The following is a 124,318-nucleotide window of genomic DNA, read 5'->3' on the forward strand; positions in this document are numbered from 1 at the left end:
CATGACATGGAGCTAAATAACCTGATAATTTGCCTGCAGATCAAACTATTGTTACAGGGATAGCAAGAGAGACCAGTTTAAAAGTTGGCAACTGCCTCTGGCAGAAGACTCTGACTCATTAAGACTGGGAAAGAGACAGGTCTGATCTATGAGGCCTGAGCCACTGAGACATTCTCCTGTGTGAGCCCCATTGTAATGAATGAGAGCACAGCAAAGATGACAATGGGCCAACATGGGATTTGTGTGTGCACCATAGCAAATGCGACTTCCCACCTTCCTAAAAGCTATTTCTTTTATCTATTCTACCTTTCAAGAATGTTGTCATAAATCCATTGCAACCCCGGGCACTGATCCAGAATCTGGACCCTCTGAAAAGAAAAGAGGTCCAGTTGCAAATGTGTTCTCTTCCAGTGCCTCTATCAAGGGTCATCCATCAATGGCTGGTGATGCTGTGTCTCTCTTTAACCTGTGGGCCATCAGCTGCAGATTTTGCAGTTGTGTACACAGGCAATTTGTTCAGCGGCCAGCTCTGTTATTATGCCCAATTAGTGCTGGACAACAGCTGTTAAGCCAGGCCAGCCATTCTCCTAGGACTGTCGAGTATCATATCTAGGCCAGGCACGTGGCTGCTGATTGCCACTACTTCTTGTAAGAGGGGAATACATGAGGCTACAGAAGGCAGCTTCCAGATTGGTCTGTAGGGCTGCTAAGGCTATCACTCAATTAAAGAATGCTTACTCCATTCGTCATATTTGTTTTAATTGATTAAATGTGCGTAAATCTGCCCATGTATAAAGCAGTAGGTCTAAAGGAGGAGAATGTGCTTTCAGGAATAGGTTACTTGGAAATAAATCTCACTGATTTTGAGGGGCTGTTCTGCCAAGGCAATATGCAGAATTGCAATCTTATGCTCAACAATGCCTAATGTGTTCCTTATCTTAGTGGTGTGGTGGGCTAATTGTCGTTTTCTTTCACTGAGATGAATCATCCAAGAGGACAAGTGAAGCGAAGATCAGCAAAAGTGCTAGCGTATGAGACACCTGCAGGCCTCCATACCTGTGTGTGGCTCCTTCCCCCCTTACTGAGGTGTGGTGGACAACAAGGATAAGAGAGGTCCAGAGGCTTATGTTGCAGCCTGAAGCCAACATGTGAAGCACAAGAGGGAAACTAGAGACATTGGAGGGATTTGATGCTGTGGAGTTTAATTGATTTATTACCTCTTGCTTTTTACGGTCCCTGACCTGCAGCAACCTGAAATGTGATTCTTCTTAACCTGCCAGAAGATTCACCATATGCTGGTCTTGAAACCATGGCCTGAAAAATCTGCCTTTTGGCTTTTCACTTTATGATATCTGGCCTGATGAAAACTTTTGAAAGTTTGCACACCGTTATGTGTCATTGAATTGGTCATGGATCGGTCATGAATTCATGGATTGTTTTCTTAGGTTTGGGAGCGGAGGGGAGAGATCTTTGGACCGACATGGCTGCAAACGTCTTGTCAGTGCAGTCTAGACCAGGCTCATCCTGTAAATGGATGAGTGTGACAGAATGGGAGTATGGGTCTTAGTTTTGTTGCCTTGGTGTGTACTTCTGGTACATGTTCATGGAGAGAGTGAAAGACAGCTTGTGTTTCTTTTACATGCTACATGCTTAATTCCTTGACCATCTAGTGCTTATGTGACCATATAGTGCTTATAGTGCTTATGGCTCGCTTTCTCAAGTTACCTGTTTGTGTTTAGGGTAATTCATCCTTTCTGTTTTGTAGCCTGGATTGTATTTTGAATTTGTGGCCTAAGACAATATGATAATGGTTTTGCTTTGTGGCTGGCAGGGAGCTTGTAAGAACATGCAGTAGTTGTATGTGGAGGATGAGTGGTCAAAAACCCTTAGATGGGCCACACAGTCCCACCTTCTTGGTTACAAGCCCCTACAGAGCAATCTTTTAAACCCACTTTTAATGCTCCTTTGTGGAAGGACCCTTCTGCCAGTGCACCTGTGTAAAGTACAAGGGGGCCAGGCCTCCTGCTTCTCCTTGCATGCAAAATGAGAGCAGCAATAGGATGGTGAGGCCAGATCACATGGCAACAGTAAGGATTATCTGCAGCATAAGCCAGGTCAGAGGCCCTCTCCTCACAAAAAAAACTCTCCCTTGCCTTCTTTCTCCTGTTCAGACACTGCTTCACACAATTTACCAATGCTCTGTGCACTCTTGCAGTGTGATACTCCTTTTCCCACTGGAGGGTCAACTCTAGTTCCTTTGATTCCTAACCCGAACCTGACTGACACAACAGGACTTCCTGTAGCCTTACCCAGTTACCAGCCACAACAGGAAGCCTTCTACTCTGCTCTTAGGGTTGCCAGATCCCTATACCCTCCTGCCGGGAGGGTTGGAGACCTGGCACTTACATTGTGCTGGTGGTGCACACCCTGGAGCCGGTGTGATGACATCACTTCCAGAAGTGATGTCACGGCACTGGTTGTGTGAGTGCTCCCACCCTCTGCACGGGGCCAACTTGTTACTGGAATTGAATTCCTTGCGAGTAAGAGGAGGGAATTAGCAGCAAGGAGTAGGCTATATGAGAGGGGTAACAAAACGGGATACTCCACCTATTTTTACAGGGTCCCCTCCCCAAGGAAACTGATAAAACTGGTGTTCTTGAATTAAAGAGTAATTTTATTGAAAGGAGAAAACTTGCATACACACAAGAAATGTCTCACAAACACACAAGATATCTAGGAAAAGCAGTGGTGAAAGTGAAATAGGTTTGAGGGATTTCAGGGCGATAATTACCTATCCGGGGAGTAGAGCAGTCCACAAAGGAAGAGGGCTTCAAACAGCCAGCATTCTCAACCCAGGATTGTCTTAGGGAAGGAGACCCTAAGGGTACAGTGCTCAGATCCAGGAAAATGTGCACGATTTGAATGGAGCAAGAGCCCTGGTTTTATAGGGCAAAATGTGTCCTGAGCCGGGGGACCCCCTTCAGCCGTTGGGACAAAGACCATAAAGGTCAGCTCCTGGGAATGATAAAGGTTTGATTACCTTTGATTGGTGCTACCGGGGTGTGACAAAAGAGTTGAATTTTATTCTCCTGGTATTAAACATGGCAGAGGCCGGGGTTGACTGCTCACAGATTTGGCTCATTTGGGGCCTAAATCAGGCCCAAACAAAGCGCGGGAATGCTTCTGCGGCCAGCACAAAGTCACTTCCAGAAGTGACGTCGCCACACCGATTGGGAGAGCACATGCAGCATGTGTTCCTGAGGTGCTTGCTGGTGGTGGGCAACCTCCAGGAGTTTTCTACCTCCTGTTGATCACTGGGTGATCAGTGGATGCGGAAACAAATCCCTGGGAGTTTGTCCACCACTGGTGGGCACCTGGGAACCCTAAGTAGGAGGAAGAGAAAATGTGGAGGGGGAAATAATGTTAACACCACACTGTAATGTTATTTCTGGTTAAGAGGGCAGAAGTGACATCACTGCATCAGCAATTATCTGAATCTCTATGATATTTACCATAGAGACTGGGAAAGGTCCTAGAGCATCACAAATGGTGTGATATTACTTCTGCCTGTTCTTGTGGGAGTGTCATCATGGTGTTCATGACCTGACCCCTCCCAGGCTCCATCACTGAATTGTTCCTGGGAGTTGTGAGCTAGGATTGATAGGGCAGGGGAGGCAGAGACTAATCAAAGAGGCATCCCATGATATCACTTCCAGCTGTTTCACTAGAAGGGATGTCACTGCATTACAAGACATTTTAAGATCCCTCTTAGAAGCTTTCATAAAAACCATCACTTGTGTTGGGGGATCGAGGCTAAGGCCAAGAAGTTGCTGGCCAAAGTGAGCAACCTAGACACTTTACTGCAAGCCAAGAGCTAGCAAGTGTAACTTCCTGCTTGGATCTCACAGGGCTCCTTCCTGCTATTAAAGAAGGGTACTAGGACTGTAGTTAAATACCACTGCTTCCTGTGAGCTCTGCCCTGGACATATACAAGCTCTGACTTTGTCTACAAGGATCCTATAATTTTTTTTTATTTCAAGGAATGATCGCCTTAAGAAATAGCTTAGGCTTACTCCTGTCCCCCGCCTCCAGGCTTCTGCCCAAAGTAGCAGAGGGAACAAAACTGGGGAGTGCCATTGTGGAAATGCCACAACATAACTTGTGGTCATGTAATGGTCATGTAACTGGAAGTGATATCATGCATCACTCTAGCAATCCTACAAATTTATATGGTAAAACCATAGAAATGTGGAAATTGCTAGAACATCATGTTGATGTGGTGACATCACTTCCAGTTATGTGACTGGAAGTGACATTGCAGCATTGTGTGATGTTGCATAAGTCCTTGCCCTGCCCCCCAAAGCACCTAAAGTTATTGGGAAAGGCAGCATAGAAATGTTTTAAATCACATTTACAACAACACTTTTTGGACAAGTCTCTTCATACAGAATTTCATGAATCAGTAGGGACTAAAACTTGATTTCCCCCACATTTAAATTAATCACTCTGATGGGATACCAAGCTGCCACTTGGCACCCCTGGGAGCTTTGGGGACAGGATAAAGAGCAGATGCGATGTGGCACTACATGCTGATGCCATGACCATGAAGTCAGCATGTCAGCCAAAACTCTAGAAATTCCATGGTTCAAGAGCGTTGGCTGACATTACACCTGGGGTTTTGCCTGGACATGGTGTTGACACGTAGGGGAACTGATTTCTGTCATCTGGGGATCACTTTTCTCTGGCCGGTCCTCACTCTTTCCATCTCCCCATAGTCAATGTACACCAAGGGGGGGCCTTACTTTTAGAAAACCGATACTTGCTTGCTGTCACTGCGGAAGGGGAGCTGGAGTTAATCACAAACAGGGGGAAGGTCAAAATCCTAAGCATAATATGAAAATGTTTCCGGGATGCAAAGAAACAGGAAGGAAGATGTTGAGTCTTACTCCTACTGCGGTTTTTAGCTGTCTGCTTTATTACAGTTTTATAAGAGTTTTGCTGCATTGCTGTTTACCAACACGCACAGTGCTTTGTGCATAATAGCAGCTACCATTTCACCTCTAAAGGAAAGGAGAAGTTAGGCTGAAGACAAACGTTTCGTTATTTGATTGCACTATAGTTTTAAGTTTTGCCATATAGTTACTATAGCACTATAGTTTTAAGTCCTCTTAATTACTGTAATTTTTAAAAAAATAATAGTCAAGCATAGCGGCACCTCAGATTGTGCCTGCTATTATTTCCACACCCTAACAGAGGAGGCCTCACAGTCCAGGTTTTGCAGCAGGGTTGCCAGCCTCCAGGTGAGGCCTGGAAATATACTGGAATCACAACTGATCTTCAGAGATCAGTTCCACAGTTGAAAATGGTTGCTTTGGAGGGTAGACCCTCTGGCATTATACCCTGCCCTCCCCAGACTTCACTCCCAAATCTCCAGGAATTTCCCAGCCTGAAGTTGGCAACCCTATATGGCAGTGCTTTGACTCAAGCCAATCTAGGCCTTTTTAAAAAGTGTGGTCCTCCCAGCCTACAGGGATTGATGTAATGGTGTGATAATGTGAATTATTCCAGGCAGCAGGTGGATATAGGCAGAAGACAATGAGATTTGGGGAATGGGAATAGTTGAGAAGATACTGTAATTGTTGTGAAGCGCTTAAAATATCAGGTGATGGGTTCTGCTGTTTTAGCCAAGCAGCTTAAACTACGATATTATATCCTTTTAGGTCTTCATTGCCCATTAGCTTCCATTTTGGGGGACACACATGGATTACTACACTCTTCATGTCATTGTTGCCTAAGATTTTGGTGTCATTTCTTTGCTCTCTAAAGAACCCAGCCGTGTAAAATGAGCTTTTATGACACATTAGTGAGGCATAAGCTATTTTCTTCCTGTCCAGTGTTCACATATTATGTCCTCACTCTCAACAGTTAATCAGTTAAGTAGGTGCACCAAAGTGTGGGCTGCTAGCGGGAGGGAGGGGTCATTTGCACATTATAGTTTGGATTTGGAGAGAATAATAACAGATAAATAATGCACTGATTTCTATAGAGGAGAACTGAAAAAATCCAGGGATGGCATTCGCTCAAACTAAGAATAAGGCCTGCATTAGAAACTTTGGGAAGAAGAAGAATAAATCCTGCAAAATAACAAAGTAGTGGTAAATGCAGAAAATAAAAGTAGTTGAATACATTTCAAATCATTTATTAGCAAATGTAAATAAAATACATTACCCATATTTATTTCTTTAAAACATTAACAAGTCTGTCTTTCTCCCAGGTAACTGAGACCCAACGTCAACAGTAATTAAATACAGTACAAAAACACAATTCTAACATTAAAACAACCATTAGAAAAAAAGTTTTAAAATTCAAGGCATCATAAAGCAATTTTCTAGAGGAGCCAAAGGCTCGTCTAAAGAGTTTTGTTTTGCAAGTCCTCTGAGTGACTTGGAGCTTCGAATTTCCTCTGGAAGGCTATTCCATGACATTGAAGGAACCACGGCTATCAGTTAAGAGTTTTGTTGATGCTTTAAGAAGTGCCAAATGTTGTCAGTCATCCTAGCGCATTTATATTCATTGGCCAGAACACCAGCTCATGGGAGCAAGTCTGCTTCTTAGTATGCAATTAGTTATAATACTGTCTGCACTCTTTTAGCCATAAATAAGATTCTAGAGAAGTTATATGAATAAGCAGTGAAACTCATGGAGAAAGCACAAGGTATCTGAGGGAGTGAATATCAACCTTTGCAACCGCCATGATGACAGTCCTACTACCAGTCCTGATGGCTGATTCTCCTTGTCAGTTCATTTATAGACTTCCAGTTGAGGTCTGGAGTCCTCCCAGAATTACAACTGATCTCCAGACTAGACATGGGCACAAAACGGAAAAAATGAGAGGTTCGTGCTTCATCATGTTTCATGAATCACGAACCATGAATTTTCACGAAATTGACCCGTTTCACGAAACAATTTGTTAGTTTCGTGATTAATTAGAACCAGGGGCATTTCAATGGCCCCCTTCACCCAGAGATACCTGAGAAAGACAAGCAAATAATAAATAAGGAAGGCCTCAGTCAAGCTAGGCCCCAGAGCCAGGCACAGGCCTGAGGATAGGGAGAGGTGAGTTGGAACTTGGAGGGAAAAAGGCACCCTCACCCAAAAGACCTTCCCAGCAAGCTCCCAAATCCACTCTCCCTCTCTTCCCAAAAAGCCAAATGCTTCCCAAAAAATCTCCATTCTACTCTCTCTTCCCAAAAGCTCCCAAATCCACTCTCTCAATTTCAGCAACAGTTCCTCCCTCTGTCTACTGGAACTGAACTACGAGGCAGAAAGAGCTGTGCCTTAAATGCTCACATAGAGCAGAACAGGAGCTCTCTGGTGGTTGGCAGACAGACCTGGCCATCAGGGTTTGGAGGGAAGAGATTGGTGTTCCCATGGCTACAGAAGGCCCATCTCCTCAGTTACCTAATCCCCTGCCCCTTACCATATAGGGCAAACTGGGAGATCTCCAGTTGGCAGGGAGAGCTGCCTATCAGGGTTTTGAGGGCTAAGATTGGGGTTTCCAGGGCAACGAAAGGTCTGCAGACTTTCCTGGCCTCCATTGCCTAGGGAATCAATATATTGCCGCCAGCCTCTTTGGCGTTATGAATCAACCACGAAGCTTATGAATTGGCCAAAAAAGTCATGGATTTTGTGAAAAACACGGCCCACGAATCACGTTTTTGTGAAGCACGAAATGGCTTGATTCGTCACAAAATTTGAGTCGTATTTCAATTCATGCCCATGTCTACTCCAGATTACATATTTAAGTTATCCTGGAGGATATGGCAGCTCTGGACAGTGGACTGCATGGCATCACATCCCTGCTGAGCTCTCTGCCTCCCCAAACTCCACTGTCTCTAGGCACCACCTCCAAATCTCTAGGAATTTCCCAAGCCAGAGTTGGCAACTCTACTCATCAATCATACCTCTTATTGAACTAACTAACCGTATACCTACCACTGTTAAAGATATTACTTAAACTGTTTATAACTATATAGTAATACTATCCAGAGTAGTCATTTTGTTATGTTAAGAAAAACTTTCAAAATATTTTTTTTATTAAAAAAATCATACCTCTCATACCTTCTCCATGTGTATATGGAATGAGTTGAGGGGGCTATTAGCAATCCAGACAAAAAATGTTCTTCCCCTTTAATATAGGCTTATTGGGAAAGTTATTTAACAAGTGAGGTTATTTACCTCCATGCCATGGAAAGCTTGAACTGCATATTAAGCAGTTAAAGGAGCAAGCTATTTTTCCTCCATGTTGTTGGCAACCTAACTTCTATATGGTAGACACTACATTCTTTCACACAGTTTGCAGTTCTGACTAACTGCTAGATGTTAGAGCCAACAAAATTTGGAAATGAAGGCAGAATTCAAAGAATGTTTATAATTTTTGGAAGGTAATTCATGTTTCCCAGTGTTGAGTTATTACCACTGTACATCAACTCCTTATTTCACCAGTGGATTAGAAACAAGACAACTGTGATCTTGATGTGTGAATAAAACAAAAACACTTAGTCAGATTTCTCAACTGGTTTGAAAAGGAACATTTCCAAAGTGCCGAAAGAAAATATATCAGTTTTGGAAGTTGAATATCCTCCTCCGCCCCACTGCCAGAACTTTTAACACTCTTGCCCTCTACAAATATCCATGATAGTGAAAGCTTGTTACAGTGTAGACATCTGAGTAAATATGGAAGAGAGAAGCAAGGGGCTGCTGGCATCAGCAAACGGCTTCAGCATCTCCCCATCCCTGTTTTGGTTTTAATCCTTGGGAATTTGTGTAAATGTTCCCCTTCTTTCTCCTCTTCTAACGTATTTGCTCAAAATTAAGGCACGTTAAATTCAGTGGGGATATTTTTGCCAGAAAAAAAATTAGTTAATGCCTAATAAGAGCTAATTAATTTTGCCAATCTGATCAGTTTTATATGTTTAACATCATATCTTTTTTGCCCTGTTGCTCCTCTACAGAGCCCGGAACACACATATGGTTCTGCCCTCCCCATTATATCCTGAGGTAGGCTTTGCCGAGAGTGACTACCTGCTGAGGTGTTCCATCTTTTAAAGTGGGCTTTCAGGTCTGCTTCAAGACTGAGGACTGTTTTATGACTATCATTTTAAGCTTCTGTATGTAGTTCTACGGTGTTTTATGCCCCTGGCTTCTTTTATGGTTTATTGATGGTTTTATGCTGTTTTTATGATTTTATAGTAATGTTTTACTTTTAACATTCTCATAAAGGTCTCCAGAGATACATTTTAGATGCTACTCAAGCCTTCTTCAGAGCCAGTAACGTTACCAGGTAATTTCCTTGGCTTCTCTCATAACAATGCTCGAGTACACTGAAGTGCATCGTGTGGTTGTATCTATAGTTGCCAGCAGGTGGCATTATAGCAATGCAGGGCAGTGTTTCAATATACCCATGCAATGTAGGGACCATCAGCAGCAAGTAATCCTTTACACATACACACACACACAGAGTTGCTTTCAGGAAAAAGAGAGCTTACTAATGCATTCACCCACTCGTTGATGTTCCCCTTTCTGCAAAGCTTATCACCCAAGCCACTTCAGCCTTGCTTGTTATGTCTGGCATGTTCTCAGCTGAGACAAGACAGCTGCAGGCAGTGAGGATTCTGACACTAGCTGAATTTTCTAAGGGAGGCTGCAACTGATAGGGATAGAAAGGCACAGAGTTCATCTTTCACTCGGGATTTGCCAGACCTTTTTCTTACAGGCCAAATGCATTTTTGATGGTTGTCCCCAGCATTCCATTTTTGTTGGTTTTATTGGGGTTTTTTTTGCAATGGATCTGACTGAACTCTATGAAATGATCACACAGGCATTGAGCCCTGGTGGTTTGGTGTTTGTTTGCCTTCAATATACATTTTTGCATCAAAAGGAAAATCCAGCTCCATGGGAAAAAATCATTAACTTGTCAGTTGGCAAAGACTGGACCTGAGTGGCAGGTGTTGAACTTGCCAAAAAAAAAAATTCCAACCTCACCCTCAGCTATGAAGAATGCTTTATGGACCAAGATAGCATGCAGGGCTGTAAATGCTCTGCTGTTGGTTGTGGCTCTGAATAAGGATGGCAACCTTAATGTGAACTACACATCCAGCATCATTTAACCCTATAGGGTTAGGCACATCGACCTCCACAGTTGCACTAGGTGGAGGCTAATGTTATGAAAGATGTGCCATAAAGGTTGGAGGTTCAGTAAGGCTGGCAACTTAGGAAGGCAAAGGGAAGGGTGATTTGCAGTGGCAACCTGCCTGGGCTAGTTTTGGCCTCTCCAACTATGGGAGAAGAGAAATGTGATGTTCAAATTGGGGTTCCAAGTGCATTCTTCCAATAAACTGCCAGCCTGCAAAGAAGAGCCAATCAAATGCTTGTTTGGGAGTCAGCCTTCCCCTCCCCATACACTCCTCCTCCCCGTGCTTGCATGCTCCCTTGCTACTGCTTCCTGCACTAGCTGGAGAAAATTTCACACAGTGCCCTGCAATTGTTGCCCAGAGTGGTGGGATGCTTCCAGTCCCGGGCATCTTCCGGCAGACAGCCTTTATAATATTTTGCCCACTGGATCAGAAGACAGCAAGCATCAGAAGGAACAGATGAGGGATCTCAGGTTTACCTGTTTAGCTCACAAGTGCTGGGCTTTCTTCTACTCAAATCTCTTTCTAGATGTTGGGAACCCTTGGCAAGATGCTGCCAGTGGGTTCCTTCCTGGGTGCTGCCATGGCACCAAAAGAGAGAGAGAGCAAGCTAATGACAGATGCAACTTTTCACTCACCTACTTGCTAGAATATGAGCAGTGGTTTGCTGGCCAGGAACTGAATCAGCTTTTTTGGCTGAGAGATTTTTGCTAAAAATAAAAAAGTATTTCTTGCATATTAAATTGTTTCCTTCTGTTGCAGCTCAAGCTCTGGTGGCATGAGAGCAGAGGCTATGTATAATCTCTTTTGTTGCCATTTAAGAGAACAGAAGGTACTCTTCTCATATCTCCAAAACAGTTTATATAAAGCTGGGAGTTCAAAATAAATTATAAACCTGCTCTTATAATAGTATAGGTCTTCCCAATGTTACTTGCAAATATCAAATTGGATTACTAAAACTGGAAAAGTATGAGCTCTCCCCAACTGGTTTTCTAGCTTTGTTTTGCTATTTCTTTTTGGAGCAATACATGCATGCACATCTTACTCGTTTCTGGTCAGAGATGCATGCAAGTTGTGCAGGGCTGTAATCCCTGCTTCTGAGACTGTTGTCCTAGCCTGAAATAGCCCTGAAAAGCAGTTTGCCCCACTGGAGAAACTTACAGTGTTCAGGGCTGTTCAGTTGGGACTAAAGCTTCCTCTCTCTGCATGCTGCAGTCCTGATACAAACTGACCCCTGCATACCTTGAAATTCAGTTCCCCAAACTTCCAGACCAAGTCTGCTGCAGACAGTCCATGTGTCCGTCCTGTGGCTGTCATAATATGTGGATTGGACCTAAGGTAGACTGCTGCGGAACACAGCGAATCCATTCAGTGATCATGGCTAATAGTTTTTGACAGATCTATCCTCCATAAATATGTCTAAATCCCATTTTAAAGCCATTTAAGCTAATGATCCTCCCCATAGATTGCACAAATGAATCATATATTAATTATACTTTCTCTGAAATGTTATTTTCTTTTCATCTGTCCTAAATGGATCAATTTCTGTTAAGTGAGCCTGAGTCCTAGCACTACCAGAAATTGGCCAAATGCAGAATTTTTTTAAAAAGATAACCTAAGTGGAAATGGGGGTCCTCTTTTTTTGACATCACACAATTATGCATAGACTACCTTACTTGTCATTATGAGCCATCAGTGATGGCAGGTTTGGAAGGCTTGAGCTTTTCTACCACTAAGGTGGAAAGAGCCTATGGAATAAAAAAAATCCAAACAAGATGGAGGCGATTCTGGTTGGAAAGGCTGAGTCCCTGAAGGGCACTGTGCACCCCACTTTGGGAGGCAAGTCAGGACTGCCACTGACTATTCCAGAGCTTTCTCTGTAGCAGCTTCTTCTCTTCAGAAAGGTTTCCCCATTATTATAAAAAAAGAAATATTTTAAACACGTACGCAAAGTTAGTTGATGATGAAAAAGGGGGTAAGGTGGGTTTACAGAGTCACCAGATACTAACCAATAGGCAGTTTCCATAGGCAACCCTTTCCCATTCAAACTTATGTTGAAAACCTGGAAAATCCAATTTCACACACACATACCCTGCCACCCCCTTTCAGAAGAGGCCTGTCTGTTTCCAAAGCTGTGCCTCTGCTATTCGCAAACTTGAATGCACCCTCAAGCACAGCACCAGGCTCTCCCTTCTACCAAGTGTTGGCAGAGCGCCTGTGCAGCAGTCAGGGGGACTCACGACTGAACTGATTAGGAGTAACACAAGCTTTATTAACAGAACTAACAAACTGGAAAGGAAAGTGAGGAAATAAACCACCAGCAGCCTTGCTTGTTGGGAGAGTTGCAGAGACTACTTAGAAGGAAAAGGAGATTACCCTGAGAGTGGCATTCTTCAGACAGACAAGCAGAAAACATCTCATTAGAAAGAAGGCACTCCTCCTACACTCCTGTCTCATTAGAGCTTGCTACCCCTTGCAGGATCTTCTTCTTTTCTTCATTGTACACAAGACGTTGCTATACTCCAACAAAAGTTCCCTCCAGGGGTCAAAACAAATATGCCCCTGTAACTTTCTGTAAAAGCTGGGAGTTGGAGCTGTTTTCGAATACAGTTATAAAAATAGGGTCCAATCTGAGTGGCTGCCTCTGTGCTGAATGAAGTCACTTTGGTTAGGGATGAAGAAGTCCTTCAAAGCTGCTGCTTAATCAAGAAAAGGCCTTTCCAGTTGCTTGCTGCCCTATAAGGAAAGGCCTGTCACTTCCCAGGCTATATCATCAGCATTGTTCTTCCTACCAAAATAGAGCTTTCAAAACACTGCCATCTCTGTGGCCAAGGAGCAATCTCAGCTGAACTTGGCTCCTCGGGCTTTAGCCAGCTGTGTTTAAACCAGGAGTGAGGCAGAGCTCCTCTTCGCACAAAAATGCCTCCAGTGTCTGTCACAGTGTGATTTGTAAGCCTTTCAGCAGAACTGATGTGAGCCACTCAGTGGGCCAGCTGATTGTTACTGAGAGGAGGCTTGTTTCCATTTCATCCGGGGCATATCAACACCACAGATTTAACAGGAGTTCCCCCTCCTCGAGGAATCCTGGGATCAGTCATTCTTTGAGAGAAGATGTCAGATCTCTGATAAAGAGAGGTCTGATCTCAGTAACCTCATCAAAGTTTCAGAGGAGTTAGCCGTAGTTGCAAAATAGTAAGTTGCAAAATAGTATGTAGTTGCAAAATAGTAAGAAGTCCAGTAGCACCTTTAAGACTAACCAACTTTTTGTAGCGTAAGCTTTCAAGAACCACAGCTCTCTTCGTCAGATGAATCTGATGAAGAGAGCTGTGGATCTCGAAAGCTTATGCTACAAATAAGTTGATTAGTCTTAAAGGTGCTACTGGACTCTTTACTATTTCATCAAAGTTTAATTCCCAGGATTCTTGAGTGGGGGAAGCAATGCCATAGCAGCTTCAATGGATTAAAACCAATAAAGATTTGTAGTGTAATTTATGAACAGGTTTGATATGGTAACACAGTCTAAGTCTGTCTATCTCTCAGATACTAATTTGAAGTTATTAGTGGTTTGAAAATCAAATCTTTTACATTTTCCCAATTAGGACACTTCTATACATTAATCACTGTGCAAAACATTGGGGTTATACCAACTGGCCAGTACCTATGCCATCATAACCCTGTTTCTCTCACCCAGTCCCTAGAATGGATTTGTTGACTTTTATGGTAAGGTGAAAGATGAACATGTATATGTATGCTTAAACCTCTGTATCTAAAAAGATAGATAAAATGCCTGCCTAATGCACAAGCCATCAGTATCAGAGGAAAAATCTGACATTATTCCATTCTATATGAAAGCAATCCCCTCCCCAAAACCCCTCAGCAAAACCCCAGCAGGATTTTTCCCCACAGCACACCCTTAGAATAAAAACAAAAAAAATTGTTGGTTGTGAGGACAGTGAAAGGCAGGCAGTATCAAACCATCTCTGCCACTCTTAAAACGTTACATCTATTTTCGCCCTTTCTAGAATGCATAAAACAGTCAAGTGAGTCAGCCCATCTAAATACCACCTTGTAAACAGATTGGCCTACCGCTTGCCATAATTGTGGGTTGTGTGGCACATCTGCACCAACCAAGAAGCACTGTTAACAGAAGACAAGAATCAGGGCTCAGGAAGAGCCCTTTTAGGCATTACTTTTCTGATGCTCCAATCTTACTCACTAGGAGTGTGCGCCATGTGGGATCGTCAGTACATGCTGCTGCTTTTTTGTGTGAAAAGAGCAATGTGCATATTTTGCAACTTAGGTATATGCAAACCTTGAAAATCCATCTTTGGGGTAGCATGTACCATGCCTGGAAAATACACACATTGCCTGTTTCTCACCAAATGGTGATTATACACAACAACATGAATGCATGTAGCATTCTGTCTCGGTACATGAGACAGGAGCACCAGAAACAGGATGCCTGAAAAGGGCTAAGTGGAGTAGGACACTGTGATTGCAGGTGCAGTGGAGAGGCAGTAGGGGGCTCCCACAGCAGAGATGGAGCAAAGCATCAGATCTCTTTGCTTTTCCACACTTCCGGCAAAACGCAAAGCCACCCACATGGTAGCTTCATGCTTTCTCCTGCAATTGTGTTTGTCAAGGGGTAAGTGTTATACCAGTGTTCCCTGAAGCAAAAATGGATCAAATGAATGACAGACATGTGTCCATAGGCATGAATCAGGATGAACATAAGAGCCCTGTTGGATCAGACCAGTGGTCCATCTAGTCCAGCATGCTGCCCACGCAGAGGCCACCCTCTTGCTATGAACAGCCAACAACATGACATAGAGGACTAGTTCTTCTCCTGGAACTGGTACTTAGAGGTTTAGTGCCTTGAATGTAGAGGCTCCCTTTAGCCCCCATGACTAGTAGCCACTGACAGATCTATCCTCCATGAATCTGTCAAATCCCCCTTTAAAGCTACGCCCCATCTGGAGTCTCCAATGCATGTACCTGATGCACTTCACTAATTCATACTCTGTGTTTGCTGCAAGAAACACGCTTGTACTAACCGTGATCTTCATGCCAAAACAATTACCATATGAAATTTGAAGAGGTTCTTGGGATGTGTCCTGGATGCTTGCAGTGTTCCAAGCTGTTTACCCTTAAAGTTACCAAGGTTTGCTGTCAAACATCTTACCAACTTCCGAAGCCTCTGAGCTTGTGCTAAGTGCCTTTCCCCACAGAAAGGAGCCAGGCTTTGTTTTCAGCAATGGGTCCCTCTCTGATGCAAACATTCTGCAGTTCTGCTAAGCTTCTTGTCAGTTTGCAACTGCTCCTCTTTCCCAGTCTTGAATGCTCAGTGAACTAAGGTTAAGGAAATGAAAGGGGGGGAGAACAGAATTGCACATTTCAGCTGGGACTCAACAGAAAGTTCATTTACATAACCAAAACAAATATTTCCTCCTGAGGAGATAGACAGCTCCAATTTCCTTTAGGCTGTGTTTTTAGCCTCTTGTACCCCAAACTCCCTGGAGAATTTAAATAAACAGCCTTGTTAAGTATAACATATATCTCTGTACACGTTGCCAACAGAACATGAAAAATCCTTCCCAACTTGAGCTGGTTTCCAGCCAGGCTTCCAGTGCGCATGCCATCCAAGCAAATTTATATATACACAGCTTAACTGCAGCCAGGGCTTCTTAGGGCCTAAAGCAGCTTTACAAAAAGAGGCGTGTATCCTTTACTGCTGAGCAGTCATGGCCACCAAGCTCTCACACATTTTGGACCAAACATATGCCCCTCCCCCACCATTTCCATCTTATGCTAATTTCTTTACGGGCAAACTTGAAAAAGTTATCCCTGAAGAGACCACCTACAAACCATCCACCTGGCGTCAATGCATTTGGTTGTAATCTTGATCAGCGGTAAAGGGCATTCAGAGAAATTCGAGAATTAAATCAACTCTGGCCATCCCACAGCCTCATTTTCATGCATCAAAAATTCATGCACCTCTTTCTTGGACTTCCTCCTTCCCCTAGAGCTAAACAGGATAATCACAGATTTTTACAGTCAACCCACTGACGCTCACGTTTGCTTAAACTGGAATTCCGCCATCCAAAGCAAATCAAGAAAAAGCTTGACTACGGCATGTCCCTCAGAACTGAACCTATTTGCAAAATGAAAATTATCTCAAAAGTCTACCAAGGTCTTTTCAGGTGCCAGTTGTAAAGTAGTAATTTGAGTTGTTGCATTGCCATTATAGTGAGTTACCAGCCTGTTTGAATACAGAATGAAGATCACAGCTTCCATGTCATCCAAGATAATTTACTGAAATGAAACAAGCAATCACACAACCAATTTGTCTTATGTGCCCATCTCATGGTGGTGTCACAGGAAACCTTCTGGCGTTTGCAGCAAGACTCAGCATTCTACCTTACCGTAAAGAAGCGAGCCAGAATGTTGAATGCAGTGTAAATGTAGCACAAAGGGAAGAGAATACATGGGGGCAAATTTGAGCAAAGAGCTTCTCTTCAAGTGGGAGCTTACAAAAAGAAAGTGAATATAGCATCCAACATAGTATCTCCCTCAATCTCTGAAGATTTACAACACCTACACACACACACACACACACACACACACACACAGAGAGAGAGAGAGAGAGAGAGAGAGAGAGAGAGAGAGAGAGAGAGAGAGAGAGAGAATAAATTCGAATAAACAAACATAATACAGTCATTAATCCACATGATTAATAAAGCTAAAAAAATACATATAAGATCATAAATATCTAAAACATCAATTAAATTATTACGAACTACCTACCAATGAAGATAAGTTATATGTATTATTTAGTCTGGCCACCAAAAGAGGCCCCTTTGGGGAAAAGCCACAACCCTGACACAAATGCATGCATTGCAAAGTCCTCCCTCCTACGTCTCCCTCCACAGGTCCTGTTGATGGGCCTATGCTTTGGAAGTCCCATGCTTGAAACTTAATTCCCATCTGCACAAGGGCCAGATTTCCAGGCATAGAACTCCCACAGCATGTCTTGCAAAAGTCCCCACACTAGACACACGAGGGACATGAGAACTCTGTGACATGTGGATCGACCCTTCAGAAGTGGATTGCCCTTCTAACATATTAGAAATGTTCTCAGTGGGCCACTGTCCAGGAAGCTGGGAGCAGGCCGAGTTCCACTACTGCTGGCAGTCCCTGCGGGCCACTTGACTTGGACTTTCCAGGAGTGGCAGTGGGCATAGATTCACCTGTTGCCTGCTTCCTCCGGCACTGCTGCTGGCTGGCTTAGAGTCAAGTGGCCTGGGTTTGGACGTGGCTGATGCCACAAGATGGAATAATGGATGAGCTCTTTCCTGTGGTTGTTATTGCTGCAGCCCATTCAGGTTTAACTTGGTCCTGGCTCACACACTGACCATTCATTATGGTCTGAGATCAGTTTCTCATAGATGATCCAATTTTTTTGACTCCGGGAGTGCCTTGTTAACATTTGTTAAAATTATTACTTACTAGTGTTCTCATTCTTCAGATCCCACACAAGCAGAGGAATGCTGGGTTACTACCCTCTGCACAGCTTATTCATTTATGTACCGTGACCATGGAATAACGTTTTGAACTCTTCTTGACTACACTGTTGGACAATTATGTTTTTCCAGGATGCCTTTAACCAAAACACCTGCATGACTTTAAAATCACTGCAGAATAGGCTACTGTAGAATAAATTAATATAGTACACAGGCAGGCAGAGTTAGGCCATGATTCTTGTTGTGAGAATAGGGTTATTGGAAATATATCCCTGTTTTATTCTATGAGATGCTGGAGGATACAGAAAGAATACTATTGTCTTTTAGTTGGGAGTCCAAATTTCACTGTACAAAAAGAACCCATGCATCTGAAGTGTACTATCTCCACAGACAATACCCTCCACGCCTCATTGGATAGATTATTCACTGGGCATCTTTCCAATCCAGAGGATCCCTTAAAATGGGGAAGATACTGACAAGGAATATTTATAGTGCAATCTTGAGCAGAGCTTACATCCTTATAAAATAATTAAAGTAAATGGGCTTACAAAAGTGTAACTGTCCTTAGGATTGCACTATAAATTTATCTTTGGGTGATAGATGCTCATCCAGCATCTCCTAATGATTAGCTTGAAATCAAGGAGAGCTACCATTTGGTAAGCCTTGAAAAAAAAAGTCCAAGAAATATGAAAAATTAAGGGGAGGGAAGGTGTATCTGTACTTGTGCAGACCTAAACACCCAACAACAATCAGGTGGCATTTGGGGTTACTAGAGAAGCCCAACTGATGCCTGATATTGTGTAGTCCCTACCAGGATGTCAGAGTTGGGGATAAGAAAAAGGGGAGAGGAAGATGGCAGGGTCTGTGAAGAAGAGGGTGAGAATGCCCAGTCTGCTTGTAGCCATCCTTGGGGGATTTAAAACAGCTGCAAAGATGAAACTTTTCCTGTCTCTGCAGTCATCCTTAGGCTGGTGAAAACAATCTGCAACAATTTGTTGTGGGTGTCAACTTGTAAATAGACAGCAAATGTCCTACATGCAATATAAAGTATGTTGGGAAATGATTGCAGGCCCCCTATTCGTTTCAGAAATCACGACTGAGCCATCTCAACCTCATTAACAGATGCTTTAATTTAGAGGTACAGAATTTTTCAGACGTGGAATACATTTCCAGTAGAAAAAACATCCAAAGCTGAGAAAAGTAAGACCACTTCTAAATGGAGCATTGTAGCATGCCTAAAAAACAGCTGTACCCCCTGCTTTCTCATTCTTGTCCAAACCTCGCTTATCTCTGTGACAATGGTGGTAGAAAGTGCTGTCAAGGTGCAGCTGACTGATGGTGACACCTTTTGGTTTTCAAGGCAAGAGACATTCAGAGATGGTTTGCCATTGCCTGCTTCTTTGTAGCAACCCTAGTCTTCCTTGGTGGTGTCCCAGCCAAGTACTAACCAGGGCTGCTTAGCTTCCCTGATCTGACAAAATCAGGCTAGCCCGGGCCAATCAATAATAATTTACAAAGTAACATGAGCAAAAGATAGATCCTTGCCCCAGAGAGCTTACAAATGTTGCCAAAGGAGAATGAGGTTGTGCATCATGCTGTGTATCTTCTGGCATTTCCTAGTCCAAGTGACTTTTGTGTTAATCATTGTGTGGGTTGATTTTTTTGTACATGCTACTTTTCAGCTGGGCATGAACACAGCCCACCCAATTGGATATGATTCAACACCCTCTACATGGAATGGGAGCCGGGTATTGTTCCCCTCTCTCTCCTGTCCTCTTTTCTTTTCATCCCTCACTTCACAAAGTAACTGAGCACTATTTTGCCATCATGTTGGAACAATTGGCTCTTCAGAAGGGAACAATGGGAAGAGCTAGGCAAAGATGGGCACGAGTGAGGGGGAGGGAGGCAAATTAATCTGTTGAAAATGGCATTCAACTCCTGAGCTTCAGCAGCTGATGTTTCAATGAATGTCCTGATTTACAGTCTCATGCATGTTTCAGTTTGGAAAAGAGTACACGGGATCCTGCTTTGTGGGAAAGGGAGAAGGCCCAAAGCCAGAAAACTGAAAGTGGTGACTGCCCATGCCAACATTTTGCAATTTTTAAAAGAGCATGCATATTTGAAACCTCACCCCCAACACTGTTCCCACATGAGGGATCATGGAGACTATCGCTCCTCCTCACCAGCTTTCCATCTGCTATATATATGCGACATCATTTCCTTTGCAATCACCTGTCCCACACCGACTTCCGAAGCAAGTGTGTTAATAAATGGGGCAGGTAGAAGTCTTCTGGCCCTGAACATTGTTATCAGAAGAAGACCCTCCAGAAGCAAAGGAGCAGAAACAGGAAAGTGGTGTGTTTCTTCCTCTCCTTTTTATATGGACATTGTTTTGGCTTAGGCAGGTCCCACTTCTGCTGCCTGCCCTGTGGTTTCTTTACTATGTTTGGGGTCAGGCTGAGCCTTGCCCTTCATGGCTGCAAAAAAGTCTCCTGCCCAGTGCAGGCTAGGCTGGACAGCCTCACTTGCGGCCCATGGCCTCCACCTCTGCTTGCTTTCTCCTCCCTGTGGCTCATTTGACCCTGACTCTCCTGCTCCCTTACCATGTTTCATTGGCACAAGTGGCTCCCTACCCCCATGATCCTTCCTTCCAGGGAATGGTGTCCTCCTGGCATTTCTCTTTTTGCTGGTGCAACATGTCTGAGGTTAAATTCCAAGAGGCGACCACAGACCACGCCTTCAGGTGTGTGCATGGAGGAAAGGGGGTGAGTCACATTGGTTAGAGCAGTCTCCTTAAAAATATGTATGGAGGTTGAATCTTACAACAGAGTTCACTGCTTTTAGTATTGAATAGCTGCAACTCAAACATATTTGGCCACATTTAGTATCTGGAGAGGCAGATATGGTAAGATGTAAGGAAATCTATTCTGAGTCTATATGCATACATTTACATGTGGGTACACTACAGTCAAAATGTCCATGTTCCATACTCAAATGTTTAATGTCTTAAGGCCTGGAGGCAATGGAGAGGGGCACCAAATGTTACCTTTTAAACTTTTGTTCATGGTGGTCACTGTGTTGCCGTTCTCTCTTCAGTGATTTTTTTCCTCCTTCCCATTCTCTTTCACTATGAGAAACCAACCAATCAGGGATCACACAGGCTGGTACTAGCTGCAATGGGACATCATAAGACAAGGTGAAATGGCAAAGATTTCAACAGAAGTCATTTTTAGATGCAAATTAGACTGGAGTAATTCTGCATAGTGTTGTACTGTTAATGTGTAAAGTTTTTTTAAAAGTTTGTTAATCTGAGTAACATTAAATAAAACATTAATTAATGAACAACAAGCCATTCATGCCCAAATGCTTGTCAATCGTATGTAGCTCACTTGAATTGCAGAATGCCATGCTGCTGTTGCTGGACTGCGAGCCATTTCATTAGAGCTGACAGCTCATGGCTGGAAATCAGCAGATTGTGTGGGACATGGACTTACATTGTTGATGGTGTGCTGAGGCCAGGACGTCACTTCCAGCATGACCCATATGTGATGCCATTGCCTTGGCACAATGCTGACCCCTCCCCATTTCCCCCAGCATTTCCCCCTGATGCCCAGCTGAGTGGCAGCAGACAGAGCGGGCAGAAGGCGGGAGGCCTACCACTGAAGGGGGATATTTGGTCTTCCTACATTTCACTCATTATACAGAGGGGAACCGAGGCTCGCCTTGTAGTGGATGGTCAAGGAGGAGTTGCTGCCATTCCCAGCTCCCTAATGAGTGTGCCTGTATGATTCACTTATTTGTTGCATTCATGCTTTGCGTTTCCATGGGTATATGCTTCATATACCATATTTTTAAGATGCTATAAGTGCTAATGGGAGTCTCGTATGAAGCTTGTATGAAGTCAAACACAGATGGGACACACTTTGTGCAATAGGCCTTTGTTCACCTCTAGCTGTCAGACTCAGCCAATCTCATCAAGAGATTGCTATGCACTAAATCACCTCTCTTCTCAACCACCCCCTTTCCACCCCCCACAGCCAAGTAAATAAGCTGGGTTGCTGTATTTATTTTCTCCAGAAAGGTAACTATTAAGGCTTGCAACAGCATTAAAAAACGTTCCCAGCAGCACTTAACTGAAGGCATTTCAATCGCATCCCACGAGATGGTTAATACGCCTTTGAGAATCGGGAGGCAAATTGCTGCTTATTTCGATGCTGGCATTGCATCCCAGAATCAGAACCAGTTGCATTTAAAAAGAAAAAAAATCCAACTTTTTTTTGATTGCTCCAATTTTGTTTTTAAGACTCCTTCACATTTCTTCAGAATCCCATTTCTCAACTTTATTTCGGTGACTTCCTCCCTCTTTGGGAAGAAGAGAATTTCTTATATAAAGCTTTTTAAAAAAATAAATCAGTAATAATCTGGTCACTTTCAATGAAGTCATACAACAATTTACCACTTTAAAACACTGAAATAGAAATTTTTCCTTCTTTGAATTAGGAAGGCAGCTATGAAGGGGGATCTGATTACTGGTCCTTTGCTGTCTGTTGCTCTTTGCCCTCTTTTCTTGCCCCCATTTCTATTAACAAGTCCTAATTATAAAAGAGAGAATAGGAACCAGGAACCTTTTCTTTCAACACAGAGGGCCAAGCTACAAGTGACGAATAACTATGTGATCAAGTGGAGCGCAAGTGAACAGGGAGAAATATACATGAGTCTGTTCACTTGCCATTCAAGTGCCATTCCTAACTTGTAGCTTGGCCCTAAGAGAGCATATGGGGGGAATGGCAGAGCTGCTACTTGACCATTATGGAATGCCGAAAGTGTGATAAGAGGGATGTGCAATACAGAGAGGCAAATCTCTGGCCAGAACTAGGTGGTATGAAGGACATCTGACTCCTGCCAAAAATTGCTGACACATTCTTTCCTCCACATATTAGGCCTGATTTCAACTTGATGCTGGCGAGGCAAAGAACTGGCACAGTATTGCATTGAAACTGTACAGTAACCTGTGCAAAGTAGTTTTGTGTGCTTATTTAAGCAGACCAGCACATTATTCACAATGGCTATGGATCGCTGGCATCCAAACTAAGTACACATAGCTGCTATGCACCAGTTGCAGTACAGTTTAGATAAGATGTTCAACCTGTGCAAAGTTGCACAGGGAAATTCCTTTACAGGAATTCCTCACAGCATCATACCAGGAGTTATATTACTGAATGTTACTGGCCCACCTAGAGCCAATACTTGAAAGGCAGCTGAAAGCCTCAATGCCCATAGCCTCTAGCTCCTGTCAATTGGCAAGGAGGTTGGAAAGGCTTACTGGGAGATGGAAGCTGGTGCCATGGCTCCAGATGGCTGCAGAGGGTACTTTTACAGGTGCCAACTCTGTCTTGGCAAATTCCTGATGATTTGGGGCTGGTACCTGGGAAAGGAGCTTAAAGAATGCTTCCATAGAGTCCACCCTGCTATTTCCTGCAGGAGAACCAATCTCCGTAGTCTGGAGATCAGTTGTAATTCCAGGTGCTCTCCAGGTCTCACCTGGAGGTTGGCAACACTGTAAGTGGAGCTTCAGTGACCATCACAAGGAGAGGTAACAGCTGCACCTTGCCTGCAGAACTCCAGATGGGGGGGTGGGACGATGGGACTCAGCAAGCTGTAGAAAGGGGTAAGGCAGGGGGGGAAGCTGGGAAGGAAGGGGAGAAGCCAAATAAAGAGGCAGGGCCAAGCCAAAGGGAGGGGCCAGGTAGGGAGCTTAGGTACAAAGGCCTTTTCTCTTGCTGAATTTGGAAGACAGATGAGAAAGTTAAGCTAAGCACTTGTGACAGAAAAAAAGCCTGATGCAGGAAGAAAGACTCTTTGAGGTATGTAAGGGAGTAGCTGTGTAAAGTTATGGGCAAATAGGTTGCATCTCAGTGATGTGACTTTGGACTGTGGCCTTGCGCAACGGGCTTTGTCCCAGGCACTGAACTATACAATAGAGGCTATCTGGTTTCTTAAGCTGCGGAGGCCTCTTCAGCCATGCTTAGCATTGCAGTACAGTAGAAGCCAGCCTGGGGCGCATTTCCCTTTGGAGAGGGTGCTGCTGGGTCCACATTTTAGACGGACACTCTAATAATGGGTGCCTTTCAGTAGCAGTTGCTGCAGTGGATCATGCCCAGAACTTTTAACAGTTGCAGACTCTCCTTTTTCTTTCTCTCTGCATAGTTAGCTGCTTTGGGTTCCCATTGGGAAGAAAAACAGAATAAATATACTAATTAAATGACGAAGAGTCCCTCCCAGAACTGGAGAATTTAGATTTTAAATAAAGTTTCTTGTCCTTGTTGTTTCAAAGAAAAAGTGAATGCAGTGAGAGTCTTGGGAGGGATAACAGTAAATTTGAGAAGGGCTCACAATAGCGCCCGCTCTCCATCTTGTTCTACTCTGCCTTACATACCCGTCCTTTCCTTCTTTTCCAGTAATCCTGGGCAAAAATTGCCTATTCCTCCATAATGTCTATATTCTCCTCCCCTAAGCAGGGCAAACCGTGCCATTTTGCAACTTGTGTAAAACATGCAAAGGTGCATAACTTGCATACTTCATTCTGATTACTTCAAAATTTGGGGTTTGTAGTTGTGTGGGATTTAGGGGTTCTGTTACTGAAGTCTTGGTCTCCTGTACCTGCCTCTATATGTGGTGATATTATAAGCTGGCTGTGGTTTTTCTGTGGGCTCAGGCCACAGCACCCGGCAGCATCTCCGATCTCCAGTTTCCCTCTTTTTTATATAGTAATAACAACTAATGTTAATAACCCAGCAACCTTATTTGGCACATTAGTGAAGCAAGTGTGTGGGAAGCTTTTTTTTTTCCAGCTGCCCTATTAGAGATAAGTGGAGAACCTCATTAACCAGGCCCATTTCCATTGGTCAAAGCATGCAGCAGCATTAAATTGCCTACTGTTCTTGTAAAATGTTAAATGTTTTGCTTTTTCAGGCATATGTAAATTCTTTCAAAACGTTTACAGTACCAGGGTAAACTTTACCAGGACATTAATTTGGCCTGGCTTTCAGAATTAAGAGGTAAAATTATAGTTGCAAAGCAAAAGGAAAATAAGGAAGTTAGAAGGGTCAAGAATGGTAACGTCCCACCCCGGTTACCAGTCTTCCTTACTGTTTCAGGTCTAGTCATTCTGTATTCCTGGGGCAGTGTTGTGTCCAGAAAGCAGTCCAAGAACTGGAAGTGAATGGCAAGTGAACAGGGAGGAATACACGTGAGTCTGTTCACTTGCCAGGTAAGTGTAATTCGTCACTTGTAGCTCGGCTCTCAGGCAGTAGACTCTTTGGTATCATATCTCTGCTGAGCTCCCTCCCCTTCCAAACTCTGCCCTCCCCAGGCTCTGTCCCAAATCTCCACAAATTTCCTAACTTGGATCCAGTAACTCTGTGTGGAATTAGAAGAGTGGAGTGTCTCTATTTCTTTCTTGCAGTTTGAGAGGATTCTCTTATTTTCCTTCCTGTTGAAACTGAGAGCAGACTATTTACTGTACCTGGTGTATCTAAGGAGATAAAAGTGGGAGTAAATTGAATGTTCAAATGTTTCAGAAGGGAGGATTTCCTACACAGATTCTAACACAATAAAATGCAGTAGGATAGTAACTTGCTGTAGCTGTGAACCACCTGTTGCTTAACCTTGTAGAGCATCAGGGCTCAGCCACAGCTAGGGAAACAGAAAGATGCAATTTGCTCCCTAATGAAAAACTCTCTTGGAAGGATATAGATGGACTTTGCTTATTTATTTACATTATAGTCCGCCTTTCTCACTGAGACTCAAGGCAGATTACATGGTGTGAATCAGTACGATCAACAGTCTGGGACAATGCAATAGGGCTGGATTGGGGTAATTTGAAAACAAGCAGAAACCTGATACAGAGCTGAAATAATGCTAAAACAAAACATAAGCATTTAAACCTGACACATTCAATCATGCATACTTACAGCAACAGACAATCCACAGTAGGATAGTCTACAAAGCTTTACCAAAGCATCTTTCTGAACCTCTTCATAGTACACTCCTGTTACCTGTATAAAAAAGCCCTCCTGAACAATTCAGTTTTACATAGTTTGCAGAATGTCAGAAGCATGGGAGCCTTCCTGACCTCCTCAGGCAGGCCATTCCATAAGGGGGGGGGGGGCAAACAGAGAATGTGCAGACATGGGCAGCTGTCGATTTTGCCATTTGTAGGGTGGCACTTGCAGAAGACCCTGCTCAGATGAGCAAAGCTGCCTTGGTGGAGCATAGGGAGAGAGGTACTCCTGCTGATATGTGGGACCAAGGCCATTAAGGGCTTTGTATGTGATAACCAATACCTTGAATTGAGCCTGTTAACTGATGGGCGGCCAACATGGTGACTGCAGAATGGGAATAATATGCATGCTTCTAGCTCCTGATAATAACTGAGCTGCAGCATTTTGGAGTCTCCAAGTTGACTTTGGGGGAAGACCTGCGTAAACTGCATTACAGTAGTCTTGCCTCGATGTTACTATGGAGTGGATCCAGGTGGCCAGATCAGCTGTGTCAAGGTACAGGGCTATCCTGTGCACCAGACTGAGTTGAACTGCAGGCCCCATCTGGAGGTTGGCAACCCTAAAATATTTGGCTTTTAGTTACTGGAGAACAAATGATATGACTCATCTGAAGTTACTGAAACCACATGTTGCTGTAATTACTTAATTTTGACGGGAGGTCAGTTTTAGATATCGTTGTGTCCATTCACAGGATTGTTTCCAGGAATTACCAAAATTACTATTTTGTGGCCCACTATGCCCTGACCTGGATAGCCCAGGTGAGCCTGATCGCATCAGATCTCAGAAGGTAAGCAGGGTCAGCCTTGGTCAGAAATTGGATGGGAGACCTCCAACAAAGACCAGGGCTGCAGAGGCAGGCAATGGCAAACCACCTCTGTTCGTCTCTTGCCGTGAAAACCCCATCAGGGATCACCATAAGTCAGCTATGACTTGATGGCACTCTCCACCACCACCATGCTGTATCAGTATTCTGAAGGCTCCTGCAGGTTCAAAAAGATAGTTGTGCTCTGGGGTATCCAGGCCCCACTTCTTATGGATACTTTGGTCCATTGTTCCCATACAGGATTTCCCAGGGCTTGGGAGTGAGGGAGCTGAGATGGCTAAGGGGAAGCGCTGCAGCTCTTGGCCCAGCAGAAGCTCCATAGCTGGGCTGGGGCGCCCATTGCACCCGCCCAAGCTAAAAGCATGTACGGCCACCCTCGTGCATGTGTGTGTGTGTGTGTGTGTGAGAGGGGGGAGATGAGCATTTACCGGCCCCTGCAGGGAGGGATGGGCAGGGGGTGAAAAAAAATATGCATGAAGTCATTGAAGGACTAATGGAAGGATAGGCCGGCCGGCGATCCTGGTTCCAGGCGACCAGAGTGCTTCTTTACCTCATCCATGATGCTAGGTTGCCAGACTCCAAGTGGTGGCTGAAGATTTCCTGGAATTACAACTGATCTCCAGGCCACGGAGATTACTTGGCTGCTTTGGCTGGTGGACTCTACGGCATTGAACCCTGCTGAGGTCACTCCCCTACCCAGGCACCCCCCACCCCCCAAAACTCCAGGAATTTCTCAACTGTCTCAAAAGAGATCCATCAGTAAAGGGACAGGGAGGGATCCCAGAGGAACCCTAGATCCCTATCATGGATCTCACTACTATTGTGATAAGTATGATCCTACTGGGTAGTTCCGATGTAGTTTAATACCACCACCACCACCCCACAAGGTAGGGGGTTCTGTCTCACAGCTGATGTAAGTCCATAGCGTGTGGAAATATTATTTCAAAGAATCCTGTGTGTTTCTCTCTCATTTCCCTCTTGAGAGTTCCAGCACCTCTTTTCCTAGAAAAAAAAGCCCTGGGTACACCCATCATTTCTTTACATACAGGATTCTAAATGTCAGGACGTTGTCCATAATTGGGTTCTGATCTGTGGGACAGAGAGATGACCTTCACTGGACTAAGGTACTATGTATTTATCATAGTACTAAGCAGGGCTTTTTTTCAGCTGGAACGCAGTGGAATGGCGTTCTGGAACCTCTTGAAAATGGTCACTTGGCTGGTGGCTCCGCCCCCTGATCTCCAGACAGAGGGGAGTTTAGATTGCCCTCCGCGCTGCAGTGCGGAGGGCAATCTAAACTCCCCTCTGTCTGGAGATCAGGGGGCGGGGCCACCGGCCATGTGACCATTTTCTCTGAGGGCAACCCACTGAGTTCCACCACCTCTTTTCCCAGAAAAAAGCCCTGGTACTAAGAAGCAGAATAAGTAGAAAATGCACTTCATAGTCCAAGGGTTGCCAGCTCTGGTTTGGGAAACTCCTGGAGATTTGTGGGCAGAATTTGGGAAGGGAGCTCAGGAGGGATACGATACCATATAGTCCACATTCCAAAGCTGCTGTTTTCTTCAGGAGAACTGATCTCTGTAGTTGAGATCAGTTGTAATTCTCAGGCCTCCAAGCCCCGACTATAGGTTGGCAACTCTGAGTTCAGCTAATAATGCATGAACTGCTGCCATCTCAAAATCTAGAAGTGGTCTTAGCAAAATGAACTGCCCCCCATTACTACCACCCCAATAAAGTTCCAACTTCAAAACTGGTGGTCATATTCCCAGTGATATACATCACAACAGTTCTGAATATCTCCCCGACTTCTTGTGAGCCTTTGAATCCCTGCTCTTATTCCTGCTGGTGGCAGCAGGGGCCTCCTGCTCTGGTCCTTGGAATGCTGCTATTGTAGTTCAGGCACCATAGCTGGAAGGAGGCCTCAGAGAACAGGTTCCACTGCTTCAGATGTCACTGCTTCACCACACAGCTAAGTGAGAAGGTGCCAAACAGGCAGACAGGAAGGGGTTCTTCTTCAATGGGAATAACTATGGGCCAAGCTACAAGTGACGAATGACACAGATTGGACATTTGTCAGCTTCCCTCAAGTTTTGATGGGAAACGTAGGCATCCTGGTCTTGCAGCTTGGCTCTCCGACTGCTGTTCAATGGACTTTGCAACTGTCACTTGTCCAACATTCCACCAAGCTGCCTACATTTTCCATCAAAACTTGAGGGAAGCTGACAAGTGTCCAACCTGAGTCATTCACCACTTGTAGTTTGGCCCTATGTCAGCTGTAGAACAACTCTGGAGACTGCAATGCTTAGCTTGGATTGCTGATGATTATGATGAGATTGGCACATTGAGCTATACAAGTATGAACGTGTGAGATCTCTCTTGAATGTTCAAGAAATGGGATGGCCAGACCTCCTTTGGGGATGGTACCAAGCCTGTATCCGACACAGGCTTGGAACAGTAAAACAGGAAATTTGATATCACTTTGAGTTCTCCAGTCCTCATACAATATGCCGGGGTGTATGGAAGTGTGGGTATTGTCAACTGAACACTCTTTAAGTGTTAAGTAATTAAATACACTAAGGAAAGATAACTAAAACTCAAAGCCTAAGAAGACTTACCAGGATATAAGACTCACTGAAATAAATAAAACTTACTTCTGAGTAAAGCTGCTTAGACTTGAGCTGTAAATGGAAGAATGGAAATACATACTGGAATTAGTGATGCAGGCGTCCAAGGAGTAGAGAACTGCTGAATGCCAAAAGTGAAAGAATTAATGGCCTACTTAAACCTTACAGAGACAAAACACTGTACTCCAGAAGTTACTGCACCCTCGAGAAACCACATCTGATGATTGGAATGCTTGAGAATAAGGACAAAGGGGAACTTCTCAGCTTGGATGCAAGGCTAGCTGCACAATTGCAAAACTCTTTTCCATATGAGGAAACTGATGGAGAAGGGCCATCAGATGAAACGGATCTCTGAGCAACTCATGCCTATTTCACTGAGGCGGAAGCAAGTGGGAAAGGAGTGCAAGGAAGTGAAGGGAGAGGAGCAGATAACAAGAGAGGGAGAGGAAGGGAAGTAGGAGACTGGGAGCCCTCGGGTCAAATCAAGCCAATCTGCCCCCATTACTCTTCCAGCAGATGAAAAGAGTCAGTTAGCATATCCAGTTTTATTGTAGTTGACTTCTGGAGGGAGCTAAGTTTTTCGCCCCGATCCTGCCTTCACAGGGCCAGCCATGCCAAGGGCTTTCACAGTGTTATCCTAAACAGGTCTACTCAGAAGTAAGCCTATTTTATTTAGTGCAGATTATTCCCTGGATAGTGTTCTTAGGATTGTATCCTTGGTCACCTAGTGATGAGTATATTTATCTAGTGTCCAAACTCAGAGGTGGCACACATGGTTCTCTCTCATTTAATCATTATAATAACCCTATGAGGTACGTACAGTAGGCTGACAAGTGTGTGGGAGCCAAGCTACAAGTGACGCCTGACCCGAGTTGGACACGTGTCAGTTTCCCTCACGTTTTGATGGTAACTCTGGGCGTCCTGGTCTTGTAGCTTGGCTCTCCTTAAGCCCATTTAATTGAAATTTGCCAAGCAGCTGTCTATGGGAGGGAGAACATGCAGTCAGGAGGGGAGTGCAGGTGTCGGGCTTTCACTGGGTGCCCCTCTTCCCCTCCACTGGGTGTGTGTGTGTGTGGGGGGCTTTCAGGGCCCCTGTCCCCTGCCAAACCAGGGCTGCATTCCCAGTGCTGCTGATGGTGGTGGTGGGGAGCATTTCCCCTTCCCCATCAGGGCAGCGCATCAGCCGACAAGAGTGTTCGCCCCTTGTTTCCCCCTCCCTCCCCGCAGAGCGACATGGCTTCAGGCTGTGGCCCGGCCTGGTCACGTGTGCGCCCAGGCTGCTCCGGGGCAGCGCGGTGGTGGGCCAGAGTATCGCTGCCTCTTCTCCCCTGCTTGCCCGGCCTTCACTCAAAGCCACATCGTGCAAGCCAGGCATGGCCCATGCACACAGCCAGGCCAGGCTGCGGCCCAGAGCTGCATCACCCGGCAGGGGCCGGGCAAGTGTGGGGGAAGAGGCAGTGGTGCTCCGGCCCACCACCATGTCACCCCGAAGTGGCCCGGGTGCACACGCAGCATGCGTGACGTGGCTTCGGGCAGAGGCCAGCTGAGCAGGGGAGAAGAGGCAGTGATGCTCCAGCTGCGTTGCTCTGTGGGGGCTGGGCCGGGGAGGGGAGGTGGCAACGCTCCAGCCCACCCTGTCCACCACAGCATGTCCCGGAGTGGACAAGTGTGCCTACTCAGCCAGGCTGAGCTGGTCCCAAAGCTGCGGTGCAGGGAGGGAGGAGACAGCAAGGGGCGAACACTCCAGCTGGCTGATGCACTGCCCTGGCGGGGAAGGGGAAACGCTCCCCCCTGCCATCAGCAGCACCGAGAATGTGGCCCTGGTTTGGCGAGGGGGCAGGAGAGGGGCCCTGAAACCCTCCCACACCCAGTGGAGGGGAAGGGGGGGCACCTGGTGAGAGCCCAACGCCTGCACTCCCTCTCGACCGCATGTTCTCCTTCCCATAGACTGCCGCTCTGCAAACTTCAATTAAATGGGCTTAAGGAGAGCCAAGCTACAAGACCAGGATGCCTACACTTCCCATCAAAACTTGAGGGAAACTGACACGTGTCCAACTCGTGTCAGGCGTCACTTGTCACTTGGCTCTGATTGGCCCAAGTTCACCTAGTGAGTTTCAATGCAGAGGAGGGACCTGAATGTAGGTCTTCCAGTTTCTAGTCCACTAGCTTTTGTGGAATATGGAATTTCATTCCGGTTCTTCTACTCTAATAAATCAGAGCTAAGATTGAGCACATACCACTTGACGAGTGAACCCTGTAACATAAAATACAACGAAGCAGCTGACTTACCATCTTTTAAAACTATTTTCCTGGTCTTCTAGTGTGAGGACAACTTTATGGATATTACTTTAATGTTGTTTTATGTTCTTGGATTATTTTAATGCCTTGTTTTAATATTGATAATTCTTTTGTTGTTTTTATGATTTTGTTGTTTTGTTTTTACTTTATGAGCTATCTCAAGCATGTCTTTGGAGAGGCAATGTATAAATTTTCTAAATAAATAAATGCCCACCATGTCAATATTCTTTCAGTCGTCCTGCAACATCTTTAACAGCCCCGCTACATGGGCCGTCTTTCACTTAGCTTCTTTGCCTTTTCCCTTTTATCCTGGCACAACACTATCCTGTGGCTTCCAGACCTTTCATAAATTGATTGGATATTTCAGTTCCTTCACATTGCTTGTCTCAACCCATTGTACTCAATTTCTTCTGAGCAGCAGGAACTGAATATCCCATGTGGGTAGGGGGAAAACTAGTGAAATCACCTTGAGCCTACTAATAAAAATAATAAATGTATTCCTTCCACCCTCCCACACACAAAATGAAGATAACAGTACCATTTAATAACAATTACTCTAACAGTGCACTAAATAACTGTGTACAATATAAATGCACATGAAAATTGTAAACAAAGAATTAAACACATGACAATTGAATACATGAGTTCAATAAAAATCTTTCAGAAGTACAAAAAAAAGTAGCTTGCTAGCAAATTCCATTTCAAGTGGTTGTCTTCAGATAATTTTGACCCCAAAAAAGCTTGAAATAAGCACTTTTTACTTGAAATATCCACTATTACTCTCAAGGGCACAGAATGTCATCAGTTAATTAATGTGATAATATTAACTAGACCACAAAAAATATCATTAATAGCCAGTGATTCCAAAACCATATAATCAATAACAAATAACAGGTTAATCAATAACAATTCAGTTATTCAAAGCTGCATAGTTACCATTAAGGTTTAGAACTTCAAATCACAAGTTTTCTCTCAGGCCCCCACCACGCATAATTTAAGTTTACAGCTGTTAGCTGACTCATGCCTATTTAGCAAGACTTGTAATTACATCTTAAAGGGACAAAAGCAATTCAAATGAAGGGAGATAAATCTAACCGGTTTTTCCGGTCTCTAGGTTGTATTGTATCCAAAGTGTGTATCCAAAATGGTTGCCCTGGGAAGTAACGTTTTATTAATATCAATCATTATTAATGAATATGTTTGTAAATATGCAGCCTTCCATGGTCAAAAAGAGACAAAAATGTTACAGCTATGGCTGATTTAAAAAATGAGGTACAAGAGGTGCCTCCAGATTCTTTTTTGACTTGCTACAATGCTCTGATTTGGGACCAGTAGCACCTTAAAGACCAACTAGATTTCTAAGGTATGTGATTTTGAGAGTCAAAGCTCCTTTCATCTGATACGACTTTCAAAACTTCATACCCTGGAAATCTAGTTGGTCTTGAAGGCTATACTGGACCTGATTTTTGCTCTTCTACCACAGTCCAACATGGATACCCACCTACACACAGTTGCAACACTGCCCAACCCTTCCATTTAAAAGGAGGCAATACCAGAGCATGGATGCAGCACACAACCTCTTTTGTGGGAAGGTTCTTTACATTAATTGGAGCTTCACTATGTTCCTGGTGGCACCACATTTGGAAATTTCTGATTTATAGCTTATTCTTTCTCTTTTTTAAACAGACAAACTTCTTTGGTTTAGCTCTATACTGCCTGATTTCCACAGGTCCATGTTTTGACCAGAGAGTCCTGAAAGGTAGATTGGCTTCTCCAACTGATTCATTATCACATAGGTCATGAGGCAGGCAAAGGGCTCTGGTCCTTCCCCTTGTGAACCGTACAAGAGACTTTGGCACGGCAACTCTTGTTTGGTGTTCCAGCTCCTGACTCCTTTGTGCCTTGTCTGGCTTTATGCACGGGAGTGAGGAGTGTAAAGGTGAAACTCTGTCCAAGCCTCTGGTGCTATTCATCCAGAGGAAGAGGAGTTAAAGACCCCTGTCAGCGTGCGAGGAAGTGGCTGAGCTGTATACAAGTGCATGTGTGTGTAGAGCAGTCCTTGGGATCGGGGAAGCTATTTTGGTTGCTGAATTTGAGGCTTGGGATTCCATTGTGTATCTCTACTTTAGAGTGTTACAATGGGGCCTGTTCTTTCTTGAACGTCGAGCCTCCTGTAGTATATAATTTCCCCCTTCATTTGTTTTTCCACACCATTTCATTCCATCTGAAAATGAAGATGTCTACTCTCTCCTGCCATTTATTCAGAGAATTTATGCTAGTGCCAGTCCAGAAGTGCTGTTTGCTGTGCAGGCAACCATGTCAACACTTCCAATATCTTGTTTTCAAGCATCCTTTAACTTGGCTGTAATAGATTTGTTCCTTGGATCTTGGCATAGAAAGAACTGTCGTTGTCTTTATAAAGCTGTCCTTCAGTCAAGACGAGCAGTGTTGTGGGGGAGAGGGTGGATGTCAATAAAAATTTCAAAGTTGATGGCTGTGTCGGTCAATTCCAATACTACTGATTTGTGCTTTTATAGTTTTTAATTTAAAAACTCTTGTATTTGTGGGGTTTTTTTAATTTTGTGGTTCAAACACATTGGTAAAATGCTATTGAAGCTTTTTACAACAGTCACTATACAAGCTTGCTATTTGTTCCAAAGGCTTAACAAGGGCTTTTATCCTTAAAGTGTTTGCCTGCAGAGCCTGTAAGCTGATCCCATGTACGGCTTGATCTGGCATTTGCCGAAGTCAATACCTTTTCTGATGACTTCAAAAGGAAATAGAACTGTGATGCTAATACCCCAATCCTAAATGCATTTTCATGAAAGCAGGACCTATTGATTTCAGTGGAATTAGCTCCCAAGTCAATGGACTTAGGATCACAACCTAAAATACCTTGCTTATAAATCTCATTGAATTTGTTGATAGCAAGAACCCATGTTGTCATTTTCTAAATTATTTTGAGATGGTGATGGTGATGCTGAACCCTTTGGCAGGGATTGGTTTGAGCTTTCTTAATGTCCCAGATTGGCAAAGCATACAGAAAAATCGGCGATTCCTGTTGCCTGATTGGTAGGTTTATAGACATGAAAACATGACCGCAGCTGAAAACCCCATATTGTTCCTGGGCTTTTGCAACCCTTCTCCCCTTTTGAAGTTGTGGGCTGAATTTTTCAGAATGTAATCAAATGTTCAATAGTTCTCAACTATGCATTCAAAACTTTTGTTGAAGTGGGAAATGAAGTATATTGATTGCTCTAAAAATGGGGATTTCTTAGATACAGCACTGTTTGGAAGTTTCTGAACTGTAGTACAACAGAACTGACAGCCAGTCCCTAGAATTATGTGATTTTAACTGTTAAAAGAAATCCTATAATCTCAAATCAATACATGAATGTTCTTTATTAGCCTTTGGGTTTTTGAAGCCTTTAAGATAAGCAAAAGTTGTGTTTTCCAAACTTTTTTCCTGTTTGCAGTTCTAAAAGCTAAACTCAACTGAACATTGAATATCTCATGACTTCTGAAACCCCTATTAAAAATGAAGCTTACAAAATCACAGGAGTAAATGCATGGCCTTGTACTTTTCCAGAAACATTATTAAATTTCCCTGTATTTTCCTTGGGGCTCATAATTAATTCAAGGCCTCAGGACAATTATGAAGGCAGATCTGAGTGGGACCTCTAGAGGTGAGAGCCATGCAAACAATAATTATTAGAAGGCTTAATTAATATTTCCAGGCACCTGGAATGAAACAGATTGTGAGAATATTTCTAATGCTCATTATTTGATGTATGGGGAAGCTGTCTGGTTTTCAGGTGCTTTGGTAGGAAAGATGAGTTTTGGTAGGAAAGTTGCTTGCTAGGAGAGGGCCAGGTAAGGAAAAAGACAGAATAAAATCCAGTATAAAAAGAAAAAGACAGCAGGAAGAAAACCAGAAAGAGACTGAGAAAGACAAAGAGAAAATATGTTGTTGGCTTTTTTTGTAGGTAATGGAATTCCTATTTAAAATGAGCCTGTAGGAAGTGACTTTTTAAAGGGAACTCTGTACACTGTGCCTTCACTTATGGTCTGATTAGATTAGTTAAGGAATGATTGAACATCTTCTGCTTACATCCTTTAGTATAATAAAGCTGTTATTTGTGGGAGGGGGAATCTGATCAGAGCATATTTTCTTCTCCATCATGAGTAATCAGACTATGATCTTTGGGGGGATGGAGACCCTTTTTTTTTTTTGCTCGTTATTTGGTCAAGTGCTGTATATTTTTATATATTTGCATAGTAGTGTTTAATCTGGTGCAGCAAAAAAGAAGAAAAAAGAGAGTATTATTGTGGTATCAGTTTTCCTAGACTAGAGCAGTGTTTCCCAACCAGGGGTTGGGACATCATCAGGGGTTCTTTGAGAAAACATGAAATAATTTTTTTGAAATACTGCAAAAAATTCCAAAAAAATTGAATTTGGCTAAGAATTCAACATTTGTGCAAAAATAAACAAGTCCAGATATTGCAGTGAGAGTAAACTTTATATTGTCTTTGGATGTGAACTTTTGATAGTTAGATACACTATTTGGATTTGGAAAAAATATTACATCATAAAAAATGACAGTAAAGTCTCTTTTTCTTACAATGTGAGCTGCTATATAGATAGCAGCTGTTTATAATTCACAATAATTTAACAGTAGTTGAGTTTCATTCTTCATCATCAACGTTTTCTGGTCTGTAAATATTTTCATAGGCAGGAGGTTCCACAGGACATGAAAAATTAATGTTGGGAATCTTCCATGGAAAAAAGTGGTTGGGAAGCACTGCACTACAGCTTGCTCCATCGTTTGTATTATTGTTCCCAACTTTGACCTTACACATATATATACACAAGGCGCCTCTACTGAGGGCCAAGCTACAAGTGACGAATGACACTTGAACGGCAAGTGGATTGAGTGGAGAGCAAGTGAACAGGGAGAAATACACTTGCCGTTCAAGTGTCATTCGTCACTTGTAGCTTGGCCCTGTGAGTGTCCTCCTAAACACACCACACTCATGCAAATCATCCTATGCCTATTCAACTCCGTAGTAAGCCGCTCTGTTCCGCCTCCTTTCGCTTTCCCGTCCACCGTTTGGAGCGCCCCCGCGCCCTCGAGGGTTGAGCCGGTCTGAGTGCGCACGTGCCGAGGGCTTGGCCGGCTCTAACCAGTCCGGTACCGGGAATCCTCCGGGGAAACGCCTCGAAGGAGCGTGAGAGCGCGTGGTTTAGGGTGAGGAGGGGGGCTCGGCTCCTGCTTGTTTCGCTTGACTTCGCTCGGGTGAGGAGAGTCATGGAGCCACGCTCTTGAAATTTGGGAACCGTCCCGTTCTGCGCACAGGCGCTTGAAGTGCTCCGTCGCGTTTGTACGCAGGTGCAAGGCGTTTGTGGATCCCTAGTGCGTGGGGGGATGCCCCCGTTTTTGGCCAGGAATGGAAAGGCGATTCATGCGCTTAGAAAAACAAAACGGTCTTCGAAAGTGTTTTAATTGCGCTCGTTAATTTTGCACGTGTACTTAATCAAGGTTGCCAGCTCCAGGTTGGAAGTTCCCGGAGACTTTGGGGGTGGAGCCTGGGGAGGGCAGAGTTTGAGCCTACGTTCCAAAACATATTTTCTCCAGGGGAGCTGGTCTCTTGTCTTCTGGAGATCACTTGTAATTCTGGAGCCACCACCTGGAGGTTGGCAACCGTAAGACATTTTCTCTACAATATTGGGAAGATGATAGGCTTGGAGGGCCTTTGCGAGGATTTTCACAAAATAATGTATGTGAAACGCTGTGGATTTCCTCAGAATGTGAAGTAGCATTGTTCGTGGCAATTTTATGTCTTAATTAACGCAAACACAATTTGGGTATGATACAGAAAAAGATGAACTTTTGAAAGCCCCATTGATGACTGAGATAATCAGGTAAGCATTTATTTGTTTTAATCAATGGGGCTTCAAAGTACTCATCTTTGCACTGGCAAGGGACATCTGCAAACAAGAGGTGTTAGCTATGCTCCATATTGTCATAGACCTGTAATTGGTTCCCTTGGCATTGTGGATCTTAATGAGTGGTTGGGACCTTTTGAGCAGAAACCACTTGCTCTCTGTTTAAAGAGGAGGCCTCTGAAAATGTTATTAAAATGCATCAGGCAGGAAGTTTTAAAGCCCTGGAGTCTTAAATATTCCAAACAAAATACAGAATTTTTAGAAGCTGCTACCGAAATGGGAAAGGCATAGGACAAACCTAGAATGCTTAACAAGGGAGATGAACAAGATGGTAATGAGAACTTCATTGCAGTCTTCATGGCATTCTCTATGCTTGCCCCTTCAGGGACATTCTGAAATCTACTCAGGAGGAGTACGCTTGCTGACCCCTCCATGCACAGTAGAAGAGAGGCAAGTTGCAGTTCAGCACTTCTGACCTGTGCTCCAAAGAATTCTTAATCATTTGCAGCTCTACCTTGGTTTGGTTGAAATAAAATGTATTTATTGAAATATTTTTATATCACCTTTGCAAGTTGTGGATTACAAAATCATAAAATTTCACTATACTCTGTAACAAAGATCAACTATCATGTATTGGTAAAAAATCAAAATGCAAAATCAACACAGAAATCATAGGAAAATTAGATAAAGGCCACACGCAGAAAGAAAAAAATGACAACTTTTGTGAAAGGACTTTGGGAGGGAGCTTTGTTTTGTGCCAAAACAGAGGGATGGGCACAGGGGAAAAAGTAGATCTTATTGTTGCTCTTGTATGAACCTGGTGAAACGGGATGCTGCAGATAGGGCCTGCTGGCTAGATCTTAGCCTGTGGGCTCCTATGGGGAGAAGAGTTCACCACTCAGTCGAGTTAGCAGAGAAGCTCAAGTTAAGCCAGTAATACGTCATGGGTTTTGACCCCCTGTTTTGGTAGAAACAATAATGGGTTGGTTTCAGAGGTGGTCTTCTGAATGTGGAAGGTAAATACATTCACAGAAGAGTGATAGCACACAGTCTGGCAAAATTTAAACTAAGTCTGAAGACATTCCTCTCCACTATTTTCCTTCTGCTCATGGTTCTTTGAATCCAACCTGACACACAGGAATGGTTCACGGTCCAGTTTCATTAAGAAAGCACAGGAGGTTAACCTGAATGTTCGTGAAGATTAGAACCCTTGACTTTCCAGAGGCTTCGTATCTTATGTGGTTTCGCCCAGAATGATGTATGATCTGATTGTATGGTACAATATGCATAAAGTTTACGATGGCCTTAGGTGTTGCTGTACCTTCTGAGACTACTCCATCCACTTCTAACAGAAATCCCACCTATGTTGTGATGGGATTGGATCAAGAATATTTCCAGTTTTGTAAAGGAGCTCTGTTATGGTTTGGTATTGTCAGAAGTGTGAGGGTTCTTATGAGTGTGTAAGAATGAACAGGCTCTTTTGTGTTCTTACATGTGAGGATTCTGACTTGGACAATGTGACAGCAATTCCTGATAATCACAAAGAGTGCGTAGGAGGTTGCTTTTGATGGCTGGAGAGCAAGTGGGTTGCTTCATCGTTGTTGTTGTCCCAGTTATGGATGGTTTGTTGCATGGAGGAGAATTCTGGTTGTTGTTGCTTTTCTCCTGCAAATAGCAGCACTAGATGATATGTGGACTGCTGGGGTGTCTGAGGTAAGAAGGGAATATTTTTTGACAAGGTGATGTGGCTTATGGTGTTGGGAAAAACTGCGGTTGGGGCTCCTCGCCTTGTGCCTTAATTACAAGAGTTTTGAACAATAATTGAGAATGGTTGGGCATTGAGATGATTAATAATCTTGTCAACTGGACAGTCCTGTGGGACCTAACATGGGAATGTAGATGAAAGATAGTGGAATTCGTTTTTTGAGTAGATAAAAGTCTGTTGTTTCAGGGTTAATAGTCATTGATGGCTAGTGATTAAGTGGGGGCTTGAACCCAGGTCTTCTCAGTCCCATTCAGTATCTTATCTGCTACAATATGAACTTTTCCTCTTGCATTCTCATAATCCGGTTTGGGTGTTTTCTTGCTCTTAAATATTAAATTTCTTGAAGCAGTACTTCTGTTTTCTCTCAGAACATCTATCCTTGTTATATAAACACTGGAACATCTGTTATGCAGGAGATCTTTTTGGAATTTATTATGGGCCAGTCTGTACCATCATCTGAATGCAGTTGTGAAAAGAGTTTTTGAGGTGAGGGTTGGATAGATAGGTTGGATGTAAAGCAGATGTGAGATGATTTCTATACCTCTCCACACATAACCCTTAATTTATTCCTGGTGTAAATGGGATTTGCTATGAGGTACGTTTTCCCAAATTAGGCAAGATTTGAGTTGCCTTTCAAGATAGATACAAAATGGTGATTTTTAAAAAAAAAAAAATGTAAGTGTATATGTTCCACTAAAATAGTCCCCTTAATTTAGTTTATTCCCAAATAATTTCACTTTCTTAGTGCTAAGTAAACATTAAATGCAATTGTGGTGCTGGTAGTTATGATCTCTTGCTTAACATTATTTATTTATTTATTATTTCATATTTATATCCTGCCCTCCCCGCAAGCGGGCTCAGGGCAACTAACAACATTTTAAAACAATTTAAAACATTACATCTATATAAATAGTAAATATTAAAACACCATTTAAACAGCAACATTTTGTATTGTGCATTAAACTTGTAGTAAGGTAGAGGAGTATGCTGCAGGTGACCCCATAATAGCTTCCTAACAGAATGAAAAATACTCTGTTGCATGTTTCCTCATCAGAGTTATGCAGTGGATGATTGTGTTAAGTAATCTACCTAGTTGGATGCCCTCACTAAGCCTCTAAGCTAGCATTGGCTTTTTCTTCTGCTTCATTATAAACATGCTTGATTGCCCCATGCTTTGAAAATAATCAGTTCATTAATCATTTATTTAAACCATTTATAAGCTCATCTTTCTTCCAGTAGCTGTTACGTTACATGGTATTCATTGCTAATGTTGAGCCCTTGTTCAAGGTGCACCGAGATCTGTCACCCTTTGTTAAAGAAGGAGAAATGGGACCACAGGCTGTTTAGGATTAGAGAGCGATCTGAAGAGAAACCAGAGTAGGATTAGAGAGCAACACAGCAGAAAGGTCAGAGTTCCAAGGGGAAGAGGGAAGCAAAGGTGGCAGACAGGATGGCTGAGAAGAAGTGATGAGTGAGGTTGGTGGTTCACACAAACCAGTGATGCCTTTTCCCCCATGTGATTCAGGTATACAGCTGCCTGGAGAAACCTTAGTGTATGACCCAGCTTCTCCCACTGAGGCAGCCCCTTTCCGGATCATCATAATTGCATCAGGGAGGATAAAATCTATTTTCAACATTTAGAAATCTGTTTAAAATAATTATATTGATTCTTTTTTTAATAAATGTGTTTAAAATGAAATCTGAATTTAATACAAACAGGCATTTTAAAGCCTGCACATTATTAGTGTACCTTCTTCCTCAGATAAATTTAAACATATTAGTTTGTAAATTTTTTTGCTTCTGTAATAAAAGAAACCATTGCTGTAATGAAGACTGATTGTGTTTGTTGCCCCCCCCCCCCGCAAAGGTTCAGGATATCAAAGGCAGTTAAGCATACCTTGCAGTGCCTGCAGCCCCTTGCTACCCCTGGAAGGGTCCTCGGGTCTGTGTTGAGGAACAACCTTGCTAGTCAGTGGGCTGCAGTGATGAGGAGCAAGGGAGGAAATAAATAAACCCTTTCCTTAGTGGATCTACACTTGCAGGACAGGAAGGAAGTATAATTTCACCCCCTTGTCTTTCCTTACAACAGCCCCTCCAACCCTGTGGGACCCACAACCCTGGGCATCACCTTTTTGGGGGGGGGGTCATAAAGGGGATGCTGTAAGAGAGAAGAATGCAGGAAAGTTCTGCATTTTAGGTACAGAATGGTTGCATACAGTCCAGTCTCCAGTTTCTTCTATGCAATGGAAAAGGAATGTGGGCTGCTTATGCTCCCTTATTGTATAGAAGTTCTATTTATCATTGTTTGCAAACCAATATGTTTTCATTGGTATAATAAAGTAACCAGTTAGTGTATGACCTATGGGTGTTTCAAAATGGGGAAAGCAACTATTTATTTATTTTAAAAAATTATATCCCCTCTTTCCTTCTGGCTCAAGACAGCCAGCAAAATAAAAACCCTATATAACCCCCTTCCCACCAAGAGATGCCTGCAGTTTATACCTCATTAAAAGCCCTGGTAAAAATAAGGGCTTGCAGTGCTTCCCGAAAATTTCTCTAGACAATGCTCCCTTCATCTCCTCAGGGAGTCCTTTCTACAAATTGCCGGTTATAACAGAAAAAGCAAGGGCTCTGGTTGATGCCAGGTGGGCCACCCTAAGTGGAGGAACAACCAGCAGGTGGCAGTCTGAGGATTGGAGATGACTCATAGTGACCTTTATTTATTTTATTCGATTTATACCCCGCCCTCCCCACAGATGGGCTCAGGGCGGCTACAAGTGTTTGAGATGTAGACTGTGGGTCCCAGACTTTGAAGGGCTTTAAAAGTCATAACCAGGCCAGTACCTTGAACTGGACTCTAAAGCAAACTGGCAGCCAGTGCAGCTATTTTAAGATGGGTGATGCATGTTCCCATAAGCTCACCCCTGACAATAACTCGGCTACCACATTCTGAACCAGCTGAAGTCTGTAATGGTAGCCCCTATAAATCAGTGATTTAAATTTCCTTGGTAATTTCAGTAATGGTTTCAACCACCTTGATTTTAATCAGTCCACTGTGGATTGGCAGTTAGGCCTGAGGCTGCTTTCTCTGTGGTCTGCTTATGCTGTATTTTTGTCCATGTGTTTATATTACTCACATACACCTTCAGTGTGGAGAAAATAAGCACTACCTTTTTTACAGGTGAAGTGGCACTTGAACTTAAACAGGCATATGGAGAATTCTGAAAGTGCAGGGCAGTGGCTTGTGGTAGGAGGCCTGTGTTAGGGCTATAAGAAGAGGAATGATATCACCATAGCAACATAAAGCATTTAATGTGAGGCTGGTGATGCCAGACATGTTGGAGTTCTTGAACGTGAATCAGAATGTGGAATCTGTATATGAGCATGATACCACTGATGTTCTTAAATGTAAATATGTGAGAATTCAGGTTCCTTCATTGTAGTTCTAACTTTGGTGCCAGTTGGGGTAGAGGGAAGTTTCTAGCAAGGCCGGCACTTTTGAACTTGGAGTGTACGCGATGGATCCAGTTTAGTGTAGTGGTTCGAATGTTGGGCTAGGATCTGGAAGACCCAGTTTCGAATCCCCATTCTGTCATGGAAGCCTTCTGGATGACCTTGGGCTAATCGCATACACTCAGTGTAACTTACCTCACAGAGTTGTTGTGAGAATAAAATGGAGGAGAGGAGAACAATGAAGTCAGTTTGGGTCCCCTTTGAGAGAAAGGTGGGATATAAAATAAATAAAAATAATGTAATGGCTGAAGATGGGTCAAGGTTTGGGCTTTTATAGTGCAGTTGTTACCCAGTTTGAACTGTGGGGAGAGAATTGCTGTGTCCCCTCTTTTCCTGAAGTTTCTCTTACAGCAGCAGAGTATGGAGGAGAAGTCTTCTCTCTCCCGGTTTTCTGTGGGCTGCTTCCATCTTGCATTGCTGCTGAGGAACTGGAATGGAATAGGCTGAAGCTTTTTTTTTTTTTTTTGCAACAACCAAACCTGCTTTAGAATGCTCAGAGTCAGTCCTTAAAATATGTGGAGCCTGTAGCTGTGAGCTGGTGGGCTGCTCACCTCCGAGCATGTTCCAGGGGCACTCAGGTTGAACTGCAGCTTCATGTTAAGGGACTGGCTTGTGTCTCTGGGCAGGTGGAGGCTGTGGGAAGGAAAAGTCAATTGTAATGATATTGGAGCAGTATTACAAAGAGAATAAATTCTTCTTTCTCCTGGAGGGCTTTGGCCGCGTTGGTTGATGGGTTGTTTCGTTCACTTTCTTCCTTTTTTTTTTGTTCTTTGTGCTGGATATAGCCTGTAGAACAATTGATTTCTCTGGCAAGGAGTTAAGTATCTCTCTCTTTGAAATGCCTCAAGTTGTGAGAGGAGTTTTCCTCTTGCCAGGGCTGTCTTAAGAAAGATTGGACGGATTGTGAAAGGCCTTGCCCCTTCTTTTGACTAACTCAAGTTTCTGTTGTCTCTTGGACCAAGGGTGTAGTAAGTAATAGGAGGTTAAAGCAATATATTTCATTGCTTGCTTGCTTGCTTTGTGGGTACATGCATAGGGAACGCTAATTGTATGTAGGCGGCATTGCACAAGTAGTTGCTTGCAGCTATTATGAATAGAAGGGCTCCCCCATCTTTTCTTGTTCCGCCACAAAGGTAACTTGGCCTCCTTTGTGCTGTCAAAGATTTATGTAGCAAATGAATGGACCAAAGGTACAGAAATATGTGAGAGTGGGTGGGATGGTAAGATTTTTCTGTCTACCGTCGAGGCTGGATAAAAGGGATCTACCAGTGAGCTGCTGGCTAGTTTCCAATAGACTATCTATGACTTGTTGGCTGCTAGTATTCTTAAAGGAAGTGCTGGTGGGTTCCAGTCTGAGCCTACCAAGCGCCTCTTCAGCTTATTTAGGATCACATCACAGATTACTTATGCCCTAACTGTTTAAAGATTATGAGCATGCACTCTTGCCTCTTTAACATATATTTGTAGACCATGTTTTTTTAAAAGTTTTTAAAAATATGATGTACACAAGACTAGTCCACCTTTGGGAATGAACATTTGTGGAACTGGCCTTTGGAGACAATATTCAGAGACTCATCAGATCTCAGAAGATAAACAGGGTCAGCCTTGGTTAGTCATTGGATGGGAGACCTCTGATGAAGACCAGGGTTGCAGAGGCAGACAATGTCAAACCACCTCTGTTAGTCTCTTGCTTTGAATATCCCAGCAGGGGTTGCCATAAGTCAACTATGACTTGACGGCACTCTCCACCACCACCAAACCTCTGAAAACCAGTGCTAGGAGGCAACATCAAGAAAACATTAGGCCTCTTTACCCTGTTTGTTGTGTGAAATAGGATGTTGAAGTGGGTGTACCATTGATCTGCTCCAGTAGGGTTTTTATGTTCTTATAACACACCTACAAAACAGGAAGTGCTTTCAACTCCTTTCAGGTAACTTTTGGACAAATGCAACCCCATATGCTTAGATCCATTGTGCAACACCAGCATCAGGGTCCTGGGTAGTTGGACAGCTGCTGTGGCCTGCAACCAGACAGAGGGATGATCTCTAAATGGAGAACTCTCTCTAATTTTCTTATTTCCCAATGGAAGACATGCTGGAAAACAGTGAAGAAGAAGAAGAAAAGTAAGAGCAGGGATCCTTTCCAGCTAGCTCAGAGGCCCCTGCAACAGTGTTTTCTTGCTTCTATCAGACCTTCTTGGTGTCAACAAAAGTGTGATAAAATCATGCTTCGCTCCTTGCAGCATAGTCCAATTATGGAAGAGGGGAGGGTAGATGTGATGGGAGGGGGTGAAGATGGCTATGGTTGGAAAGGAGGAAGCAGGAGCTGTGATGGAGGAGTCCATCAGAACCTGCAACTGGCCTTGGCAGTGTGTATGGGTTACCAGGATGACGTGTTAACAACCTCCAGCTTGCCTAGGGGGAATGTTGGAACTACACATGCCTCTTGGCATCCCAGGTAGATCTCTCTCATTCTCTGACTTCCTAGCGTGATGGACTATAACCTGATTATTTGTTCATAGGTTGTACAAAATTTCTTTTACCATCTTTTTCCAGGTGCGCTCTAGCCCTTCCTTCCCTATGAATTGTTTCTTGTATTTTTGCATGTTTCTTGTACTTGATTTCTTTTGTTTTGGCATGTTCTCAGTGTTGTGTTGATCTTGTCTTTTGTCTCTTATGAATTTTCAGGAGTACAGAAGAGGACTTGTGCATGCCTTTGGCCAGATCTATCGCTAAGCCATGGCTTTGGTTTATGGAGGCTTGTCTAGAAGCAACATGCAAACTGAGCGCAAGTTACTGCACCAGAAGCACGTATGTCTTTGGAATGGCTGAGCTAACGGTTTCTGTTTTTTTCTTTTGTGAATTATGGAGGTTGGGGTAAAGCAGTGGTTCACCTTTTGGATATGGTGACCCACGAGTCCAAATTTACTTGGTTCAGTGACCCATCCAGTATCAGCCCAAAGTTTTCTGCTGCCCTAATAAAAGTATGACCTTGGTATCCATCTAGTCCAGCATTTTCTACAGCGGCCAACTATGTTTTTCAGAAACCAACAAACATCACATCCTACTATGAACCTCAGGCAAGTGGCATTCCTTTGCTTATGAGGGCTACACTCCAAGCCTTTTATCACCCTCTTCTCCATTACTTTCTCAAACCTCCTTTAAGATTCTAAGAAACTCACTCTAGTATCCATCAGGACACATTTTACTTGATTCTTTATCAATCAACATGCATATGAAGCGAAGAGGAAAAAATCCCAACCAACGTATAACATGGAAGATACTGTTTCCAGGATTAGGCCCTAATTTCCAAAATACAAATTAAACACTGATGTTGATTTTTACAGCAGCCACTTCACACATGATGATTTTCCTTCAGCAATATTATTCTGCATAGGAAAATAGGTATATCTGTAAAGTTAGTTGCTAGATGCCCTCACCCCCATTATTGTCAAAGAGGTTGGGGAAATGAGAATGTGAAAAACTGGCATGGAGGGAGAGGCGAGAAAGAGAGCAATGCCAAGGGCACGGGCAGCTATTAGGGACGGCTGGCCTATGACCCGCTTTCAGAGACTTCGCAACCCGCTTTTGGATCCCAACCCATGGGTTGGGAAACTCTGGGGTAAAGTACTAAGATTTAGGTACTTGCTTGGAGTGAATAACTATGTCTTCCAAGCAGGCAGCTTGTGAAAGGTTTGCTGTGCAAGATGCCTTTAGACTTGGGAAGTTATGATGGTGGATGAGAAGGTAATACTTGGCTACCTGCTTTCAGATCTGCTTGTAAAGGCTGTGTGTGTTTAAAAGAACAGCAGCAAAAGTATACACTTGCATGGACTCAACCTGAAATTCTGCTTAAAGAAAAGCTGGACTCTATGATGTGTATAATACATTGGAGTGGACAAAAATGCACACCATTTTATTTTTGAACAATTCTGCTCCTGCTAGACATGGAGAATCTCAGAGAGCTATGTAGAGCACTGAGGCCTGATCCTTGCAAATTGTAAGTACTGGCCAGTTAGTTTCCAACTATATCAATATAGGATTGCCAACAGGCCTGGAGAAAAACATCCATGTCCCTTTAATAAAGGCTTAATATTGGAAATGGGCAGCCAAAACTTTTCAGGTTATAGAGGTAAATAACATCCCATTAAGCCGTTAAAGGGACAGGACCATTTAGTCCAGGCAGTTGCATAGTGTTTTTACCTTAAGGCTACAAAGGAACATCACTCTTCCATGGGCTGTTACTACACTCCATGCACAGGCTTGAGACATTTGTGGCCGTCTCAGTCTTAGGGATCTGCATGCTTGCTTTCTGTTTCAGGATGACTTTGAAAATGTTCTTTGCCATACATATCATTTTTCAAGTGGGCAGCTGAAACTGTTTGTCTTTCCTCTCAGATGAAGACCTGGCCCATGGACTTGGGCAGCAAGCTGGAAGTCGTCACACCCTTTTTGGGCAAATATCGTCCTTTTGTTGGGCGCTGCTGCCAAAGGTGCACTCCAAAGAGCTGGGTAAGTAGCTGGAAGGTGGTGGGAAGAGTGTTGCTGGTATTGGGTAAATGAATGGGGTTGGTCATCTTTTGGTTTGGCCTTTAATGAGCGCCAGCCCTGCTGGCAATCAAAAACCAACCCATGGAATTTCCCTGTGTTTGGGCCTTGCGCGGCATATAATAGTTTTGCTTGGCCTTTGCCGTGCATGTAGAAAAGCGAATGTTTTGTTTCTGGAGGTGGCACGGTTTGGGTTTTAGAAACCTGGGAGCATCTGGGCAAGAGCATCCACACAGTTCCTTCGGCAGTGAGAGGTGAAGAGTGTGTGTGTCCAAACACTGAACCCCCTGTAGATCCAAAGGAGAGCCATGTTAGTAAATAGTAGCAAAAATAGAAAAGAGTCCAGTAGCACCTTTAAGACTAACCAACTTTACTGCAGCATAAGCTTTCGAGAATCACAGTTTTCTTCTTCAGATGTAACAGACCCCCTGTGTTTTCTGCCCTAATGATGCAAGCAAGCTAAATTTCTTTTTTAAAATAAAACGTTCTAAGTATCCATGGTATAACTCAAGAATAACTTCCGTGTATTCCATACTCACATAGCCCAGGAATGCTTTCCCCCTTTACTTCCGAGTCCCTTTTCATCTTACATAGGCAGCCCCCATTTAATATTGTGCATTATATCCAGAGTAGCACCCTGGATCTATCCTTGACATCACAGAGCCTTGAATCCCTAGTTCAACTACATTGAAAGGGTGTTTGTGTTTAAACTCCCACCCTTTGGTGCCCCTGATAGGTGCAAAATGTTTGTTTAATAGCAAGCCTAGTTTAGATGAAGGCAAAAGCAAATTCCAGGTGGGCCTTTTGTGTTCGGAATTTTTTTCGGTCAGCTTCTTCACATCTCCTGAGGTCGAAATGACATGCTATGTGTAACAAGTGATCCCGATGGAGACTTGCAAGAGGATGCCAGCTGTGAGCTTCCCGTGGGAACTCAGTTCTGAAGCATTGCAATTCAGATTCAGACCGTGGCAGGGGGAGGAGGTGCTTCAGCCTTTCCCGCATACCATTTTCCTGACCTGAAACAAACCGTGTGGAGCATTATCTGCCCTGTGGGGCGGCAGGCACATGCGAGTATTCAGTGCATGTGTAGCGTGCCAGTGGTTCAAATCATGTCCCCAGGTACCGTTTGGGGTCAGGAAAGCAGCATGCAGGGGGAGGCTGAAACCCCTGTTCCCCCTGCACTGCAGTCCTGATCTGAATTGGGCCTCTGTGAGGCTTCAGAATCCAATTCCCACTGGGAATTCGCAGCTGCCACATGGCTGCCACATGATGATCATGTTACATGTTAAGTATAGTTTACTCAGCAGGACTCCAGTTAGTCACAATGCTCTATGCTTTCAGGTTGTGGAGCTGGCTGTGCATAGTTTTTTGGCTGCAGGCGCATACTCTGTGTGCCTCTGAGGGCAGCTCTAGGCAGTACTTTTCCACGTGAGCATGCAGTTGTTTTAAGGTGCTCTGCACAGTCACACAGGAGCTGCATGGAACTGCTTCTTTTTTAAAAGAAGGAGAGCCCAGACGAGCTCAGAATGGTACTGTGAGGGGAGGGAAAGCTCCTGCCTTTCCCCCAACCCCTTTTCCTTTTTGAAAATAGCATGGGGGGGGAGTTACTTTTTCCAACTTTGCTGCTCCATGTGGAGAATCTGTGCACAGATTTTCCATGCAGAGCCACAAAATCAGTGAAATAATTTCCCTTGTGTGGTTTTCATTCAAGAAAACAGCATTCAGGGGAAGGCTGTGGTGCCATTCTGAGCCCCTTTTAGATCTCTCTTTTATTTTTAAAGAAATAGTTCCTTTCAGCTGCCATGTAGCTGTAGAGAGCATGTTAAAACCAGTGCATGCCCATGCAGAAATGTGGTGTGTAGAAGTGCCGTGAAGTCTTGGCTTATAATGCGTGATCTCATTGTACTGCAGTACTTTGTCAGTGGGCTTGCTGGTTTCCCATGGTCATAACTGAACCATGTAGTTAACCTGGACAAAACCGGTTAACTGAAGAGCTGATGCAGTTACAGTCTTATCCTTGGCTGAGTTATACCCTTCTAAGTCCATTGAAGTCAGTGGGCTAAGAAGGGTGTAACTCAGCTTAGGCTGGCACTGTGAGCGGCCAAAAGTGTGAGCTGTGCATTGGGAAGTCCCTGATTTGACTCTCTCCATGGTCATGGTGAGACAGCTTTAGGGCAGAAATGCACTTTACATATAGTTATGTGATCCGTTTTTTTTCTTTGCAAAAGGCAGCCACCAGGGCTGTTTTTTGAGGGAGAAAATGGTGGGAAAGAGGGAAAGGCTGTCTAGCCCTTAGCCCTTTTCTCTTTACCAGCTGAAATGGGGGTCAGTTTTCCTCAGTGGCTAAAAAGAACCCTTTGATAGCTTTGTGCTGCGGGCTGGTTGATGGTGCTGCCTTCAGCATCTGGCTGGAGGGAGGTATGCCTAGTGGTGGTAGCCAGAAAGCTTTGCAGAAATGCAGAGGGCTCTGACGGGCTGTTGGAGGCTACTCCTGCTGCTGCTGTGTGGGAAGAGCTGGAACTTGAAGATAGGCCTGTAGCAGGGAGCAGGTAGGGCATGAACTGGGGAACCTCCCACACAGGATCCGGAAAAAGCGTGAGCTGATTTAGATAACCCTGCCTATAGAGTGAGTGGTAAGAGTTAACTCTTGCAAAAATGCCTGCCATTCAACCACTGAGGGGTGGGGGGGGAAATCCTGACAAGAAGTTCACCCCTACATGGGTGCTTTTAATTTCTGTTTCTGAATGTTCACAGTGACCTAGAAGGTTGCTGATTGAAAGGGACTAACAGTAAAGCAGTGAGCATTATAATGCCATGGTATAAATTTATGGGAGACAGTCTGTCTTGCCCAAACTTTATACAAGGCCAGAATGGAGCAGCTATCCTCACCAAGATAAAGAAAAGATGAGAGTAGTTGGAGTTTTTTGTTTACAAAAAAGTCAAATAAATGGAGAGATGATATAGTTTAGGGGTATTTCTTTAAATAAATGTACGAGCAGTTTGGAAGAGAGTGATTGGAAAGAGGCTTATCCCTTTTTTATTGGAAAAAAAATTGGGAACATTCTGTGAAATTGACCAACAGCAGGTTCAAGGAAGACTAAAGTATGTACATCTTCACAAAATATTTTTAAAAATTTGAAAAAAGTTTATGGAAGAGGGAGCCATCTCTGGCTCTTAACTATGAGAACTGAAGGGTACTTTCATAGTTGGAGACAGCATGTCAGATTATTACATTGTGAACTTCTTGGGGCCGTTTGACTGGCCACTGTTGGAGGCAGAAAGCTGGGTAGCTAGTGATATGATGGAGTGTTATACTTCCTGTTAGTTGGAACAGAAGGCTGTTGAAGTGAGATATTGGCAATGTGTAGGAAATGGTGCTGAATTTGAATCTTTCCTCTTTTGTCTTCAGGAATCTTTCTTTCACAAACATCTTACCTCTCTGGGATTTTGCAATGTAATCAGGATAACAGAAAAAAATACCAGGTAAGTGGAGGAGGGGATAGAAAAGTGGCTTGGGAAGGAATACTTGTGCAGGAATTCTGACCAGTTCCACAGGGTTGGAAACTCTCCTTACATTTTTCAATTGTGTGCACTTTCCCTCTCCCTCTAGTGCTTCTGGAGTTTAAGTGTTTCATTCTGGTGCATGTTGCCTTGGTTTGTCATTGTGGATTCTGTGTGTACTGGAAGCACAAACAAAAACAAAGGTTAAGTATGGACATTACTTCAGTTAAAATAGAGAGTAGACTAGAGGCTACACTGTTTGAACTGTACAAAAAGAAAGACACAGTGGAGCAAGTGGGGGAAGCTATTTTCATGGAGCAGTTGAGCAATACCGCTGTAGTATTTTGAGCAAAGTATGGCATGGATATGTGAGAATTATGGATTGAGCATCTTGAGAGCAAAGTCCTGTTGCAGTTCAGAGGAGCCCCTTCATGTGGCATTATTTGGTAGACTTTGTACATCATTAAGGATAGCAAAATTGGGGGAACATGTCTGATGCCTGTATTAAAATCAATAGGGTGGTCCTCTGGTGCAAGTCCTGTTTAAATGAACAATACTTCATTTAATAAATGAACAATAGTTCCCATACATTTCAAAGTGGTTTGCACAGGAAAACATCCTGGTGGATTGTGTCCCCTATTAATTGTGGAGGGAATGCAAGGGATTTGGATTTTTCTATCCATGGTATCAAAAAGTCTCAGGGTGGTCTTTCAAAGAGTGCTGTGTTGGCGCAGTCATTTACTCTGCATGTCTTGATGTCTCTTCTTTCTTCCCCTCCATCCTTTACAAATTAAAAAGTAGATAACAAAGCTTTTTTTACCTCATAAGAGTTGTGTGAGGATTAAAGGCTTTATTCTCATTAGCCTGATTACTAATTACTTTAATTGTAGTTTGTAAAGTTCTTTGAAAAGTGAAATCCCAAAAGCACTAAGTGTTATTAGCAACAGGGAAGAGAGAAAGTACTTGATTAATATCACAGCCAAAGCAAATATTCATGATTTTCTGAAGTGCGACAGGATCGGGAGTGAGAAATCAATTGCTGTACAATTTAGGATAATGTAGGCTGGCCTCAGTTCCTGTAGAGCTCTTTTCTTAAGACTAGCAAAATTGGAGCAAGGTAATCTCAGTTCTGTACCAACAATAAACATTCTGCTGTCTAAAGCTAAGTAATGCAAACATGATGCTTATTTTTCATAATAATGGGCACTTTGAATGCTGTTTAGCTCTTTTTTTAAAAAGCCAAAATTATGAGAATGTACAAATCTAGTTTTATTTGCATTGAAAGCAAACGTGGAACTTTGCTACAGGAAAAGAAAGTGTTATCTGAGTATAGTATGTCTGAGTGTGTTTATATAAAATGCACATGCTTGTACATACGTATAGATTCTGCGAAAAATGGAGCCGTTACCACTTTTGTGCTGTGCTCTCAAGCTCCTGGTAGTTTCTGGTGAAATCAGTACCAGTTGTGGAAAACCCCACAAGATTGAATGGAATTCTTAAAAGTTTTTTTTTCAATTTATGATAGGTCTGTCAACAGAGGCCGTTTTCACACTGCTTACCAGCCACGGAACATTGTGCCAAGCTCCTGGAACAACAGCGTCTTCCTGGCGCGATTTCGCTGTTGATTTGGGAGCTTGATGTGATGTTCTGTGGCCGGTAAGCAATGTGAAAACAGCCAAACTCTCCATGTACAAGGGCAGTATAGCTCTAATTACCAAATGTGGGTGCGAGAAAGCTGCAAAGGGCTGTTTCCCTGTTTCTAGGCTTCTCAGAGGCAAGCTCCATGGTCACTGGTGGAAACAACTTGTTGAGCTACAAGGACCTTAGTCTGATATGGAATAGCAGTTCCTGTGTACTACAGAGGAGATAAGGCGTACTGTAATTGGTGAAAGATGGGGAGTGAACCCTAGGCTCTTGCCCATCTTTCGGGCATCTGCTTCCTCTGCCATCTACTTCCAGCCTGTGGAAGAAATGAATCTTAGAAATATCAACAGTGTGGAGGCATTATTGTTTGTTCTTCCTCAGTTTTTGTGAATGTTACCTCTCTCTCAGGTACAGAGGCTGGCTAGTAAGGAGACTCTGCTACTTCCTAACAGTATGTGACTGGAAGTTCTGCAATGGTACTCCTGGCGATCTGCAAGAAAGAATTTTCCACAGCAAGAGGTATTGCTTTTAGCTGGGCACCATCCGCTTGGGGATTGCAGGAGCTGAGTTTTTTTCTCGGACCTCTCTGACTGACCTGGGTTATTTGAACAGTGTCCTGGAAGGTTTGATTTGCCAGAAGTTTAGCAGACTCATTGTGCAGTGTCTGTGAGAAATAAATCCTACTGTGCTTTGAGTGGCTGAGCCTTTGCAGCATCTAATAATGGGCTTCACAACCAAGAGATAGTCTTTCACAGCAGGTTTGGAACAGTTTGGACTGCCTGGATCAGTGGTGGGAAAGATATCTGTTTGCTGGGTGGATCCTGACTGCACCGCTTACAGACTAAAAAACCTTCTCTGCATTCTGGTTTGGAGCAAACTTTGTTTGGTGTAGAGGTTAAGAGCGGCAGGACTCTAATCTGGAGAACTGGGTTTGATTCTCCACTCTTCCACTTGAAGCCAGCTGGGTGACCTTGGATCAGTCACAGCTTCTCAGAGCTCTCTCAGCTCCACCCACCTCACAGGATGATTGTTGCGGCGATAATAACATACTTTGTAAACCACTTTGAGTGGGCGTTAAGTTGTCCTGAAGGGCGGTTATAAATTGATTGTTGTTGTTATTATAGTGTAATAGTGTAAAAAACATATTAATAGATGATTACTAGCTAGCATGCATATCTTATCTCCCTTCACAATTCACAAAGCAGCTGCTTCTTTTTGGTTCGTATAGGAATATGTCAGCATGCTTCATTAGACAAAATGTTCCATCACATGTCACTCAACTGTCAGTTGTTTTTGAAGTGTTCATGGGTGGATGGGTGTTTTTGTAAGTCAAAGGATTGACTTCTAGATGTACAAGTTCTGCTTGATTGTTGTTATTTTGCTCACCTGAAGCATGAAGGAAAGAGGCAAATTTGAGAGCTGATCTAGCGTTCAGCTCACAAGGCATGTACTTATGCAAGGCAAACTGTGAGGTGGGGTTAACTCTGTGACCTCTCAAGAGAATTATGTCTCTCCTCATTCCGCCTTGGGCAACTGTGCCCCTTGGAAGCTTCCCTCCTCCCATTGTGCATTCAGCATTACACGTGTGCACCACATTAATTATCCAGGAGTGGTTCTGCTCCTGATTCCATACACACAGTCCCTAAGATAGAGTTAAAATCCCTGTTCCATCACTAAGCATGTGTTGAAACAAGAGGATAAGCCCAGTCTTTGCTACCTTGACTCTGAATACAAAGGGACAGTAAGGGATAACTGTAATCCATTATGTTCCTTTGCAGGCAGCCCACTGGAATTTCATACCCTGTGCAAGTCTCGATCCCACCCAGTAAATTTTTCCTTTTTTAAACACCCTCCACATTTTTCTAACTTCTTGCTTGTACATATGCACCACCACCACCCTTTGCAAATTGAAAGCTATCCATTCTGCTTCTTGTGTGTGTGTGTGATCTTAATTCGCTCAAGGTATCTTCAGATGGATTTCTCCAGCGGCTTTCTCCAGCTTTGTGGGCCATGCTTCTCTGGTGTAAAGGTTGGAAGAACAATACTGGTTTGCACCAAGCAATAGTGGTTTGGGTGGCTGTTTGTCAGAAGTGGCTTTGAATTGCTTTGGTGCTCTTAGATGCCGTAGAAAGGGCCATTCCTGCCAAGAGAGAGTCTCCTTCATTTTGGCCAACTCCTTCCATCTGTTCCTACTCATGGCTTCTCTTGTACATCCCCTTCTCCCCTACTCAGACCTGCCATGTTATTCTAGTATATTAGCCACAGCTCTAGCTTTGATGTAGGGCTGCTGAATATAGATGACCAAACTGATTTGGCATCCACAGCTGGTGGGTGGAATGCCAGGCTACAGTGCTCACTTCATCAGCATGCCGATAACACAAATGAGTCTCCAAAAACGGTTCATCACAACAGAGCTTGTTCAGACAAAACTGCCATGGATCCCTTGGGACTGAGGGTGTTTTGACAAGTGATGCTGAAAACCCTTTTAACTCTGGATTGTGTCCCTTGTGGATGATTAATGTACCACAGAAAGTGGGAGAATGGCATATTTTTTTTTAAAAAAAATGGATTCTGCAGTTTTATCCATATTATTAATGCAAGAGATGGGGGAAAAGTTTAAAGGTTGTTTGGGGGACCAGCTTGGAAGATATTATTGACATGAGACTCTGGAGGTGGTAGCGGGGTTTGTGAAGTACATGGAGTAGATCACACTAGGCCCAAGTGTCTTGGAAGGTTAGACGTCAAAATCTAAGAATTTTTTTTAAAAAAAAATCTTAAGAAGGCTGTAGGGCTGAGGCAAGGAATATTGACCTGAGAGAACTTAAGGATAGTGACTGGCCAGAGGCTATGGAGAGACTAATAAGGCTTGGCAGGCTGGCTTGGAGAATAGGCAGCAGGAGGAAGAGGGATGGGAGCCGCAACAATTCTTGGGATCTCAGTGGGGGGAGATGAGGATGGTGTCGCAGAAAAAAGTGAATTTTAGATGCTGTCTGTCGGCTTCCCAGTTACTCCTCTCAGGCCCAAAGTCCTTACAGCAAGTTCCACTCAAAATTTAAATTGTATTACCTGAATGTAACAATGAACCTCACAATAAATATAAATAACTTTTTCTCAGTGGATACTGGATATTTGCAGATCATTCCTTACGCTAAACTGGCCGAATACCATATTTTATTCAGCCATCTTCTAAGCCTAAAGTCAGGACCCTTGGGTGGTTGCCAAGCTCCTCCTCCCGGGTCATGAGCCTCTCTCATGCTGCAATTTCTTGCTGCCTTCCGAAGGACTTGCTGAATAAAGAGCAAGGACATCGAGCCTTCCTCCTTGCACAGGTGGTGAGAAGAGCAGCAAGACAGCAAGCCAAGGCCCACTCTATGGTGGAGAGGATTCCTCTGTACCTCTGAGAGCCAAGCTTCAAGTGACGCCTGACACAGGTTGGACACTTGTCAGCTTCCCTCAAGTTTTGATGGGAAATGTAGACATCCTGGTCTTGCAGCTGTAATGGAGAGCCAAGCTGTAAAACCAGGACGCCTACATTTCCCATCAAAACTTGAGGGAAGCTGACAAGTGTCCAACTGTGTCAGGCGTCACTTGTAGCTTGGCTCTCACTTGTGTCCCTTTTGTCTCCTATAAATATTTGGTGGCGTCCTTGTCTTGCTTCCTTGGTTGTCAGAAGAGTGAAATGAGATAATGCAAGACAGAAATGCCCTGCAGTCATATATCCAAAGAGAAAGGCCAGCATTTGTATTGGACATGCATGGACAAGGCAGTTTCTGGCTCATGTGTTCTCATTTGGCCTAAATATCATGCTAGCAGCTGAAAAGGGTGAGAAAATGGGTGAAGACAGTTGTAACATTCTAAGAGTAGCTGAGGCAGTCCAATACCAGCCCTATAAACTAATATCCATTGTGTGGAAAGCTCTAGAAAATCTGGTTCTGGTTCTGCAGATCTTCAGAATTCTTCAGTTTGAATGTTGACTGGGGAGAACGCCTGTGGGCTAGTGACTGTGACATTGCCAACCCCCTCTTCTTTAAATAGGTTTTCATTGTTCGTAAAAGCATTTTTGGTTGTATGTGGATAGGGGTGGGGTAAGTGAAAAGTGAACATAATGAAATGAATAAACGTGCTGCATTAAAAAGGAAGGGGACCCCCCCCCACTTGAGTGGATGTGGTGTAGCATTTGATTTAGCAGAATGTACATCTGTTCTGCTATTTATAAAGCTCACACTGTAAGTGAAGAACATGCTGTTGAGTGCTTTTCAAATACCCAAGGGTGTCCACAGAAGTAATTCTTTGGGAGTGGAGAAGAGAGGGCAGGGTGCATGAATTCTAACCACAGAGCATTAGTCTTGCTCTCTACAGTTTTTGTACCATGTTCTTAATCCCCCCCCCCCATACCGACACAGGAAAATAAAACAACATAATTCTTGCTCAGCAACTCTCAGAAGTCCACAGGAGCCAGGGCTGTGCTTTGTATAATGAGTGGTTTGGTGTTTTATATTGTATTATTTGTTTCAGAAGTAACTTGTAACAAACAGCTTTAATATTTCTATTCAACAGTGAAGCTTAAGGAAACAAACTGGGTTGTTCTTTGAACATAACCTGGAATCTTTAATGATTTGGGTCAAAACACTCTAACTCACATTTTGATTACATGAATGTCTGAAACAACAACACCCTTGCTCCTACCTACCCACCGTCCTTTGATAATTCTCCAGCTGTTTGCAGCAAAGTTGTTTGATCTATATACTACTGCGAATTTCATCATGTATATGTGCAGTATTTTTTTTTCCTGACCAGCATCCAGGAGGTTTACCAAAAGATATTAGGCTCTGACTGGGAACCAACAGTTACAACCAAAGCTAAACGTCAGTAGACTGTGATATGCTGATAACAGACTGCTCGCTTACTCGCTCGCTATGGGGTCTCCGATCTTTGAGGATTTAGTACTGCCGATGAGAAACAGCGCTGGAACAGTATGAGCAATGTTCTAACCAGTGAGTGGCTGATCTAGGCCGCCCCTTTTCTAGAACAGAGATTCTAGGCCTAGCTGCCTGTTTGTCTGCTCTCAGACTAAAAAGGGAGTTAGAGGTTTCCCCCCTCTCAGCATTGATAAACGTTGAAAAACATTTCAGTAAATTTGGAGTTCTGATGGAAGAGAGCACCCCTACTTGCTTTTATTGATTGTACGGTGGAGGTCTTTTCAGGGAATATGGCCTCTTTGACCAAAGATGACAGCAGAACAAAAGGAAAGATTGGGGTGTTCTTAAGGAATTGATCCTTCAATCATACATTTCCCTTTTTTTTTTTTAATCTGAAGTCTTAAACTGACATACTGTTTCAAAGAGTGAATTTTTGGATGAGAAAGATCTGTGAACATTTATTTACTTCATTTATAGCCCACTTTTCTCCTCAATAGGGATCCAAAGTAGTTTACAGCATTATCCCCTTCTTCGTTTTATTCGCACAACAACGCTGAGGTAGGTTAGGCTGAGAGAGAGTGATGAGTCCAAGGTTATCTAGCAAGCTTCTGTGGCAGACTGGGAATTCATTCCTGCATCTCCCAGATCTTAGTCCAACACTCTAACCACACAACACTATATGCTACTGCCAATGTTTGCTTTCCTTTAATCTGGTTATTGTCTGCGGCCGCCGTAAATATACTACAGGTACCCATTAAAGTTCATCATAATGCAAACACACACTGACTTTGACTTCATGACTTTGCTTGGATGTCTTGCTCAGATAATTTTGTCATCTTTTTTTTTCTCCTTAGGGTACAGGACATTGTGTCTCAGAAGGTGTCCCAAGGGAAGGGAGATGCGGCTGGTGTGTCTGTAGCTCAGTGGATGAAAGACATTCACAGAATTCTCTGCCAGATCCAGTCGTCTCTCTCCCCTTTCCTATTGAGGTATGGTGTTCTGGACAAGAGGTCCCACTCAGTGGGTCGTCTTGTAGTGTTGTGCTGTGGGAATCAGATACAAGTGGAGACTGGAATAAATGATGAGTAATCTGACTAAAATGATGAGCAGCTGACTTCAAATTTTCTGTCTTCAGGGAATCTTTTCACTGTCAGCAGGTCTCTGCATCTGCTGTGAAATCTTGGCATATTGTAGAGGATTCTGGGATCTTTTCTAGAGTCTAGCATTTTAATGCTGACCTGGTCAGTCAGGCCTTGTTTATGTAAGCCTCTAAATTGCAAATGTGGGATGGAAACCCAGGGACTCTGTGGCTGTTCATTGCAGGGCAACCCATCTTTTGTAGAAGCTTATACACCATTACTGCACTTCTCATGGGGGAATCAACTTTTACAGGTCCATGGTTCCCTGCAACCCGATTTGAAAACCACTGATGAATGGTTTCCCCAGTTTGGGGCATAGGTGTGTGCAGGGCTTTTTTCTGGGGAAAGAGGTGGTGGAACTCAGTGGGTTGCCCTCGGAGAAAATGGTCATGGCTGGTGGCCCCGCCCCCTGATCTCCAGACAGGGGAGTTGAGATTGCCCTCCACGCTGCTTGGCGGCGCAGAGGGCAATATCAACTCCCCTCTGTCTGGAGATCAGGGAGCGGGGCCACCAGCCATGTGACCATTTTAAGAGGTTCTGGAACTCCGTTCCACTGCGTTCCTGCTGAAAAAAAGCCCTGGGTGTGTGTGAGAGGGAGACATAGCATTCATTTTCACAGTGTTTGACTTTTTCAGATCATATTAGGAGTCTACTGTGTTTTTGCCCAAAACAAATTCAGTCAGTTCGTTTTGTTTAGATCAGCCTGCCTTCTCCCCGCTTATGACAAAACCATAGATGTTAATAGGTCAAATGTATAGCTGTCCCTAATTCACAGTTTACCTACATAATGATGGAAAGAGGGGTAGTATTCTTTCTATCAACTGGCTGCGGGGTTTTCTCTGGGATGAAAGGTGAAGTGGATAACAAAAGGGTTTTGGAGACCCAACCTTTTTTACCCTTATGTAGGTCTTGATCTGAATTATGGCAGGATCTTGTGTACTTTCATGTTTTCAAGGGCTAATGGGAAAGATACAAATATGGCAGATTGCAGACAAGTGTGTATCCACGCAGTCCCTGTTGTGTAGGGTGCTTGTGCATTGGTTCTGCAGCAGTATGCAGACAACTTACGGGATCTAAACTGACTTTTGAAGGCAGAGCTGAGAATCAAAAAAATAACCTGATCTCATTGCTGGCAAATGGGCTCTGGAATTTTAACAAAATGCCTGGCAGCACTGTGGTTATGTAGATTGGTTATGAAACCAGATCTAGGATATATTTTATCAAATTATTGGTCCACAGTTACTGTTGGAAATTGAATGTCTTTGATGCTTCATTTCAAAGAGGTGAGAAATCACTTACCATAAATCTTACAGTAGCTGCTAAAACTGTTCTAGCAAGAGATTGGATAATGCAAGGGGTCCTGATAATGTCAGAATGGTGGAGGAAAGACTTGGATATAATCTCTCCATATCAGCTAATTGAAAAGGGCCATAATCTATGGTATATGACTTTGTGGTTAAATCATTTCCATTTATTTGCTGGAATTAATTTAGTAAAGGCATCCTATCTTGCATATTTAATTGGATATAGTCGTCTTGGAAGAAGTTTTTAAATAATAATTGGGAACACCTGGAATAGGGCAGGGGGAGGAGAAGCCTGGATGTTTTCCCCACCCTTATAGAAATGACCTTTTGCCCAGCCCTGGATAAATCTACACACTCTCTCTTTCCCCAGCAGTTAAAAGAAAAACAAGAGATAATGACAGTGAACTTCTTATAGGAAGTGCTTTGAGACCTGCAGATGAAAACCACAGTATAAGGGAGGATTCTTATTAACCCCGTACCTTTCATCAGCTTCGTATTAACACACTTTAGGAACTAATAGGAAGCCAAGAGGAGCGCGTGTGCCGTTAACTCAGAGGAAGAGCTGATTAGCGCTGCAGCTCTTGTTCTCTGGCAGTATCTGAGAAGCAGTGACTGTGTGGGCTGGGGTGATGATGGCAAACCAGCTTCTTGCCAGACTCCTGTGTGACTGTCTTTTTTAAAAAAGTAATTTCTTTCTAGAGTTTTTGTATTAGTTCTTCCTTTCTGCTCCCCCTCCCCAAATAAAAGTTTGTGTGCTGTAAAGGAGCCCAGATGGAAATAAGGTCTTGTGGTCTACAGTTTGGACACTGAATATCAAGAGATGGCAACCTAAAGCTTCCAGGAATTGCAAATTGTTAGTGGATGGTGGAGGAAGTAGCAGCAAGCTAATTCTGTGATTCTGTTTGTTTTGTTTTTAAAATTTCTTTGAAAGTGCAAGCTTCGTTGAAAGTGTGTGCTTTAATCCATGTGCGCAGCCAGCTTCTTAAAATGGCAGGAGCTCCTCTTCTGCTGCCATTTTGGCGTACTGCGGGTGATGGTTGTAGGTATGCTGTTCCATTCACAGAAGCAGCAGTCCTCAAGAGGAGGGGAGGAGTTTTCCTGGTAGGAACAATGTACCGTTTTGCAAGATGTGGGGAAGGCAGGGGGGTTTGCTCACAACCTACTGAGGAAAAAGTGGAAGAATGTTTGTTTTGAATTGGTGCAAGAGTCACATCTCTCCCCCTCGAGCAAATAAGTACATGAAAACAAATACAAACCAAACTTTTTAGTTTCTCTGGGAAGAGAGATTTTTCTTGTTCCATTCTTCACTTTGCTGGCAGGCAAGGACCCCCAATGCGTGCCCCCACCCACACATCCTGCTTCAGCTTCTTCTCTGCTCCAGAAGCAGCCCCCACTCTTCAGTCCCCTCCACCACCCACCTCCTGCCTGGAACTGAGCAGATTATTTTCCCAGGGAACAGTTCTGTTCAGCAGCCAGGAAAGAAAAATGCTGCTCTCTCTTGCCTCTAGTAAGTGCATGCTTCTTTCCCTTAGGAGAAAAAATGGAAGATCCGTATGGGAATGGGGCAGGGTTTGGCTGCTGTTAGAGGGGCTGCAAGAGCTCCATTAAAGATAGCAAGATTCAAGTCCATTAGCACCTTAAAGACCCATAAGATTTCCAGGGTATAAACTTTTGGGGTCTGAGATTTATACCCTGGAAATCTTGTTGATCTTTAAGGTCCTACTGGACTCCAGTGTTGCTGCTTTACTGCAGACCAACATGACTACCCACCTGAAACCATTAAAAGTAGAACATCTTTAGGACCGCGCCCCCCCCCCCACAAAACCTCTGTTGATGCTGCTGCTGAACAGAATTTGATAAGCAGCAAAAGGAAAAGCTGAAGAACAGCACTTTGCTTTTCATTGTGCCCTGGTTGGAACTTGGTTGATTGCAAAGCCACCAGTCATATGCAACACTGCACCTCACCCCTGGAGCTCAGCTCCTGCCAGGATTGCCTCAGTGGCTGGGAAGGGATCTCTCTTGCCTTACTAACTTTTTAGTTAAAATATTTGTCCCCCTTCCAGTAAACCTTCTGTGCTTATTGCGTCTGCATCTCCCTCTGGAACTCTTTGGTCGCTCCTTTACCATACAAGCACTCTGATTCCACAGCCACAGGGAGCTCTTGAAGGAGTCGGAAGTGAAACTGGCGTGCTTGTGTTGCTCAGCCTGTCTTCCCACCTAATTTTTTTTCACAAAACTTTCTCCCTTCAGGGTCTGCAACTGGGCTTTGCTAAAACTCTTGAATTGGATGTTCCTCAGTGTGATACTTCACAAAGGGCAGCTGGAGATGGTACGCAGAGCTGCGAAGATGGTAAGGGGTGGTCTTCCTGGGCTAGAGGAGCTCTCCTAGAGAGATGGTTTCTCACTCCTGCTGTTCTGATGAATGCTGCAGAAAAATGGGTCATGCAACGGCAAAGTCTGGTAGAAAAACAAGTGGGCTCAGTTAGGATGCTAGCACACAAGAGTGCCAGTGATTATCCCAGCTTACGCTGAAGAACTGCAGTTTGCATCCTCTGATTTGTGACCATCACTTAAAATACTCAGGTCGTGAGATACCAGCTTTTTGACTTGTAGCTGAATGTGTGAATAGCTTTGATCAGGATGTTTGTGTTTGAGGTGATAGATGAGAGCTAGTGTGGTGTCATGGTGGAAGCCCTGGTCTAGGTCTTCAGAGTCCTGGATTCAAATCCTAACTGTGTCATGAAGCTCACTGAGAAAGAGTGACTGGCCCATCTCACTTGTCCCTCTGATGTTGTGCTGGTGCATGCAAGGGAAAAGATACAATTGTCCTCTATCTTTCCCATTATAAAGCAGAAAAATTTTGAGAGGAAAGGATTTAAGAAGTCCCTCTCCTTCCATGTTCACTTCAAATTATAATGTACAGTTCTGCCTCCAGTTTTCTAGGCTCCCTACCTCCAAGTTTCTGGGAGGGATCTGATTGAAAACCTTTTCCTTCTAGCTGTCTCTCAGTCCTGGGAGTTTTGAGTAGGTCTGTTAATAGTGCAGAAGCAAAAGAAGCAAAAGAGCAAACTACATGCTGCGTTCAGACACAAATTATGCAGCCCTGCCAGGTTAACAAAACTGCATAGCATCCTTGCGAGTCTGAGTGCAGATATGAGTCTCTCTCTCTCTCTCTCTCTCTCTCTCTCTCTCTCTCCCTCCCTCCCTCCCTCCCTCCCTCCCCTTGATTTTTTCACCAGTGGTTTTGCAGGCTCCTTTATATAAGGTTAGCTGCAAGAATGTGTGTGGAGGAAGCCCCTTGAATAGTCAATAGTGCTGTAAATGCTATGTATTGTTCTCTCATAATAGAGTGCATCCTTGGTTCTTGGAAGAAGTAGGACTGTATATGCTGTTAGTGTGCTTCCATTATGAGACTTACAGTCTCATAAGCAGAGTTACTCCAGTCTAAGTCCATTGGAATCTTTGTTCCGTCTTTTCCTGTCTCCAGGCTGATGTTCCTGTGGTTTTTCTATCAAGTCACAAATCGGAGTTGGATGGTCTTTTGCTTCCACTTCTTCTAGTATCTCAGGGCCTTGGCCTGCCCAGAGTGACCTGGGAATATAAAACCCATACCTCAAAGCACAGGTAAAGCTTAAAGTGGATTTGTATCTTCAGGTATTAATACCAACACTTCTGTAGGATGTTCCCCCCTCACTCACTATTTAATTAACAATCTATTTGAAATAATTTAGAACCAGTTCTAGTATCTCATTTCCTAATCCTTTGTTTTAGCCACCTCATCCTCTGCAGTATGGGACTGATATGATTTACCTTGCTGGGTGGCTGTTCGTGTCACTGAGATTATGCATCTTAAGTACTTTGGATAGTTAAAGCACTATATAAATGTTAACTGTTTTTTTTCCATACTTGCCTTTGGTAAGGGACAGGGACCGTAGACTATACTACTGGTCCTGTCTGCTGATGTAGAGACGCTCCTACTGGCTGGTTCCACATTGCCAAAGACGTTATGTTAATTAATTATGCTTCAATTCAGAAACTTTATGCTAGTTTTTCAAATCTTCTGTTACTGTATCCTATTGTATCTGTTTTCATTATATGTCCTAACTGTTGATCATATTGTATTTTCTCAGTGAATGTCCTAGCTATTGATTGTGTTGTATTCGCTTGTCATGTGTAATCTGCCTTGGATCTCAATGAGAAAGGCTTATTATTATTATTATTATTATTATTATTATTATTATTATTATTATTATTATTATTATTATTATTAACAACAACAACAACAATAATAATAATAATAATAATAATAAGGATGATGTTACAACCTTGGCATGTTTAGCTGTATCTTTCTGCAAAGATCAGAGCATTTTACATGCAGCTCCAGCTGTTCTCTCATCCAGGTGTCGATCAGGCATCCAAACTATTCTCTTTCTACACTGAAACCCAAAGAACAAGGACAGAGATGTAGTAGATCCTTGCCTCATGCAAGGCAGCTGACAGAAATGTAATTAATATGAATCTCTCATGCAGTCCTAAGCAGAGTTACACCCTTCTAAATCAATTGAAGTCATTGGATTCACAAAGCTGCAACTCTGTTTAGGATTGCTTTGTCTGCCTTCCATTCTCAATCCTCGATGGCTGTATGCCTCAGCCTCCTCTCAGTATAGGAGAAATAATAATATGCAATTTAAAGGGCATTTGTAGAGATTACTGGAATTACAGATGTTTGATTGCTTGAAATTGCTATATTTGTGAAGTGATATTATCCTGTTAGCATGGTAGATTTGCCATTGTGGTCTTTTCAGTCTCACGTGGGAATTATAAATGTGCAGCCCAGCTACAGAAGGTTCCAGAGCTCATAAGAGCGCAAGTAATTTTCTCCCTCCGCAGTGATTTTTTTCCCCTGCCCATGGGGCATGTTTCTTTTCCTCAGTCCTCTGTTTGCCACCACAAGAAGAGTGTCAGCATTTGTTCCTTGCAAACAAGAAGAATAAAAAAGAGGGAAAAAACAGTGACAGAAGAAAGTAATGAAAAAAAGCAGAAATTCCAGATTCTTTTGTTTTCTTTTGTTAACACTATGGTTGAAAAAAACCTACCATTTAAAACAAATGTTCAGGATGTAGAAGAAAAATGGCTCATATGTATGACCAGTTCCTCTCCCATATTTGTCTCATGGAGGGCCATAATGTCACCAAGTGCCTGGCGTCTAAACTATTTACACCTCAGGCAAGAAGTAATGGAGTTCCCTGCTGAAAAGTTGCCCTTTGGGAAAAGGCTTTAGCAGCTAGCAAAACTGGAGACACTTCTAAATGAGGGGATGAAAAAGCTTGCCTTAGAGAAGCATGATTTCTGGCAGTTCCAACCTCTGAATTAAGTAATTCAAAGCAGTGTTGCCTAAGGATAAGTCAAACTTTGCAAAGGCTAGGTCCATCTTCTCTAAGAAGGCAAGCCTGCCTCAGGCCCTCGGCTGTACCCATTCCTACTACAACCAGAGTTGAGGATTTTCTTTTTGAACTTTTTAGAACCCATACTTATGGTGCTGTGGGGCGGGGGGGGGGGGGGCGGAATCAAGATGCATTCACAGCTATATTGCTAGAGGTGTCACAGTCCTGCTGCCCTGGCTTTTAAAGAGCTAAATCTTAGGCAGACCCTTATAATCCTTATGATAAGTTATGCAGGTATTTTAACCTTACCATTTCCAACACAACTATAAATCCAGCTATGGGTTACATCCTCATTAGTGAAGGAAATTTTTCCATAACCCAGAAGGGAAATCCTGATTGCAATCCCCTAAGAATTCTTAAGGGAATACCAAACAAGAGTTTTTTGACTCTCTGATCGACTGCTTCCACCTCTCTGGCAACAGAGTGAACAGTTTCAAGGAAAGATAGGAAATCGTAACAAGGGACCCATGGGTCTTCTTTAAGAATGCAAAAGGGTATATTACAGAGTTCACAATCCTCTGAGGAATCATATCCTGTCTGACTTGACCACTTAACTGTTACAACACCTACTGGCGAAGTAGAAGTGCTGTTACAGAAAGGTGTTGTAGAAAAAGCACCTGTACAAGATGTTCAAAAAGATGTTTTTATTTCTGGTATTTTTTCCCCAAAAAGATGAGAGGAAAAAGGACCCATATTAAATCCCAACAATTCAGAATGTTTCTGTTAAGAGAAATTTTTCCATTGTTGCATTGAAATGTATGGGTTGTAGCAGTAAGTTTGAAAGATGATTATTTCCATTTTTCAATATATCCAGGTTAAAGAAAATAGTTTTCCAGTGTAGGAGTCTTCATCTCTTTGTTCTACCATCTGGGTGTTACACAGCACCTCTCGTTTTTCACAAAGCACACAGCAACCTGAAATTAAAGAGATGCCATATAGTCCCATACTTCAATGACATGTTTATTGCAGCTGCCATCAGAAGACACACTGCCACAACATCTTCAGATAGTCCTTCAGATTACCTTGGGGGCTGTTCATCAATTGGGGAAAGTCTAAAGTGCTGCCTTCATAGTGTATGCTGTTTATACAGCAATTCCAGTCTCTAAACTGGAGATTTTGTTGTAGCTCGATTAATGACAAAACCCTTTGAGCCTCTGCCCATGTGCCCTATCCAGTGGCTCACAGCAGAGTAATTTTGTTGGCAGGTAGGCTGTGCATGGGGAGTTAGTGTCTCACCACAGGAGACAAAATACATGCGTGATTTAAGTGTATTTTGTAATTTGAGTGTAATTCAAGTGTATTTTGTCTCGTGTGGTTTGACCCTTAGTTATCTGAACTGGGACATGACCCAGCTTTTTTGAAATGCTGTAAAGGCAAGATTAGAACCCGGCTAAGAATTCTTATCTAAAGAAGTTAACACTGTTCCATGTTAATCAGGGTGTATTAACACCCAGGGCTTTTTTTTCAGCGGGAACACGGTGGAACGGAGTTCCAGCACCTCTTGAAAATGGTCACATGGCCGGTGGCCCCGCCTCCTGATCTCCAGACAGAGGGGAGTTGAGACAGAGGGGACTTGAGACAGAGGGGAGTTGAGCGGCACGGAGGGCAATCTAAACTCCCCTCTGTCTGGAGATCATGGGCAGGGCCACCAGTCATGTGACCATTTTCACCAATGGTGATTTAAACTTTAAAAAACTCCCCTCTTGTTCCAGCTGACCCAAAGTGACGTCATTGTGCGGTCCTGAGTTCCACCACCTCTTTTCCCAGAAAAAAGCCCTGTTAACACCAGTCTTCTTTCCTGAACCTGCAGATGAAAGTAAAGAGCCTTATGTTGCTTAGATGTGAAACAAGTTTTATTGGTACAAAGAGCTAAGGAATTCAGCAAAGATTCCCTCACCTTGTCATTAGCAAGCAACACTGGCCCACAAAAATGCTGTGGAATTTCTGCACAATCCATATCTCAGTGGATTATATCTTTAAAAGTTATGAACTCTTAAAGGTTCATTGTCCACTGCAGGTTTATTCTCTCTTTCCCTGGGCGCTGGAACCATCTGTTTTCTTCAAGGCAGTCCCAGTAGAAAACATCTTAAAAGGCTCTACAACTTGGTCTGCCTCTGCGTTTTATCAAGCACTACTTCACAGATGTCAAAGCATGGAAGGAGGCAGAAGTGGGCACAGCAGTACTGTATTCTCCAAGAGCCCAAGCCAGCCCTCTTAGTGAGTTTTCTAGTCTACTCTAGACTCCCATGTGGGACTGCACAGAGGCCTTGACAATGGAAGCAGAATTGCTTTTATCTGTAACTGAATTCTTGGTCTGTCAAAGTCAGTCCTGACTACCAGCAGGGGTTTCAGGCAGAGGTCTTTCACATCCCCTGCTACTTCAGCCTTATAAATGGAGAAGGTGGGGACTGACTGATCCTGGGACCTTCTGCATGGAAGGCCATGTGCCCCCTTCCCCCTTACTCTTCTGTGGGCCCTCCTAGTACTAGTGCTGGGAAATTCTTGCAGTGACTCAGAAAATCTGAAGCAATGGGGTGGGCTTCTCCCTCATGCAACTCCTAGGCAGGAAAAACCATTGAGGGAGGAGAGGACCTTGTATTTTGAAACTGGAACCTCCTGCAGCTGACTGAACAGACAACCACTTGATGAACACCAGTTACAGCTATGGGCAGCATTGGTCTTTGTGAAGATAAAGTCTGCCAGTCAAAGTCTTGAACCCTGCTGGTGATGTTTGTGACAGGCTTGCAGGGGTTGAGCTCTGGGTTTCATCCACTTCAAATTTTTCTTCTGCCTGCCCTTGCTACAAGTCCATAGATTTGATGACTGTTTGATTCCTCATGGAAGGTGCTCCCACCCCTCTCTTGCAATTAGTGTGGGCGGCACTATCTTGAAAAAGCTTTTACCCATTCTGCTGGTACTGAATGGCATTTGTGTCTAATAAATCAAATTTCATAAGAGTTATTAAGTGAAATAACAATATTTTAATAATGTGCGAAATTTGCTTAGTGTGTTCTGCACACAATGAAATGGCAGAATTCATCTTTTCAGCTGGCCAAATATGGGGATGGGCGTGACCCTTCAGGTCCCAATATACTTTAAATGCATCAATATTCTTCCTTAAAAATCTGAACTGATAACTTAAATTCTGTGTCTGCAAAAAGGTCTGTAAACTGACTAAAATGTGCACATTATTTTACTGTTAGATTTCTTATTTTGCATAACTTATTCCACTGCTAGCTACATGGAGCACTGAAGCTATCTATCACTGCTTGATCACTAGAACTCCTTGGCTTCCTTTCAGCCAGTGAATTTTTTACCAGTTGCTACCCCTGTTTTTTTCAAACTTACATCAAATCAGGCAAGAATAAAAACTGGGTTTCTTAAGATCCCTGAGATTTCACTCCACTTTCCACAGCATAAATCTTGTTCGTGCAAGTGCAAAATACACATAACTGATTTTGATTCATAATAAACTAAAGTCATTCCCTGCTTATATCCATTTAGGGCTTTGCTGACTTGCTTAGGAGGAGTGTTTCTACCACCAGCAGTGGAGCAGGTATCAGGCAGCAAGATGGGAGTGTTCTCCAGAGCTGTTCTAGCTTCAGTAAGTTGAGTGTTTTATCTTTGGAAGAAATGGAAGCTCTGGTTGCTATTGGCTGCAAAGTGTTGATGATTCTGAAACTTCATTGTGTTGTTGGTGATGCTGGAGAAGGGAGAGTGCCTGTTAATTTGGTCCCCTTAAGCAGGAGGCCTCAGTTCCTACAGGTTCTTTATCAATTCAAACGGAATCAGATTCATGATACACGAATACATATGAAAAAGCAAGGATATAAAACCATCGGAAAGATGTATACGGATACAGCAAATAATACGGCACACACTAGCACGTCGTGGATAAGCCTGAGCAAATAAAAATCTACCATATAGTTCCAAACTGGTTCCTGGTAGAGGGCATGCTAGGTCTGGTGTCCCCAACCTTTTTGAGCCTGTGGGCACATTTGGAATTTCACGAAGATGTGGAGAGCACCATCCCAAAAGGCTGTCACTGGTGGAGCCAAATGAAGGAGCTCCCTCCACACACAATCTGGAAAGAAGGAAAGTCTGAAGGGGAAATGGAATCACCAGTCCTCCTGATCCTCCAGTGGAGAAATGCTTTCGTTTGAATGAGGGCAGCCAATAACAAGCCCTGCCTTATAATGGCCCTGTCCACTTTCTGAAAAACTCAGTGGATGCCAAGGGAAGCACTGGTGGGCACCATGGTAGCCACGAGCACCATGCGAGGAAACCCTGCATTGGGTAGTAGAGATGAGCCGCGAACCATTAGTCATTGTAAATACACTTTAAGCAAAAGTTTGCATACATGAGAGCAAGCTTAATGCATGTTTGCTGGTATAAATTATTGCCACCCTACCACCCTCCAGGTCAGTATTGTCCACTCAGACTGGCAGTGGCTCTCCAGGGTCTCAGCTAAAGATTTTTCACATCACTTATTGCCTGGTTGGGAACTGAACCTGGGACCTTCTGCATGCCAAAGCAGAGACTCTTCCATTGAGCCACAGCCACTGATTGTAGCCATGTCGGTTTTTAAGCAGCACATGTAAACGGAGAGGACTGGAACAATTCACCAGTAAAACCGTTTATAGAAAGAGGAGGTCAGTTCCTGTTTCCATGCATTCACTTACAGCCCCTGCCCATCTGGGGAACTTCTGAATTCTCAGCCATCAGAGACTAGCTTACCCATGGATGCTTTTGATACAGATACAGTGAATGTTAGCGTGTAGGCTAAATTGCAGCAGGAGTGGATTCACATAGCTAAATCGACTTCTTGAAAATGTGGGTTGAGGGGATCCACCGAGAGGTTAGTACCTGTTCAGTATTTGATGATGAGTGATATTTGATGAGGTCAAACTTAGTTTTAATTGTTCATAGAATTTGTACTGCCTACAGTGAGCTTGCCAAATATAGCTTTCCTGAGGATTGCATCTGAAGACTGGTTGTACCTCTTCAAGTAAAGTTCAACGGTAACATCTTGGAATTGTTTGAACTGTTTATCGTAAATTTTGTTGGTTTTCTTAAAATTAAAAAAAAAACAAAAGTCTTACTGATCTTAAATGTTTTGTTCGCTTCCCCCATGCCTGATGAAAACTTACATTATGTTCAAAAAACTGTTTTGTGTGGGTTTTTTTCCTTTTTTTGCAATCTTGGCATAACTGCGTATGATATCATTTCTACCTATTATGTTTCATTAGAAAGGAAATGAGACTTGGTGAAGCTGAATCTCAGCAACTCCCGTGTGTGAGAGTGTGTATGGAAGGTGCATAATCCATTATGATTTGTTCCAGTTTGCTTCACAAGGAGATGCAAACAGGGAGAGGGCCGCAAAATGACCACAGTCATTCGAGAGATCAGCTGCCATTTAGCGTGCATGTCCTCTTCAGCAAAATGCAAATCAGTTTGTTTTTTCCTTCAACTGAGAGCAGATTGAAAACTTGCATGACTTGCTGTCTCAGCCAGAAAATGACAATTGTGTTTGCAAATTGTGGGTATAATTTCCTTCTCCCCTGCCAGACACCTTGGGAAAAGCACAAACACAGCCACCCACTCATGGCAGCAGCCCCTTTGTGCAGCCAAGCTCCTGCCACGTTTCATCAGCCTATGAGGCCTATTGATGAAATCCTGTTGGCAGTTCCACGTGGCAGGCTGGTGGGCCCTGTTGCCTGTCTAGTGGTTGGCACCCCTGGGTTGTGTGCTTCAGCTGTTCCGGCCACTTCCATTTTTCTGCATAAGATGATTTTGTTTTAACCTGGATATTAAGGAGGAAGGCTCCTCCTTGGCCAACAAGATGTCCCAGGGAAGTTTAGAAGCAGAGTAAAATGGCAACAGTGCTGCCCTGATGCGTGCATACAGCCCATAATGATCAGAGATCTGGATAGGGAGGCATGGCTAATGCTTGCTATTGGGGCTAATAGCCATTGATCAACACATTCTTGGCAAACAGATCTAATTCGTTAAAGCCACAGGCCATCACAACAACTGGTGGCAATGAGTTCCAAGTGTTTGCTTTCATCGGCCCTGAACCTTTTGCCAGTCAATGAGCATGATCCCCAAGTTCTAGCAGTAAAGAGAAGGGAGAACTTGTCTCATCGTTTATCAATTTCTGTTGTGTTGTTCCTTAGGCCCTTTTTGCCATTTTTAATGAAAAAATGTTTCCTAGGAAGGTAGGTTGGGTGAAAAGCAATAGTCCACTGTTGTTGATGACCCATTATTTTGGCTGAGGATGGATGGGGAAAAGCTTAGTCTTCTGGCTTGTGATTCTACTTGCTTCTGATGAGCTTGAATGGGAAGACGGCTGAGATGCTCTTTTCTCCCCCTGAGGAAAGGAGGACATCTTGGGTGATTCCCACTGTCCAATTAAGTGTCCAAAGGTCTGTTCTGTGCTGGCCGTATTTGAAGACAAAATTTAAATAGCCTGTCTGGCTCATCGAGTTGGGCTGCAGGCTGCACTCCATGCGAGGGTCCTTCATGCCAAAAATTTTACAACCCTGTGCCCACGCAGTCCCAGATTCTTTGCCAAGAAAGCCAGATATTGTTCATTGTATATAAATAATGCAAATTAAGTAATCCTATAATGTTCTGAATAGTTTGGCATTTTTGAAAATCCAGCATAATTCATGTTTTGGAAGAGGACAAAAATATGGAAGGCATTAAAATTCTTTGCCAACTACATTCAGACACTCCTCTGGCTTCTAATATTTCAGCAGGCATTGGCCACTTTCTCTCAAGCATATCTTCACAGACATCTGTGTGGTTGTAGTGGATTCTCAGAGGCCTAAATTCTGGGCCCAGGAATGCCTTCTGTATTTCTTTTCAAAGTGTTTGATGGTGGAATCTTGACATCCCTGAACTAGAGTTTCTGCAAATTTGATACTCTCCATTTTGAAAGCCCCCAGAATTTTTCCTGCTCCGCGTACTAAACAAGCATAGTAAAGCTAGGAAGTTTGTGTAATTGGCAATTACAGCTATTTGGAATAGATGGTCATTGTTTGTTCTTGTATATGTTTGGGCTTTACATAGAAGCATCACTGACCCACTGACCTACTTGGATCTCTTGCATTCTATGGCCTTTTATCACCACTGATTAAGGATTTTTTCTTCTTTTGTGTGTGTGTGTGTTATACAAGTGTATAAAATCCAGCTGAGGACAATATTTTATGCATCTGATGAAGAAGGCTGTAGTACACACAAGTGTTAGTCTTTAATATGCTGTAAGACCTGGTTGTGTTTTGTTCTGAATTTTGCTTTCACACTACAGAAAGTAAGTTCATTTTCAGTCTCCTGTGCAGTCCGACATGTGATCGCATGTGCAGCCATCGGACCAGTCGGATTGTATAGCTTTAAAGTTGCAAAGGGAGCACCTGTCCCCTCCTGGAGCACCTGTGTGGCTGTTTCCCGCTCAGCCAGCTGGCACTCTAGTTCCCTCAGTTCCTCTTCTGCCACTGCACTGAGAGGATCATGTTTAGCAGGCTCGTAGCTCAGGGAGTCTTGTTCCTCGAGCCAATCTTCACCTTCTGCGCCTGTAAGGAAAAGGAAATAGTTTTTATTATGGCTGATAAAGCCTTGTATAAGAAGCTCTCAGAATGTGGCATGAGAATGACCGAGATGGGTGGGCACTCATTCTGTCTTGTATGCCTTAGAGAAGGCCATAACGTAGGGTCATGAAAACACTGCCAGGTATTTACCCCAAAAGCTAAGGCAGAAAGAACTACCCAACTAAAAACAATACTGTGGGAATAGGACTTATCCTGCTCCGGTAGCTTGGCAGCAAAGATATCTGCCCTGACAGAGTGGATGGAAAAACGGCATCTGACTCACCTGGATCTGGTGATTTCAGATCCGAGCCACCTTGGGACCCTTTTATCCAGTGTCGAGTTGGATCCAACTCCAATCAAGATTGAGGGAACCATCGGAGTCAATGACTTGAGATTCATCTTCAACTCCAATGCGAGGTGCATCACAGGACATTCAGCTGGGACGGTCAGATTCATCCAGCACCAGTGCCTCCTCCCGTAGCGCATCAGAGCCACCAGCCAAGAATCTAAGGCTGAAGAGCAAGCATAAAAAACATAACACCTCCTGTCTGAAGCCTGTGGATCCAGAGATAATGAATGAGGATCTGGAAATTATTGAGTTTCCCAAGATGCTTTCGGTCAGATCATGCTCTCCTTCCTGAGTGTTCACCACTCGGAGCAAGGACATAGGAGCCATAAACACTCTGGACACCAGGGTTCTTGCTCCCACCAGTGTCCAGCATGGTCATCTGTAGACACCTTTACGAAGCACTATGCTGTAGATGTCAGCACCAGGAGAGACAACACAGTGGGGCAAATAGTTCCGCAGTCTCTTTTTCCGTGAAGAGCATCATCCTGCCTCCTGTGGTGAGTAGCTTGCTAGACTCCTGTGTGGAACTTCATAGAAGACTGAAAATGCAAACAGGGTTGCACTTACTTATAACGGTTGATCATTGAAGTCTTCTGTGCAGGCACATATACCCTGCCTCGAAGCCCACTGTGAGCTCTCCGTTGATACATGTAATGGAGACTTGTGGGAATGGGACACTGCCCTTTCCAGAGTTTGAGCAATGTGGGCAAGAAACAGCCACATAGGTGATCTGGGACAGGACAGGCACCCCTTTTGTAGCCTTAAAGCTATACAATCCTACCAGTCGGCCTGCAGATGTGCAGACCCGTGTGTTCCTGCACAGAAGACTTCAATGAACAACAGTTACAGGTAGGCGCAGCCCTGTTTTTCTCACCCTCCCTACCTAGTGCTTGTTTATCTGTAGAAAAGTTGGATCCTGCCTTATGTTTTCTTTTACTGTACTCTCACAAAGTTTCCCCTGTATCCTCTACAGTATCTTGAGGATCTGCTCCTGAGCAGGCAACAATTGTTGATCTTCCTGGAAGAGCCCTTCTCTGGTGTACCACAACTCTCTGCCTGTGGTAGGGAGTGGCTAGCCCTGGTGTTCAGTGCTTTACAAACAGGAATTGTCCCGGATGTCATAATGGTGCCTGTGGGACTCTCCTATGATGTGGCCCCTATTTCAATTTGTAGGGGACAAGTGGTAAGAACTGTGCTTATTTCCAGAAGAATCCAGGAAAACCTACATCAGTTAATTATGAGACAAGAATGGAATTATGGGTTAAAGTAGAACATATTTTAACTTCCAGCAACTTTGGTTCTGTATTCACTTGAAGATTAACTGTAGTTATAGCCAGTTGATACATGTTTGCGGGGAGCAAGGGAATGAGGGAAGCTGTGATTAGGGACATCCAGTCCCTGCCAGGTACATGGCACCTGACGGGCACAAGCTATGCACCTCCAGTAAATTGTACTGCAGATTTGGGAGGGGGAGATTGTGGAGTCACGCCCCTATGTTGATTTTCACCATCACCCACCTGAATACAGAATATACCAGCAGCCTCCCATGTTTCTGGGAGTCAAGTTCCAAGCACAGAACTCAGACCTCGTTTGTTAGTTGGACCTGGGTTCATACCAAAGAAAAGTGTAACTGTAGTTTTGGTACTCACTGATACAGAGTTCTCGGATACACTGTCTTCCTTCAGTCTGGGGAACTTGCTGCTGCATGAGGTTGTTGGGTCCTTATTTGAAGCACTATATTTGGACTTGCGGGGTTTGGCTTATGAGTTGCTGGGAAGACCCCCTGCTTTCCTGTGAGTAATATGCCTGTCAGTAAAATGTGGAAAGGCATTGTCACCTGCTTGATGTATTTAGTAGTTGAGAGAAGGCGGGGGGCAGAGGAACGAATTTTGGAGTTTGGGCAATGCATTATCTATGTTCAGGCCTAGAACAAGTTCCCTTTGATTTCGGAAGCACTCTTCCTCCCTTTCCTCTGTGTCGGTCGGGTCTTTGCATGTATCAAAAGATCTCTGTGCCACATGACTGATAGTACATTTTGGAAGTTCCGTTCAGGGTGTAGGCACTTAGAACAGAAAGCTTCACTGGGGAATTCTCAATACTTTCACAAAAAACTATGGTTCCCAAGACCATGGTCACGCAGGTTACTTAAGAGCTTTTCCTCACAAGTCTATTTAAACGTATGGCTTGTCTTCCTGTATCTGTAACTGGGAGATAACCTGACATGGAATGTGTGTTTGATTTAAAGATGGCACTTGCCTGCTTTCTACTTAAGAATACAAAAGGAAGTCTAGTCAGTGTAATGCAACATAATAGGGTGTTAATGTATTGGTTCTTGGACTGGGGAGACCTGGTTGCATATACGAGCCTGGCCAGAAAGCTCACCAAGAGGTTTTGGCTATCTCTTAGGCCTCTTGACGTTATTACAAGGAGACTAGCAGTGCCATCCCGAGCGCTGTGCCATCCTTCTGAATCCATTGACTTCAGATGGTTTAGAAGAGTGTAACTCTGCTTAGGGTAGCACTGTAAATATGCTGACCTTTGAGGGAGATTGGAATAAAATGTACTAAGTTCAACATTCACAGATGACACACACAGCGCTAGAGAGGCCTACGAACTCCTGTAGCATTAAGTGTGATGGCCCTTTCCTCTGGGAAATGTATTTATTTAATTTAGTTCATTTATACTTCACCTTTCTGCTAAGTGTAAGGGGACACAAAGTGGCTTTGATCATTCTCCTCTCTCCCATTTTACCCTTGCAACAATCCATACGGCTCTTCAGCTGGGGAAGCAAAACAAAATATCTTTGTGTTGCTTTGTGCCCTGCCTCTGGTGTCCCGTATCCCTCAGAGCAAGATGGCATGGCTCATTAAACAAGTGAGCTGTAGCAATTAAGACAGCACAAATGGCTTCTAGCAGCCTGTAAAGTCTGAACACTCTCTTTGTCTTCCCAGAACCCCAACCAGGCCCGTAGTCTCTGGATGTTGCTCTGGAGCATCTGCCAAGCTGCTTGTCAAGGGCTGGGCTGTGTTCGGGTGGATTTTGCTCAGCCCTTCTCTTTGCAGGTATTGTGTATCAGCCTGAGGTGCTGAACCTCGGAATCATGGGAATAAGTAATTCGCATTACCGTAATCTCCGTGTTAGGATGCCAAAGATTATGAGCCAACCTGTGCTTTTGATGAAAAATGGATCCTGTATCATCTATACAGTGGATAAACAAGTTCCATGCGCAATAGATAATCTCTTTTGTGGAGCATGTATCCTCTTGTGCTAGCATTTCCATTTGCACATGGGCTCACTGAGGCCATTGATCTTGCACAAATGGAAGTACTAGCGCAAGAAGGCGCTTGCTTCATTTTAGAGACTGACTAGCGTACCTGAATCTTGGACAGGGCTGTGTGCATGAGGGAAAAAGAAAATCAAAATTCAGCACCTAAAAATTCTGTGATCTTTTAGAAATTATGTAAATCGAGGCATTAAGCTTTGCCCTTCTTTTTTTCCTGAGATTTCAGTAAATACTTGCAAGTCAACCTGGGAAAGTTACTGTTTTCTTTTAAATGAGAGCTGAGATTCTAGGAAAGCTAAATTCTGCACTCAAGAACTTCAGCATACAGCGTCCCTGGTTTTAGGGGATAGGTTTTTTAAATGGGGTAGAGCTCTGGGGGTGTGGCCAAGTGGAATCTGGGAATGATGGGGTTTTCATTTGGACCACAGGACTAAGTGTAGTGAGGTTTACATATGTCTCAATGTGAGTTCACTTGCTCTTCAGCAGACACCCTAAACTAAGCAAAAGGCAATTGCTGCACTCCCTGGCCTGTAGCGTCGTTAAATATGATGGCTTTGGTTGGCATGAGCTGTAAGAAGTATATGTTCTACTTAATTTTTTCCTATCCTTGGTTTGGATCTCACAGTAAATTTCTGCTGAAGTAAGAGGAGGACTTTCACTGGTCCCTCTGTCCCACTGTAGACTCCCATCTTGCCCCTCATGCTTATTTGTGATGGTTTCCTGTTCCTAGGAACAGCATTTGGGGGGAGCATTTGGGCTACAAAGGGAGACGGGAAGTGAGGAAAGTCCCATTTTGCTGCTGGAAATGCCTTCCATTAGCAGAGACCTACTGAAGGATCTCCCCACTCAAATGCCATCTTTTGAGGTATACTGTTTAGTAGCTGGGCGTCCCTGGGATAGGAATTCTGACCTGAGATTCTGCATGGTCTGTGGTAAGCTGCAATTTTGGCTAATGTATTTCTGACAATGGAGCTTTAAAAGAAAAGATTAACCAGTGTATCCCACAGCCTTGCATTTTAATACTAAATTTAAAAGCCACCATTTGGATTTAAGGAGTGTTGCTGTACCAGAACATGTCCATGGGCAAACCCTGTTTGCCTGGCATTGGTTGCCTCCCTAGTGCTTGTGTGTAATTTGAAATTGAGGTGCCAATCAAACTCCATTAGCATGGGACACCTTGGTTTTTGAGGGTTCTCTTTCCAGAATCCTGCGTCTGAGGATTATCAGTATTCTATTCCTTCTCAGGATGTTGAGGGCTTTGTTCCTTCCCCATTAATAAATGGGGCGTTACCTGCCTGTAGAGATTGTTCAGCGTTGTAGAAACAAGAAAAGAGCCTTCTCTCTCTCAAACAGAGCTGGCCGTGTTTTAAACAGCTTATGTTCTTTTATTCCTAGGAGTATATAGCAAATAGTGCCTTCAGACAGAGCTGTTCAGGAAAATACCTGGAGGAACTGCTTCTACCAGAAATACTTGGCAAATGGTAACTATGCTCTAAATCAGGGGTGCTGAGCTGCTGTCCACACATTTTTTTTACTTGGCTCTATGAAAATGTGGCTAAAACAGAAACCATCCACTGGAGTGAAAGTAAAGTTGAGAGCAGGCACAGTGTTCTTCCATCTCAGTCTCAAAGCTTTGTATGCCGTGTCCTTAGAGATGCATGGTTCCCTCCTTGTGAAAGACATGGTCCAGATAGTATAAATAGTCCTGTTTGGTTTATTCAATATTTTGGAGAATGTGAGAGGTATTAATTATCTTTACAGACTTCCACATCCAACAGAATCACAAAATCGCACATGTCACCTTTCAAGTTTCATTTGAAAACTGCATGCATGAGCTTGCAAGAAATGCCAGTTCACAAATAGACGTTTTGGAGCAAGAAATCTAAAATATGCTTTCTGCTGAGCAGCATCTTGCTGTATATTAATTCAAGGGTATAGTGAGAGTAGCAGCCGAATAGCCCAGACTAGCTCAAGCTTGGAAGCTAAGTGGGGTCAGTCATGGTTAGTACTTGGATGGTGGACCATCAGGGAAGACCAGGGCTGCTGTGCATAGGGAGGCAATGACAAACCAACTCTGTTCCTCCCTTGCTCTGAAAACATTATGGGGCAGTTGCCATGTACTGATGGTGATTTGACAGCATTTGGTTATTACATAATGAAAGAGTCCTCAACAGGAGGGGAGAATTATATCAACTGCCTTGAGCTTCTTGGAGGAAGGGTAAAATGTGATGGAGAGAAAGATACAGTCTATGCCCTCAGAGGGCTTTTCTTTATGTCTGGGAGATAATGGGCCATAGCTGGAGGAGAAAGGATAGGGACACAGACAAGGGGAAAAAAATTCTCCTTATCATGCTGTTTTTTTTTTAAATTTCTGCCTCTTCTAGCCCCACAATCCTGGATTGTGAGAAATTGGAATATCGGTCATCAGGCTCCTATGGTGCTGTAGCGCTGAACGTGAAGCAGCAAACCTTAGTGGACAATTTGAGCCTCCATTCTCTGAGCAGTAGGTGCTAATTCATCTGACTTGATACCTTTTCTTTGGAAGGAGTGAGTGCCTGAGCTGGTAATCCCCACACTGTGTGCTGTGAAAGACCTATTGTTGTGCCACCCCAAAAATCAAATTGATCAAATAAGTAAAAGTTTCCCATGAGCCCCAAGATAAATCAACCACAGACAAGGCTGATTGATATGTGTCTGCATGATTTTTGTGTGTCTGCTTGGTTTACTACTTGGGCCTTTCCTCTTTCTGTTCTGGGCTGATAATTCTGCTCCAACTTTGTGTCAGATGGGATTGGATCAATTGCTCCCATTGCAGAGATGCAGCAGAACTAGTACTTGCTCCCAACACAGGCCTTTTGTGTCTCCAGTTGGCAGACTGGCCCGGAACAGTGACTTGTGCACAAACACAAAGGATAGGTCTCCCCACCTCGAGAACAGGAAAATTTCTTGGGTTGGGGTGTCTGGGTGACACCCAGTCTGCCCAGAGGCATTAAATTTTCTAGGTAAGAGCTGCTGGCTCTAAAAATCTTACAGTCATTGCACATTATTCATATTATTGCAATTTCCTGCGGGGAAAACAGGAGGTGGAGGATGAAGCAAGGGTACTCTGTCTCACCCAGCCTTGGCAGATTATCTTGAGCATCTTTGGTTTTGGATTCCTTAGGCCACGGGGCTGGCTGTTAAGTACTGCTCATTTTGTCCATGCACCATCTGTGTTCCTGTCTGCATTGCACTTGGCAAAGCAAAGACAGTGTTTTTTTTTCTTTTTTGTCAGGGCCACAGATGTCCTTGTATACAGACGCCTACATTGCGAACCACTTGTTCTCACATGAGGTTCCTTCTGCTCCAGATGCATCAAGAAAGCAGTATGGCTGCAAATATGGCATAGGCTTTGAACATTAACTGGCAGCAACCACAGAGGTGTCTTTGTGACTTTGAAGCATGAATTCTGAGCTAAACAGCTGTGTTTGGTAAAACTGTCATAAATCAAAGAAACACACAGTTAAAAGAAATGGTCCTCCCTGGTATTTGTGGTTGCCATGACCAGAGCCTTCCCTGATGTGGAGGGAGGGATAGAATCTGTCTCCCTGAGTTTTTGAACAGCTCAGAGTATCCGTAGGCAGGGCTTTTTTTTCAGGGGGAACACGGGGGAACGGAGTTCCGGAACCTCTTGAAAATGGTCACATGGCTGGTGGCCCCGCCCCCTGATCTCCAGACAGAGGGGAGTGTAGATGGCCCTCCGCGCTGCTGAGCGGCGCGGAGGGCAATCTAAACTCCCCTCTGTCTGGAGATCAGGGGGTGGGGCCACCAGCCATGTGACCATTTTCTCTGAGGGCAACCCACTGAGTTCCACCACCTTTTTTCCCAGAAAAAAAGCCCTTTCCGTAGGTCAATGACATCTTCATTTCCCAGCTCAGAAGAAGGTCTGGGAGTTAATCACGAAACGCTTGGGAGGTATTTGAGGAGCCCTTCACAGCATGACTTCAGGAGCAATCTTCTGCCTTTTAGCCAACTTTGAGCTCAGGAGACGGTTGAGCATTATTATTAATGCTGGCCCTGACAAGCGAATTCGTTACTCCCTGCTCAAGGGAGAAGCTCCTTTGGTCTGTATCTCTGGTAGCCAAAATGTTCTACCAAGCAGAAAATATACCAGGTTGCTCTGAGCTGCAGGTACAGCCTTCTTAGTTACATAAATGATGTGCCTCACGTGTCGAGGTGTGTTTTTTAGTTTATTGCTCTTCTCCCTGACTGTGGATGTAACTTTCCAATTATCGGTTATTTTAGTATAATACCTGAACTGCTCTGTCTGTGCTAATGCACAGGCTGCGTGACTTTTTGCAAATGGCTCATAAGCATGCTTTAAAAAAGAATAATCTAGAAAGAAAAGAACTTTGCCTAGGAAAGCCTTCCTTACTGAGGCATGTTTCTTTCGGGGGGGGGGGGGAGAGAAGCAATCAGTAGAAACAGGCCTGCTTGTGATCAAGTTGGGCTATCAAGGCACCCCTGCAAACATAATCTTATGAGTGTTCCTGTTCCCTGCAGGGTGTGAACATATTATCATTCCTTGCTTGTGAAGTCCATTTTTTTCCAGTGGGCCTAATGTCAGTTAATTATATTAGATCTATATCCAGTTTCTTCAGTGGAGTCCAAAAAGCAGCTCATGAGGTTGATAAAATGCAACATATTCCATTTTAAATAAATAATATCTTTATTTAATAATAAATAACTATGCAATGTATTAATATACTTATTTAAATTTTAAAATTAAAGCTATAAGAATAATAGTCGTGATACGACGTCCCCCTATGGGTCAGCAATGACTCGGTGCTTGCACAGGGTACTACCTTTACCTTTACCTAAGATAATAGTGAGAAGAGATTGGGAACACTTCTGAAACACTAAACTCAAAAGCAAAGCAAGATAATACCTGGAAACAAAAACCTCCCAGTCGTGGAAAACAATTTTTCTGGATATGGGGTTGAGGAGAAGTAGAAAGGGCAACTTAGAGCTTATTCAGGGTATAGGAGGTGAGAACAAAACTCAGAGCCTCTTTTCCCATGTAATACTTTCCTCTGGTATGGTGCTTTCAGTATTTTTCTCCTAGTGCTGCTGACTTCTGGCATTCGAGCTGGCAGAGAGAAAAAGGGCAGAAGTACCAGGTAACATGCAGGATGAGCAGGGCTTAGTTCATTTTTGGTCTTCTCTGCAGTCCCACATGGGATTGCGCATGTGCAGGCCTGACAATCAGTAGTTCTGTAGCTAAAATTTCCTCTAGGGGGCAACTGCGCCCTCCCAGAATGCAAGCGCAACCTTTTTTTCACCAAAACAGTCCTGTCTCTGGAAGGAGTGACGCCCCTAACCCTCAGTTCATCTTGTGCTGCCGGTTAGAGAGGTTCTTCATGGCGTCTTTCCATCAGTATCCATTCTTCACTTCGACAAAAGAAGACAGAGAGATGGTCAGAATGGCTGAAAAGGCCTTATTTTAAAAATGCACTCAGTGCAATGCAAAAGTGGTGAAGATTGATGGGCATTCTCTTTGCTTCGTCAGTTTGGGAGAAGGGCATAATGTTAAGTTGTGCAAACACTGCCACAGCTTCATCCCTAAGGCTAAAGCAGAAAGAGCCACCAGGCTCAAGGCTACTTTGTGGGAACAGGCATTGTTGGCTGTGACTAGCCCATCTGCTAAATTGGCTAAGTCTTCTGCACTCACGGAGCTTGCCGACTGACCGGATCCGACACCACCGAGTCCTCCAGATCCGACCACGCCATCTGAAATCCGAAAGCATCATTTTGACCTCAAGTGCACTGAGCTCACTGGATCTGAATCCATCTCGGATTTGTCAGTCAGCCTCTGGTACCTCGAGTCCATCAGAACAAGCAACATCACAGATCCGTTAACACCAGTGAGTTTTGAGTACTCCAAACCCATCGGCTTCAACAGCTTCTCGGATCCAACAATGCTCCGAGTCTAGAAAGCTATCAGATTGGACAGTATGAACCATTTATAACACCTGCCTTTACGGATCCGCACTCAGTTCCAATTTCAATCAGGCATAGATCTGAGGGAGCAGAAGGGCTGACTAGAATCCTTGGAACCATCCAGGAAAAGGCCAAATCTAAATTGAAACACTCGAAGCATAGGAGGAGTTTTCATAGAATGCAGGTCATAGATGTTGAGACTAGAGATAGTGGAGACCTCACGTACCCCTTCCCCTCTCTCAGGTTCCTGCTCAGCTTGTTTTTTGAAGGAGGAAGGAACCTTGCCCTGGGAATCCTTGTACCTGGCCTACTGAGGGCATGGACAGATTTCACACTAGAGCTGCTGTGCACGCAGTTTCCCAGCATGGTACCAGGGAGTGCCTCTACCTTTAGTAAGGTTCAGTAATTGTGAACATTACATAGCAGAATCTGTGGGAGCCGCATCTGATGTTGCACAATGAAGGGTGCGCCATTGACAACACTCGATTCCAAAATCATGGCTTTTCATCTGCCTGAATCAGACCTACCTGGGGAAGTGGAATCCAAGTCTTATCATCTGAACCATCACCAGATGCTCCAAATGGCAAAATCCTTGGACGTAGATGTGGCTTCTTCTGAACCAAGACCCACCTGCAACACCTCTATTTGAAAAACCCAGCCAACATTGTGTTTCTCATTATCAAAGGGTTCGTAGATTTGACTTCTACATTACGTGATAAGCCAGCTTCTATTCCCCCTACATCCAAGAAGGCTGAAGGGCTTTGTAAGACAAAGGAAGACAAATATCTCTTTCTTTTCACCCACCCTCAGCCATCGTTGGTTACCAAGGAGATGCAGTCAAGGCACAGGCAAGGCCACCATTCTATGCCTGCCAACAGGGAGAGAGAGAAGCTGGGTAGACTGGGACGAAAAGTTTATACATCTGCAGTCCTCAACATAAAAACCGCTAATTATGCTGCTATTATGGGGACTTATCAGATACTCCTTTGGAATAAGATGATGGTGTATAACAACCATCTGCCAGAGGACCAGAAAGTTCTAGTCAAGGTAATTAGGCTCTCTAAACAGCAAATAAATGCCGGAAGGCACATGGCCGACTCTTCCACCAAGGCTGTAGCATTGGGTGTAGTTCGTTGAAGGCATGTATGGCTCTGGTCCACTGCCCTACCTATTGAGTTGAGAAGCTGGGTGGAAGATTTACCTTCGAGGGCGAGACATTATTCTCTGCAAAAACAGATGAGTATCTATTCCAAAAGTAGAAGAAACAGCAGATTGTACAATCCTAGGGAGTATTGCCATCTTCTCTGCCATCAGGTTCTTGACCCTTCTACAGACAGCAGCAACAGCAACTGCATAGAGGTCGCTACTCCTGATGCCAACCCTACCAACCTCAGTATCCTCATAATTGCTCAACATCTGATGGTCAAGGGCAATAACAGACGCGCAAGCCCACTCATAAACCAAGACAAAGTGTCTCAGCGGCTGGGAGCAATGACCTAAGGCAAAGTTGGAAGCAGTTCTGACAAACGCAAGAGGAATGTGTTGTCGTTCCAATTAAAGTGGCATTCCTGGTGATTATCACTTCTTCCAGAAGAGAAAGTGAATTGTCAGTACTGCGCATGGATTCTCCTTTCCTTAAGATCCCTGCAGAAAAAGTGGTGCTGAGACCCAGTTTGGAATTTCTAGCAAAGATAGTTTCCAAATTCCATACCTCACACAAGTTAATACAGCTTATATTTTTCCCTTCTCCCACACCTGTGGCGGAGAAGACACTCCATACTTTGGACGTAAGGAGGGCTATACTCTTTTACTTAAGCTGTATGGCATCTTTCAGGTTGGACGTCCAACTTTTTGTTTGTTATGCGAGTCTAAATAAGGGAAGAAAGGCTACTTCTCAAACCATTGCTTGATGGGTAGTTCAGGTTATTCGGATGTGCTATGAGCAAACTAGCTTACCTTGTCGGAAGTCCATGCCCATTCCACCAGGTCACAGGTGTCTTCAATAGCCCTTCTTAAAGGTGTTCCTCTACAAGACATTCGTAGAGCTGTGACATGGACATCAGCTGATGCTTTCATCAGGCATTACGCCCCAGATGTACATAACAGGAGGGAAGCAGCCATGGGTCAAAGGGTCCTGCAAACTCTTTTCTTATGAAGAGTGCATCCCTTCTCCATGGGTAAGTGGCTTGTTAATGTCCCGTGTGGGACTGCACAGAAAACCAAAAATGAAAACAGGGTTGCATTTACCTGTAACTGTTGTTCATTGAGGTCCTCTGTGCAGGCACACATACCCTCCCTCCAGCCCCACTGTGTGCTCTTCACTACTTACCTGGAGATTCCAACAGCTAAGGAGAAACTAAGGATTGAGAGCATCACTCCTTCCAGACAGTGAGCTGCTTTGGCAGGAAACAAGCCATGCCTGCGCTCTGGGAGGGGGCAGATGCCCCCTAGAGGAAACTTTAGCTAGAGAACCTACCAATCGATCGGCAGGCCTGTGCATGTGCAGTCCCGTATGTTCCTGCACAGAAGATCTCAATGAACAGCAGTTACAGGTAAGTGCAACCCTGCTTTCCCTTGACCCAAGCGTGTCATTTTCAGTTAAAATTGTGCCCCCATATGTGAATAGGTGGTTGCCTGTCTCTCCTCCAATGCTTATAGCAGCTGGGGCAGGTGCATTTGTGATGTATTATGGGGCTTTTAAAAATTTCACATGAAAACCTTAGATGTCAAGGCTGAGATCTCAGAAATTTAAGCCTTGCTCATCTCTCAAATGGAGAGAGAGCCCAGATCCTTCTTTACTAAAAAGCTCTCGTATCTGATTCCATTTGACTCTGCCTTTTGTTGTGTGTGTGGGGTGGGGGGGGAGATAACTTGCTTCAACAGTGTGCCTGGCTGGGAAAAAAGATGTAGTGCCTTTTACCTCTGCCTCTGTCCAGCTACCCCTGGAACCTGACTGCAGGTGCTGGTGTGAACCACACATTTCCTTCTTTTGCATGCATACACACAGCTGTTCCTGTTTGTCAGCAAGACGTAGTTTGGCTAGCCTCTGCCTCCATGCCCTCCTAATCTATAGTGCAAATTGGGCTGCCTGTCAGAGATGGGAGGAGTGATCTGATGCTGTCTCTGTCACCTTCAGTTGTGGGTCTCCACCTGTCTGCTAGCAGCTACAAGTTTTGCCCCCAGCTGTCTAGCAGGCAGGTCCAGCCCCAGAAAACGGAAGAGCTTATGCAAACAAGATCCCCACTTATACAGAATCAGTAAGCCCTCCCAAAGAGTGAGTTGATGCAAGGACTGGTGGGAAGTGGAAATATGGTGCACAGAAACACCAACTTGGACGATCCTGTTTAGCGGGGAGCATCAGCACACTGTTCTGCTTGCCTGCCGTGCACTAAACTTCCCTCACTACCCTTCCTACTCGCCAGAGAACTAAAACCAGATAGCAAGGGACCAGGATTATGGACAGATCAGAAGTGTTAAGTTCCAACTAGGCTGTCTAAAGTCCATGTCAGCATACTTCTGAAAAGGCGCTCACAAATCCAGCAAAGTTATAGATAGCTGGTAGAACCCATGGACAGGAAGGTGGGGTTTTTTATATTTTAAAATAGGGTAGAACGTTCCACAGGTAAGTTGCAAAGGATGCTAAATGAAGTGGGGCCATGGCTCAATGTTAGAACATCTGCTTGGTATGCAGAAGGTGCCAGGTTCAATCCCTAGCATCTCCATTTAAAAAGACCAGGCAGTAGGTGATATGAAAGACCTCTGTCTATAAGACCCTGGAGATCCACTGCCAGTCTGAGAGCCAAGCTACAAGCGACAAATTACACTTGCCTGGCAAGTGAACAGACTCACGTGTATTCCTCCCTGTTCACTTGCTATTCACTTGCGCTCCACTTGATCAAGTGGAGAGCAAGTGAATGGCAAGTGAATAGGGAGGAATACATGTGAGTCTGTTCACTTGCCAGGCACGTGTAATTCGTCACTTGTAGCTTGACTCCGAGTAGACAGTACTGACCTTGATGGACCAGTATAAGGCTGCTTCGTGTGTTTATATGATTGTAGGCTTCAAGTCCAGTGCCGCTGCAGTGACATTTTGGGCGTGAGAACCCCTGGAGTAGGGCCAATTACATGGGTTCTTTCCTAAGATACAAAATTTCTGGAAATTTTGAAGCAACGGAGATAATGTTTAGTTCTTTCAAGGTAAAAATGCACAGTACTTATTACTTATCATCCCTAAACTTATTTAACTGCTTCAACAATGTGAAACACTTTATAACTTAGCATATAAAATTGTACTACTTGGAATATTTTGGAAATTTAAAAGTATGAATATCATAGTTTTCTACAAGTAAAATTACAAGCAACTGCGTATCCGATTATATCTTTGCCACGTGTTATATTTTGCCATCTGAGTGATAGATCAGAAAAAATAAGTTTAAAATAGAAAACTAATTTTGTGGTAAACAAGTAGACAAAAAGTCTCTTACAGTCACAGTAGAAACAGCACTATATGACATGGAGTTAATCTTTAAAACCCTGAAAACCATGAATGCATCTTCAGCCCGGAAAACCCACAACAACCATCATCTTCATATACATTATAGTATACCAATTATGGACAAAATTAGTCACTTTTATTTTACATGTCTACAGAAATTACCATTCTTACATAAATATTCTGAGTAAAACCTTGTTCTAAAAAGCATTTCATTCATTCCAAAAGAGAAAACTATTTTATAGGTTTTTTTTAATGTATCCAAAATTTTTCCTAAGGGAGGAAAAAGCAGGCTCCCCCCCCCCTGCTTGTGTCTTCATATACTTTGCTTTCCCATGCAAATGCTCCCCTTCATACCTAGCCTGAGTTTGTTCGTTCAAATGGGAAGCAGCCGTACTATTAGCCCCACCAGGAGCAAGGGCCTCCATAACCTTTGAATAAATCTACCCTTAATGGCTCCTGATTTGGAGATCTTGTAAAATAGATCTGCTTTGCAAACTGTCTTGAATGATGGTGGCTTCCAGGGTAGTGCTGTGCATGGCAGAAAGAGCTTGAAGAAGAGCTGTCTGTTTGATTAACCTGAATTTGGGGGATGATATCCTCTCCAGAGCTTAGTGGAGCAGGCCCCGTGGTTACTGGCCTGGCTGTTTACCCTGTTATCTCAGCTTTTGTGAGGGAGGTTGACTTCTAGGCCAAGAGGAAAAAAAGTGTTTTCTCCTAAGGCCCATATCATACAAAAGGAGTTTTAACTATTGAAAGCTTGTTTACACCCTGGAAATCCCTGTTGGTCTTTAAGGTGCTACTGGACTTGAATCTTGTGCTGCTGCTACAGACCAACATGGCTACCCACCTGAAACTCTCATACAACTTGAAATGCATAACTAACTCTGCCATAAGGTGTGGCAACATCCATTATATGATTTGTTCCAAAAGGAGTAGAAATATTCTTGAAAGTTAACTATTAGCAGTGATAGCTACACAGAACCTCTGTAGTTAGGGACGGTATTTTGGAGAACCAGCTGCTGGAAACAAAAAAAGGGAAGCCCTTCATGGGCTTCCTGGATGCATCTGCCAGTTGTCAGAAACTGGATTCATCATTGGACTAACCCAGCTGAGCTTCCTTTTTGCTCAGGTTTCTAGCTCATGTTGTTCCATCATATAACTGTAGCATAATGGTGATTTAAAGGTTTAATGTAACTGTGCTGAAGAAACAAACAGTGGAAGAAAATTATACGAAGGTTCCCTTTGGAATCTGCAGTTAATAACAACAACAAAGTGGCCCAAGCTTTAGCTCTGTGTTCTCTTTGCAGGTGACCTTTAACAAAGGATAGTTGCGTTGCTTTGTGCTTTGCAGTTTTCTAAATGTTACGAGCAGCCTGAGGGCTCCACCACTGATCTCATTCTCTTTCTGTCTGACCCTTTGAAGCCCTCAAGGGCCATGCCCTCCCCACATGCTCCCCTCTTGGTCCTGCCATTTGGACACAAGGTCAGAGGAGATCTAGGCAACAGGACAACAGGGACAATTAGCAGGCAATGAAAGGCCTCATATCTGAGCCATGAACTTTTCCCAAGGAGGAAGCGGCCCTTTCAAGTTCCTCCCTACTAGCCAGGGCTCCCACTGTGCTCGGTTTTAATCTTCATCTGTCTCACAGCCTCCATTTATCTCTGCCTGCATGATCCAGTCAGATTCTCCCCCCACTTCCACCAGCTAGCCTCCACCCCCTGGTTGTCATTGCTTCACCTGACTTACGATGTGAGTTCACAGAAGGCAGTTAGGGTTACAGCTTAGGGTTGTATGTGTATGCTGCATAGTTGAAGGAGTACAGAAGGCTCAGGGTCCTGTCTTGGCTCCAAAATTCAGCTTCCTAAGCATCCCTCTCCTACCCTGATTTTATGTAGGTGAGGATATGTATGTGAATCATTTTTAAAATGCAGAACAAAATATGAAAAGGAACTCACGCCAGTATGCTCAGTTCAGATGAATTATGTTACAAAATTTGAATTGCATATATATATATATATGTTTTAAGTGCAGAGTTCATGTAAGCCTTATCTGTTTTTGCATCTCTGTTATTTAATATAGTAGTTAGACAGGCGTGTTTTCTCTTTTGTAGAAAAGGTGGTCTGTGTACTGTTTTAGGACTGCAGCCTACTGATGAGAGCAAGGGATCTCTACCCACACAGCCACCAAGATGCCAAGATCCTGGCTGATTAGATACAGTTGTCTGGAAATGCAAAATTTTGCCTAGCTCTGTTCTGTTGTCTTCTGAGTCCACTGTTTTTTCCAAAGTTGAACATACTACTTCCTAGATTCCTAAGAGATACCCCCTCCCTTTCATTTTCTTTAGCTGCTGTATCTTGTTCTGCCATCATGGCTGTGGGAATTACCTCTGCGCTTCTGTTGCACAAGCACCGAGAGGTAAGCATGAAAATGGGGCATGAGGATCTAGATCTCTCTCCCTTACAGGTGTTAATAGTAGAAGCAGTTTTCTAGCATGGGCTTCTTGGTGAGATGTCAGGGCCTTTGAAGGATCACTCTGGCAGTTATGAGAGGCTGGTGCAAGATTCCAGACTCTGCCTGCCTCTGAGACTTCAAGGAGTAGGTTTTGGGGTGGGGTGGTAATATATTCATTTTAAACTCTGGCTTTAAATTACTTTAATGATGCGTTTATGTGCTGGTTTTAATGATTTTTCAGATGAGATTTTAATTTGTATGTTTTAATTTATTGGCCCCTTTTGTGGCCGTATGAGGGCAGAAAGGCAGGGTAAAAGTCTTGTAAATAAACAAATATGTGCTTCATTTATCCTTTCTAAAACCCTTTAAGTCCATTTTATAGATGGAGTAATTGAGGTCAAGTAAGGGACATTTCCACATACCATAGTGTTACGTGTATCCATACAAATAGAATATGAATACAATTAAATACACACTTGCAAGCACATGTACTGTATAGGTACACTTGTTGAGTGAATAGGATTGTCCCTTTCAGTTGTCCTGTCAGTGGTAAGCCTGCATCTGTGGCCACATAATGTGTGAACGGATGACCTGCACAGTTGCTGCTCTGCAGCTGAGCTGGGATTGGAGCCTGGCATTCTGGAATAAACTGGTTCTCAGGCAGCTGGGAAGATGGGCAGCTGCCCACACTGCTGCAGCATCCAGAACTGAACATGATTGGAGAGGCGTAGAATTAATAAACACTGTGTGCGTTTAAAGCTTAGGGTGGGATCACACCTTTCGTAAAAATAAGCAGTTAAGAAAAGCTTGCAGGATATCTCTGCTCACACTTTCAGTTCTGGGGGATTTGGGGGTATTCTTAATGGAGTTTCTCCTTCCTGCTGCTGACAACCCTCCTTAATTCTCCTGGTTCTCTCCTCCCTGTCCCCTTGGCCAGGGAGTCTTCCTGTCACAGCTGATGCAGGACTTCGTCTGGCTCACCGAGGAAATTCTGCTGCGCAACTATGACGTGGGGTTCTCTGGGCAAGTGCGGAATGTGGTGCTGCACACCCTTTTCCTGCTGCGGCACTGTGTCTCCCTCCACCGCCTCTCCCTGGGGGATGTCCTGGTGGCTCCTAGGAGGACCGAGGCTGCTGTGACAGAGCTGAGCCAGCACAGCGCTGCTCTCCTGCCTGTCTTCATACAAGAAGCTGTTGGGGGTGAGTGTGAGTGAAGGCCGGGCAGGTAGCACCACAGAAGGGAGGGAGCAGCCGTTCCTCAGAACGCCTCACGCTGCTCCCTCCACCACCGTGGCCCAAGGCATCCAGTACTCCGAGCCTCATCCTCTTCCCTCAAGGTCAGCTGTGGGATTTTTACAGCCCCCATGCAAGAAACTGTCAGTGCCTTTCCAGTCTTCTGCTGTTCCGGTCCCTTCACCTTGTCTGCTAAAAGGTGCCCCAAAGAGGAAGGGTTGGAAGCGACAGCTATGAAAAGGAATAAAAATCCCTTGCAATCCCCATACTTGCCTTCCTCACAAGGGGTAGACTCTTAGCCAAGTGGTGGTAGCTCTGGGCGGGCTCAGCTGGCTTCTTTGGGCCTGTGGCAAAGGCCCGACTTGAGAGCATCCTGGTGCTGTCTCTGCTGCCCCTTTTGGTGCCAGTGTCTAAATTCTTGTTCCTCCTGCTTCCAGTACATCCTGGTGGCTCCTCTGGAGAACTTGGTACTTCTGGGGGTGGGGTTCATGCCTGTAGAATGTTGCAGGCTGTTTGGTGGGAGTCGAGAAGGTATCAAGAGCTGGGGCTATTCCTCCAAGGGGGTGTGGTTGGTGGCTCGACTGCGGATATATTTTTGCATGTTGTTTGCTATTGGGTGGGTCTGCTACTTTAGATGTTTGTAAAATTGGGTGGAAGAAGATGAGCAGATGAAGCTCTGCCTTGTACTGTAACTCTGCATAATATTTTCTGATAACACTTGCTGAAACAGAGGACGTGGGCAAGCACATTGACAAAACGGGAAAGGTACTTGAACTGAATAGCAAACAGTATCAAACCTCCATTTGTCATGAGTAAGAGACAGGATGAAAAAGTCAGCAACTAGGAGGATCATCTTATTCTATGTATTTAACATCTGGAGGTTTGATGCCGTTTTATTGCTTGCAGGATTTTTTGTGCTAATTTACCATATTTTTGATGGATTATTAGTAGGGGGTTGCTTTTTTGTCACGTTTCCTGTTTGCATCCTCTGTTTTGATGGGTATACCTCTATGATGCTTTATACCCCAGCACAGCTCACTCTTTGGCTTGTTCATTATCTGGGGTCAGCCTGGCCATTGGTCCGTCAAGCCCGGTATGGTCTACTCCAGCTGGTACTGAGCTCTCAGGCGGAAACCTTTCCATGCCCTTGTCCCCGAGTATGCCAGGGATTGAACTGGGAACCCTCACTGTACAAAAGAATGATCTGTTACTGAGACATATGATATCTCTACCCAATTATTTATTTCCTCAATTCATGGGGCAGTCCAGGATTTGAACCTTGGACCTCTTACACCCCGTGCAGGAATTGTGTCATTAGTTCAGAAGGCCTCTTGTCTGTGATGCTTGGGCTGGGATTGATGTTCTAGAGCTGCACATTTTTGGGCAAGGTGTTAAGTGGTTGTGCCTTCAGGGGAGCAATTCGAAATTTTGGAAAGAATGTGAGAGCTGAAGAAAGTAGGGCTGTATCTCATCCTTGCAAATAAGCCCACAAAAGTTACTGGCCTGCATTTTTTTTCACTAGCCTATCCAAACATGCCTTTCGCAATAATTGTCTGCAGCCTCAAAGAAACAAACGAAATAATATTTTGTCAGTCTTCTGTGCCTGATTGGCTGGAGGCACTTCTTACTTGCCATTGGTCATCAAGCAGGTGACTGTTTACAAGCCTTTTAGCTTCTAACTTATGCCACATCAGTGACCTTCATGGAACAAAGTAACATAAGCTAAAACATTGGTCTCTGCCCTGAGGAGCATACAGTCCATGTTTGCACAGAGAGGGAAATAACCTAGGGAGGGAAAAGATAACACATGAGACAAAAGACAAAGAACTACACAAACACAGTTCTGAATACTTGTGATTAGTGTTCATAACGAGTGTGGATTACACAGTTGCCTTGTGTTTCTCTGCAGCCTGTGCTATTAATGCCCTACTGGCAGAGCTCCTTCCCTACTTGGGAAGCCTGGAGCAGCTCAGGGATGCTGTCCTGGACCAGGAGGAGCTTCACAACAAGACTGTCTTGCTAGTCCAGTTGCTGCCCAGAGACGTCGTCCTGCGCCAGGTGGGAAGACCAGTGTTATTTGTGTCTTTTATCTCTGACAGATTTTGAAATGCGAGAACTGAAAGACTGGGTAGACCAACCCCTGCTTACCTGTTGGATCCCCACAAATCACCCTGAGCCAGCAGAGAGAGCTCGCTTGCCAGTGCAAATAGACTTGGTAAGGGTAGGCAAAGGAAAGCTACTGGGCCCCAAAGAGAGAGGAGGGGGGATTGCAAGGGAGAGGTTAACAAAACTCCTTGCTAGTCAGTTACCTGGGTCAGATGGCTCACGACACCCTGTTCACCTGCACCTCCAGCAGCATGTGGGCTGCCTCGGAAAAGAAGTACGGGCCTGGTTTCACACACGCGATTTGATGTCTGCAACCCACAGTGTGATTGTATGTGTGAATGAGTCACTGCAGATACTACAACACTGATAAAGCTTTCATAGAATGAATTAGGGAAGAATTAGGGTTCTCTCTCCCTGGCAGTCTTCAACCAGATGCTGGAAAGTCACATTTTGAGGATGGAAGATTTCCGGAGTTGAGCAACAGGTTAGACTAGATGGCCCATAAGACTCCTTCCAACTCTGTGGTTCAGTGATGCTGCATCAGATGCAGTGCTCTTCAGCGTAGTTGATTCACAGTCAAACTGCACCTAATCAAGTAATGTTACATGCATGTATGATCTCAGAAACTGTATACAGTAAACAGAGACCAAAATATTGTGGGGCAAGATCCAATCAAAGTTAAGCACTCTTAAACGCTGAAGATTTCAATGGTAAAATTTCTCTCATCTAGATAAATGTAATCTCAAAGTGTTTAGCTGTGGTTGGATTGTGTCTTGTGTGAAAACACTTAAGAGTTGTCAAAATGGAAGGATTGCTAGATCATCGAAACGTTCTAGAAAGTCAGTCCAGTCATCTTGAATACAATTGGTGCCTGTTTTGTGAACCAGTCCTGTGTTGGGCTGGATGGCAAGTCCCTTTCCTGCCTCTGCTAAGTTTATTTGCTTTCTCCCAGCCGTGCCAGTCTGTGTATTACTACTGCCAGGTTGTTGTGGACAAGTTGATCCAGGATGGCTTGTTGGTCGCCGAAGAGGTAGGGAAAGCCATTCCTTGGGGAAGGGGGGAGTGAGCCCTGTGAGAAAAGCATTTCCACCATGGCGTTTTAGCTTCACACCATCTCAGCTCAGGAAGACTTTGCAGTGATAGCGAGGCCAGCATTTCCCAAGTGTCAGAGAGCAAAGAAATACTTTCTCCCCCATGAATTAAAACCAGGGGCATGCTCTTGCATCTGAAAAAAGGTGGTTTTCTGCAAAAGGATGACATCCTCAGGATCTCACCCTGTGTGTCTGCACAGCACTGAAGTGCCTGGAGGGAGAGGAGCCTAGAGCAGAGCCTGCGGAGAGGCACCCCACGCAGCAGTCTTAGAGATTCTGCTGCATCCATGGTTTGGGATGGATTGAATTATCCAAGAGGCAACAGTCCCTCCCACCTTCAAAACAGAAAACGGAAGAAGGCAAGACCAGAACAGGGACCTGTGGAGATGCAGTGAGCAGCATCTGAGTCCACTAGAGACTGATTTAATAAGTGTACTTATTTAAAAATACACACATTTTAATTTCGGTATCCCAGTCCATAATTTGGTCATTATTCGTTGAGGCCTAACAGCTGTGGCAGATTATGCCCTATCTTCTTCGCCGCACTGAAAACTGTGGGTTCATCCACGGTCTTCCTGTGCAGTCCCACATGGGACTGCGCACGCGCAGGCCTGCCGATATCGGAGATTTTTATAGCTCAAGCCCACCAGGGGGCGCTCTCGCCTTCCACCGCGCATGCGCGGCCATTTTCCCGCCTAAATGGACTATAGAAGGCGGAGCGCCCCACACATACCCTCAGTTTCCTTTTCGCCGCCGATAGATGAGGTTTGGCTCTTCTACTCGTTCGCGATGTCGGATACTGCTCTCTTCAAACGATGCGTCTCCTGTAATCGAAAGATGACCAGGTCAGACGGCCATTCTAATTGCCTTTATTGCCTCGGGGAAACCCATAATACCCAGGCCTGCAAGCATTGCCGTGCCTTCACTTCGAAGGCCAGGGCGGAGAGGGCGGACCGTTTGCATGCTTCACTTTGGCAACGTGCTATGTCTGTTGTGGATCCTCCGGCGAAGGCACCCCCACCTGCTGCACCCGGATCTACTCCTCGACCGATCGAAACCGTTAGCTCGAGGACCCCTCGCACCCTGCCTTCCCCGAGTCATTCGGAGTCGAGACCGAGAGATCGTTCGTCCTCTTCGGTTCGGAGCGCGTCGGAACCAGCACCATCGGTTCCGAAGGTCCCTCGGAGCCGACCACCCTCGACTTCATCTGCTGCGCCAGCCTTGGATCGAGCTGCGTCCCGGAGTCGAACGCCCTCAGTGTCGAGACCGACGCCTCCACCGTCTCAGGGTGCGGTCGCTTCGGAGACAGCTGGAGAACCATCCGCTCCGCCCGACTCTGACAAGAGGAAGAAAAAGAGAAAACACTCTTCCAAGAGGGACAAGGCGGTTCTGGAGCAGTTACTCTCCTCTCCATTACCGACCCCTTCGGGTGCACTCGGTTCCAACCCACCGGAAAAGAGGCGTAAGGATCCCGACCCGGTTCCTGCCTTGACCTCTTCCCAGGAGGACCCGGTTCCGGTAGAGAAGCCCCCGACCCCTACGGGACGTCCGCGTTCGACCTCCCATGAATCCGGGTCCATCAGATCGGGTCGGAGTTATCGGAGTGGATCAGACCGTCGATACAGCCCGTACCCGACTCGGAGCCGATCGAGGGAGCGATACAGCAGTGAGGGCCGGGCGGCCTCGTACTACATGGGGGATAGTCCGCTCCGATCGGACCGCTCTTTTCGAAGGGACTCGATGTCCCCTTCCTTTCGGATCCGATCCTATGACGACTCGCGTGGAACACCACACCTTTCTGAGGTTGGCTACCATCGGAACCGACCAAGGAGTTATGAGTCCCCTCCTTCGGATTCACCTGATGCTGAACTTGGCCCAGCGGAAGAACCTTCGCCGACGGACGACTTCAGGGCCTATAATGAATTGCTTCAGCGAATGGCTAAAGCACTGGATTTGGAAACGACCTCTACGGAGTCGAAATTTACTGATAAGATCTACCAGCATATCTACTTGGGTTCCACCCCTTCCGTAGCCTTTCCGCTGATCGGCGGTTTTGTGGAGTTGTGGAAGAAGCTCAATGTCAAGCCTGCTTCTATCCCCGCCACTAACCGGAAAGTGGAAGGCCTTTATCGTACGAAGGACGAAAACCATCCTTTCTTGACGATCCATCCGCCTCCTTCCTCCTTAGTCACTGAGGAGATGCAGGCAAGAGGCAAACAAGGTTCCATGTCGGCTCCTACTGACAAAGACAGTAGAAAGATCGATACTCTGGGGAGGAAATTGTACACCTCTGCTGCTTTCGCCATCAAAGTGGCTAACTATGCGGCTATGATGTCGGCTTACCAGCTCTTCCTGTGGAAGAAAGTGGCGGCTTTCCTTCCCAAACTCCCTGAAGACCAGCAGACCCTCCTGCGTGTCATCCAAGAGGAGGCCACCCGCCTCTCGAGACACCAGATTAATACGAGCAGGAGTTTGTCTGATACGTCTGCACGTTCCTTGCTCTCTTCAGTGGTTTTGCGGCGATTTGCGTGGCTCCGCACGACTGCTCTCCCGCCTGAGACGAGGAACAAAGTAGAGGACTTACCTTTTAAAGGGACGCTCCTTTTTTCTGAGAAGACAGATGAATATCTGTCGAAAAAGAGAACGGATCGTCTCACGGCACGGTCCTATGGCGTTCTGCACCAGGCTCCTCAGCATCCCGCCAGACCTTACTTCAGATCTTCTCAGCGGGGCAGATCATATCGGTACCAGCCTTATCAGGGGTATTCGTATCAGTCTCAGAGGAGTTACCAGAGCCCTCAACAGTCCTTTTCCAGGCGCAGACAAGGTCACCGTCCCAAGCATGGTTCTCAGCAACAACAGGCTAAGGATGCCCCCCACTCCCAGAAACAATTTTGACAATTACAGGGACCTGAGCCTATGTTTGGGTTCAGGCTTTGTGCTTACTGGAGGGAGTGGCTGTCCATCGGTTCCGATGTTTGGGTTTCTGATATTGTTCAGTATGGTTATAAAATTGAATTCGTGAGTTTACCTTACCTGCATCTCCCTGTCTTTTCTTCAGGGCCTCCGCATGCGGAGATCTTAACTGAATTGACAACCTTGATTCAGAAGGGTGAAATTGAGGAGGTGCCCCATGAGTCTGCCCCCTTCGGGTTTTACTCTAACCTATTTCTGGTGGAAAAGAAGGATGGTGGTCTTAGACCCATCTTGGATCTACGGGCCCTTAATAAGCTGATAAAAGTTCGAAAATTCAAAATGGTCACTTTGCAAATGGTTCTGACCCTTTTACCTAGGCACTCCTGGTTTGCGGTCCTTGATTTGAAGGACGCTTATTTCCATATCTCCATTTTTCCTGAACACAAGAAGTACTTACGTTTTACTTATGATGGTAAAATTTACCAGTATCGGGTTTTACCCTTTGGTTTGGCCACTGCTCCTAGGGTCTTTACGAAGTGTATAGCTGTGGTGGTGGCCCATCTGAGGTTACAGGGCTGTCGAATCTTCCCGTACCTAGATGACTGGCTCCTGGTCGGTGGTTCTGCCGCTGACGTGGCTGCCCAAGTATCCCTGACTTTAGATTTATGCCTTAGACTAGGTCTTTTCGTTAATCAAAAGAAGTCAAAATTGACCCCTGTACGGTCTGTACAATTTATAGGGGTAGTCTTGGATGGGATCAAGAATGCTGGCTTTCTGCCCTCAGACAGGGCGGCCAGGATTAAGGGTATGGTCCTTAGGCTGAAGCGCTGCCGTTTTCAGTCCGCTCATTTTATCCAGATTCTATTGGGGTGTTTGGCCTCTACTACGGCCGTGGTTCCATTCGCCAGACTGTTCATGCGACAATTGCAGATGTGGTTTAATTCCAGTTTTTCGCCTAATTCTGATTCCCAGAACAAACGATTGTCAGTTCCTAGGCGGGTGGTGGCCTCGTTAGAATGGTGGCTTGCAGATGCGAATCTCTTTAAGGGTGTGGAATTTGGCTACCGCCAAACTCACTTGTCTGTGACCACTGATGCTTCCCTGTTGGGTTGGGGAGCTCATTGTGAGGGTGTTTATGCTCACGGCACATGGTCTCAGGCCGAACGCTCGGAACATATTAATCTCCTTGAACTCCGGGCTATTTCAAATGCACTGATCTCCTTTTCAGATACCGTGCGCAACAAGTCAGTACAAGTGTTGACGGACAACACGACTGCAATGTTTTATGTCAACAAACAGGGTGGCACGGCATCGGCGACCCTTTGTACCGAGGCGATGAAGCTGTGGACTTGGGCCATACGGAACTCGGTATGGCTGAGAGCGGTACACATCCCAGGGGTGGAGAATCTCCAGGCAGATCAACTGAGCAGACTACACCGGGATGTTCACGAGTGGTCTCTTCGAGACAAGTACCTCGTTCCGATCTTCTCGATGTGGGGTTTCCCGGAACTGGACCTCTTTGCCACACTGGACAATCGCAAGGCCCATCGCTATTGTTCCAGAGGGGGTCTAGGCCCCGGGTCCGATGGGGATGCATTTCAAGTCGAGTGGTCGGGTCCTCTGTGCTATGCATTTCCCCCATTCCCCCTGTTGGCCAGGGTTCTGAGCAAGATTCAAGGGGAGGGGGCGACGGTCATACTGATAGCCCCTTTTTGGCCGAGACAGCCTTGGTTTCACACTCTCCTTCGCCTGCAAATGCAGTCGGTCAGGTTGCCACTCGTTCCGGACCTTCTGTCCTGGGAGGGGGTTTGGCATCACGACATTCAACGACTCAAACTGACAGCGTGGCTGATAAGTCACAATCGGGGTTTTCTGAAGCTGTAGCTCGTGTTTTGTTGAATGCTAGACGCCTTTCTACAAGGCAGTCCTATGCGTTGAAATGGGAGCGTTTTTCTGGGTGGTGTCAAAGCCGGAATCTGGACCCTTTTTCTTCCTCCTTGCCTGAGATTTTGGAATTCCTTTGGGAGGTTAAATTGAGGGGTTTGGCCAATAGTTCTGTTAAGGTATATTTGGCAGTGATTTCGGCGTTCCATCCTCCTATAGACAAGAAATCAGTGTTCTCCCACTACACTTCGAAATTGTTTCTCCGGGGACTGAATAATTTGTACCCCCCGGTTCGAGCTATTGTCCCTCAGTGGTCTTTACCGCTAGTCTTGACTAGATTGATGTCTAAACCTTTTGAACCTATGGCTACCTGTCCTTTACGCTACCTTTCTTTGAAGGTGGCCTTCTTGGTGGCGATCACTTCAGCCAGGCGGGTGGGGGAACTGGCTGCGCTTTCGTCAGAACCCCCCTATTTGAAGTTTCATGCAGACAAGGTGGTCTTACGGACTAAAGTTGACTTTTTACCTAAAGTGGTGTCTCAGTTTCATATGTCTCAGGACATTGCCTTACCTGTTTTTTTCCCGATGCAGTCTTCGGATGCGGAGAGGGCCCTCCATTCGTTGGACGTGCGCAGGGCTCTTCTCTTTTATTTGGATCGTACCAAGCCTTTTCGTTTGGATTCTAATTTGTTTGTCTGCTTTGCAGGACAAAAGAGGGGAAAGAAAGCGACATCTCAGTCCATTGCGAGATGGGTTGTTCAAACAGTTTTAACATGTTATGATTCTGCCCGTTTACCTTGTCCTTTGAAGGTGCATGCCCATTCCACTAGGTCCTTGGCGTCGTCTGCGGCTTTGCTGAGAGGTGTTCCTCTGCATGACATCTGTAGAGCGGCGACGTGGGCTTCAGCGGATACCTTTATCAAGCATTATGCGCTGGACGTCCTGGACCAGAAGGAGACTGCAGTGGGCACTGCAGTGTTGCATTCTATTTTTGAGTGACTTGACTGTGGTACCTCCGCCCAGGTATTAAGCTTTATAATCTCCCATGTGGGACTGCACAGGAAGACCGTGGATGAAAAACAGGTTTCGCTTACCGTAACTGTTGTTCATCTAGGTCTTCCGTGCAGGCACACATGCCCTCCCTCCTTCCCCGCTGTATGGTGAAATTTGATGGTTGTACGGCGGCGAAAGGGGAACTGAGGGTATGTGTGGGGCGCTCCGCCTTCTATAGTCCATTTAGGCGGGAAAATGGCCGCGCATGCGCGGTGGAAGGCGAGAGCGCCCCCTGGTGGGCTTGAGCTATAAAAATCTCCGATATCGGCAGGCCTGCGCGTGCGCAGTCCCATGTGTGCCTGCACGGAAGACCTAGATGAACAACAGTTACGGTAAGCGAAACCTGTTTTGTCTCGCCTTCTCTCCTGTATGCAGGTGCCCAGTGACCGCTTGGTGTGTGACACAGCACGGAAGAACTTCACCAAGAAGCTGCTGTGGAAGAGCACAGATGACTTTGAAGACAGTGACAGTGACTACAATGAAGAGGCTGCAAAGCAGTGCTTCAAAGTACTGGGAAACTGTTCTGAACGGGGCCCTTCCCAGAACTCCCTTGACTCTTGGGGGATTTTCCTTGATCTCAGCAGCTAATCGCTCTTTCCCTCCCTACTCCAGTAACAGGGGACTTTCTTGAGGCATGAAAGGCCCTGGGGCTTGAAAATTAGTAATAATATCTCTGTTTCCAGGAAACTGAATTCTATGGCCTGACTGCAATGTGCAGATGTTCACAGTTGGCTGTTTTGCGTAATTCTGTATGTCATGTTCCTAAAGAGGAGGAGCAAGGAGATTGATCTAGGACTCTGAATCATAATCCCTGGAGATCTTGTACAGCCTGCCCTAATCCCTTTCAAACCTCTTTCCATTCACAAGGGCTTCGTAACTTGTGTCTCTCCCGTCGTAACAAATTGCAGGTGGCAAGCTGTTTCGGTGCAGGGCGGGGGGGCATTGGTGAGAAGGAAGGAGAACTGTTAGTAGGGCATGCACAGAGAAACAGCAGGGCTTAGAAATGTTAAAAGTGCAAGGCAAGTCCTGGGTGTGAGGAGGTATTGACTGTTGCATATGTCTTTTCACTATGAACTCATCGGACTCAGGCCTGCCGTTCCCAGGCAGTTTACTGTCTTGTCTATGCCTCTGTTCAGCAGTCACGTTTTGAGGTGGTTTCGGGTGTGTAGCTGTGGTGGTCTGTAGTAGAAGAGCATGATTTGGGTCCAGTAGCACCTTGTAAGGATCAACTAGATTTCCAGGGTCTGAGCTTTTAAGAGTCAGCACTCCCTGAGGGTAGGGAATTTGGGAGTAGGGACCTCAGACATCCACCTCCACCAGATGTGCTTCCCAAGGAAAAAGATGCCCCTGGGTATCCTGCTGGGGATGGTGTGGGGAGGAATTAGCTGCTGGGGTGTCATGCTTCCCTGCGATCGCCGATTCTGAGGGGAATTGCTACACCCTCCCCCTAAGTCTGGCTTGACGTGGGAAGGAAGCTTCACTCCTTCCCCTTCCCTATTCCCATTGTAAAAGGGAACATCCAATTACCATATAAATTCCTGCTTCTTTTGTTTCTCGGTACTCACATGACACATTCTAAGTTCACAACCTGTCTCTTCAAATGCCAGCTGTGTGGGCTGCAGCTCTAAAACCTTTCTCTTGTACTTCTGAAAGGGGAGCAACATTCTCTGTAATTAGCGGGCTGGGGCTGGGGATGAGCCCCACGAGCTTCTCTCTTGCTGGTTGCACTGCCGGAGACTTCTGTCTGGCTCTTCCCTTAGCTTGCCGTTCCAAACTTCTGGAAACGCACTGCCATCTCCTGGGCACAGGGGTGCTTCTTCAGGGCTGTCTTGCTCGATGGACACAGTTTCCTCTAGGGAAGTGCAAAACTTGCCCTGTTTTCAATGGCTGTTTTTTCCTACCTGGCTGAAAAGTGGCACTTCATATTCAAGACGTTTATCTGCATTCGTCTACTTTTTTTTCGTGTATGTGTGTGTTTTCATGAACCCACAAGAACTGTTGAGAAGCCTTTTTGCTTTGTTTGGCATGTCAGATAGAAAGCTGAGGGAGCAATGTAATCATATTTGATGACCAGAAACCAAAGTCACTCACAGAATGGCTGTGCAGCATAAGTTCTGGCGATCCACTGTTAATGTAAATTTCCAGCTGTTGGGAGTCTTTCTCTTTGGAGTTCTCATGGGAAACATTTTGTGCCTGACCCTTGTCCTTTCTTCTTCCCGTGCTCCAGATAAGCCACCTGGAACACTGCATGGATGTCTTTGTGTTTCTTTGCTGCCTTCTGGGCCCCTTACTGAAGACCTTGAGGATTGCTGTGGGGTTCCTCGGGGAGTTAGAGCGCCCCCAGGCAGGTATGCTTCCTGTTGCCACGCTCCCCTCTTGCAACGTTAATGGTTTATGAGAAGGTGATTTTTACCCCACTGTTCTCAATGGGGACCCAAAATAATTTACAAAACATAAACAAATGAAACCAGTGCTTGGAGAAACTTTGCTCTAAAAATAACTTTTTTAGCTCAAAAAAGATGTATCCTTTAAGTAGCTTGGTTAATGCTTATGTACCTGTAAGCCATCTATGTAAGTGTCTGAACTTCCTCCTGAATATTTCATAAGTACATGCATTTGGGTGTATTTCAGTTTGTTTATGAGATTGCTATGAAGGATAGCTGCTATTTGTGTTGTCCTCCTGCTGTGCTTCACTATTGATTCTAGGGATGTGCACTCAAGTTATAAAAGGTAGGTAAAGGTAGTTCCCGTTCCAAGCACCAAATCATTACTGACCCATGGGGAACGTCGCATCATGACGTTTTCTTGGCAGACTTTTCACAAGGTGGTTTTCCATTGCCTTCCCCAGTCATCTACACTTTACCCCCAGGAAACTGGGTACTCATTTTATCGTCCTCAGAAGGATGGAAGGCTGAGTCAACCTTGAGCCAGTGACCTGAACCCAGCTTCCATCAGGTTCATGAGTAGAGCTTGGGTTGCAGTATTGCAGCTTTACCACTCTGCGCCATGGGGCGCTCAAGTTATACCCAAGCAGAAAATAGACTGGAAAGTAGCTGTTCTGTGTCAGCTTGGGGATATCCAAAATGACCCAAAACACTCCCAAATTCCAGGAGTAATGACGTTTATCTCCCAGAATTTCGGGAGTGTTACAGGTGCCGAGAGAGGGGAAGCTGGTCTGCGAAACGGCTGTTTGGGTAGCATTTATCTCCAGGATCAGTATTTTCTGTAGAAAGATCTGGCTTCTGAAAGCAGAGGCCGGGTCTAGCCTGATAGAAAACAATGACCATTTAAAATTTAAAGAGACTGGAGACTAACAGTTGATTGGGTGAGCTTGGCTTGAGAGGCTAGTTCTACCACCCATAGGAGATAATGGAGCCATTATTTCTTGTGGATGGTAGCAAAGCCAGGTTTTCCTATAGAAAATAATGGCCCTTCAAAATTTAAAGGGAGGGATCTACCACCAAACAGCTGTTTGGTGAGACCCTCCTTCCCTCTCTCCTGATCCTGTTGTCTCTTGGGGGGGGGGGGATTGCCGAAATAGTCGCCATTTTTTAGGAATTGAAAAAGAATCTCAAAATGATAAGGAAATCCCTGGAAATTTGAGACAATGAAAAGCATACCCCCTGCAATCTGGATCCAAAATTTAATCTGAATTTTTTTGACGTGCACACCCCTAATTGATTGTTTTAGCAAAGGTGTTGCATGTTGTACCATGGAAAGGCACTGCTGAAACAGATTATAGACTATAGTTTCCCATTGGATCCTTAGAGTAAACTTTCTATCTTTGGGCAAACACTTTCTGCATATCAGCTTATCTGCTGTGGAATTCCTGTGTATTATAGGACGTGTACTCAATTCATGTGGAATTGGTTTATTAAGGTGCTTTGTTGGCCTTTGAGAAGCGAGAGCACAGCCCGGAACACACCCCACAAGGAACTGCCGCTGTCCATTGTAGGGAGATGTAGTGGTATCAGACAAGCAGTTCCTCAGGGATGGCCTGTTCTGGAGTGTACATATAGCCATCAGCTGTTCTCCATTCTCCTGTTGAATACAATATGTGGTTGGATTGTGCCTGTAGGAGTTTTGTATTGTACATTTCCAGTCATTTTTGTATATGGTGCTGGTTCACAGTTTTATCTTCTTACATGGTGTATCCTATTTTGTCTTAATTATGCCCTGGAGTGTTTTGGAACTTTTATGGTTGCTATTCAGGTGTTTGCTTATTGGCAAACTATCTTGTAGTTACAGGGCTGTATGTGGTTTATTTTCAAAGGAAAGAAAAATATAGTCTGTTTTCTCCTCCTTTGAGATGTTCTGCTGTTGTTTTGTATTTAAATGTTGACCTAGTGTGACCTTTGCTGGAGGGAGGGGGACAATTGAAGACCATGCTTCTCTGTTCCTCTAGTAAATGTACATTGCAGGGTCTTGCAGCCTCAGCTCTCATTGGGGTCATGTTTCTTTCTTTAAAATGCTAATAGCAAAGCAGGGAGTTGATTTCGATTAGCAAAATCAAGCATAGATTGACTGCCCTCTTCACTCTCTACGTGGCCCAAAGAAAATTTAGACTGCACAAGCCAGCGACTTGCATTTTATAAATGGGCAGGGTTGTGTGGTAATCGTCTTCCTCGTTTTTGCCCATAGAGCCAGTTTGGTGTAGTGGTTAAGAGCAACAGACTCTAATCTGGAGAACTGGGTTTGATTCCCCACTCCCGCTTGAAGCCAGCTTGGGTGACCTTGGGTCAGTCACAGCTCTCTTCCAGAGCTGTCTCAGCCCCACCCACTTCACAGGGTGATTGTTGTGGGGATTTATTTTTATTTTATTCGATTTGTATTCCGCCCTCCCCACATCAGCAGGCTCAGGGCGGATTCCAATTAATACAATAATATAAAATACAATACCGTTGAAACTGATAAAACATACGTTTTTAAAACATATGGCAGCAGATTTCACCAGCAAGCACCACCCAACCATCTACAGAAATATATGGCAAAGGCAGGTGGTAGATACCCTTTGTAGGGGCAACTATCTCTAGGTGGCTGTCAGGGAGGCCCAAGCGTCAACCATATGCCTGGCGGAACAGCTCCGTCTCACAGGCCCGGCGGAAGGATAGCAAATCCGGCCGGGCCTTGATCTCTTTAGACAGAGCGTTCCACCAGGTTGGAGCCAGGACCAAAAAGGCCCCGGCCCAGCTCTGGTCGACACTAAACAGGCCTCCCTGGGGCCAGGGACCAATTGCAGCTGTTTATCATTAGATCGAAGCGTCCTCCAGGGATGATGATAATATGCTTTGGAAACTGCTCTGAGTGGGCATTAAGTTGTCCTGAAGGGCGTTATGTAAATTGAATGTTGTTGTTGTTGTTGTTGTTGTTATCAGTTATGTCAGACCCCCTTCCCTGTTAATGACATCAGAGGGGCTGGCCTGGTGCTTATCCCAGGTGCATTTCTAACTGCATATGCTTTCCCCCCACTTCCCCAGAGTCTCAGTACATGGAAAAGCTGCAGAAGTTCTTGGTGAGGAAGGCAAATGAAGACTGTTCTTTTGGTAAGTCAGCAGGCATGAGAAGGGTGCAACTTGGAGAAGGTTATGGGCAGCTCGTATCAGATTTGATTCATTTAAAATGTTGCCATTTGATCCTGGTTCTCTTGGCTGCCTTGCTCCCCTGTCCCAGAGATGAGAAGACTATTATGAGAGGATGATGATAGAATTGTCCAGAGGATAACGCTTTTGAGTTGCATGGAATTCTTGGTTGGGCAGCAGTGGGATGAGCCCCCACCCCCCAGCAATATGAATGTTTCATGTGCACGTGAGCAAAAAGTGCCTTCAATGAGGCAGAGTCGTCTTGTTTGTCTCTGTAGAATGGCTTGGAATGTTTTTGTTTTAACGTGCAATAAACAAAAGATTCTCTGCTGCACTGTAAACTTGCCCACCAGTTGACATCTTCATTGGAGGTCCTGCAAGGGATAGGGCCTTCTCAGTTGTGGTGCCCCCTGGCTGTGGCATACTCTCCCATATCCATTTACCTGACACTGAGCCTTATCTTTTGCACCAACATGAAACACAGTCTCCCAGGCATTTTGCTAAATAAGTAGTAACTTGTTTTGTTCACAAGTATGTTGCCACTAGAAGATGCCATTTCCTCATTTTTTTATCTCTTTCTAAACTATGTTATACATGCCGATTGACATTTTAAAACATTTTAAGATACTGTAGAACAGTGCTGTTTTAAAATCCTTTTGAGATTTTTGCATATATTAAGACTTCTGAACATTTTTAACTGTCTGCTTTATAAGTACTTTTGCATGGTCACATTCTTTTTATTTATTTATTTTCAAGATTTTTACCCTGCCTTTATGCCCTCATAGGGCCACCAAGGTAGCTAACAAATTAAAACAAAATAAAATCTCATCCTAATTTTTTTTTCTGGCCTTACATTAACTACCTGAAAAGCCAATTTTGGTTGAGAGGTGCAAAATAGAAATGTTTACAGAAATTACTTGGTTGTCCTATTCACAGCTATAGTGGAAATCTAAATAGAACCAGTAGAACTGTCAGAATTTTGTTTAGGGTATTATGGGAATTGTAGTTCGTCAGGCAGAATAGTCTCTAACATAGTCCTCACAAAACTACTACAGTAAAACCAATTTTGTCGGTAAAGTTGATGTAGTCTAAATAATTTGGAACAAAACCCCACCACCCCTATCCACAGATAAGGATCTTGCTCTGTATTATAATACCTACTGCTCTTTAAAAATAATTCTCTTGCTGTTGTCTGTTGAAAACTGCAGCTGTTTGCTTTAAATAACAAGATTTTATCAAGTTGCTCACCCCCTCCCACCACACCATTAACAATCTTTTCTCATAGCAAAACTTGCCCAATTTCTTGAACTTTCCATCCTCTTCAATATGTTTAGAAATCTCCATCCTTTTTTTCCTGTTCAGCTGAGTATTTCCAGTTTTCCTTAAAGTATAGCAACTGAATCTTGATCTAGTGTTGGCGATGTAACTGGTGCTGTGTTGGCAGTACTATGACTAACTCCCTGGGTCTAGATAAGGAGTGTAGGCCAACCAACAGTACCCACCTTGTGCTTCACAGCAGTTCCACCTCCCCCGCCCCGCTTGTTGCTACAAGATTCCTCTAAAAAGCTAAATAGAAGAGTCCAGTAGCACTTTTAAGACTAACCAACTTTATGGTAGCATAAGCTGTCGAGAATCACAGTTCTCTTCGTCAGATGCATCTGATGAAGAGAACTGTGATTCTCGAAAGCTTATGCTACAGTAAAGTTGGTTAGTCTTAAAGGTGCTACTGGACTCTTTTTGATTTTGCTACTACAGACTAACATGGCTAACTCCTCTGGATCTAAAAAGCTAGACCCTCTTCTCTCTTCCCTCCATCTAATTTTTTAAAAACTGATTTCTTCTTTTTAGACTGTGCCAACAAGTCTCTGGCTGCTGTCTCTATCTCCATCTATAAGGAGCTGGGGGTAAGAGTCCTTCCCCTCTGCTGTTTTCCTGACACACTGGTACTATCAGCTGTTGAAAGCCATGTTCTTGAAGCCACCTGCTGTTAATGTTTCCTTCCCTCTATTTCTCATTTTGCATGCTTGATATTGTGTGGACCTAAAAGGATGCACTGAGATCCAAATGATGTAGATTGAAATCTCATCTCTGCCTAAAATAATCACTAAGTAGCATTAAGAGTGGCTTGCCTTCTTCAGCCTCAGTTCCCCCCATTTTCATTATGAGTATAATACAGGACTGTTTTAAGAATGATGTATGCTTTGGACACTAAAAGCAGGGTTCAGATGCTTATTATTAATTCATTAGTTAATTCCATTTCACTCCAGATTCCTGTTTCAGAATGGGCCTAAATTGCCCTTTTCAGATGCTTGTGTCAGAGTATTTCCTTAACCTCACCTCCTCAAATCTCCAAGAATCCCTGTGTGTGATTTAAGAGACTGATTTCCTAGTCCTCCTAGCAATGATAAAAAGGCATAGGCAGTTTTGGATTTCAGTACTACTTCCTTCCCTTCCCTGTAGTTTAAAGGGCCTATCGTTCTGATAGTGCAGCTTATCTGATCAGTGTTGAATTAAAAGATGTGGGTTCAAATCCAGCCTCTCCACCATCTCCCGGGGGGACCTTTGATACACCCGATAGCACCCTTGATCTGTGCTGAAGCATGCAAGCAACCCTGTGGGATAGCACTTGCAATGCAACTACCTGGTTGGACCTCAGTGTAGTAAATGAGTTGTGCAAAGTGCCCCCCCCCCACCCCATTCCAGTCTGGATGCATTTTTACAGTTTTAAAATCCAGCAGAGCCTAATGATCACAAATAATCCCACGCAGTTAAAATGTGGCTTTGAAGACTTGCACATATTAAGTGCTATTTAAATGTTTCATCAGACTGGAAGTGGGTAATCTGCCTTGAGTCTTGACAAGAAAAGCAGACTAGGAATGGGGTAAAAGTTATCTCTGCATCACCATAGAAAATCTCACAATCTCTGCTTCCTGAAGGGAAAATGCGTTTTCCAAATTTTATAGACCCTCAGCTCTGTTCATTAGCTTCAGCCTCTGGAAAAGAATAATATATACCTGCTTGCCACTTATCCCTTTGAGGCGAGCTTATGCAGTTGCATCTGGCAAGCAAGTAAACGTTGGCTTTCCAACTGGCTTTCCTTTATTTATTGCTTTTTAAATTCTGAATGGATCCACAGGTGGTCCAGGTTTATCATTCACCATATTCGGAAGCAGCGTATTTTTTTCATGGGAGACACCAGGTTACAAAAGGCTGTCACATGGCTGCTGAAAGCAATAACCTTGCTGTGGCATCATCTACCCCATTTTGTGCCCGTGATGGGGCTGATGCTACGGGACAGCAAATTTCCCCCATTTATCCTCCACTTTGCTAGCTGATGCATGTGAGGCTGGGTGGGAATTTCTACTTCCATTAAGATGTGCTTTTGCCAGTCTGTTGCAGGGTGTATGAGTACTGACCTTTTTGTGTGATCTGTTCCAGGTACTGCGTGAACTGCCAGGGCAAAGGGAACCCATTCTCCACCTCTCTGAGACCTTCATTGCCAAAGAGAACCAAGAGAAACTGGGAAAATTCATCGAGCAGTTTATCTGGCAATCAGCGTGCTAGTTCCTTTTTCCTTTGCTCAAGCAGAGGTCAGCCTGCCTGGCCTAGAGTGAGGCAGCAACTTCCTGCCTTCTCCCTCCTCTTTGTTTTTGATGCCTGTCTTGTATGACTACTTTTGAAAACCCCAGAGTTGAGTAGTTGGCAGACTGTAGAGAGCTTGAGTAAAGGTCATTACTGAAGAAAATGTGTTAGTGATGGAGTTTTCTGACTAGTCTTGTTAAAGAGCTCAAATGGTGACACGTCTGGATCTTTGTAGACTTGACCACCTGCTTGTTCCCTCCTCAAAGTCAAAAATTGCACCCGGCATGGATAAAAATTTTTAACATCTACATTAAAAAAGTAGGCATTGTACAATCACTGGGGATGAAATACTTTGAAATTCCACCATCTGCATTTATAATGGGGCCACAAAGAACACAGGCTGAAGTTACTAGGGAAAAAACACTGCTAAAGAAGGAGGGGAAGATCAACTGTTTGTGTGGTTGAGGGCCAGGCTAGTGATATCGAACCTGTGCAAAGTCAACCAGATCAATCTGTAAAATTGTAAAACTTCAGACGGCCCAACATACCCTCTTTCCTGCCTGTCTCCCAGCTTTGTTTCTTTGCCTTGAAGCAATTAACATATGCACGTATGGAATCCCAGCATAGCTTTCAGGTCTCCAGAACTGAAGAGTCCTCCCTGGGAGAAGCAGGTCCATCATGAATCATACATACACACCTTTACATGTACTCTCTTTAATCTCTTCTAAACACAGAAGTGTCCAAAAACTCTTGACTGAGCCTTGAGCTGTAGTTGGCTGTCTCCTCGGCTCTAGGCCTATGAGTAGTTCCCAAAGAGGCAATCAATCAGTTAGGAACTTTGTTTTAAAATTTCCTTTGTCTGTGGTCCTGATTTGAAATTAGTATTAAGGCATTTAAGAATTGTAGCTGCAGCTGTTGAGGAAGAGAAGCTACCGACCATCTGCTGAGCAGCCCTCAGGCCACCTTGTTGTGGATGGTTCCCAGTTCATCAATCTCGCACTGTACTTCATCTCCTTTCTGCAGTACAGGAGAATTAGGTTAGTCCCCTTGAGGGTGGTAGCACATACAGAAAACTTTTTACAGCAGGGTTAGCCAAAGCCAATAGGCTTACATAATCTTCCTACTACTACTATGCCCCCACCCCCCATGCCAAAGATCGTGTGGTCTCCCACTTAAAACAATACTTGAGCAGTTTTCAACGCATCCTAAGCATGCACTTTCAAGGGTATGAAAAAGTTACATCACAAAAGAAAGACATGGTAAGAGCATTTGCTGTGGTCCACCTCTCCACCAGCAGAATACACACTCTTAGGAAATAAATCATAGGTGGTCAGAACCCAAAACAGTTCTTCCCTAAATGGTAATGCTTATTTCAAGAGTGTTAATGTGGCATTTCAGTTTGAACACAAAACATGTACCCCTCTATTAAAGGTGCTGCCAGATCATTTGGTACTTGTTAGCTTTCAAGTTGAGGAAAAAAACAGGACGGCCTTCTTGGGAAACGGGCTTAGGCTTACCAGTCACTTCGTTTAGCAAAGGCACAAGAAGAAGCCTCTCTGTGCACTGAGCGCTCCTCTCCACCCTTGTTTGCCACTTGGTGGACATGCTGTTCCAAGCAGTGCCGGAGAACGGTCCAGGGACAGTTGAACAGACAGAAGGAGCTCTAGCAGCTTCCTAACTCCCACCAGCCTCTTGGAACAGCTATCCGAAGGCAGGCTGGAAAACGGGTCTCTTCCTCACTTGGACTGTGAGTGGCTGCCATTCCCTAACCCACACCCCAAGAAGTGTTCAGAGCCCTTTAACACTATTTTCCTTATGGCAAACCTGCATGGAGGTGGTTATTCCCATTTTGCAACTGACTGGGAAGGAGAGACAGTTTGGGAAAGTAAATGGGTAGCTGAGGAGAGATTTGGGACGGATGATACTCCTTGCAGCTTTTGTATCCCACTTAGGCCACTATTTCCTCTTTGTAAACCACAGAGTAATGTTTATCGTGGTAGCAGATACTGCCCCCCGCAACTTTTTACTTTTATAGCTCAGGCCAAAGTAGTTCATCTTTTAGGAGAAGAACAAGGCCAAAAATACATCCGTGTCCTCGACTGATAAAAGCAGTCTATGAATATAAAAATATTATAGAGAAGTAGTAAACACTTGAAGTTGCCTGAGCAGAGGAACTAAAGATTCTCAACACGCTAATGTCGCCCATGCTCGACTGAGAATAGGACTTGCCTTCAGGAACACTGGAGGCTTCCGGAAAACTCCGACACCAGGAGGTGTCCCTGTGAGGAAAATATCTCCTGGGTACAGGGTAACAAACCTGCCAAGAACAACACAGTGCAGAAGGTCTTTAGAAATGGATACCAAACTGGAGTAGGGGCAGGGTCAACTTGCACTGGCTTGTTCTAAGCCGTCATAGCTTGGATGCTGCACAACCATTTTGGCAAACAGTAATAAGGAACAGTTCAAATGTGAGTGTTTGACATACTGAGAATTTTAGAAGGATGTGCAAAGACAAGGCTGTTGTCAGGCCAGTTTTTGGAAAGGGAAAACAGACCCTATCAAGAGACAATGTATACCAAATCTTTAATGGCAAACAAAAATAGTTAACATCATGATTTTCATAGAATGGTATGATGATACGTTGTCACCCAAAAAAATGCAGCACCTGGTTGTCAAGATGCATAGCTGCAGAATGATGGTAAGTTGAGGTCATCTTTTTGGGCTATGCATTTGGACATACCTCAGCCAAAACAGTAGCTGTTCTGGGTTGGCTCAGGGATAGCCAAAATGATTTATTTCCTGGAATTTGGAGAGTGTTATGGTTTTAGGGAGGTGTAGAAGTAGAGAAGGAGAAAGGAACCACACCACAGTGTCAAGTATTTCATGGCACATGGCCCCTTTAAACTGTAAAGGGCCATTATTTTCTATGAGACCTGGCCTTTAAACTTAAGAGGTAAGATCTACCTCCACTGAAAATAATGGCTCTTTCAAGTTTGAACAGCTGTGTGGGAGGCCCTGAGGCAGACATAGCCTCAGAGGCTAGTCTTCTGCCTATAGGGAATAATGTTTTAATTTGGGGTTAAGGATTTTTAAGGGTGTGACAATGAAACCACACCCTCCCCAATAAATTTTCAGCATACTGACAATCATGCCCTTAAAAATGGCCTGAAATTACAATGCAAGTTACAGGTTTTACCAGCAGTCTGGACTGCGGAGTGCTTTATATAAACCTATGATTAAAGAGACAAGGACGAGGCAGCACTTACTTGGAGACCCACGCGATGAGTGCCTCTGTTTTGAAGATCATCTGGTTGGTGCTGCTGTTCTGGACAAGCTCCCCGTTCACTCTGCAGCGGATCCCCAGGTTGTGGGGGTCTAGACAGAAAGAAATAATGTGAGGGGGTCAGAGAATACGCAGAACCAAGCAAGAGGGGAAGAGCTCTGCATGTAAGGGCTGGGTACCTTCTGATCAGCATAGATCAGTAGTCCAAAGCTAGGAAATCACTGCACTTTCCCCCAAACAATGCTGCAAGAAATTAATTCAACTGGCAGAAATGCTGAAATTTAATGACCTATCTCAATTATTTAAATTACATTAACACTGGTTACATGAGCGGATGAGAGAAAGGGGGGAGTGCCCGTTCTATAGTGGAGTCTGTCGGTATTTTTTTCATACTTGTGCTAAGAAATACTTAACATATTAAAATATATCTGCTGCTTATTAATCTTTTAAACTAATCAATCTTGCCAATTAATTAACTAAACATTGCAGTCCTACTTCCTTTGCAACGCTTTGACTGCTCTTCAGAGGAAGGAGCCATGCAAAACAAGAGCCAGATAATCTGAGCACAGCAGGGAGGTTAGCAAATTTGGCCCCGATCACTTTCAGGCTTGTGCGCACTTTTTATTATAAAAGGAAGTTGAGATTCTCAAATGCTGTGCTTGCTGCCAATTCCTGTGCTTGCACAGCATGGTTGCAGAGTTAGAGCATCTGCAAAATCCTGTTCAAGTCAGTAATGGGCATTTGCCACTGCACAGATGTGTGCCAGTTTATCTCCTGTGGCCCAAAACATTTGTCCCAGGAAGATCCCATGAACTATGTATTTCCCACACAGAAGTGGTGTCTCTGGCCCTGATGCATCTGTAGTCACAAGCAACTAGTTGTGTGTAACAACTGACAAACATCCTGCACCCAGCCATTTCAATAAACTGAGTATCATCACAGTATGGCTAGGGCAGTATAATAGTGTGGCATAGAAAGCTGCTTATTCACACACATCTCTTGCTGGATTGGGAATCTGTCCATGAAAAGGGTCATGAAAAACTGCTCTTAAGGGAGATGAGTGGACAGTATCCATGTATTGTACCACGGAAGGGTCCCCCGTTCTCCAAACGAAGACTACTTTGCCTTAAGTGCCCAGCCTAGAGGTCCATGCTGCATGGAGGTACCTGTATTGCCCCTTGTCTGTAACAGACTCACTCTTTGGAGAAACTGGGCCAGCTGGGGACTTAACCAGATTTTGCGTGCCATAAACATGTGCATACAGCTGATACTCGGCTACTGTACAGGACCCAGATGGCTTCCCTCTCAGGAGAGCACTTCTGCTGTAGAACATTTCCACAGCACTCAAACCACAAGATGCCTGTACATCATGTGCAACAGGACAAGGGTGGCCAGGATTGGTGGACCCTAGGAGGAAACAGAAGATGATGCCCAACAACAGGGATGGGAGCAGGTGGGCTAGGGAAAGCGGGAACAGCTTGGTGCCTTAGTCTTGGCAAGCCCACAAGCTGCCTAAAAGGATGCTGGTTGTTCTTCTGTCGCAGCTGGCTAAGAAAGCTGCCCTGAGGCAGTCTTGAGTTCTCCACAAGCATGGCAAACGGGGAGACAAAAGGGCTTGCTGTTTCCACACCTGACACGGAGTTCTTGGTGACCAGAGCTGGTCCCAGAGGGCAGAAGGTGTCAAACGTTTTCCCCAGAAGCCACTGCTTCCCATTCTTCTCCATCTGCCAGTCTCTGGCACTCACATCGTGGGCAACGGTGAACCCTGCAACGTGGCTCAGGGCATCCGGCTCCTGGGGAAGACAGATGTGCATAATAAACACGGCTTCTCTCTCAAGCAGGTGCCTGGCAGGGCCTCCAGTTCTGGGGAGTCTGAGACCTGGGGCGGGTGGGGGCGGCACTTAGAAGCTCAGCTGGCACTAAGAAACACAGCCTAGGCCTACGTTTCCACCTTTGTTCTCATTCCTCCCTTCCTGCCCTTGCCTTTCCTGTCTGCACTTCATTGCTTTTGATCTCTCCCTATACTCACTTGATTGTCCTCCCTGCAATCAGAATTTAGAAGGTAAGCTCCTTGGGGCAGAGAACGTTTTTTTTTAAAATTATGAAGTATTTCCAAGTACTATGAACATTAATTATGCTGCATTAATTATAGTAATGAGTATTATACTTAGATCCAATTGTTTTTAACCTTGCCAAAGACACTGAGGCCAAATCAAAACAAAAATGACAGCATGTTTTGATGAGACTACCTGGATGTGTTTTCCTTTCTTCCCAATGACAAAGGCCAGCTCCACTTCCCAGTCCACTTTCTAGAGGAAGAAAAAAGGTAAGGCTGAAATTCACTTTTGGTGCTCAACAATTATAACTCTCCAAATTCTGTACACTAGGAAAAATTTGCCACCGGAGTACAATACGCAGAGCCAAGTATGTGTCCATATGCTGGCAGTTCTTGTTTCTGCCCTTGTTCCCCTGGGTCTTATGCTGTTCAGCAAATTATCAATGAGCAGAAGATGGAAGGATCCATAGACTTGGGTCACACGGGCAGGGGCTGGCAGCCACAGGCAGAGGGGCCAGTAGCTGAACAAAACACTAGCGTATCCTGACTCCTAGAAATTCCTTTCTGGTGCCTGAAATTTAAACCCTTGCCATCCATGCTACCTACTGTAATGTCCAGAAACCTTATTTTTTAGATTAAAGCTCTTTTGTAGGAGTGCAGGGTACAAATAATTCTGCATACCCAAGAAGCCAGATACAGGGGATCTGACTCTTTGCTTTCAGACCAGGGCCATCCTTCAGGTAGTTGTCCTGGCCTGAACTTTCAACAGGTAGGCTACTTCCTGCTTCCTTGAGAAAAGAGCCCTACTAGGGGAAACAACCTGGAACATGAGTGGAGAGCCAGTTTGGTGTAGTGGTTAAGAGTGCGGGACTCTAATCTAGAGAGCCAGGTTTGATTCCCCACACCTCCCCTTGAAGCCAGCTGGGTGACCTTGGGCCAGTCACAGCTCTCTGAGCTCTCTCAGCCCCACCCACCTCACAGGGTGTTTTGTTGTGGGGGTAATAATGGCATACTTTGTAAACCGCTCTGAGTAGGCATTAAGTTGTCCTGAAGGGCAGTGTATAAATCGAATGTTATTATGTTGTTGTTATTATTTACGTTGCTCTCTGGTGGGAGGATGATCTCATCGTAGGGTCCCACAATGGAGCTGGGGAACTTGCTGAATATGATGGGCTCCTTGGGGATTTTCACGTTCTGCTCCAAGCAGTGGTCCACATAGTTCATTCCCACACAGATCACTTTGTCAGGGTTAGTTATGGGAGCCAAGAGGGACACATCAGCACGGGGCAGGACATGTTGGCCAGACTCTTGTGCTCTGTAAAAAGAGAGAAGAGGGAGCCATGAAAATCTTCTAAGAGGACCTTTAGCAACGTCATGCTTTAGAGCTCAAGACCAGAGACAGACATCATTTTTAAGTGGCATAAGAGAGGGATCACTCCTCATGCTATGTACACTCATCCCATTTTCATTGCTGGTTCTGAAGTGTTTTTTTATTTTTTGAAATTAATCTAAAACACATAAAATGTGTTTGGGATGCACAAAACTGGTATGTAAGCTACAGGAAGCAAAACATCTAAAATTGCTTCCAGCACTCTGAAAACTGCTTTTTCTAGCCAGAAGGACTTCAGTCTGCATCTCAGCCATAAACTCACTTGAGAAGTCTCTCTCTCAGCCTCAGACCTCCATCTGTAATATGGACTTAATATGTATCTACCTTACAGTACTGGATCACTGAGGTAATGGACATGAAGTAAATTCTAAATAATATTATAATCAAACTACTAGAATTCATAAATAGCCTGACCAGAATTAGAGTTGCCAACTTATTTTCCCTGTGGTTAAAGAATTAGAAAGGATGATACAGTTAAGAAAGAGTTGGTTTTTGGAAGAGAGGCCACCTGCCCCTTGGTGGTGTCTGGGAACATGAAGTTGTAGTGTTGTAGTTGTTAAGATGACTGCTGAAGTGGCTGCAGTTAGGGCGTCTAGGCCCAAGTTGTATAATGTATATAAACCTGTTGAATTCCTTCACAAGTAGCTGAGATCCTTTTTTTGGAAAACCTGAAGGCTGCTCCAAAGTTCCCATTATAACATTTCTGATCCAGTTCATGGACCATGACTTTATCCACAGCCCAAGTGGTAGACTTTTAGCAGCTGAAGCTCTTCCCAGCGCACATTTAAAATGAAAATCCCCACCTGCTGAATTTCTGTGGGTGTGTTGCTATTCAAGACACAGAAACAGACTAACAAAAAAAGTTGGCTGTCCTTCAACAGCATTTATAAAACAGCTCCCTGCATCATCTGGCTTCTTTCAGTAAAAAACAAGCCTCGTGCCCAGGGCTGTCGGTACAATGTACAGCTGTGTGGCCTGAGGTATCTGTTTATAGGATTCATTTGGTATCCTAAGTACTTTGAAGCTTTTTGAGCCACTTCAGGCATTTTTAAAGGAGAACATGGCATAATTGTTTTCAAATAAAAATATTTTTTTAAACTGCCAGTCTCTAGTTCTTTTGACTCCATAGTAGGATCACCAGGCTAAGTCGGGCAACTGGCAGGAAGGCTGGGGAAAGGGATGAGTGTGTGTGTGGGGGGGGGGGGGCGCTGGCAATGTCACTTCTGGATACAAATTGGAAATGATAATGGGTAGTTCTAGGCATCTGGAAATTCTATGGTGAAACCACAGAGTTTCTACCAATTCCTAAAGCTACCCTTCGTCACTTCCAGGTTGTACCCAGAAGTGACATAGTGACTTTTTTCCAATTTTATTTTTCACTGTCACTGCTCTGAACAACAGTACTTGCTGCCAGGAGGACTGGCAAGCCTACTCCAGAGAAATGCTTCATAATATGTGGACATTGTCCAATGAATACATGAAGCTGCCTTATACTGAAACAGATCCCTGGTCCATCAAGGTCAGTCTTGTCTACTCAGACTGGCAGTGGCTCTCCAGGGCCTCAGGCTGAGGTCTGTCACATCACCTACTGCAAGATCTTTGTAACTGGAGATGCCAGGAACTGAACCTGGAACCTGCTGCATGTCCAGCAGATGTTCAATACTGAGCTACAAGGTCTCCAAAGGCAGAAGAAGAACACAGAGAATGTACTGCCTGATGCACTTGGTATCTCTGCAGAATAATTTTAAGGTGGGAGGAAAGAAGTCCTTGGCTGCTCCAAGGAGTTTACTATCTAAATGTCAACAGCAGACAGAGGGAGGAAGAAAAGGGGTTGCTGTAACAAGGACATACATATGAACAAATGCAGCTACATGTATTTCTGCTTCACTTGGGAGGATTAAGTCAATGGATTCCCAGATCAGTTGACTTTTGAGAAGGCATCTAAAGGAAGAAAGGGGGGAGGGACAATGAAGGAGTTCTGAAAGGGGCTCCAGTTATAAGGGGCAGCAAGCCAAAAGAGTTTTTGGCAGTGTTCATTGTCTTATTTTATTCTGCCCTCCTCTGTGCCATCCAGCAGCTCCTTGGTGTACCTGCAGACTCCCACATACCTCTTAGCGACAGCAAATGCCACATCTCCTTCCTCCAGGAATGCCCTCATAGTCCTAGGCAGAGATGGATCAAAAGCGTTCAGGTCGATCACGTTGCCTCCATCCTTCTCTTCTAGCCCAATCCGGGGTGTGGCTGCTGATCCCTTGACTTGGAACTGGACCAGCCTCATGGCCCCACACTCATGGGAAACCCCTCTGGATCCCAGCTTCTGACAGTTCTTCCTCCCTGGCACTGCACAGCCCAACCTGACGCCTACTGGAAGGGCTCTCTGCAACAGGACCCACATCAAAATCTACAGGGAAAGAGGAAAAGCAAGCCGTTGGAAGGGGGCTGGGGGTACAGAGATCAGGAACAGACTATGTGAAACAAGAAAAAGCAAGACCATCAACCAGTAGGCAATACCACCCAAGTTAGTTTCCCATCAACTCTGTCCCCTAGTACATTTCCTTGTCTTTCAATCTGCTAATGTAAAAATTAGCAGTTTCCCCTTTGCCTTACCAGAACCAGCAGTAAGCAATAGAAACAGACTGAAATGACTTCTACTGCTGAAACAGAAGCCAAGAATCACCCACACCAAAGAGAGAGCCTCTTTGTCCTTTGCCAAGACAGTCACAGCTAAGAACCAATGGCACAGACCCATGAGCTGCTATTTGCTGGACACAGACAGCAGGACACCTGTCCTGCCTTGAATATTTTTGGCAGGGTATTGTAACGAAGCAGTTTACAGGTTCCTCCCCCATCCCTAAGTGAATTACTATGGAATTTTCAGCACTTATTTGTCACAGATCTTACACAGGATATACACAACCTCTATCAATGTGTCTCCTACAGTAGGGTTCACATTAAAAGACCATGCAAACATACGGTAGAAATGTAAAGCAGAGTCACAGGCTGAAGGGTCCAGAGTGCATAGGAAGACCAAGCCGAGAATGGCAGTACCAATAACGAGGCAAGACTGAAAGTAAAGAAGAATGAAAATGAACTCTCACATAATCCATCTCTTGACCACAGCCTGCACATATGGAACAGCCATCGCAGATAGTTAAAAATGTGCACTGGGAGCCAGGAAGCCCCTGGGATGGTGCAGCAACATGGGAGTGATAAAGCTGGCCAACCTAACAGAGATGTTTTAAGGCTTAGTCCACACCACAATTCAACATTAGAATATTTGAGAGAGGGACAGCTAGGATTTTTCTCCTGAATGTCTAGTTCTCTATGAGCATGGAGGTGTTGTTTTATTAAGAAAGGATTGCGGTATTTAACCAATTTGTTAGATTGACTAAATGGGTGCCTTGATTAACTGGAAGATACATTTTTTAAAAAGTGTCAACTGTTTTGAATAGATAAGAACTATAACTCACAGATGCCTTCCTAGAAAAGGAGGGGATGCAGCTCTGAGGATACTGCTTGCTGCTGCGATCCACAAAGTGGGATGTTCAAATGGTGCAGAAGAAAACCAAGCTGAATGGCTCCTGGCCGGGAGCAATTTTGATGGCAGGGCCACACAGGTTTACCAGTCACCTTCTCCTGTGCTGCCTCTGGCTAGGTCTCAAATTGGCCCCCATGGGTGGCTGCACAGACTGCAACAATGCACAAGTTTACACCTGCACAAGACTGAACCGAGTGGCTCCCATGGCTCTGCCAATGCCACTAGGGGTCCTCAGCTTGCATCCATATACCCTTCCAGGGCCCATTTACCCTTGTAACACACTCTGTCATCTGCCCTGAGTCTCAGTGAGAAAGGCAGACTATAAAAAACAAACAAAATAAATTGTGTTGTTCATACAGGGACGTGTGCATATTTAATAAATTGATACTCAATAAATTGTATGCATTTTAATTCAATATTGCATTCCTAAACCCATTGAAACTGATGGACTTAGACTAGAGTAATCCTGCATAGGACTGCACTATAAGATTGATTTAATCTCACATCAGACAAGCTTTCCATCCTGAACTCCAAATACTGATTTAGTGTCTCATCAGCTGTAAGTGTGAACCAGGCCCAAGGATTACAGCAAGAGTGGAGACGCTTTGGACACTAAAAAACCTCCCTCTCCTAAGTACAGAAACTTGGAAGTAAATCCCACTGAGTTCAATGGGGCTTACTCCCTAGGTACTGCTTAGGATCGTAGACAAAGTACGGTAACTCCTTACATTACCCTCAAATACAAAGTTTTTCAGGGCCAAATGAGACATTAGAAATACATTGACAGATCTCCCATTTCTTCAAATGTCTTTAATAAGCAGCTGGTGTGGTGGTGCTAGGTTTGTCCTAATATAAGAAATATACTGGGGAAATGTATACTTTTCTACTGGAGCAAGTTTATATCGACAAAAGGGCGTGTGTGTGTGTGTGCGTGCGTGTGTGTGGCAGGAAGGGTTCAGTCCCCATCTCGCCAGATCTGAGGTCCTGATCCAAATTCTTCTCCACCATGGCAGTTACCTACAGATGCTTAGACAGATGGGAAAGGCCATCAGATTTGATTTAGTCTAATTTGGCCTGCATTACAGACAGTTTGCACATTCATCCAAGAGTCACTGAGTGATGTATGTGCACGCTTGAGCACTGTAAGATAGAGAAAGCAAGGACTGGAATTAATGTATCAGGATCTGGACCCTGCAATGGGGTAGTGGTGGGGAGAATTTAAGACAGAAGAGGCAAAAGAAGCATGCTGAGATTTGACTGGACTCCACTCCATATTGCTAAGGTATCTCTCAGATTAACAACAGACTGGAGTGCCAAGAGAAAGGCAGGAAAGCTGAGCTGCCAAGAATGGAAATTAAGTGTAGCAAGCACAAAAAAAGTCCCAGGAATTCACAGGTCCACAGTGACACTGTGGGGTTTCCAGCAGAAATTGTTTTGGAGAATTTCTCAGTACCCTAAATAGAGAGCGATCTGATTTAGTTATGGTTTTAAAGAATATTTTTCAAATGCAGAAATGTAGCAGAAAAGGCAGAGAGATAAAGTGATGAGGGGAGCAAGGATTTTTCTGGTACTTCTCTACATTTTGTGTAACTTTCTACCAAGAAACAGACCCCTCCCCAAAAAGGTGTCAGCCAAATGTTGCTTTATTTATTTAGCAATCATGTATTTATAATTACTTTCTTCTAAAGCAGGCCCAAGGCCACATGCTCAGCAACCTTCCCGAGGATTTGGACCCTGGTCCAAGTCCAATACTCTTAATGCTCTACTGCATCACACCAATTTTCTCCAAACCCTGAAAAAGTGGTGACCACAGATTCCTGCCTGCTGAGTAACCTTGGGCCAGTTTCACACAAGTAGCCTAACCAACCTCACAGGGTTGTTGTGAGGATAAAATAAGAAAAGGAGAACCATATATACCACCTGAGCTCATTGCAAGAATGGTGACATAAAAATGTACTTGGGTCTTTGGGACAAGCGCTTCAAAGTGGGGCACTTCTGGGAACACCATAGAAAGGTGCCAGAGACCGAGGCTGTATTAATTGTCATGGCCCAAAGCTTATCGGGGAGTGCAGCTGTCCCCACCTGCTTATTTTACGGTTGTGAGCAAAGCAGCTCGCTGGGATTCCTGGTCCCCGTTGTGTGTCACCTTGCAATGCAGAGTCCCCAGCGTCTGAGGATGCATGAATTGGAGTCGTTCAAAGTGGTTAAAGAATATGGAACGGCAAACGAGGAACTGGGAACTGACTGTGGCTAAGGCCAAAGGGGCGCGCGCCCCCTCCCTTTTCCTCGCAGCTGCGTTACCTGCCAAGCAGCTCCTGTAGGTCTCTCCCTGCAGACTCAGCACACCACCTTTGGCTCAGCCAGAGAACCAGAGCTAGCGAACTACAAGTCCCAGGAAGCATCGCGGACGCCGTCCAATCAGAGACTTCGAATGAACGGGGCGGCAACAGCGCCTACGGCTACCGATTCAATTCGTGTTCGGGCCAGAAGCCAAGAGATAGGGCATTATGATGCGCGACTCATAGATTCTGGTTGGCTTGGAGTTCGTCCAGAGCGGGAAAATTATGCCGTGGTTTCAATTCGCGCGGACGAATTTGGAACGGTCTAACTAGATTTTGTTTGCCTGTGTGTGGGTGTCCAGCAGAAAGTGGTCGAGCATATTTATTCCGCAGCATATCTAACCGCTCTTTAACATACACACAGGTCCGGGCGGAAAGTGTTGCAGATGTTCCTAGGTACAGTATCACCTTAGACTACAACACAGGGTTGTTGTACTGTGTCTCTTTCCATCCAAGCATGCAATAGTGGAGTGACTTGAAGCTACACTGCCAGATTGCCGCCCCTCATCTGCAATGTGGTTCTCTCTCAGCCACAGCACTCCCTCAGGCAATATTGGGGGGTGGGGTGTTTGTGTGTGTGTGTGTGTGTGTGTGTGAGAGAGAGAGAGAGAGAGGGTCCGTCAAATCACTTCCAACTGATGGCGATCCTTTGAATGAAACACCTGCCAAAAAGCCCTGTCATTATAGCCCAGCTCAGATCTTGTAAAACTTCCTTTATTAAGTCCAGCCATCTCGTTTTAGGTCTTCCTCGTTTCCTGCTGCCCTCCACTTTTCCTAACTTTGTCTTTTCCAGTGAGTCTTGTCTTCATGAGGCGCGCCATAGCCTCAGATTTGTTTTTTTGTGTCTCCAACAATGTTGTTTAACTTTTTAATATTCACATTCGCAACACTTTTATTTAAAATGTATCAACCCCCCCCCCCTTCTTCTGCCACTGGACATAAGTAACGAGTTGCTATAAAGCTCCATCGATTCTGGAGGGAAAGCAGCTGAGTCAAAGCCCCAGTCGCCTCTCCTGGGGCCTATAGAGAGACGCTCCGTCCATCCCGCAGACGAGGAAAGGAAATGGCGTCCAATTTAGCAGAAACTCCATCCCCCCAAAAGGAAGTTACTCTAGGACTTCAAAAAATCTATGACTGAATGGAGGCCAATGGCCGTGCGTGACTGTAGTATGTCTGTCTCTAGGGAGAGTCCAGAATCAGGGCCCCTCAAGGCCTTCAAAGACGTATTGCGCTTGCTAGCCATGGCCCCGGGGGCGTAGTGAACTTCCTTATATCCCCTCATATCTTCAGCGGCGGCCACCCGGTTTAAAAGGTCCCATTGAGGCTCGGAAGAGGGGTTAAGGGAAGGAAGACCAGACCATAGATATGGAAAGCGCTAGACTGGTAGGCAATCCTGAACTGGCCAAACCACTCAAGTTTGTTTCATGACCACTCTCTAATTTGCTCTGTGGTACTGTGAACCGAGATTGGCGTTACGTGCTGACGTTTCGTTTGTGAGTGGCCTAAAGCGCAATCGCGTAACACTCCGCAAAAACTACAGTTTCCAGCGGGTTGTGCGTCTACATTCTCGCGAGATTTGGCTCGCTGCAACGAGAGCCCGGGCGAATTGAATGCAGAGAGAGGGGAAAAGGCTGAAGGGCAGCGAGCGAATGAATGGAGCTCGGGGTTAATGATCGAGGGGGCGATGCGGCTGAAACCTGGCTGTGCGAGTTAGGGGAGGAGGGAGTCCCTTTAGCTACGTTGCTTGTGTTCTGTTGTATGTAATGGGGTCACTCCCTAAAGTGGCTGTCTGAAGCAAAAGACGCAGCGCACTTTCTAAGTACAATTACGTCGGTCTAAGCCCATCGAAACCAATGGGTATAGACTGGAGTGACTCTGATGAGGATTGCACTATTAAGTTATTCTGATTCGTTTTAGCAAAACAGTACGGAAGCTTTTAAGTTCCCTAGAACGTTTCATCAGATTCTATGTTTGAAAGTAGAAGGAGCGGGAGAGGAACAAAAAACGCTAGAGCCTGAAACATTTTGTTCAGGATTACAACCTTAGGCTGTAGGAAGATGCTTTTATAAAGCGGATGAGTGTAGTCTATTCTGTTTCTTATATGTATTAGTGCGCGCTTAACTGCATTGTCTTCTGGTTTTGTATTACCATTGTCTGCATTGTTTATGGCCATATGTTATTGTTCTTGTGGGCACTGCGTTCTAATTTTGTATCCCTAGTCCTATTGAGTTTTTAGCAGTGATTACATTGTTTTATATTTTGTAATCTGTTTAGAGTGCCAGTAAGAAAGTGCTCTTTATCTTACAGCCCTGTTAGCTAATGGAATTAACTTCATATATAGATGTGCAGCATTGCATCTGTGCCTAGGATGTTTCATTTTCTCCATAAAGAGTGAGACACTGATAGTGGAGTAAGCCATCCTCTAGGATTCTCTCTCACTGGAGGTCACTGTGCAGGGCAGTTGTGGCTGCCACTTCGGCTCCATGGGAGGGGAGGGTGGATAATAACATTGGAGAATGTCACAGGATTGCTGTGGAGCATGCCTCACAGCAATTAAGACAAAAATAGACAATGACTAAAGGCATATAATGGCCCCAATCCAGTACACAGGTGTGTTCATTTCAGACGTCAGTGATGTGGACGCTTGGGAGTAAGCCCTACTGAACACAGTGGGAGTCACATCTGTTGTGTTACTTTGACAGAAGTGGGCACAGGCTTGCTTAACTCTGCTAGACTAAACTGATGCCTGGTGGAAAGTGCTGTCAAGTTGCAGCTGATGTATGGTGACCCCCTGCTGGGGTTTTGAAGGCAAGAGACTAACAGAGGTGGTTTGCCATTGGCTGCTTTTGTGTAGCGACCCTGACTTCCTTGGTGGTCTC

The 124,318-nt window shown here is 44.4% G+C and overlaps 2 protein-coding genes across 3 annotated transcripts; one reads left to right on the forward strand and one right to left on the reverse strand.

Moving 5' to 3' along the window:
* Positions 1-47,143: 47,143 nt before the first annotated feature.
* Positions 47,144-108,934, forward strand: GPAT2 (glycerol-3-phosphate acyltransferase 2, mitochondrial). The gene is made up of 20 exons (XM_054998205.1): positions 47,144-47,257; positions 50,703-50,776; positions 52,847-52,957; positions 58,212-58,346; positions 62,051-62,150; positions 63,288-63,424; positions 68,749-68,848; positions 74,156-74,365; positions 76,134-76,244; positions 77,861-77,946; positions 78,850-78,968; positions 89,285-89,355; positions 90,329-90,590; positions 92,533-92,681; positions 93,682-93,759; positions 100,048-100,179; positions 101,900-102,020; positions 105,150-105,215; positions 107,100-107,155; positions 108,690-108,934. Exons 1-20 carry the CDS (start codon positions 47,144-47,146, stop codon positions 108,813-108,815), a joined length of 2,358 nt encoding a protein of 785 aa, XP_054854180.1. The 3' UTR covers positions 108,816-108,934.
* Positions 108,935-109,169: 235 nt separating this feature from the next.
* LOC129342237 (fumarylacetoacetate hydrolase domain-containing protein 2) lies at positions 109,170-121,483 on the reverse strand. Of its 2 annotated transcripts, XM_054997904.1 has the most exons (9): positions 121,402-121,467; positions 118,536-118,626; positions 117,671-117,963; positions 115,271-115,487; positions 114,366-114,425; positions 113,747-113,909; positions 112,100-112,208; positions 111,063-111,150; positions 109,170-109,850 (listed from the first exon to the last, which is right to left on the reverse strand). In XM_054997904.1, the coding sequence occupies exons 3-9, from the start codon at positions 117,955-117,957 to the stop codon at positions 109,788-109,790; spliced, it is 987 nt and encodes a 328-aa protein (XP_054853879.1). In that variant the 5' UTR covers positions 117,958-117,963; positions 118,536-118,626; positions 121,402-121,467; the 3' UTR covers positions 109,170-109,787. The 2 variants fall into 2 exon arrangements, with proteins under 2 accessions (XP_054853879.1, XP_054853880.1); XM_054997905.1 differs by lacking the exon at positions 118,536-118,626 and having other exon boundaries at positions 121,402-121,483.
* Between the last annotated feature and the right edge of the window lie 2,835 nt (positions 121,484-124,318).

The sequence above is a fragment of the Eublepharis macularius genome, chromosome 14, assembly GCF_028583425.1.
Source record: "Eublepharis macularius isolate TG4126 chromosome 14, MPM_Emac_v1.0, whole genome shotgun sequence".
Classification (NCBI taxonomy): Eukaryota; Metazoa; Chordata; class Lepidosauria; order Squamata; family Eublepharidae; genus Eublepharis; species Eublepharis macularius.

Coding starts and splice junctions, on each gene's coding strand:
- LOC129342237 (XM_054997905.1), bottom strand. CDS start 117,957: ATGTGGGTCCTGTTGCAGAGAGCCCTTCCAGTAGGCGTCAGGTTGGGC. Junction 115,488..117,670: donor GCATTTGCTGTCGCTAAGAG/GTATGTGGGAGT, acceptor CTCTTTTTACAG/AGCACAAGAGTCTGGCCAAC. Junction 111,151..112,099: donor CTCATCGCGTGGGTCTCCAA/GTAAGTGCTGCC, acceptor TGTTCTTGGCAG/GTTTGTTACCCTGTACCCAG.
- GPAT2 (XM_054998205.1), top strand. CDS start 47,144: ATGAAGACCTGGCCCATGGACTTGGGCAGCAAGCTGGAAGTCGTCACA. Junction 63,425..68,748: donor ACCCATACCTCAAAGCACAG/GTAAAGCTTAAA, acceptor ATATCCATTTAG/GGCTTTGCTGACTTGCTTAG. Junction 68,849..74,155: donor CCAGAGCTGTTCTAGCTTCA/GTAAGTTGAGTG, acceptor TATCCTCTACAG/TATCTTGAGGATCTGCTCCT.